General features: G+C 34.9%; 8 protein-coding genes across 19 annotated transcripts; 5 read left to right on the forward strand and 3 right to left on the reverse strand.

Moving 5' to 3' along the window:
- Nucleotides 1-915: 915 nt before the first annotated feature.
- LOC143460205 (sodium-dependent phosphate transporter 2-like) lies at nt 916-8,812 on the forward strand. 5 transcript variants are annotated; one of them, XM_076957633.1, is made up of 15 exons: nt 916-1,820; nt 2,298-2,358; nt 2,657-2,820; nt 2,916-3,072; nt 3,196-3,336; nt 3,450-3,535; nt 4,295-4,391; nt 6,180-6,296; nt 6,385-6,467; nt 6,695-6,811; nt 6,975-7,091; nt 7,289-7,440; nt 7,609-7,794; nt 7,919-8,003; nt 8,200-8,812. In XM_076957633.1, the coding sequence occupies exons 2-15, from the start codon at nt 2,310-2,312 to the stop codon at nt 8,350-8,352; spliced, it is 1,704 nt and encodes a 567-aa protein (XP_076813748.1). In that variant the 5' UTR covers nt 916-1,820; nt 2,298-2,309; the 3' UTR covers nt 8,353-8,812. The 5 variants fall into 5 exon arrangements, with proteins under 5 accessions (XP_076813748.1, XP_076813747.1, XP_076813749.1 ...); XM_076957632.1 differs by having other exon boundaries at nt 2,301-2,358; XM_076957634.1 differs by lacking the exon at nt 916-1,820 and adding an exon at nt 1,910-1,985.
- Nucleotides 8,813-12,920: 4,108 nt separating this feature from the next.
- Nucleotides 12,921-18,585, forward strand: LOC143460204 (sodium-dependent phosphate transporter 2-like). Of its 2 annotated transcripts, none has more exons than XM_076957630.1 (14): nt 12,921-13,042; nt 13,340-13,503; nt 13,631-13,787; nt 13,916-14,056; nt 14,170-14,255; nt 14,472-14,568; nt 15,794-15,910; nt 16,005-16,087; nt 16,283-16,399; nt 16,583-16,702; nt 17,132-17,295; nt 17,478-17,663; nt 17,810-17,894; nt 18,096-18,585. In XM_076957630.1, exons 1-14 carry the CDS (start codon nt 13,024-13,026, stop codon nt 18,246-18,248), a joined length of 1,689 nt encoding a protein of 562 aa, XP_076813745.1. In that variant the 5' UTR covers nt 12,921-13,023; the 3' UTR covers nt 18,249-18,585. The 2 variants fall into 2 exon arrangements, with proteins under 2 accessions (XP_076813745.1, XP_076813744.1); XM_076957629.1 differs by having other exon boundaries at nt 12,925-13,072.
- Nucleotides 18,586-20,873: 2,288 nt separating this feature from the next.
- Nucleotides 20,874-28,258, reverse strand: LOC143459822 (uncharacterized). Of its 2 annotated transcripts, none has more exons than XM_076957113.1 (5): nt 27,882-28,258; nt 23,572-23,771; nt 22,587-22,717; nt 22,299-22,431; nt 20,874-22,059 (listed from the first exon to the last, which is right to left on the reverse strand). In XM_076957113.1, exons 2-5 carry the CDS (start codon nt 23,603-23,605, stop codon nt 21,452-21,454), a joined length of 906 nt encoding a protein of 301 aa, XP_076813228.1. In that variant the 5' UTR covers nt 23,606-23,771; nt 27,882-28,258; the 3' UTR covers nt 20,874-21,451. The 2 variants fall into 2 exon arrangements, with proteins under 2 accessions (XP_076813228.1, XP_076813227.1); XM_076957112.1 differs by lacking the exon at nt 27,882-28,258 and adding an exon at nt 24,002-24,312.
- Nucleotides 28,259-31,246: 2,988 nt separating this feature from the next.
- LOC143461091 (serine/threonine-protein kinase 10-like) lies at nt 31,247-51,521 on the forward strand. Of its 4 annotated transcripts, XM_076958864.1 has the most exons (19): nt 31,247-33,459; nt 34,770-34,901; nt 35,864-36,028; nt 36,190-36,238; nt 36,927-37,076; nt 37,262-37,371; nt 38,618-38,775; nt 39,050-39,245; nt 39,412-40,665; nt 44,165-44,298; nt 44,707-44,830; nt 45,005-45,144; nt 45,267-45,399; nt 45,837-45,966; nt 46,138-46,262; nt 46,836-47,018; nt 47,444-47,683; nt 48,152-48,541; nt 49,837-51,521. In XM_076958864.1, exons 2-19 carry the CDS (start codon nt 34,782-34,784, stop codon nt 49,957-49,959), a joined length of 3,924 nt encoding a protein of 1,307 aa, XP_076814979.1. In that variant the 5' UTR covers nt 31,247-33,459; nt 34,770-34,781; the 3' UTR covers nt 49,960-51,521. The 4 variants fall into 4 exon arrangements, with proteins under 4 accessions (XP_076814979.1, XP_076814978.1, XP_076814981.1 ...); XM_076958863.1 differs by lacking the exon at nt 31,247-33,459 and having other exon boundaries at nt 33,470-34,901; XM_076958866.1 differs by lacking the exon at nt 31,247-33,459 and having other exon boundaries at nt 33,471-34,901; nt 39,412-40,008.
- Nucleotides 51,522-54,480: 2,959 nt separating this feature from the next.
- On the forward strand, nt 54,481-74,210 carry LOC143459569 (uncharacterized). Its single transcript, XM_076956783.1, has 19 exons — nt 54,481-54,954; nt 58,492-58,642; nt 58,830-59,000; nt 59,728-59,874; nt 59,966-60,796; nt 60,909-61,068; nt 61,289-61,359; nt 61,441-61,609; nt 62,757-62,834; nt 63,100-63,154; nt 64,076-64,156; nt 64,271-64,328; nt 64,716-64,859; nt 64,974-65,094; nt 69,628-69,792; nt 70,991-71,128; nt 72,766-72,903; nt 73,808-73,904; nt 73,987-74,210. The coding sequence occupies exons 1-19, from the start codon at nt 54,734-54,736 to the stop codon at nt 74,024-74,026; spliced, it is 3,036 nt and encodes a 1,011-aa protein (XP_076812898.1). The 5' UTR covers nt 54,481-54,733; the 3' UTR covers nt 74,027-74,210.
- A 4,452-nt stretch (nt 74,211-78,662) lies between these two features.
- On the reverse strand, nt 78,663-87,002 carry LOC143458660 (protein C3orf33 homolog). Its single transcript, XM_076955507.1, has 5 exons — nt 86,813-87,002; nt 81,343-81,402; nt 80,825-80,987; nt 79,419-79,618; nt 78,663-79,061 (listed from the first exon to the last, which is right to left on the reverse strand). The coding sequence occupies exons 1-5, from the start codon at nt 86,975-86,977 to the stop codon at nt 78,903-78,905; spliced, it is 747 nt and encodes a 248-aa protein (XP_076811622.1). The 5' UTR covers nt 86,978-87,002; the 3' UTR covers nt 78,663-78,902.
- A 184-nt stretch (nt 87,003-87,186) lies between these two features.
- Nucleotides 87,187-96,503, forward strand: LOC143458659 (thioredoxin domain-containing protein 16-like). Of its 3 annotated transcripts, XM_076955506.1 has the most exons (6): nt 87,187-88,077; nt 88,172-92,721; nt 92,887-92,981; nt 93,098-95,806; nt 96,004-96,136; nt 96,317-96,503. In XM_076955506.1, the coding sequence occupies exon 2, from the start codon at nt 88,221-88,223 to the stop codon at nt 90,255-90,257; it is 2,037 nt and encodes a 678-aa protein (XP_076811621.1). In that variant the 5' UTR covers nt 87,187-88,077; nt 88,172-88,220; the 3' UTR covers nt 90,258-92,721; nt 92,887-92,981; nt 93,098-95,806; nt 96,004-96,136; nt 96,317-96,503. The 3 variants fall into 3 exon arrangements, with proteins under 3 accessions (XP_076811621.1, XP_076811619.1, XP_076811620.1); XM_076955504.1 differs by having other exon boundaries at nt 87,187-92,721; XM_076955505.1 differs by having other exon boundaries at nt 87,187-92,721; nt 92,929-92,981.
- Nucleotides 96,504-101,026: 4,523 nt separating this feature from the next.
- LOC143460564 (succinate--CoA ligase [GDP-forming] subunit beta, mitochondrial-like) lies at nt 101,027-104,912 on the reverse strand. The gene is made up of 9 exons (XM_076958134.1): nt 104,732-104,912; nt 104,447-104,597; nt 104,016-104,215; nt 103,695-103,847; nt 103,351-103,537; nt 102,477-102,638; nt 102,090-102,232; nt 101,748-101,868; nt 101,027-101,602 (listed from the first exon to the last, which is right to left on the reverse strand). Exons 1-9 carry the CDS (start codon nt 104,804-104,806, stop codon nt 101,490-101,492), a joined length of 1,305 nt encoding a protein of 434 aa, XP_076814249.1. The 5' UTR covers nt 104,807-104,912; the 3' UTR covers nt 101,027-101,489.
- Nucleotides 104,913-112,059: the final 7,147 nt, after the last annotated feature.

Below are 112,059 nucleotides of genomic sequence, written 5' to 3' on the forward strand. Positions count from 1 at the left end.
CTTTTAAGCAATATGCAGTTATGTTGAAAAATTTGAAAAATAACCTAATTAAATTACTTTGAAAAAAACTAACTGCATTCGGAGTCGCCATGCCTGCCATGCCAAGCCTTGACAATTACCGTCGTTCAAACAAACAGCGGGCCTAAGTTTTGAGTGTCAGGTGTCTTTTTGATAATAATTAAATTAATATTCAATCAGTTCGTATTTGAAAAATTGTAAAATTTAGTAAAAACCTATGGTTTTAAAAACTCTAAGCTACTTTCCGAATAATGTCGTGACCTATATCAAAACTTATTTATCATTTAGCCTACTTACTGTTTTGTGTAATGGAAACTTTCTGTTGGCGAGATTGTAAATTCAGGGATTTTGAAAGGAATTTTTGGTGCTCTGCAGTCTACTTTATTATTCGATTTTTGCTGGTTTATCTTGGGCAATTTTTTATCGTTTGTACATTTTCTATTGTAAGTTTGACATTAATTACTAACTTTACAAAAACTTCAAAGCGTTAAGTATGATTGAGTAAAAATATTCTAATGCTAATTGTAACTTTTGTACACGTAAGCAAATCTTCATACGGCAATTGAGTCATTATTTATTGAGAGGGCATAAAACCTACTCTATTGTCTGAAACTGCCCATTGATAAAGCCGTAAGTCTTAAAAAGATTTTTGTTCGACTGGAGCTTGGAGGCGTGAGGTTTTTTCGCAAACAATCAGTAGATTGTCGTTTCAACTGCTGCTGAAATAATTAATTAACCATGAAAGGTAGGCAATTTATGACTACTACTATGAAAAACATTTGTTCTTACTGACGACGATAAACAGACCACTGCTGTAAAAAGGCATAGGTCAAGTATGCAGCTTTTTTCGGGGAAGCTATGCAAGCAACTGGTAATATTACAACATGCTCTTGTACGCTTTGTTTTGCGATGAAAGGTAAAATATTGTGTCATTGGTAAAGGCATGCTCTTTTTTCTTTTGGGCAATCTTGATGTTATCAAATGTCTATCTCCGATTTTCACCAGATTAAGGCAATGGATTGGACTGTATTGGTTTGATTGAGGCTGAAACTAATTTGTTGATTAATTAGTTTATGAAAATAGCTAGTGAAATTTTGCAGTTAATTTTGACAAACCATGCATTTATTATGCTATTAAAAATAATTACAACTTTAATGTAACGATAACAGAAAATAAAACGCTTTAGTATTTGTTAATTACCTTATTAAATCTTTATCTGCCATGACATGGGCATCACTTATCATTATTCATCAATCGATTGTTTGATGAATAGCTTTTAAGTGCGAATAGTAGTATTAATAGCTCGTACCAATAGCTGGTCAACTTGTCTTAAGAAAGGCGCTGTTGTATACACAGCAAATGTCGTTCCCCGTGTTTCTCACAACTGAGTGCATTAATCTTGTGTAGTGGAAATTGTGAAAGGAGCAAATTTATAACGAAACAGAACAGCACGTGTTTGCGTAGCTATAGCCAAAACATCTTGCGTAGTGCACATAAAGTTGTATGTAGAATAGGAGATAATATAGTCTTAAGTAGAAAATTGGTGAGTTGAATTTATGTCATCGTAATATATGTTACAGTAACAAGACTGTGTTTATAAACAAAATCCGCTTAAACTTTATCCCTTGAAAGTGGTTCATGTGCATTTATTTTTGTTTCAAACTGCAGGTCTATTAAACAAATAAAGTTCTACAATATACATAAGGATTCTATTTGCAAGCAAATAAGCTAAATTTTTGGAGATTTTTATATGTTGACGACAGCAAGGTTCACTACAAACATTTAATTCGTATAAAACCATGGTTATTTTTATATTTTTATATCTATTTATTTATTATTATTATATTTTTCTGTCTTTTGGAAATTATTTTTTCTGTTGGTCACCCCAAAGGTCACCCGAGTTTTAAAAAAGTGCAACGTTTGGAGGTCGATATATTTCAAACATACAAAATCCGAGTTGTATAGAGGTAGACTATAGTAGACATGGGAAAATATATCACTTAGATATCATTGAATACCAAATACAAAATTTACAAAAGTATTGAAACGTATTTTATTTTGTTTACAGTGTTATAGTTTTCGAAAGAGTTAATTTAGATAAAAAGACTTTATATAAAATAAATATACAAGAAAAGATATAGAGTGTCCACATAACTCCGCATAGCTGTATTTTGATTTGCCTTTAAAAGCATAGCAGTGAATTAGTTTGCTTTTGTAAAGTGATTTACTGGGTGACAACGTGTTGTTTCCGTTACTTGCTTTGTTTACTTTTCTCCCAGCAGTGAACAGCAATGGCAACCTTCAGCCCTACTACAAATATTTTCGCTGGCTTTTCATCAGGTCTGTGTACACGACATTTTATTTGTTCGAACTAATAATGATTGAAAGCTGTGTTCTTTTAATTTTTAACAGTTTGGAAAATCAAATTTATCCTTAACTGTTTCCTAACACACATGCAACTCGGCTACTTTTAGAAAGCTTGCCATGATTATTTACGCTGTTATAATTTATATTCTGTGGTTAAAATCTATTCTTGGCTGTGTATATAGATGATCTAAAGTTCGTCATCTACTCTTTTTTTAAATCTACCTTTGTTGATGTGATATTAACCAAGCAATCCATAAACATTTTCATATAGGATTCACAACTGCTATGCTACCAGCATGGTCTCAAGAAAATGTTCTCTGGTTGCTCATAGTGGGTTTTATTGTGGGATTTATATTAGCATTTGCGGTTGGTGCAAATGACGTTGCAAATAGCTTCGGTACAACAGTCGGTGCAAAAGTGCTTACACTCAAACAGGTATGGGAGGCAGCTTGTTTTGGTTGTACGCTACACAAAATACTTTGCAAGACGTCATTGCCTATACCTTATAATTTTGAACCATTTTCATATAGGCATGCGTGCTTGCCACCGTTTTTGAGGCGACCGGAGCGGCGCTGCTAGGTGCAAAGGTGGGTGAAACCATTCGAAAGGGAATCATTGATGTTCACGTTTACGATTTTGAAGACGGTGCAAAGGTCCTTATGATGGGAGAGGTTGCAGCAATGTTTGGTGAGTACCTTATCAAAATCAAATGTTTATTTATTTTTTAATAAAGTAAATGTGACCAGTTTGAGTTAATGTTTTCTATTAATGGCTTACATGTTTGTTAAACGTCTTTACGTTGGTACGTAGGCGCGGCAATGTGGCAAATCATTGCAACGATTCTTAAGCTCCCCGTTTCTGGCACGCACAGCATTGTAGGAGCTTGCATCGGTTTCTCATTGGTCGCCGTAGGATCAAGCGGAGTCCGTTGGGCTAGCCTGGGTTTCATAGGTTTGTTGAAACACCTAGAAAAACTTTTCATAAATCCGTTCCTTCTCTACTGAACATTGTTTATATGCACACGTTTTTTAAGCCATAAATCGTTAAAATTTCTCTCTTTTTAGTTGCCAGCTGGTTTGTGTCACCGGTATTAGCTGGATTCATGGCGGTGCTTCTTTATTATTTTATGCAAAGATATATCATTAACACTGTAAGTATATTTAAAACACCTTAAAGTGAACGGAAAGTCAAAAAGTAAGGTGGCCTTGAATCAAAGAATAGTTACCAGTAATTATACTGGAAAAAGAATTTTTGGTAAAGCTTTACCAGAAGTACCAGAAGTGGTAAAGCTTTCTTGTTTTTACGGTAGTTAACTGTACTGGTCTAGGCTAGCGCTAAAAGCCAAGTCTGATCTTGCGAGCTCTAGCTTAGCATTTACATTCACCAGTACAAATACGCCAACGGTAAGCTAGCTTAGGCTTATTTCAAGCAAAATATTCATGTAATACACCTAGCAACGCCTTAATATTTCTTTCTGTCCACACGAAACAATGGAAACATTCTATAGACAGACTTGATGTAAATACTTGAATTATGCTAATTGCTTTTATATTTTACTGGCCGCCGTCATTTACGCCATAAATAAACTATGGATGAATTACGGTTACGGTAAAAATTTGCGTTTTTGCCTCTTTTTTATGGCAATAACTGCGTATCCATTGTGTATTAGTACAAATTCTTTCAGCAATTTATTATTTACTGACAACTATATAGTCTTCGATTTAAGGTCAACTTGTTTTTGGACTTGGCCCTCACTTTAAAATATTCTATTTTTTATATTTTGTTAATAAATGTTGTTAAAGATTTTACATGGTCGTTTTCAAAAACTATATGTAACGGCAGTAGGCTGTGTATTAAAGGATTTCTAAGCTTAAATATTTTGTAAAATTCCTAATAATTTTGCTTCCAGGATAATCCACTAAAAACTGGTTTATTGGCATTGCCGTTCTTTTTCGCAATCACTGTTGGAAGTAACGTGTTTTCAATTTTGTATTCTGGGGCACCACGTGAGTATCGCTATCCTGGTTGTTATTTTGTGTCGAATATTACATAGCTTTTGTCTTGCTTTTGGATATAATGCAGTACTTAATACTGCTAAACTGTACTTCTTCGTTTATTATTTTACCAAAGACATGTCAAATCTCTCCGTTTACAAAAAGATGACACCTACTTTTATGACATAAAAATACAATAACTATATGACATAATTTTAAATGATCGCTATTTTATTTGGTTGGTAACTATGTCTGCGTACAACACGAATTATAATGCTGTACTTTTAACTAAACTTTCAATAGGTTTAAAAACGTTTAAAGTATCTCAAGCTGGACGACAGGGTTAAATATATTGGCTACTATATATTGCCCTTGGGTTATGGATACGCTAAAAGATTTTGACGGAATATGTTTCACCCATTACAACACTATTCAGATCGAGAAGCCATTTTTTGTTTATATTCTTTTTAGTAGTCAAATATTTATAATTTGGGGACAAAGAAAATACTCAGTCAATAATTTGAAAGTTTGAGTTTTTGGCGGAGGTAGGAGTTTCATTCACACGAAACAATTCAGTTCAATACCAAAAAAACGGTGAGGAAATAAGCAACAAGTAAAAATTCGCTTTACGTAAATCACAAGATAAACCTTGAGAATTTCATGGCAACGTATCATACTCGTTCATATTTTCACATTCATATTCAGCATTTAGCGATTGCGGATTTGTCGGTCTGTTACTGTGTGCTAGTGCTACTATAGTTAGCAAGGCATTTGGGTACAGGGAACTAAATACGAAATCTTTGAGCGTTTTGGTGATGTGCACTGGTCAGTTAGTTGATAGGCCTCGCTAATGCAGAAGTTTTATTAATTGTGGTCGAACATTGCTTCCAAGTAATTAATAACCACTAAACTTTACCACAAGTCTTTCGAAAGGATGTGAGATTGTTGAGATATTTTTTTATGATCTATTTAAACCTTCCATCCTAAATTCTCCAATGGACTTTTCAATATGTCATAATCTATTAATCATATTGTTTTAACACGGTTTCGACTGCTTTGAAGTATAAAATGAAAAACCTGTGTCCACTTGATCAACGGAATGATTAAACCAAATGTTGTGACAAACTCTCTATTTACATGAAACATTTACCCTGTCGTTTATTTACTTGTTATGCAATACAGATAACCTTTGTTAATGATTGGCTTAAAGACGTAATAGCAAAGCAGTCTGCAAACAGAATATGCTCAAAAGCTATCCTTGAGCCAAATGAGGAAAACTTAAATTTTATCCAAAAGATTTACACATAAAGTACAAGGATTGCTCTGTAGTGTGACATTTAAAAATAACCTTTGGAACTTTGTAATTGATATCTTATTTGATTTTTGCACCTTGATGTCACTTTCATTTAAAACAGACAATACAAAATCCATAAAGACGAAAAATTTTTATGAATATAATGTTGATTTATTGTCATCTCGGTTACAAACTGATGACACCATGCCTTAATTTACTTTTCTTACCATGAAAAATACGAAGCCAAAGAATACCAACGTTTCTCATTGGTTTCGTTTGTTTGAACTGGGAGGCTGGTTAATTATGAAATGTCACACTTTTAAACATTAACCTTTATCGTTTTATAATTGTAGTGTTTAAGTTATGCCATCAGTAGCAAACGGAACGAAACAATCAAAGCCATTGAGTTAACCACCAGTTATCTGCAATGCAGTGTAGTACAACAAAGTTAAATTAAATAAATTAAATTCTACCAATTTTAATAGTTTCTTCTAATTTTGTTGCAGTTCTCGGCTTTAATAACTTGCCCATATGGTCCATACTGCTCATGGCTCTGGGAGTTATGGTGTTGGTTGCCATAACAACTCGAGTTATAGCAGTGCCGAGGATTCGATCTCGAGCGGGTATGATACCATAATTGTGTTAAAATTTTCTCACAACTTTTCCTAAAACTATTTTCATTGTCTTTCACCTTACCGTTTGGTTAAATAGATAAACTCCACAATGAAATAGATGCCAAGACCTGCATAACGGAATTAACGTCACTCAGCCAAAGCGAAAAAGGCGATGGCGAGGTAAAGTCGACGATGCTTTGTTTGTGGCATAACATCTCCTGCTGTATGCACTGAATACCGATTACCGCTGTTTGATGGAAAATAAAAAGACATATAGTACTTGGTTTAGTTTTGTGTGGGTATATCAAATATGTTCTTTCAGTGCACTGACATAGGATCCTATACTTTTAGGGCCCGTAGATATAAGTTAATATTAGAGATTAATGTTTCGTTTTCATGTTTTGTAGTTTTTATCCCTTGGTGCCGAGACCAAAGCGAACTTAGGGAGTCGGAAAGCAAAAATCAACCATTTGGACAGCCACCTGCAAAGTTTTCGGGAAGAAACCTCAAAAATATCAAAAGAGGTATATTTTGAAACATGTTCACGGTAGCCAGACGTACATCAACGTGTTACAAAATACACACTAAACACGTACAAGCAAAAATAACTTTCAAAAACTTTTCCTTTAAGACCTGCACCGTTATAACAATGTTTACAACAAGGTTTGCTTTGTTATTGATTTCCAGACTTCTCTGAGCGACTACGATCACCATTTTGTCGATTCAAACAGTTTCAAGGTGCAGTTAACGTCACCAGCAGATTCGGAGTTTTCTTTCAACGGTTGTGATTTGTCCGATGACAGGGTGCGTATCAATCAAAACATACGTGTTAAAGACTAATTTCGTAAAATCACTTTTAAAATGCTAACTTTGCAGCACGTTTTGTTGTTGTATTTCAGCTTACTCATGCCATAAATCTAAAACCATTTAAACATAAAATATTTTTGTTTTAAAAACGATTTCAAAGAAAAAGGAAACCACTGATATATTAATTTTTATAGAAATCAAAGTCTTATATTCAGAAAAAAGAGAAAGATGCCAAAGTAGATGAAAATGACGAGGAAGATCCGGCCACAGTACGAGAGCTTTTTTCTTCACTACAAGTCCTCACAGCTTGTTTTGCAAGCTTCGCCCACGGCGGAAATGACGTCAGGCACGTATCATAAGTACAAAACATTTTCGATTTAAATGGCGGCTTAGAACTGTCTGCGCCATATGTGTGATCAATAAACGACAAACAATCAACACGTTGTCTGTGGAAGTTATGAATTATAATGCCGCACATCATTTTCTCATCTTTCCTTTTATTTAAATATAACAGCAATGCGATAGGGCCGCTTATCGCTCTCTGGATTATTTTCTGGTCTGGTGAGGTTGTCCAAAAAGCTTTCACCCCGTGGTACTTGTTACTTTACGGTAGTTTGGGTATTACCGTTGGACTCTGGTTGCTTGGACGACGAATTATGGAGACAATCGGAAAAGACATCACCAAAGTTACCCCGTCCCGGTCAGTGATAAAATCCTTCCAATTAGAATTTTACATTTTTAGCATTTGATTAATTGCTGATTAATGCTGATCTTGCTAATTCTTATTTTTCTGCATTGGCTAACACAGATTACATTTTTTGCAGTGGTTTTTGCATTGAGTTAATGACAGCGATGACAGTTCTTATAGCTTCCAACCTGGGCATTCCAGTCTCAACTACACATTGCAAGGTAACTTTTGTTAATGAGAAACTACACTTTGGCTTTCCTCTTCGACGTCTGTGGCTCATTAAATAACGAAGAAGAATATTAGCGTTAGGAGTTATGAAGCGCAAACAAAATTATAGGCCTATACTGTAAAAGGTTAATTTTCCAAATTTCACGAATTATAGCATTTTTCAAATGCTGCTTTGTTGCATTACTTCAGGTCGGGGCAGTTGTATCAATCGGCTGGTATCGTTCGCGCTCGGCAGTAGAGTGGAGCATCGTTAGAAATATTGCATTCGCATGGTTTGTTACTTTACCCGTTTCTGGGCTGATCAGCGCTGGAGCTATGCATCTGTTGATGAGATTCCTTTAGTAAGAACTGACAGTTTGCTAGCACTGATCCAGATAGTTTTAATTAAACACACCTATCCGCATGCGATTTACCTTATACACCGCAATTATCTGTATTCTTATAGCATATATGTCACCAAATTTCACGTTTGATAATTCTTTGTATATTAATCATGCTGACAGACGTGATAATGTAGCACTGCACATTGCTACGTTTTTAGTTGTATAGTTAGATGTATATTCCACGATGTGTTTTTAGATGTATATTAAGATGTATTTCACCCTTATTGTTATGGCCATAATGTGTGACTGCGTTTTTATATAGTATTAGTAATTCATCGATATGTCACTTGTGACTCCTTTTATTGTTAGTAAGTTTTCTACACACGTACACGGTTTAAGCCTTTACCCACAACTCCCCCCGAGGTATGTTACGCTGCCCGCAATTTCCAATCTCACACCCTAATGATAATTAATTGATTACGCTGTGGTTTGTTGGAGAAGATCTGATTCAGCCTACATTTGGTTTTAATACAAGAAAGACGTTTGTTTTTATTAAAGCAATGCTCATTAAAGATAGGAGAGCAGAAACCGGCTAATCGACTAGCCGTAAAAGCGGGAGGTTTCCTGGCCAAGGAAAATCTTGGTTACATATGTTACACTTGTTTTTGCCCTGTATCTGTTACGTTTCTCCCTTGCGGCCGATTGAGCGTTTCCGTGGTTAATTAAGCACATGTGTCTTTTTATCGACGTGTGTCAACAAGTAGTTGGACTGACAGTTTTGTATTGGAGCTCCTGAAATGAGCTGTGTGAACGGAAACTTGACTTAACTGCTTTTAAATAAAGATGTGCCTGTAATTCTAAGAGTGAGAACAACAAAACGTAACACATATATACCGGCATTTTTCTAGTGCTGGTTCGAAGAGACCAGCAGTTAACTATAGGATTGTATTTCAAAAACGGTAAAAACTAGGCACGTCTACACTCTACACAGCATTACTGGTCAAGGTAGAATGTCATCATCACTCTTGCAACAACAGACAAGGCGCAGCCAAATCGAGAAGCGCTTCCGCCCAGAGGCAGACAAGACTGCGGAATGACAAATCAAGCGTAAGACAACGTAACATTTGTTCCAGCTTCAAGCAGAAAACTCTTTTCATTATTACCTCCAACAAAGAGGATGTCTTTTCGTTAGCGCTTGTTTGTCTGTTATCAGATTTTAGCCAGAGTTTCAGGATAGCGGCATTTTAATACAAGCAAAAAAGTATTAAAGTTTGGGGTGGATATATCCACTTGAACTACTGTATATGTTAAAAGTGAAAAAGACGTCCAAACCATGGCCCTATCTATAGTTATCCTTCTCTATTAAAGAAAAGAAATAAGGGATCACCTTGAGTAAGAAAAGGCCACAGATAAGTAAACACAAACCATACAGTATTCTGTATATATTGCACAAGCGTTGTTGCCGGCTAGGTTCTGGCGCCACCATCCCAAACCTTAGTGCACAGTCTATATGTTTATATCTTTCATAATACACTGACTTTTGAAAGAAAAAACCCGTATAGAAAACAGTATATACTTAGAAACGAATGTTTGGGTAACTTAACAACTGTCCACTATATTGTGAGATGCATCTCATCATCAAGCGAAGTTTAACAAGCGAACAAATTAACTTGCATTTACCAAAATAAAGAATTAAGATAATGACTTGCTGAGGTGTACTAAACAATATACCAGCCCCCAGTTATTAAGACAATGAAATCAATTAGGTAAAAGTGCAAACACTTAACAAATGCGGTCAAAAAGTATGAGAAAGAAGGATCTGAGTGGCATGAAAAACTTGAAGACGAAGAGTGGGTTCCGCCACAGGGTTGATGGCTAGAACTTATCATGATTAAGTTCAATCATTATATGATTATGAACGAAACCGACTCGTCATAGAATAACCTGACTTTTCTTATATAGCAAACACCTAAATTCTATGACATCACACTGACGTTGTACTTGTTGAAACTGTAATAATTTAAAGTATTTTAAGAAATTCTTAAAAACGCTTTACTTTTAACCCAGACGTTCAAAAATACTCGCTACCTTTGTTGAAACCTGTAAAATGGGTAGCAAGGTTAATATGTTTAAAAACGTTAACACACGTGAAAGTGTTCCACTGTAGTCAAAAAAATTGCTGTTCACCGTGATTGAGCGCTTATACAACAGGCTCGAAAATGACAGAATACCGAGCCAAGTTTTTTTATTAACTTCTCATCCATTGGTTTGTAAACTGTTTGTTTTACAAAGGAGCTATCCAGGGCCGTTTTTGTAATTTATTTCTGCTGTTCATTTTGCAAAATTTTGCTATTTATCTCAATTATTTCACATATATAGAGAACTTTTTGTGTCAATTTACGCAAAAGTTCAAATTGCTTTAAATAAGTAACTAAGCCATTTCTAAGTCTGAGTGATTGCAACTTTTATTCACGCAAGCAAATTGGCATAAAGCAGCGGTGTCGTTAATTGTTTATCAAGAAGTTATATCTTACCTTATTATTAAATTCATAATTAAATGATAAAGTCAGCAGCGTTAAATAAGTTGGAAAGAAAAGGAAACGTTTTTTGTTACGGTATGATGTCGACCAATGTTTTGATAGTATTTTTCACGCTCAAAGTCATAAATATTTACTGTATAATAATTCTAATCGGCCTGAGGTTGCTTTGGCTGCAGTGGTTTCCTTTTAGGTATATAATTAAACATTAGTTGCATTTAATTCGATTTCGATTAGAAGTGATGAAATTTGTAATTCACCGACTTAAAAGCAATATGTAACCCAGCACAAATAAGTTAACAGAAAAAATTGTGGGCAAATGTTTTGGGTTACCAAATTACAGTATTTGGCTGGGTTTGCGATACATTGCAAGACACAAATTAGCTCATATAATTCACAGAAAAAGTATCTTGTAAATACAATATATATAGACCGTGGTTTATATTCCAGGAAATACGGTATATGTAGCGTCGTTATGGAGAAGTTATAAGTATAGTTAGTAAGTAATATAATGTAGTTAGCAAGTAATGTAATAACAATGTCTTACGCTCTGTTTCGCGATATGTGGTAAAAATTGTGTCGTTTCTAAAAGCATGCTGTGTTACTTTGCTAGGCGACCTCAAATAATATACTTGCTAACTACTGGTTTTAAACAGATAAAGGCGATGCTTTGATTAATTATAATTAATTACTGATAATTATCAGTTTATTTGATGTTAAAAAACACTGTTGATTACATTACGAAAATCATTTATCAAAAATCTAATCTCCAAAATGCAATTCATTTTTTTATTGGCCTTTAAAGGAAACTATTAAAACGATGCGAAAAACGGCGCTTCGTTCTTTCGTCAATGAATTAATTATAGTGCAGTTTTTGTTATTGTATTTATAATGTTTGATAAATAGTTTACAAACGAGCGTATACAAATAGGCCAACGTGTTGTTGAAAAAGTGCTATATACTCACTGCGAAGGTTCTTCCTCGCGTTTCTCACAACAAAGCGCATTAAACGCGCACTATCTTAATAGTTGTAAAAAAAGCAAATCTGCACCAAGGCAAGATTATGGTATAAAAGGGCGTGTTTGCGCGCCTTCAAATAAATAATAAGTTACGTGCTGGGAGTTGTGACGAGCAAACCACGTCACAGAAGTTAATGTCTATTTTGAGTAAGCTGTGTAATCTTTATTAATGTTTTCATGATGTTTTGAACTTATGTTGCCGAAACCTGTCTGTCCTTATAGGTCAATGTTTGTATATAAACTTCAAAATGACTATTTCACCTCGAGTAGGTCACGCAGCCGGCTGTCAAAGATAGGCGGTTAGGTTAGTTAGAAGAATGGGTTTGCAAAAAGTTGACTTTAAAACTGTTTACGGCCTGGTTGAAGTTAGACTTAGACCAGAAGATAGATTTAGGTTGCACTGTTATAACATTTGTGTTGCTGGTTAACAAGAAACTGCGGGAAATACAGTAACTTCAAACAAGCAATTTGTTCCATGAAACAGCGATAGCTCATTTAGATCTGAAAAAAAATGCTCTACGTTTTTTGCAAAGCACATAATAAAAAACTGGAATTGTTCAAAATTATTGTTAAATTAGAAACACCGGTTATTATTATTATATTTAATGTAAATAATTATTTCACAGCTATAAATAAATAACAAATACTATTTAAATGTAATTATTATTATGAATGAAACGAATCAATAAAAAAGTTTTTATCTTCATGAAAAAAACAAAGTTCTTTATGATTTGAGAACTTTGTTAAATTTTCTAAACACTTGTATACAGTATATAGAACATCAGACTCACTCTTGACCATATAGGAAGGTCTATACAGGAAGGACGTGTTATTACATTAAGCTACCATAATAAGTTTTTCTTATTTTTTGTGTTATATAGTTATTACCTATCTTGTTTAATGCCACACTTAAACAATCTGAAATATATTTAATTATGTATGTGTGTGTGTGTGTTTTATGCGTTATTATGCCATTATGTAGGGTACAACCTTAAATGCTTTTATTTGCTGACTTTTTTTTATTCGTTTAGGGTGTAGTGGCAAATTAATTGACTTTTGTAGTTCACTATACGTTTGTGCTACGTGTTGTCCATCCTTTTCTCACGTTGTTGACTTTTCTGCCAATGAGCAACAATGACAACCTTGTCAACAGGTATCGACCGCTTCGTTAGCTTTCCATCAGGTCAGAACAACAATTTCAACTACTCTTTCCTTACACGCGTGACTTAGCTACTTCTAGAAACATAACTTATGAGATTTACTATTATTTTATGATTTATGATTTATTTTATGAGATTTATGAGATACTATGTATATACGTTGCTATAGTTGATATGGCTTAGGTCTATTTGGCAACATGCAAGATGGTTGGACGTAGTCTATATGCTGACAACTTGTTGCTAAATTCTTTTTCCCAAAGATAGAATCATATCAATAAACATTTTGATAGGATTCACAACTGCTATCCTACCAGCATGGTCTCAAGAAAATGTTCTCTGGTTGCTCATAGTGGGTTTTATTGTGGGATTTATATTAGCATTTGCGGTTGGTGCAAATGACGTTGCAAATAGCTTCGGTACAACAGTCGGTGCAAAAGTGCTTACACTCAAACAGGTATGGGAGGCAGCTTGTTTTGGTTGTACGCTACACAAAATACTTTGCAAGACGTCATTGCCTATAGCCCTATACCTTGATAAATTAAAATTTGGAATCGGCAGAATTTTGAACCATTTTGATATAGGCATGCGTGCTTGCCACCGTTTTTGAGGCGACCGGGGCGGCGCTGCTAGGTGCAAAGGTGGGTGAAACCATTCGAAAGGGAATCATTGATGTTCACGTTTACGATTTTGAAGACGGTGCAAAGGTCCTTATGATGGGAGAGGTTGCAGCAATGTTTGGTGAGTACCTTATCACAATCAAGTGTTTATTTATTTTTCATCAAGTAACAAGTAAATATGACCAGTTTGAGTTAATGTTTTCTATTAATTGCTTACATGTTTGTTAAACGTCTTACGTTGCTACGTAGGCGCGGCAATGTGGCAAATCATTGCAACGATTCTTAAGATCCCCGTTTCTGGCACGCACAGCATTGTAGGAGCTTGCATCGGTTTCTCATTGGTCGCCGTAGGATCAAGCGGAGTCCATTGGGCTAGCCTGGGTTTCATAGGTTTGTTGGAACACCTAGAAAAACGTTTCATAAATCCCTTCCTTCTGTACTGAACATTGTTTATATGCACACGTTTTTTAAGCCATAAATCGTTAAAATTTCTCTCTTTTTAGTTGCCAGCTGGTTTGTGTCACCGGTATTAGCTGGATTCATGGCGGTGCTTCTTTATTATTTTATGCAAAGATTTATCATCAGCAAAGTTAGTAAATAACAATGCTATATAAGCTAACACCTTTAAGTTTAAAAGGTACATGTTTGTTACATTTTATTAATAAAAGTTAAAAGAATTTCTTGAAGGAGATTACATTAAGATTAGATTAAGAGATTCTTCTAAGAATTATGTATGGAGTCATATTATTTACGATAGAACATTAACAAACTTATTTGCTGACTGTTCAAATGGTATTGCTTTTAGGATGATCCACTCAAGACTGGATTGTTGGCATTGCCGTTCTTTTACGCATTTACTGTTGGGGTCAACGTGTTTTCAATTTTGTATTCTGGAGCACCACGTGAGTATGGTTATTAGTCATTACAAATCTAGTAAATTAGTTGGTAACTGAATTCAGCCGTTTCCAATATAATCTTGTACAATGTAAATGAATGCACAATTATTTATAGTAAATCTTGCATATGAAATTAAACTTGCAGCGACATTGTTGAACAGATGAATTTAAATACGACAAGATAAATTTTACTTAAGAAAGTTTTACTATAACATGTTGATCGATTTTGGTATTTATAATGCATTTTAATTACCTGAAAAGAAATTATACGTTTGAAAACCCAAAAAGATAAGAATGTTGGATATACGTTATAGAGTGTGCCACAGATGAATAAGTTACAAGATATTATTCAAAGATCTTGTGAAGAATCGTGATGCTTATTAAAACTCTGGAAATTTACCTATATTTGTCTGATGTCCTTTTTAAACCTTTAACTTTAATCTAAGTCTGGAATAGGAATTTGAAACTCTTCATTGAAATTCTCGCCAAATCACCTAAACGCATCGAACTGATTGTGTAGAATAAATTGATTAAAATGCTTTGAACTCTGTCGTGACTCATTTATGGTGTTCTCTAATTACATTGTATACTGAACTCTTGTCAATAATCGGATTAAAGGTACAGTACCAAAACAGCTATTTGCGTATGGAACATCTAACGCAACAGGTAAATACAGGATTTCGGATCTTTCCAAAAAGTGTTGCCAAAAATGTTAAACGCTATAGTGCGATAATTAATTAATACTTCAAGAAATACTAATGGAATTTTTGACATTTGTTGTTAATTTATTTGCATTAATAACCCTCGTATTTTAAACAAATGTTTGTAAAACAGTAGCTATTAACGCGGAAAATTTGATGCAAAATGATATAGCTTATTTTCATGTCGGTATGCAAACAAATGCTGGTATCAGCATCTCTAACGATGCATAATTACGTCATTGCAATAACGTATAGTTTTTTCCTCCATCGTCCTTTGTTTTCCTTCGTCGTCATAGAGCTACTCTTTGAAGAAGAAATCGTATATTTCACTCAAATTTTTATTTTAGTTTGTTTTGTTAATTGAAGAGTAGAGGAGCAGGGTAACGTAAAACACCACACCTTTCAACATTAACCTTTATAGGTATAGTGTTTATGTGCCCCCTTTAGAAAACAGGATAACCGTACATGGATAACTTTGTATACAACAAAGTGTTATACTCTAGTATTTGTTATAATATCTTTTTTTGCAGTTCTCGGCCTTAATAACTTACCGATATGGTCCATACTGCTCATGGCCCTGGGGGTAATGCTGTTGGTTGCCATAACAACTCGACTTATAGCAGTGCCGAAAATTCGTTCTCGAGCAGGTATGTTGTCACATTATAGTCATCATGTTCTCTCTCGAAATTTATGAAAAACATTGTTTTTATTAAAATGTTGTTTCCTGTTTGGCAATTATAGAGAAATTCCAGAATGAAAGAGACGGCAAGAGCTGTACCACGGAATTGACGTCACTCCACTATAGCGTCAAAGACGAGATTGAAGTAATTGTTGTAGAGTCAATTGTTCTACCTCTATCCACTTAATATGATTACAATTGCTTGGTATACAGGGAATGATGTACCACATGGGTTTCTTTATGTGGGTGTGTTTAAATATGACCTGATTTTTGAAGGTAAACCCATTTCCAGAGCCTGGTAAGGGTAAGTTGAAACCAATCTGTTTTACTTGATTTTTAGACCATATCCCCGGATTCGAAGAAAAAAGTAACCTTTGGAAGTAGGAGCGTAAAAGTCACTCATTCGGAAAGAAGCCTGCAAAATTCTCGGAAAGAAAGCTCAGAGGTTTTGAAGGAGGTAGATTCCAGCATTTTTCTTTGTGCCAGACGTATGTGTTACAATTAAATTCACTTATAAGTTTATAACCACCTATGATCGAAAAATATTTTCCCGTTCTTGCGTTAATGACACACACCGCATAACATAGCATCGTAAGTGACCGTCGTTGAAAACAAATTTTGTTTTTCAACTGATTTCCAGACCGTTATGAGCGACCATCGCGATGAAAACTTCGACGAAGCAAGTCCTTTCACAGTACAGTTGACGTCATCATCGGATTCGGAATTTTCACTGAATGAATGTGGTACAAGCGACATGGAGGTAAAAACAATACAAACATGCACATAAACAGAAATGTCGTAGAATTATTTTTTTACCTCTGATCAACACTGCAGCAATGCTATGAATCTGTGATTTTGTCATATTTCAACCAACACCACAACAGAAAGATCTAACATACTGCATTTGCACATTTATTTAGTTTCTCTTCGTTGTTTGGACGATAGCTTTACATATATTGTTTTCTTAGCTTTTTGAAAACAAAACATATATAAAAACAAAGATAAGACAAAATACCATCTAGCCATCTATATAGCTGTTTTTATAAAGTAACAATACAGTTTGATTAATTATGGCTTGTGGTACTTAACTTTGTTGCAGCGTTCGGATTATCTCGGCGTTACTATATGTCTCGGTTTGTATTTTCAAGCAAAACAAGGTTTATTAATCGACAATCATTAATTTTGATAGAAATCACAGACATCCAAGTCATCTATACAAAAAAAGGAGGTGAAAGTTACCGAGTTAGATGAAAATGACGAGGAAGATCCGGCCACAGTACGAGAGCTTTTCTCTTCACTACAAGTCCTCACAGCTTGTTTTGCAAGCTTCGCCCACGGCGGAAATGACGTCAGGCACGTATAATAAGTAAAAAAATCTTTTTCGATCCGTCAATCCGTCTAAATGAGCGCTTATAACTGTCTGCGCCATAAGTGTGATCAATAAACGACAAACAATCAACACGTTGTCTGTGGAAGTTATGAATTATAATGCCGCACATCATTTTCTCATCTTTCCTTTTATTTAAATACAACAGCAATGCGATAGGACCGCTTATCGCTCTCTGGATTATTTTCTGGTCTGGTGAGGTTGTCCAAAAAGCTTTCACGCCGTGGTACTTGTTACTTTACGGTGGTTTGGGTATTACCGTTGGACTCTGGTTGCTTGGACGACGAGTTATGGAGACAATCGGAAAAGATCTCACCAAAGTTACCCCGTCCCGGTCAGTGACAAATTTTTGTAATTAGAGTCGTTGCACATTTTTAAATCTGTATGTTTTGTAATATTGATGTAAACCTCCAAATTTCGTATTTTATTACACTGGTCACCTTTCACTTTTCACCACTAACCAAAGTCACCTTTCTACAGTGGTTTTTGCATTGAGTTAATGACGGCGTTCACAGTTCTTGTAGCATCCAACCTGGGCATTCCAGTTTCAACTACACATTGCAAGGTGAACTTTGTTGTTGTCTAAGCATTATGGTTTCCACACAACTACGTTAGTTAATTAAGTAACTGAAAATAGTATTGACGTCAAAGGAACCGTAAACTTAGTTCAAGTATAGGCTATAGTGGTCATGCAATCGCCTTGAAACCTGTTAAAATGCGGAAACTACGCGGTTCATAGCACACGCTGCTTTGTTACATGCTTCAGGTCGGGGCTGTTGTTTCCATTGGCTGGTATCGTTCGCGATCGGCAGTCGAGTGGAGCATCGTTAGAAATATTGCCTGCGCATGGTTTGTTACTTTACCCGTTGCTGGGCTGTTTAGTGCCGGAGCCATGCATCTGTTGATGAGATTCCTTTGATAAGGGCTTCTGAGAATGCGCCTGGATTCCGCCCAGATGATTTTGATTTAACATACCCATCTAAAAGCGATTAACTTTATCTATTGTAATTATCTGTTTTTCTATAATAGACATCTGGGTCCTATAACAGTGCTATATTGTTTTGTAGATATAGAACCACTTCAGTTAAGTCTTTGCATGTTTTAAGCCCTCGAGGCTTTGCCAATTTTTTCCAGGTCATTGATTGTTTTTGAGCGTATTTCTTGCCTTATCATTCTACAACAAAGTTTTATACATTTAAAGTCAAATTTTTCGCTCCTCACAATCCGTGGCGAAAAATAAAAGACACGGTATGTCACGATTTGCCTATTATTGGAACAGTTTTCCATTGCTCAAAAGGACTATTGCAAAGAAGTTACACAAAATACGCCATATAGAACTATATTAATTACTTCCGTCTGTCATTTTTGCTGAGTAGATAGCTTTAATGCTATAAAACTTGCCAAAGATATCACTATATCACTTTGTAGGTCATTAGCCATAGGTTAAGAACCACTAGTCTAATTAGTCCGTAGCCACTGTATTAATATTACTCAATTTTAATGTATGGTACAGTATGTACAGTATGGTTTAATTAATTCTTAATTGAGCTAGTTTATTACGAGAAAAATTGGGAATCTATATGTTATGACAAAATTTCTGCATTGGCCTATAATTGAAACCGGTTAACCGGCTTGAGGGAAATGGGCTCATATCGATTAATTGCGGTTACCAAATAGTAAAGCCTTAACTCAGCAAGTTTGTTATGAGATTGTTTATAATCTATGTGTTATGAAAATTTCAGCAATGGCCAATTATTAAGTCGGAAAATCCAAATCCATCCAAAGTCGTCCGACAATGATCTACTGCCAATTTATAATTAAGCTTTAATTAGGATAGTTTAATATGAAAATATTGAGAAGCTTTATGTGTTATGAAAATATTAGGTATGCTCGTTTTTTTAAATTTATTAACCCAAAGTTTTTTATGTTCTTGTTTGCTTTTTCCGACATAATAGTGTTATAAATGGGCAGGTTTTTACGATCATTTGTTTTCTATTTTAGGGAAGTCCCCAAAAATGATTTAACGCTAAAAATTTCCTTTTTGTTGAATATATTTTTAAAAAACCTTTACAAGGTGATTTCATCACACCACCGCCGTCACTTTGTAGGTTAAATATAGTCAAATGACTCCTGATTAAATAAATTTTCCCTTTTGGGAAAATCCCGTAAGAAAATGCACACTATGATTGATACAGGAACTGACAAACTTTTGTGATTTAAAAGTCGAAAAACTGGATCTGTCCAGGACCTAGTTTTCTATAAAGGGGACAAACTTGGTGTGATATGCATTGACAGTTACAGAATACCGTTCCAATTGTGACAAACTATGATTATTGTTCCAAAGTTGGGGGGGGGGGGGGGGGGGGGCATTTCCCCCGTCTCCCCGATACGAGGTCCCTGGATCTGTCCAAACATAACGTCGGGTTCAGTGCTAGTGGATGTTAACAAATGTTTGGTACCAATTTATTGCAAACTGTTTCCTACTCTACCATAAGAATATAATCGATACAATACGAATCAAAGAACATTTCGAAAATTAAATCTCCGCCACACGTAGTTTTTCCATTTCTTTCGGAATTACTTGGAAATGTTTTAAAGTATTTAACTTGCTAGTAGTTAATTTTAGTGAAACTAGTAAAATAAGAGGTACTCAAACAATTTTTCCTTTTCCAGGCAGTTTTTAGTTTATCTTTGTTAAATGCAATTGGATTAACTTGTTTTACAGACTCAGAAGGAGACAGCGCTTCTCATTTTTTTGTAACTTTAACTTTTCTTAGATGTAACTTTTTTCTTGGATTAATAAACAAAATAAAATTTCTTGTTTTTTTTGCGATGAATTACGTCGGCCATTCTTTATTTTAATAAATAATCTCCGCTGTCACTATTTCAAAAAAATCGTACGTTCAAAGCAATTTTTCATAGTTTCTTGTTAACCTAACTTAAATTTTATAACAAAGTAACTTAAACCTAACCTAAATTTACTTTCTAATTTAAATTTAACCTCAATTAAACTCTAAATAGCTTAAATCAACTTTTCGCATTCCCATTCTCTAAATCCAGTGGTTGTCAACCTTTCATGCTTAGTAGCCCTCTTTATAGTGACCTTAAAAACTGGTCCTCTGCGCATTAATAAAAATGTAGATTGTTGGTTACAAAACACTTTTTACTTCACTACTGCGTATGCAATAGCCTTCGAGCGCCTAATTTTGCATAGCAAGCACAACCACAAAAGCATGAAAACTTGTGTCCCGCTTTGCCTCGTCTTCCCTCACTACTACACTCTAGCACACTAGTTAGGCATCTGCTCATGCCCCCGGCGAACGTCCCCATGGCATCCCAGGAGAACCATTGGACGCTGGTTGAGAAACTTTGTCTAACCTAACCGACTATCATTAACAACGGGTTGCATGACCGACATACGGTGAAATAGTCACTCAGAATAATCCCGGTTAGTCCAATTTCATGGAACGTTTGTTTGTGGCGTTGGCTGCAATTACGCGAAAAGTGAAAGAAAATTCATGTTTACCCAAACTATTATGTTTACAGTGTCCTGTTACCTTTACAAAAATAAACCGAACAACAGAGCCCTAAAAATATGCTTACTAAAAGAAGTATACAAATCAGAGAAGATAACCAGTTGTACAAATTGTTTTATAAAAATGAGCGTAAAACAATGCAGAAAGTTTGTTTGAACGTGGTAAAAGAAAAGATCTCAGCTCGATGATGAGAAAGAGATAGGGGCTGAAAAGGAGATTGACTTTGAAAATGGCTGAACGCATAGAAGTTATAGTAAAGGTTTTTTAGAGAATTTTGTATTAGCCTTATCATTTTATGCTTTTTTTCGCATTTCTTTCACCGTTATAGTTTTAGAACCGATTAGTTTTTAGACACATTGCAATTGCAATATACAACAATACATTTATCTTTACAGAAACATGTAGCAAAACAAGACATTTAACAGAAAATAGGCATTTAGCTTTGAGATGTATTGTAGTTGCATAAAACCACAATTTTTAAACTTTATCATCTGATTTCATTAACTTTCTTGAGGTTTTTATGTTGATAGTTATGTATGGTTTCCATTTGCCTAAACCATAACATTTGCAACCAAACGAATATTCACTACACACGTTTACTAATAACAATCGATTCGGTTGGTTGCCAAGCGCCAGTAAAGTTATGCAAGTCAGTGAAATTTCGATCAATTGGTGGTAAAGTAATCTTTGTTTTTTGCGAATCCTTCAGGATAAAAGTTATCGCTTTTGCTGCAGCGTTTTGACCTTTAACCGCCGACAGCTGAGCTGCTCCTTTTATAATCTGCTTTGTACATGAGGTTTTTTTTTTACTGCTTGTAAGTAAGTTATTCTGTTGAATATTGCTTGCTTTTTCAATTGCCTTCCTAGTGGCACTGTAATTTTCTTCTTCAAGGACAACCAGGCAAGGTGGTTTTGAAATACGGAGGTATTTCTTGTTTTTCTGAAAGGCAGCAGATGTTTTCTTGTAAACTTCATTGCCAATATTATATCCTTCACGTTCGCAAAATCCGACAAACTTTTCAGCAACACAGTCTTTTCTGGCTTTGCGATCACTTGCTGGAATAGTGTTATGCTGACGCTGGTTGTCGCTGGAGAATCTTTCATCATCATATCCGCATTCAGAGTTTGATGTTGCATCGTTGTTTTTACCAATTCCTGTTAATTCTGTTTCTTTAGGAACAGTTACATCGGAATCTGTTTAAGCGACCAAAGAACAGCGGCTTTACATGCAATGCAATATTTAGGCCTACGTTTGGCTTATCATATCATTTTTTTTCAGAAATGTTTCGGAAATGCATAATTATAAAACACATGCGGATATATAAAACAAATCATAAATTTATATAAATCACAAAAAATATAGTAATTAAAATAACGCAAACAACCATTTTAAAAGGAACAAGGCAAAAAGCTAGAAAGACTATATGTTATACCTTGCACTTTTGTTTTGGTTATAACTATTGGGTGGCAAAAGTACACTGGTTTTCTAACGTAAGCTGAAAAGCTTCTTCCAAATATAAGGGTTGGACGCAATTTTGGTGAATTGTTTCTGTTTCTGCTTGTAAACTTTTTCAAAAACATCAACAAAACAACGTTTTTAATACATTTAAATCATTACAAATAAGTTAAGCATAAAGAAAAACACCCATTGGTTGTATTCTTAAATTTAAGTGAACAACATTTAAAAAAAATTTAATTATAACTAGTACAGCTTTCAGTACCTCGTTTGACAACCTGTCTTTGAACTTTTGTTTGTCATTGTGCGGACTGCCTGCTATTGGTGGAAGGGACAAACCCAGCTTACCATAAAGCGCTTCTGAGGTATGCTGCGCAGGTGTTAAGCTTTTTAATCCTGAAACAACAAACCACATATTCCGAACGTAAGATTCGATATATGTAATTGCTGAGAAATGTATCATACTAAAAAAATTTGAAATGCAGAAGTAAACATGTAAATGCCTAAATGTAAACATGAAGACCGATCAATTACATAGAAGATCAAGAAAATTGTAATCGCAAAACAAAAAAACGTTTATTATTTTAATTTTTATTGGAGGTAATTTTTTAAATAAGTACAGTATAAATAAAGTTTTAAAGCGAAGTAAAAGTCTGGGTATCATTCTATAGTCAAATTTGTAATTAAAAAAATTGAAAAAAGGCAGAAAAATAACAAAGGTTTTGAAAACTTCTGTTGTCCTTAGTCTGGTCAGGATCGAGTCTTATCTGCGTAAGTTAATGAGTCAGTTTGCCGCGAGCGTCGACTTTCACCGACTTGTTAGTGGTCAAGAGCATTGTTAGGGTCAACAGCCAAAAAGCTCTTTATATGTTGTCCGCGAGAGACATGGCCACGCCCGTTTGATTATTTTAATATTTGGTCATGAAATCACGTTTACTGATAAATCTTCTGTAAAAAAGCTCTAAATCAACTAGCGATTAGCTCTTAACCTTAACACAGTATATACAGTTTAATAACAATGAAGTTTGTCAAATTTAAATTCCCAACGCAGAGGCATTTTTAGAATTTTCGAAAAATTAAACCAATTCATTGAAAGTAAAAGTAACCTATAAACGTAATATAATCCCAAGAAATGTTAGGATTAAAGCGTTGTAATGAAAATAAGAACAACAATGCAGAATCAAAATACTTGTCAAACCCGAACGAAAACTTAAATAAACAATAAAATTTACTTAAAATTACAAGCTTACTTTTTGCTGAACTTTTTGTGTTCTTTGTGTACATTATGAATATAGTCTTCGAATTGTTTCAAGTTTTGGCTCTGACGCTCTCAATCATAGGACACGAGCTGTTTCAATATATTCATGGTGTACAACTTGGAGTTCATAAACAAAACTTAAAATAGCCTCGTTCTTTGTGCCTTTAAAATTTCTAGATGCTGCGGACCTTTCTATATAAAGTTTAATATATCAATATATAGGCTTCATATAGTTTCGGCACGCTTTCTCTTCCCGTTAAAATATTTATTTCTGCATAAAAAATCTTACATACATTTATTCATACTTAATACCTAATTTCATATATGTTCTACTTTATGGTCAGTTATCGCCCACGCCAAAGAAGATCTTTATTTAATTAACTATAACTTTCAATTAGTGGTATTTCATTAAATGTACTTACTGTCTTTTTATTTTTCAATTAATATCTGAGTATTCTGCTGTATACTCGTCCGGCTATTTAAGAGCAGGGTGTTACAGGGCCATATCACAATTACTTAACTCTTGTAGGCCTAATATGGTAAATATAAGTATCGATAAACGCGTAAGTTTTAGCTTGTTCACTATCCAAGGTTTGCAAAGCTATATTGTTGTTCAAAGTTATTTTTATTACTCTGTAGTACTCTACGTGTTTATCCATAGACGTAATCTCTGGTAATAAAAGTTAATGCTTTGCGTTTATAGCCGCTAAACCAACCTATAACAAAGCTACGGCTTAATTCTCTATGGCTACAACAACACGTCCGTTGGAGATACACTTGAAATGAACGAAATACTTTTGGTAAACATATTTTCTTGCTCGTTTCGAGAACAAAACCAACCTAAAATCTTCAAAGAGACCTAATATACAACATCATTGAAAGATTCGATTAGCGCTTGACACGCACTTCAAACGTACATTGAGTGCTTTGCTTTCGCTTTAGTCATTTCACGCTTTGCAAAATATAGTTATACGCTACACCGACCAAAACCGCTAGCTCAGTTTTGATGCTATGATGGCTCCATAGAATATTTTTCGAAACTACTTTACGTTTATAAGCCCAGCATAAATCACATAATGATTATCATCGAAATGGGTAAATAGTAATAGAATGAAAAAATGTTTGCGCTTACACCTAAATAATTATTATAGACCAGGGGTGGCCAGACCTGCTTCATGCTCGAGCCGCATATAACATAATCCAGTTTTAAAAGAGCCACAACACAGACACAATAAAAAACACAAATTTATTCACTCACAAAGAAGTGTAGCTATTGATTAACATTAGTGCTGGGTGGTGATACTATGAGTCTCCAACTGGGCTTCACCAACTCTTTTTGCAATTATTATTATAACCGTAACCAAGACTTAAAACTAGGTCAGCCCTGACGTACAGCTTCAATCTGACAGTTTACTTAACTACAGTGTACAAATTAGCACACTTCTGTACAATAATGTGGTTTATGGAGTGTGATTTGATTATTACTAACAATCAGTCCATTGTTAATACGTGTGATAGAACGCATTGTTTCATAATCTGATCAAACAACTTGTCTTGTCCGGGAAAATTGCATGTCAAATTCAACAATACTAATTCATTAAAGAGCCGCAATGAAAGGCTCAAAGAGCCGCATGCGGCTCGAGAGCCGCAGTTTGGCCTCCCCTGTTATAGACCAATAAGTTTGATTTTGTAACTTAACCTGCAAACCATTGTTCAGAACTGTTGTTCGAGATGTCTTGGTACAATATTAACAAATAGAAGCTGTTAGAACTACAGTACTGTATTATAGCATTATGAAATGCCTACCTTTTTTGACTATGCTCTCTCTTACGTACAAGTTGCCATCGCCAATATTCTTGCAGTAGTCATTATGCGCAAAAACGTAACGTGGTGTAACAATGTGGCGTTTGGTTATCTTGTATAGAATGTAAACCTTTAAAATAAGCACGAAAATCTATCGTCATTATTTCCGCTTAGTGTTGAGATAAAACAAGTATAAAACGATTGTATTGTGGTTTTGTTAAACAAACTTCGTGGCTCAATAATTCCCAAATGACTGTCCCGCGGCACACCATGAAAGATTATTCGATTTCACTTGATTGGCATATAACTTTTAAATTTCTTTATATGAGTTTTCACAAAGCATCAACGTACGCTTTAAATAGGATCTTAATTTAATACGTTATTTTAGGATAGTTATGACGATATTTTTGCGTCTGTATGTTTGGAATATTTGTAATTTGTATGTGGGGTTTAGTGTCCGTGCTAACCATTATTGATTGTTTTTAAGTCGTTTTTTAATTCATGCAGTTTTAATGCTAAGCCTTTGGACATTCTGCTTTTTCCGTTTGTTGTTTGTTTGCAGAGTTATTATGTCATCCGGCTGTAACAGTTAACATTTTATTTTTCGCTCCACCACAAACAATGACGAAAAATAAACGATATACGATACGAGGAGAAGTCATAATATAACCTTTTCGTAGTCTACAAAAATCATAATAATTATGCCGATAATTTTATAACAGAAATCGAGTAGGCTATTTCATGTTCATATTACTGCAGGAAAATTAATAAAGTTTTGATCTAGTTCCATGTCACCTCAATCCAGGACAATTGAACTCACAGACGATTCAACACAAATCAACTCAAGCTATTTAGCACAGGGATACCTGAGGAGGGATCTCAAGATAAGATTTATCAAGACAAAGTCAATTTTTAGTTTATAGTAGAACTTGTAACTTAAAAATTGTATAAAGAAGGAAAATAACAAGTGAGAAATAATAAATTCACAAAAGCAAGAAAAATTAGGTGTTTTCCTGCTATCTACTGCACGGGAGACTATATAGGCATTTGTTTTGTAGTGGATACTCAATTAAAATTTCATGTTTAAATTAGATAGGCTAGACTTATAAGCCGGATTGCCATCGATCTAGACTAAAAAATAAAGGCAACCAGGAAAAAAGATAAGATTAAAACGGAATAGATGTTGCTGAACGAAATGTATTCATGCGACACGTCAATTCAATGCAAAAGGCCTCAAGAAAAAACGATGTGTTTAAAAAAGGGACACTATTCACCACAGGTCTTGTCTAAGTGTACTTTTGTTTGCAGGATAAACTTCCGTGCTTTCACTAAGGCTGTTCCTATCTTTGTTTCTAAATGAAGCACTAGGTTTTATCGAAATGTCCAATATGAAAAGCTCTGCCCTAAATATAAGAAAATAATAAGGGCGCAAGTGAAAACAAGGACATAAATTTATTAGAAATAAGGAAAAAAATTTTTTCTTAGGCATAGACCTTCAAAATAAGGACAAATCTTAGAAATAAGGATGGTATGGCAACTAGGGATGGGCCGATACGAACCCAAACCCGAATATATTCGCCGAATATCGCCTTTATGGAAGATTCGGGCAAACACGAATACCAACAATGGCGAACCCGAATACAGTATTACTTATAAATTTACTGACTTTCGTAAAAAAAGATGATCTAGTTTCCCGACAGTGCTAAACTAGAGTCAGCAGTACTTACAATGAAGGTCGTTTTCCTAACGATTTTGCTTTTTCGATCGATTTTTAAACACTATTTTTCGAAAGAAAGCGACTTGTTTATCGATTACGTCATTTTAGTAGCAAGACTTGACAACTTTTGGAGGAAATTTTATTGTTTGGTTCTAATACGAATAGATTCGGGATTCGTTCGTGTCGGCTTTCATGATATTCAGGTTCGCACGAACCCGAATAATTTTCCTCGCGGCACACCCCTAATGGCAATCATGCTTATAAATTAAACTTCAGGCAGGCTTATAGCCTACTTCTTTATACACCACATTGACAATCTATTTATATCTGGCGATGAAAGTTTAGCGCATAATAGGTAAGATAACTTGGGGAGAGTTGAAAGGACTTTATTGTTACAAATTGTGGCAAAAATGTGAAGTGCAGAAATCTTCATATTGTATTGAACACTGATTTTCACGATAGGCCTAGTTTTATTATATGGTCTTCTTTTAATGTCCTCGAATTACTGTACTGCGGTAATTCTTTTAACATTTTTCTCACCAACTACCACCTACTGTATTAAGGCTAAACTTTACCGTACAATTGTTTTTCATTACATTGCTAAAGGTTGTATGCCTGCTGCAGACTGTAGTAGCGCATCGATCGAACGTCTAAGACGCTATCCAATATAAATATTTTTAGGCTTTGGGTTTTGTATTCGTATGAGTCGTAACTCGCAGCACTTTATTCCAACATTAAATTCAATTTACAGTATTCCACTGGACACACAACATGTAACTCACCTTCTTGATCGAGATTCCGACTAAGTTTGTGGAGCTCTATGCTATGCTCTTCGCTCTAGTCTAAGCTCTCTAGGACGCGCTTCAAATATCGCTCAGTGTAAACGTTCAGTCACTTCCTCTATTCTATTCCTTTTTACCACTGAGCACTGTTATATCTTAGATACTACAGTAGATGACTAGACTACTTATCTAATGCTTACCAACTGCAGTAATTATATACCCTTCCATTCTCCAATGCTTTGATAATCCGTTGTAGTATCGACCGCTAAACGTCTCATCAGCAAATAAGCTTATATGCCTTCTGTCTTGGCTGTAGTATTCGTTTTGCGTACGTTTATTAAGTTTCAGCTCGTTTGGCTATAAACGCTTTTTGCAGTTATCTTTTGCTGGCCGGTCTGCAAGTAAGTATGATGCTTACTGAGGTGAACACCCAACCAAGCCAATGAAGGAGTCAGATAGGTTACCACAAATCCTAGATGTCACCAAAAAGTTCGCTCAGTCTTTTCATAGGCAGTAGGCTACACATAGCTTATCTCTTAGCCATGCTTCAGGACGTCTCACACGAAGTTTGTGAAGCATCACAGGTCACAGTAACCTATAAGCCAAAATAATTTATCCCAAAAATCGTAAACGGCCACAGTTGGATTCGAGGTCTCCATCCATATCGATTGCGCTCGCCTGCTACACATCAATGACACGTGGCCAACGCATAACATCGTGGGTATGAGCAGCTGTGTGTCTTATATACGGTTGACTTTAGTGTAAATTTTAAGATGGTTGCAAACTATCAATTAGATTTGTAGCAACTAGCACGTTTGAAAAAGATGCCATAAAATCTTGGAGACAGTAGATCTGTAGCGGCCTGGGTGGTATTTTTTAATACCATTACATCAGTGGTGAGATGTAGCCGGTTCGTACCGGTTCTTGGAATTTTTAGGACTTTCGCGAACCGGTTGTTAACAAGCGTATGTATAGATCTATATAGGCTATGTTGAACCCGGGTCAATATGGAATGCTACTAGTAAGAGAACCGGATGTTAAAATATTTGAATCCCACCACTGCATTACATCATTTCTTGCAAAAGTGTTTTCTGGTTATTGATTGAAGTTTATGAAATTATTTTTTGATAAACACTTCAATTTTCGTTTGATATTTGGAAACTTGCTCTGAATTACTTCATGTGAACACTCCTTTTAGTACGTTCCCAGGTTGTTTTCCAGCATCTATGCTGATAAGAAGTCTTTATTGGAAATCTCCGCTTCTTAACTCTAACACTGATTAATTAATTATTATTTATCTATGTCTCAATGTGTCAGCTTTAGCTATTTCACATAAAATGTATCTCACATTGTCAACACATGGTTTTCCTCGATGCATCTGTTACGAATTGTTGCGTTTCTTCTTGTCGAACATTTTAACTTTCATCACGTTTTATAAGCTCGCACTTCTACCAGCAAGCAGAGTTAGCCGAGTGAATCATCGAAATAAACAGATGAGTTGTCTACGCTAGCCATGGTGATTGCAACTCAAAAGAAATCTTATAAGCATTAGCATTACTTATGTACTTGGTTATTCGTAATGATGAGAAAGTGTACAGCACCTATAATAAACACCTTTTCTTCTAAGCGTTTTTTGTTGTATAATATTAAAACCTTTCGGCCGACAAAAGGTTAGAGTATTCTAACCGCACGCAACAATAGAGTCAGATAATTAATTTAACAGGTAAATTAAGTTAAGACAAGGCAAAGTGCTCTTCAGGTCTACGGTTCTGTCACTTTCTCCTGACGGCGGTCAATGTCTGTTAGCTGTCATACAAGACGCCTTTCAAAAAGCTCACAAGGCTTCTCTGTTCTCAGGAGTATGGTCTATGTGGAAGATGTCGAACATCTGGTAATCTGCAGACGGCGACAAACTTAGGATCGAGTTTCCCATGAAGTTACAGCTCTTACAACGAGTTTATGAAATATTTCGATCACCAGTTTTAGCCTTTAGAAAACATATTAAAATTTTTTATCACTCAGAAATTGGAAAACATGTAAATAAATTTCATTCGCGAGTTGTAAGGCATTTTTTGTGGTTTAGGGCGTAAGCCTAAAAAGGCGCCAAAACCGTTGGACCACAAATAAGCTGGCGTGAGAAACGACTCCACTAGCGTATTATGAACGCATTTAGAGATGACCAAAGGTTTATAAACCAAGTTAACATAAAAAATTGCTACCTATAATCATAAAAAGCGTTAAGTACTCGTAGAGCATGACACTATGCATTATCAGTTTTCATTCATTTATTTAGTTCTCGTCAAAATGGCGGTGGGGACGAAAAATCAAGCCAGTTTCTAACACGCGCCAATGAACAGAAATAAGTGACCAAGCCGAAAACGTTTAAAAAGTGCTCAAGTAAAATAACATTAATAATTGCTGGTAACAACTAGCACGACCACTAAACTATAGGCTAATTACTTAAGTCCATAAACCATAAGCCGAAAAAGCGAAAAATTAAGCAAACGAGCAGGTGATGTGTTCAAGCAACTGATGATTGAAAATTGCTTCAATGTTGTACATCAGTGGATGGGAATAGAAAACCCACCGTAAAAGAAAGTCCATCTCCGGCAAGAGCCCGGTTTCTGGTGGCCATAGAACTACAGAAGGGCGTTGTTGATTAGTCCGAGTTTGTACCAGAAGAATGCACACCAATGATAATTAATCTTTGGAAGATGTGATGACAATACTGCTCGTTGCAAGATGGAATTTTCTCTGGTTCATCGACAGTGATTTTCGGATGATCAGTTTCACTTATATTTAAAAAAGCAACAACTTGATCACAAAGGAATTTATACAATATTGATTAATTAATTATTTTCAACAGAGTTTTGTTACCGATAACATATCTTAATAGTAAAGCGAATTAGAATGGATGGTTGGCAGAATGGATAGCCTAAAAGTTTTAACCAAAGAGGAGAGAACATTTCACTGTATAAATCACAAAATATAAAACTCTAACACCTTTGGTGCAGCATTGCAACTTTGTTATGGCTGACAGAAAGGGAGCACTGAAAAACAAAAAGTAATGAATGTACAAAGCAAACCGACACTTTTTCAAGTGCAACTGCTGTGTAAGTGACATAAAAAATAAGAACAAGTGAACATTTGTTTGCATTAATTTTGTTTTAAGCATATTGATAAAGTTGTTTCACTTGTTTGTTTGCGATTACTTGCTGCAATCCAGTACAGCAGCAACCAGCCAACAAAACTTAGTAATATAAGATTTTTATTGTGACTAAAAATAACACTCCTCCAATGCCAATCCGGTTTGGTGAAAATTGATAGAAATAGACTAGCGTCTTATAAGAGTTCGTTAGGCTACGCTAGACCAGTGTTTCTTAATCGGGTGAATGGTTCACCCCAGGGTGAATAAAATTTTTGCAGGGGTGAACCAACCAAAAGGGGTGAATAAGGGTGAACCGTCAGGTGATCAGACAGAAGTGATGCAATAGTGCAAAACCATAGTGCTCATATAAATTGTAGATTTGCAATGGTAAAACTTAGCTTGAGTTTTTCTTAACAAAAATCAAAACAACCTAAGTCGTTTTGTGCTGTTATATATAGACGGGATAGTTTTATCATATCATGGGACAAGGGTGAATGAAATCTGGAGATGGATGCTAGGGGTGAACAAAACCAAAAAAGTTTAAGAAGCACTGCGCTAGACTATAGCAGAGTACCATGAAATGTGATGAAACTAGCCTGTCTGACTGTTTGGGTCTCTTATACTTTTTCTCTCGGACTTGGACCTGAGAAGGAGTTAAGTCTTAAGAGGTAATTAAAAAGAAATTAAGATCTAATAATTCTTCAATACTCTTTTCCGTCATCCTGATATTGGAGTGAAAAAGTAAAAGAGACCCGACTGTGTCGCAGTATCGTTTTGTCGGCACTCGGTAGCTTGGCCGGTAGATTAGCCGTTAGGGTGGTGCAGTTTTTAAAACGATATCAAAACTAATTGCTTTAATGTTGCAATCAATAAACCTATAGCTGAGAAAGGACATGTTTAATAGCCAGATTTGGAACCACGAGGTTCATTAACACAGTAACATCAACGTGCATGCCGAACTTTTTTTATCTTCACGCCGATTTATAATAAATAAAGAAAATCTGATTGCTTGAACTCCAATTTATAATAAATAAACAAAGAATTAAAGGTTCAACAGTGCATGCCATCATATCAGAATTTATGTCTTTGCACGGTTGAATTTTCGTCGAAAACTGCCGTACTTTCCACTCAGGCTGGTGTGTAATTTTGCACTTATGGACTTCAGGGACTTGGACACAGAGCTTATGCGCACCCAATTTTCAACTCATTTAGAGATTGAATTTTTAAGTGTAACTGATTTGCACACAAGGTACGCACTTGAAGTGCATCTGAACATATTTGTGCACCCACACATTTTGTCATTTTTGGTTGTATGGCGCCCACATGATCTTGCTGAAAATGGCCAAACTCTTCAGTTTCGGCAGACCGCAAAGCTAAACCCGACTCTGTAGCTGTCCTGCACCCGGTCTCTCCGATTTTGGCATCTTTCACCTCCGATATCTCGTTGAAAAGTACCAATTTTTCCAGCCTGATAGGCCTGAGTTGTTATCCAAAACTTCAATTTTTAGTTTCACATTTATTGTAAGGTAACTTAAGTCATTTTGCCAAATGTTATCATATGGCCCTACTGGAAAGTTTGTATGGTATGCCAGATTTCTCTGGCTGTCTGGTGCAGAAAGTTAACTTCTGCGCCAATTTTCTAGCGTAAAATTGCTGTTTTGCCCTATATTATAAGTAGCCCTATTACGTTGACGTGGCGCAAATTTTGGCGCTATATCTATTGTCGCATTCATTTGGCACATCGAAAGCAAACTTTCCAGTAGGATTGTATGGAAGGCTATCATAGTCTTTCTCTTGAGAATAGTCTCTGCATGACTTTAACTCAGCATTGATTCCTCATTGCTCGCATACGCCTCCTTCAATCTTGTTTATGGAAACTTATTTCGTAGATGTATATCTGAGTAAAATACATAAATTTGTGAACAATTGGAATGCTGGTGAGTGTGCTGAATTGTAGCAATAAGCTGAGTTGGTGACACTGAGTGCTTGTACGAAAGGTGTTTATCGTGCATTCACATGATTTGAAAATATTTATATATATATGATATACCAGTGATAAACATAGCATAAAACTGCATTGTATATACATTCAAAAACATTACTCTGTTAGTTTTGTAGTGCCCTCTTACTGGAGATGAAGATGTTAGTAAACTTCATAATTATTATGTAACCCAAGCGAAACTTTGAACATAATTCATGACTGCTTGGCGTATGAATACAAATATCACCAGCAAGGTGTTGCACTTTATCATCTTCGGTGTGTCAATTTTATGTGCCTGATAACTGCAAAATCAGTGTGAGATATACAATCACATACGTAATCTTTGCCAATCGTCATCACCATTTGGATTTAGAACTTTATTGGAACAATTCAGCTTACCTGTTGTCAATCATACTAAACTTCATTGTATAAAAAGCAGAGGATTTGTGGTGAGCAAACTTGTCATGTGTATTATCATCCCATGTCAGCATGCTTGAACATTGACTCTCGATATGACTTGGTTACTAACAAACTTCTAAAATGCTCTGCTAGCATTTTTATTGCTGTGTTTGTTGATTAACACCTACAATGTTAATTTGTTAATAGATGGTTTGCTGTAGGTTTTCTGGTTTACTCTGCTGAAACACTAAAACTTATATGTTTAAAATTTTTTTTATGTTGTTTAAAGATTGTGCAGCTTTCGCTTTTAACAAAGCAAATGAAAACAGTTTCTTAAACTTTTCTTACTTGAAAGATACTTACAGGTGTTAACATTCATGCAAAATCATTTCAATCATAATTTTGTTATATCAATGCAACTTCAAGCCAGCCACTTAATAGAGATATTATACAGTATGTCATAATCATACTCGTAACTTGTATATATAGGATAAGCTTACATAGACTAGCAGGCCTATGTATGTATTGAGCCTAGTTCGCTTTTGCACTCATTGTCTAAAGAGCTAAATGGACGGGAGTTATGAGTTATGACATTATGTACAATAATCTGATGATCGTCATATTTGATATTAGTGTGCATATTTAAACTAGACTCTGTTTCCTATATTGTTGTATTGTGTTATAATATACATATATTTATTGAAAAAATGTTTCAGATGGGTTAAAGGTTTTTGTTATATTTGGTTGGATATGACTGAAGAAATTTAAGTTAATATATCATAACCAATTACTTCTTATGATCAGTTTTTACAAAATATTCCCGCTATTGTGTTAAATGATGGTTATGACTGTGAATCCGTGCAAAATTTGATCACTTTTTTATAAGAAGCCTTAAAATATTTAACATACCTAAGTAAGGTTTGGTTTTAACACTCATATTTCCTTTTGTTGATTGCATGACACTTTTGAACAAACTAACTGGGTGCATTTTGCATGGATTATAATTATTTCTTTCTGGCCATGTTTCACTTACATGCCTTTTATTTCCAATTTTCAACTATTATTACATTTATTATTTAACATGTTACATAAATATTATATTATATATACAATATATATATATAATTATTATGCAATATTATTATACTTATTATACAATATTATATTACATGTTGAAATTTCAAAATTTATTTTAGTTGATATTTATATAATAATTATAAAACAGTAGTTTAACACATTTTCAGTTGTATATTGCTCTAAATTATGCATTAGGTATAGGGCAGGAGAAGTTATGGTCTTAAGCCGACAAGTTGATTTGTAACTTGACAGCAATCAATAACCAAAAATGTCATTTTTCAAGAAAATTCTTAAAATGGGTGGTGTGGAAACAAAACCCAAAACATACAGCAACATTAAACGTGGAGAAAATCCAGAAGCCCACTGGGAGAAAATAAGTGAACTCGGTGATGGTGCATTTGGAACAGTTTACAAGGTACAACATTCTATTTGCACGTTCAACATGTTGTCCTAAAGGATTTCATATCAAAGGTTTACTTTTCTGTTGACCTTTTGTTAAACATTTTTCCCAGCAATGTGCAAACATGAAATTCTCTCCAAATAGTGTTTGACCAGTATTGGCAACTAAAAGAAATTTATTTGTTGAAACTCTTTTAATTACAATTTTTTGAAACTTTTTGTATTTTTTGTAGACGTATATTTTGTGAGCAATACAGTAAATAGTGTAGAGGATTTTTTCGTAACTCTATAATGTTTTTGTGCAAATTATTCTTGTTCTTTCGTTTGAGACAACATTTTCATCCGTAGCTAGCTAGCAAAACTTAGTATGTGTCATAGTCCAGAAGTGACTCATCCAGGAACTATCCAAAATTTCTACTTCAATAATTTTTGTCCATTGTTATTTAATAAAATCATATATAAATAGATAATAGTCTCAGTTAAACAGAGCATCACTTTTTATAATCCTTTAATGAAGTAAGCAAACCAAACTTAACGACATTTGACAAAATATAATTATATAAAGTAAACTTTGACTTGCTTTATTAAAATTTGAGACAACTTTTTTATGTCTTCTCAGTACTTGTTTTTGGGTAAGACTTGACAGTTATGATATATTTTAAAAATATTTTATTTTTTGACTGGAGCTTTCGCATGAATAAGCTTGATGAAATGATTGATTTCACAGTACACCTGAAGAAGCAAGCTTATGCTTGCGAAAGCTCGTGACGAATAATATAAAGTTAACCTTATGAGTACCAAACTATATCCTGTTTTTTATTTTACTTTAAAATTTGGTTAACACGGTTCAGACAACATCATTTTAAAAATTGTCATTGTTTCACCTTTTTTTATAAAAGGCTTTGATAATAATCTATAATCTACAATCTAATCTACAATCTAATCTACAATCTATTGACTTCTATTTTCTGTATTAAGGCCCGGCATAGAGGTGATGGCCGATTAGCTGCAGCAAAAATCATTGAGTGTCGCAATGAGGAAGAACTAGAAGATTTTGCTGTGGAAATCGACATTTTAGCATCATGCAACCACCCCAATGTTGTGAAACTGCTTGATGCATATTATTATGAGCTCAATTTATGGGTAAACGGTTTAGTTAATCTACCTAATGAAGTTTTCATGCAAGTTTTAGTCACTGGAATATAGCAAAAAGGAACTGTTAGTGTTTTATGTAAGTAACTGATTGGTAAAATATACAATTTTCGTATTTTGAGCATGGAACAAAGAGGTCCATTTTATTGCAGGTATTAATAGAATTTTGTGATGGTGGTGCACTTGATTCTATTATGGTTGGTAAGTACGGCATTGTAGTGAACCTTGTGTGTTTTAATGTATAGCCTACATATGGTGAAAGCATGATGTTGTATGTTGCTATTTGTTGTATTTTCTTGATTATTTCCTGAAGCAGTTGCTGTATTTATTGGTTACTGGAAGCTTCATGCTTTACAAAAATAACAAAGCGTGTAGATTTTTCACCTTTGTTTAGTTTGTCAGAATATTTTGTGAAATGTTTTTAACTGTGTTGCTTTTTAATTGTCTCATTTTATGACCTTTGTCGATGAGGTCTCGTAAAATAAACCAGCTGTTTGTGGCTTGTGTATGGGCCAGAACGTTTTTCATTTTATTTACTTAATGCCTGTTCTTTTACATTCTATTACTGTAACATGATTTTACTGTATACGTAGCTACAAACATGGCTGAATTACACTTGGCTTGACTGCCAATAAGCTTCAATTTTAAACGACTCTACTGTGGCCACACAACACCACATATTTTCAATATGATTTCCTTCATGCATTTAGTTATTAAGAGAAATATAATACATTCAACATTGCTCTTTAAACCAATTTCCTGAAACTTTGTATGTTCCCAAATTATCTGCTTTGTTTTAGCCATGTTTTGCGATACGCTGTTATCAAACTTCGAGATAATGAATGTGAATGAAGCCATTTATTGTCTGACAGAAGTTATTATCTCACAGAACTGGAAAGGGGATTAAATGAAGATCAAATTAAAGTTGTTTGCAGACAAACATGTGAGGCTTTGCAATATCTTCATCAAAGAAAAATCATCCATCGTGACTTGAAAGCAGGAAATATCCTTTTAACAATGGCAGGAGATGTCAAGCTTGGTAATAATGATGGCATAATACCAGTTGCATGTTTTAATTAGGAAAATATGTATTGCCTATTGTTTGTCGATTGTAATATTTCTTTTTTTTCGAATTTTTTTTATAAATTCTCCGTTTTGCAGTTTCGTGAACATCTACACGTCATATTAAATGACAGCTCTTAACTATTGTTGTCTGTTTTGCAGCTGATTTTGGTGTTTCTGCTCAAAATGAAAAAACAATTGACAAAAGAGACACTTTCATTGGGACCCCTTACTGGATGGCTCCTGAAGTCATAATGTGTGAGACTTTTAAGGTATATAAATTATAAAAGTTTTTATTTTAGGATACTTAACTAATTGTGAAAGTGTTTACCATAGTATAAATACTATTTTCTAAATTCCTAAATTTAGGAATGGGCCCTTTGTATTTTATAGGTAAAATTAAATCTAAAAGTATTTGATTTCCATTTGCAATCTAAGCTCAACAAAATGAAAATTAGTATTGCACCCTTTCAGTAAACTGGGTGATCACTGATTTGCATATTGCTATTTGTGTGCTCGTGGACTATTGATTGACAGTAAGTGTCATGCTAGGTCTAAAACCAGTGAGTAAATGCTGTTTTTTGTTATCTATACTAGGCCTGCAAACGCCAATAAAGTCATAGCTTTAAGGATTTTTTTACAATAAATTAGACAGTAAAATTGTTTTCTGCTGCTAGGAACTCATTCTTCGGAGTTTATTAGATAAAATATTATAAAGATTAAAAGACTAGATTATAAAAAGTTGCATGCAAAAGTTTTGTGAGCCAGAAAATAAGTCACAGTTGAATCATGTGAACATAGAAAGACAGGAAAACTTTCACTTAAGTAGCCCTCTTGGATTTCAACAACTTTTACCACAAACTATGCATTGTTTGAAAGTTGCGGTCATTCATTATTCCATTTATAGAATTTATTTAAACCAATTAACAACCAGAAATAATTTTATTTTTTGCATCAAATGACACAATAAGTTGAACTGATGACCATGACATCAAACCTGGTCAAACTTTGAAACCTGTGTTAGCTTAGGTAGCAGCTTCCTAACTTTGGAGGATTTTTTCAATAAATGTCTGAACTCTTCATAAGATCAACTTTTGTTTTACTTAACCAGTTCCACTGAAACGGACTGAACAGCCTACATATGTCATATTCAGATTTGAGATTAACAAAAATAAAGTAGGCAAAGTTTGTTAAGAAAAACCTTTATGTCTGCCGTCGCACTCATGTAATCATGTATACAAGAAAACGGAATGTGCAAGAAAAAAATGGTTTAATGTTTCTGAAATTTTATGTGATTTCATGCTTTTTATTGAGATTTTCAAATTTGTTGAAAGAGCCTATATAGTTTCTCATAAATAGTTAATTACAGGACCTGGTAGTTGATATTGGTGGAAAGCTATGCTTTTATGATTTAAAGCAATTATTCCATACTTCTGTTCATCATTGATGGTAGCATAATATGTTTATAATTATTTACAAATACTGATGTTAGTAATAATGTTTAAAATACAATCTTAGGACACTCCGTACACGTACTCTGCTGACATCTGGTCTTTGGGCATCACCTTAATTGAATTAGCCCAGACTGAACCACCCAACCATGACCTTAATCCTGTTCGAGTTTTGCTTCGTATTACCAAATCAGATGCTCCAGTGTTGGAATTGCCAGAAAAATGGTAGGAAATTGCAATATGATTTCCTTGTTTTTTATCTTTTTACCTGCTTAGGTTCACCTTTAATATTTGTATTATTAAGTATATGACCATTTTGTCATTATTATGTTATCTTGTATATTGTTAATATGATTTAAACAGCTGTCATTAAACAACAGTTAAAATCAGACATGTGTTGTACTCCAGTTTTAAAAACCTTAAATTTGTTCTTATGGCACCAGACAAGATCATTTGCCTTGACAAACTGCAGAAAGAAAGATCCACATACTTTTAACAGGTCCAAGGATTTCAACAGTTTCATTGCTCGGTGTCTGGTGAAAGATGTGCTCAAGCGAGCAACTCTTCAGGAACTTCTCTCTCATCCATTTATTGCTTCAGTTGATGGAACAAAGACAAATGGAACAAAAGTTCCACTCGTTAGACTGATCGCTGAATCGAACGCGGAAGTTATTGAAGAAGTTGATGATTCGGAGGTGTGGTCATTTGCTAACAGCTCAGTTAGAAGCATTATTTACACACATAATGTCTAACATTTTGAGATATACGGTATTGACTATTGAGGTTCTAATTTTGATAAGTTTTGGGCATATCTCGTTATAGTAACTTTTCACTTAAAAACTTACACAATTTTCTTTCAAGGATGGATCAGGAACACCTGATGTTTCTCGTCGTTCACTTGCACCCAGCGAGTTTGAATTAGTGCGAAGTGATTCAGACCTCTCACAGGTGTCCGAAAGGGCAGAAGCTAAAGTTGTTACTGGTGGTGACATGCAAGCTCCTCAGCAAAAACAAAACATTTTAGAAGATAAACCAGAAAAAAAAGTTGATAAACCTCCTGTAACTCCCAATGGTCAAATTGAAGTGACTACGATAGTCACACCCACTGTACCAGACACTGTAGTTAAAAAAAATGTTCTTGATGCCCCAACAATTGACGAGTCTCCCGTTGAAGTCACCTCTCCTGACGTCAGTGAGAAACAAGAATCTCCTGAAAAAGTAGACAACAAGACTGAAGAAACACTGCCCGTCAAAGAAAGCAAAATGGATGCTTGTACCCTTCCTGAAGTTGACAACAAATCATCATCCATTGGTTCAATGAGCTCATTAACTGGCAACAATGTCAAATCAAATCTAGCCAATGGGGATAACACCAAAGTTGTGAGCGTGGAGCATGAGAGTGAAGAGAATGACCGCTTGACCGCACTTCCATCCATCGGCGCTCCTCCATCAACGCACGTCAGTAATAAAACGGTTACTAATACTCCCACTAATGATAGCCCTGCTTGTGAATCTTTAAGTTTGTTATCTTCTGTTATATCCTCAGTTGAAAAACCCGATATAGAAAATACACCGCATGTAGTCGAGGAACGTAGAAATAGCAGTATTTCTGAATCTGAAAAGTTTGACCCAGGTAAGGCTAGCATGAGCAGTGAGTCAGATGTAATTAAAGTCGTTGAGGAAACAGAAAAGAACAATAAAGCATCCAAAGGAACCTCTTTTCACTCTATCAATAAAGTCCCTGACCAATACAAAGCCATGTTGGAAAAGAACTTTGAAAAACAAACACAATCGAAAGAAATGACGTCTGATGAGGCAAATGCTGTCGATATCCTAGATCAAATCCTCAGCTCTTCTCTTGCTGATGAAGACACAGTGTCTGTAAAGTCCCTGCCATATGCATCCTCATCCAGATCAAATTCTCTTGTGTCAAACACTCCCCTTCTATCTTCGCAAAGAGACCTAGAGGTTTCCAAAAAATCAGATGAATCCAAGAACACAGAAGCAAAGTCATCAGGCTCTCCCAGTAATGATGATGCTGTTGTCGCAAACCCCAACATAAAACTCCCAGTTTCAAATGGAAATGCCACACAAGTTCAATCTAACGGCACCCAGGTATTTATTGTACACCATTTACCAATTAAACATTCTATAGTTTAGATGACTGTAAATGTCGTCATAGTGTTGATTATGATCACAGTTTAACACAAGCTTAAACCTTTCTTTGTTCTTCCTGTACTGTGGTCATGGTTATAAGGTATGGTGATTTACCACAGCAACCAAAATGCATAACATTTGGTTGTATTGGTGTCTGTATGGTTTCATCACTTCTTTTTCTCTTGTGCAAGTTCAGCTGTATTCATTCTCTGGGGTATAATATTACAACTTGCAAATATTTTTTCAATATTACAAGTTTTTTTTGATATATATAAGATATTTTTGCTACAGAAATTGTTCAAATTACTTTATTTTTGGCATATGTCTAATCTTGTGGTTGCTGTTGATTAAGTTACTGGTAAATGGTAAAGTTACAAATAGTGATCTAGGTAGTTATTTTCATTTTGTGAGATAATGTGTGGGGGTGGTGTACATTCTTTCAGGGAGCAATTTATGCAAAGTTGTATATATACCTCATTGTACAGTATGTGCATTTGCATTCATATTGAGTAATATGACCTGACTGAGATGGAAGTTTCCTGCTTTGTCATTCTATGTGGTATGCGTGTAGGATGCCAGGTGTAACAACCATGCATAGTTTTATATTTGTTATCATGACTCTTTGATGTTCATTGTTCATATAGATTGTTTTATGGGTTATTTTTCTAAAGGTCGCAAATTATTTCGGAAATGGTTAAACACAACATATAGCCTTCAAAGACATAGTACTGTTAAAACCTTGCTTCATCCAATACTTTTTTGTACTATAATATATATTATTTGAGAAGGTTCTTTTTATTTGTTGTTGCTATTTATAGTCCTATGTTAACAGATTGTAGGTGATGTAAATCATTGAGGTATGGGTAGAAGTTCCATGAGTAAACACAAAGCAGTTTTATGTATCAACATTTCTGTTTACCCTTGTTTGCACCGCGCCTAGTTTTATTGACCATTGGTTTCAAATGCTAGTACATTTTTCTGTACTTGATAAAGTCAATTCATTTAAGAAGAACCTTTGTCTCAAACCTCTGCTGACATTTGTTGATCATATTAAAATCAATTAAATATATATATGTATCAGTAAAAGAGATTTTTGTCCAACTTTAAATAGATTAAGAAAGTTGATAGAAATTGTTTGAAATCGGTGTTCAAAAGCAATTTTAGTCGGTTTGTTGATATCTATTAAACTCCCATTCTGTTATGCCTCATTTTTTTTAGTTTCTGTTGTTTTAACAGACTTGGGTTCTGACAGGTTTCAAATGCCAGCAATTTGCATTCTTTTGGGTTGGTTTCGTTTCTTAGTCTTCTGCTTCACATTTCAGAATACTTTAAACATAAAGTAACTAGGACTTGATAAAATTTTTACATTACAGTTTATGCGGTCTAACATATATGGAAAGAGATCATTGAGAAATTTAATTAATAGTCCCTGTTTTGTCTCATGTTTATTATACTGTATATATAATACTACAGTACTAAGCAAAATGTGGTGCATATGCTGTAATTGCGTCTCCTAGCAGCTAGTGCTTTAAGTAATTTTTTGTGCTTAGTTTGTCAGCACCACTGATCAACTTAAGCTTGACATGTCTTGCTCTGCTAAAACTTACCTTGCTTTGTCCATTTAACTTGACCTCATTGAATCATCAATACTCAACTATGAAAGTTCTCTTTGGTTGCAGAGGTTTGTTCTCTATGTTATTTTGTTAGCCTTGTGCCTCATGCTGTAGATTGGGTGTTTCTCTTATTTCATAGGCCGTAGTACTTTTTGTGCATTTGGTAATGTATAATCTTGACTGTCGTGCACAAATAGTTAATTTCTTTTTACACAACTTCACCCCGAAAGCTGGTTATTGTTCTCTATGTTAAACAGGGCTTTACTGTTCTGTTGCTTCTGCAATAATATATGTATGTAGTTGTTAGCTTTTTACATGGCCAGCTAATGAAAACTTTCCAGCTTTATTTCATTGCATCTAATGATCTATTTGCACAATTGCTTTCAAGCATTCAGCTTCAGTTGCTAGCAATCAGTTTTCTTTTCTGATGCATCCGTAAAGATTTTCTCTGCTGCAAAGGCACCAGGAGATGACAGGTTTCCATAAGAAGTATAATATCTTACAATTTCAAAGAACGGTTTGCAATGTTAACTTTTTGATTATCTCCAGAATGGAAGTTTATCCTATCTCCTGTTACCGAACCTTGTTAAAAAGCTTGCCAATGTCAATCATACGAATAAGTGGTGTACAGAATGTCATATGATCCTTCTGTCCTGTAGACATACAGAGTTTTGTAGTCACATAAAAGATTGCAGTCTCAGAAAAAAAAGGAAAACAAGTGATATATTATGCCAGAGCAAGAAAGATTTGATGACTCCTATTTCTATGCAGCTAAGCTTAAAATTGTATTAAATAATTTTTATTTAACTTTTCTTTGCATGGAGGTGTTTTGTTTCATTTACTTGCTTTACATTGTTTGGTCTGGCTAATGGAGTTGGCTTGTTTATTTATTAGTTTCTAGGTTGTGTGAAGGTAATATCACTAACTAATTTTTACTGATTATGGGCATAACTTGGGACAGTATTATGTCTCGAAGTTTTTGGCTACTTTTTAATCCAAATCAAAGTGTTGCGCGATGGTGTTCACATGGTATTACAGGTATATCAACCGTTTATATTTATGTATTTGAAGTGGCTTACTTCAAAAGACATTTAGTAATATTTTTATGAACAGAATAATATTCATGGTATACAAGTTAACGTTGCAATTTCTTTGGGAGTGTGCCAAGTGTTTCCTAATATCATAACACTAGCAACTACCCTTCATTAACATTTGCAGTTTCAATCACATCACGGATCCATTGAATTTTTTCGTATTGTGGCTTAATTTAAATAAATTTTGCTACAACCTTATATATTCTAGTGTTGCACAGATGAAATGATTTTGTGTAACTTTACTGCGAAGTCTCCCCTTTGGGGATTGACTTGACAAGTGTAATTGCCAAATTGGTGTTGCATGGCGAGAGATTTTCCCATGTTCACAGTAATTGTATGCTGAAAGAATATACTTGCAACATATACCGGCAGCCCTGCAAATGTTTATGAATTGATTGTGCAAAAGTGGTGGCATAGCTGACAGTCTGGACAAATGCTATATACTGCATCAATTCATTTTGCTCTTCGATTTATTGTTTGCATGGCATGATGACTTGTTTCAGTTCATTATGCAGTTTTTTGTTTGGCATTGCTTTTTTATACTCTATGTTGCAAAGCCGTAAAAATTCTTTGATTCATTCCTTTTACGTAGAACTTAGCTTGAACTGTGCTCTAAACTTACACACATGATACAATAACACATTTAAATAAATATATACATACTAAATTAGCTAATCTGCTAACTCGGTGTAGATGTTGGAATTAAAGACTACAAGCTTATCTTATTGGTTTGTTTAAACCTACATATAGCGTTCCAAGCAGCAACATCGAACTTTGAAGAAGACACGTCGATACATGATTGATGGTGTGCAAGTAACTTCAACAACTACCAAAATTATTGATGAGTTAGACATCGAAAACCAAAAAGAAAAAAGGGTTTTCAGGTGAAATGACAGTTCTTTATGTTGTGCAAGCTTTTAATTTATTGGCTGTAAATAGCTAGATATTAAATTTTTAGAAACTGTCCAAATAATTTAAAAGGTTGTTTGAAAAACTGGACTCAACTGTAGATTTCAAGCCGTTAATATTAGATAGTTAATGCAAAAATTAGAATGGGTGATGTCGTAATGTTGGACATATTAAAACTTTCAGTGATGTTTGCACAATTTCCAGATTTAAATAATTTGGATAGCAGTATACACTTTAATGTTTACTGCTGCAAACCCTAAGGCTACAATATTTATCATTTACAGGTATAATTCAAAATTGCATCTTGTTCCCAGAACATGAAATTGTAAAGCTTGCTGTTGCGTAATCGATTAAAATGTGATACCATTCATTTCTTAACACAGGCGACAGGAGCTACAAGAGCTTCGGAAACTTCAGCGTGATGAACAACGACAACTGGTTGCACTTAACAGCAAGTTGTCCGTTCAGCTACAACAGCTTGTCCAAAGATGTGAAATTGAAATGCAGGTAATAATAGTGTCTATGTTAATGATCAAATTACTAACAAAGTAACAATGCAACCCATATATTTCTTTGTCAATCCTGTATTAATTTATAATGCAGATAACTGAAATAGGCATCAAAGTTACTCAGCAAACAACCTAAATACTGTCACGGTAAAAAAATTTGAAATTTGTTTAGAATCTCAAGCAGCAATATACGACTGATATAACTCAAATGGAAAGACTTCACAAATCTCAAGTTGAAAAGTTGGAACAAGGACAAGAACACAAGAGAAAGGAACTGGTTTCAAATACTAAGAAGGAACTGGAGAGAGAAAGGTTCAGAAATTTATAGTTATTTCAAAAATGTTAATTTAAGTGCATGACTTATTTCGTTAATATCTTAGTTAACCACTGCTATATTCTTATTTTAAATCTATGTGACTTTGTGCATTTTTTAGGAAGCAGTTTGTTGAACATTTAAAGCAACAGGTCAAGCAATTGAAGGTCGAACTGGATCAAATGCCAAAACAGCAGAGGAAGGAAGTGTCAAAAAGGCGAAAAGAAGATCTTCATCAGAAACAAGTGAATGCGGTAAGCTTTGCTCAGCATTTTTTGATTTTGGCCTTCTTTTAACACACCTAGTGACGCAAGTTCAAGCTTGTGAAAGCTCATGTTGAATAATTAACAGTTAACCCATACTGTAGAGTGTAGAGTGCTACCCCTTATTCTGCTTTTTAGCGATTTCCTGGTTGCTTTTTATCATTTTAAATGTGTCATTATCATCATATTTTCATCTTTATTATATGTCTTAGTCATTGTGAATTTGATCTGAAGAAGGACAATTGTCAAGTCTGAAACTATAGTCAGTGTTTCCTGTTGAAATAAATATCCTGTTATAAGCTTACCTGCCTTAGTTGTTGTAATCACAACTGCTTGGTATTTGAAATCAAATTCAACTCTTCTTAAAATACACTATCATTATGTTTTGACCAAATTTGAATTTGATATCCTCTGATTCGGATGTGCAGGAAAAAGAGTTCAATGAGAAGCAAGCTGAAAATATGCGAGTCAGCTTAAAAGAGCTCACAGAAAATCAACGGCGAGAAATTGCTGCTACTGAGAAAATGTGCTTGTTGAAAAAGCAGGATTTACATAGATGTATGAAGTTTATTTTAAATCAATATTACCCAGTAGTTTAATCAACTTTTATTCTTTCAAGGGACTGCGTTTGTTTTAAAAATGTGTGTGCATCTTTTTCTGTTACTAATATATAAACTAAAAAACCTGTTCTTCTATTCAGTTATTTTAATATCTTCCATTTTTATACAGCTCGAGAATGTGACATTTGGAAATTAGAGGAGAGGCATTTACATGAAAAGCATCAAACAGCAAAACAACAAATTAAAGACCAATATCACTTGCAGAGGCATCAGCTGGTTGTAAGGCATGACAAAGTTAGTACTTGCGTGCCTTGTAAAATGCATAAACGCTGCGTTTTGGCAAACATCTGTCTGGCCACATCTGTTAGCAGCCGCTGTTGACACAACAATTACCGTTCACTTTAATGACTGCTGAGTTTTGTTACTGGCAATGTTTGACTCAATCTTGCATACTGTTTTCTATAATGCATACCTTGTGGACAAGTTAGCTTTTATTAGCAAACAATAACAAATCGGTTTGTGCTTCATTTTGCCTTTTTTAACAAATGTCAGTCGTATTCTCTCAGTTTCGGCAATTCAATTAGCACGCAAATGTTGACCGTAACTTGAAAGATGATAAGATGTATGGGTGTTTAGTGTCCACTAACACCACAAATGAAAATGAACATACGGTTTATATCAAATAGATGTTGATTGTGAAATTTTAGGCTACAACAGGGGTTACTGAGGAAATTTCCTCCCTTTGAAAGTCTGAGTAAACTATATAGACTCCTTTTTCATAAACCTGTACATTAATGCAACGTTCAAATGATTTTAATGATCCTTTTTTTCACTTGATTAAATACTTATAAGAACCATTTTCTACAGGAACAAGAGCAGATGCTTAGACACAATAAGCGGCTGGAGGAGGAATTGCTCAATCGGCAGCGACAGGAGAAGGTGAGGCTCCCAAGAATCCAAAGGACTGAGGGAAAAACTCGACTTAGTATGTTTAAGCAGAGTTTGAAAATACAAAATGAACGAAAGAATGACAGAGACCAAATTAGACAGGTCAGTGTTGATCGATGCTGTTTTTTGTATATGCTAAGTATTCATCTGTGAAACATTAATGGGATCTTTATTGATGTTACAAAGTCCAGATTTGGGGTTTCTTTCATGCTATCCATCTACGTCATCTGTATTTATTTACTTGTAGTTATATGTTTATTTATTTACTTTCTATTGGAACACTTGCCTGTTATACCTCTGTTCTTTAGTTTTATTTTAGTCAAAATATTTTTGATCATATGTCTGTTTCATATGAATTACTATTGGAAACATTAACCTACCTTTTGCAGATATTGCGTTTTAGCTAAATTTCACAGTTTTTGTCATAAACACAATTGTACAGTAGTTAAATATATTAGTTTACCCAAAAAATATCATATTTTGACAAAGAGTTTTATAGATTTCTATTGTTTGCCACTGTTTTTTAGTTCACACTTGCAGAAACAAAGCGCCAAAAAGCAGAGAAGTTAAAGCTGCAGCTAAAACATGATGCACAGTTCAAAGAACTCGAAGCCCGGGCCACTGCAAACATAAAAGAGCTGACTCAGCTTCAGAACGAGAAAAGGAGATTGCTTGTGGAGCACGAATCTGAGAAGATAAAGAAGTTGGATGAACTATTTTCACAAGACTTAAATCAATGGAAGGATAATTTGAAGCCACGTAAAAAGGTAATGTTATTACCATTCAAGCGTTTATTTTTCTATAAGTTAACTATAATTATTATTACGATAATTAATTAATATTAGTTAACTGTAGTACTGTTATTTCACTTTGTCATTCTTACAACAGGTAAGCTGTTATATAAGTTTGATGTTGATTTGTGTCAACCAGAGAGATTTCCGTGTGTTTATTATATTCCTGTAATACCGACAATTCTTACTTAAAAGTCAATAATAAGATTGTATGCAAAATAGTTCCTTTCAAAGTGTATTAGTAGTAATCTTTTCATATCTCTATTGCAATAGTATCGTGAAACTAACTGCTCAGTGTGAACATAATCAGTAAAAAATAAACTGATTAAAAAGAAACACAAAAAAGTAATAAAGCACTTTTTGTGATTTATTTCAATTGAATACATTCCCATGTTGCAAAGAATTGTTGTTTCACTCTGTTGTGTCACCTTGTCACTTGTATAGCACCTTGAAGAAAGGTTGAAAAGTGAAAGCGATGCAAAATCAGAGTTGTACAAGAAGCGTTTAAAGGATCGATTCAGCATCTACTTCTCCGATGAGGAAGGGGAGGAGTATTCACTGAGTGATTTTGATGAATTAGATAGCGCTACTTCCAGTACTTCAGGATCTCTTGCCTCCGGATCAATGGACAGGGGATCTGATGCCCATGCATTTAAGGCTCCACGTGACCAAAAGATATCTCACTCCTTATCAGTGACCAACTTTACATCCCAAAAATCTCCTCACTTGTCTAGAGCATTCAGTTCCTTCAGTTCCTTCTCCGCTGGCTCTGGAAACAAACCAGTTCACAAGCGTCAGTTGTCTGAACCTGTACAACCAATGGATGCTGACAAGGTTACTATTGTTGGCCAGTGTATGCCTGCTCGTGTATTATGACTTGAATGACATGTTTTGGCTGGTAGGCTTGTCACTTACTAGCAATGAATATCACTTTTAATTTGAATTACAGATTTTACAATGCAATCAGCACCCTTACTTTGATTGTTAGTCTGGAAATAGCACTTTGCCTGCTTACAGTTATCGTGTATATTTTGATTTTGAAATCTCATCAAGATCAAATGTTATAATTTTTTTGATTTGACACATTGGCAATTATCATTATATAATGCTGTATGTTCTAATTTTGTGCAGTGAATACAATAATAAAAAATCACTTGCTTTAGTTAGAACTTAAAGTGAATGCAGTTAGATTTGTAACATGCAGTATTTTTTATTGCTGCAAGTCCTGACGTTAATCGTAATGATCACATATTATATGCAAGTGAGATTGTTCTGCAAATATGTCTTCCTTATAAGTTACAATCACCTGTTAAACTGGTATTCACTCCTTTAAATGCACCAACCCTCACCCTAATTTTTGTGAACTCAAGGAATACCACTAGACTTTCACTGTTAAATTGCTCAGAAGAATCAGTTAGGGATTTTTTCATTTATTTCTTGTGTTCTTATCAATCCTTCACCAAACATACAGCTGTGTAATTAATACGGTGATTGGAGATAAATTTTCCTACAAAAGCAATTCCTCGTTTCAACATGGCTTGAATAATTGCATCAAAACAATATGTTCATGAATAACTTTTGCTGGCAGTTGGAAGTTGCAAGATGATAATAAGCATGCCTTTTATCATTTTTCCAAGGTTTGCTTATTGTTCATTAAATGTGTTGAAGGTTGTTATGAGACAGCTATTTCAATGCCAGTTTTCTGTAATGTTATTTGCAATATTTTTAGAATATCATCTTTTTTCGTACATACTCAATTTACGGATGTTTGCTTAATTTGTTTTTATTTTTATTTCAATCATTATGTGATGCTCTCCACTTTAATCATTTCATCAAATTGTGGCCAATGTTTTCATATCTATTAGTTGGACCAATGTCATGTTTTTAATTTCAGCCATCGCATTTGTCGGACTTGTTTTAGATTGTCAATTTCTAAGCTGCCATTTAGTTAAATAATTACTTCTGCAATTGAAGAAGCAATTCATTAAATATTACTTACATCGACCAACCAAACCATCTTGATCATAGAATGCAATTTAGTTCATTGGCAGGATAATTAGTTCACAAACAGCAAAGTCGACGTAATTGTTGCCCAGTGAGTTAATCACAATTTATTTTTTCTCATACAGCGACTTGAAGAGACCTTCACTGCCCAACTTGAAGAACAGAAGAAGTTTTTCGGTGGAGGCCCCACGCCACTAGAAGAAAATCACGCCCCCGTGGTTAATAGCAAGGCAGGAAATGGCACCTAAGCTCTACCAAGAATCGAAGTGTAACCCTACAATTTGGTGGTTACGGTCGTAAGACACACGCGTGACAGTACCATACGTTTTGGAGATACAGAATCTGTAAACATGAAATTCAAAGAACTACACACTTTATTAGGCACAGTGTTTGAAACGTGATGAAACGCAGAAAATTTTAACTTACCGTTTAACGAAGTAATAATCTGAAGGGAACTGGTCTACTTTCGCAGTGAAACATGCGTAGTGCATTTTTACATCAGTTGACTTGTTGGTATTTTGTCGATTAGCTCATAACATTATTACAATGAAAATCAACTATCCATAAATATAGCGCCTTTATACGGTTTCGCAGTTAAGTGATTCAATTTAGTGCTATAGACTTATTACCGTTTACGTTGTGATCGCAGATTTAATTCAAAGTTTTAGCTGATTTAATTAGATTGTTCCAACTCTCTGCCTTGCGTCATCTGTAATTTTATAATTCTGAATGCAAGTTTCAAATATTTTTTTGCTAAGTAACTGCAAACTTTTACCACAAGCACTATTGGAGCCAAATGACAGTAGAAGTCATCGGTTCTTATAACAGCTGTGGTACACATGCAACCCTTCTCCAATTTTGCGTTTCTGCCGCTTCGATAACGAAGAAGCCACTTAATAACTTTTACATCTTTTCTTTTGAATTTATGTTAACTTTACATAGCTTGGTGGAAGATGAGTATTTTCTTCTTTAAAGAGTTATAATCCTTTTGTGAAAGGATCGTTGGTATCACATATTTACTGATGCGTCCATATTTTATCTAATCACGACAAAGCATACTAAATCGTGTTGGAAAAGCTTCAGTAGGAATTTTTTGCTTTCGAATTAGGTTTGTTTGTTTAAAAAGCTAAAAGAATTTTTTATAGCATGATTAATTATCGCTTCAACTATAAGCAATTGAGCTTCATATTTAGGAAAAAAATTATTTTTGTTCCTTCTATTTTTCTTATGGAACTTTTTATGTTAATTTTGCGCTTATCGAAATTGATTTTTCTCTGCATTTCAAGCAATTATGCCAATTATTTTGGTACTTCTGTAGCATTTGTTGCCCATTGGGAGTTGTACGTTACCATGTAATGCGCCATATAATTTGTCGATAATTTCCATCGATAGATTTCCACTGCTGATTGGTCTATTCCTGTATGACTTCATATTGTAGAATTCTTTTTGTTATTTTGGCAATTTGGCTTCGAGTTTGCGAATTTGTACCAATTGCTCGATATAATCATCAAAAAAAATGTGCTTCCTCTAGAAACATAGAATGCGAAGTTTGTCATAACAGAGAAATGTGTCGCACCAGTTAATGTGACGTGTTTTGTAAAACTTTATCCGTCCATAAAATGTTTGCAAAGGTAGCTAGTTTAATATGGCATTGTTTTAAATTGACTGGTGACATACATGGTATCATCGTGCTTTTGTGACGGTCGCAATATTGATTACTCGGTTTTTATATTCTGTTATGTGCTAATGCGTTTCTAAATGCCTTGTATATAGAAAGCATCTAATAACGTAATAAACTATTATCATCTTTTTTGCGTTGATAATTATCGTTGATAAATATAATATGAGAGTTTTTCCGCCGATAGACGGCAATAGAGAGTAACTTTGAACGTTGTTGAAAAATTGTGACTGAGAAATCAATCAAGTTGCTTGCCTGAAGTTAAAAGCCAAACTTAAGGAATAGGCCAAGTAGTCTATAAGTTGCTTGATAAAATTAACGAGGAGTTTTCGTTCCAGTTCGATTTTGATAAAGGTAAAATACTTTAATGGTGTTGAACACGATAAGCTTTTGTAAAGCATGTAAATACAAGAAGTTAACTACGATGTAGAAACATCATTTGTAAAATAAGTACAACAACGTTAAGTCTATTAGTGGAATTTCCCAGTTAATGCATGACGTGAAGTTTAAAACAGGTGCGACTGTTACAACATTCGTTGTAAGAAGGGTTGAAACACGAAGACAGATGGTTTCTCGACGATTCCTGGCGCATGTGCATTAGAGGAAGTACTCGCGCACACGCACTGGGGCTGTGGTAAATTTGTCGCCTGGCAACCGCTGATCACGTGATTAATTGTTATTTCTGCCGACTGACTTCTCAACAACATTACCCTATCACCGCTGGTTTATGACAAAGTAACGCGTTAAATATTTAAAAAATGTCTTTCAACCGCGTAAAAATACATGATTGTGATACAGTAAAATATATATTTGTATAGAAGGTCTTTATGTTTAATGAGGGATTCAACAAAACACTTTCCATATTAGTCTCAATTCACTTATCGACATTTCAACTCATCAGTTAACTGTTAAAGGTCATATTTTTGATTTCTTTATGAGACCTTTATTTATAAGGTGATATTTTGGATGCTTCTCTCCTTGCTAACTAATTTTTATCAATTGAAGCGACATAAAGAATTACAGAAATTTACAGACTTTTGTATGGAAACTTTGCTTTTTATACCCAGCACTCGACGATTGTTACACGCTTGATATTATTAAGCACAAATGTAAAAGATCTATACTACTTTGAATTAAAATGTAGTTTCCGATGTCTGTGTCACAAACCATTGTAGCAAAAGGAGCTTAAGCTGTCATAATCGTTGTATTAGTTCCAAATACCGCAGCACGCGCGACGTGTGTTCCCGTTGTTTCAAACGTTTCCGTTATCTGCAATTGGATTCGACGCATTCATATCCAGCTAATTCGAAGCGCGATTTACAGGCGTAAATAATTAAATATACGCTGTACGCAGTTCCTTCTCCAGCTTACTTTGTCCGAGAACAACGGCGCAAGTTTAAGTTTGGGCAAATTTCACATGTGTTGCACGTTTGTGTTTGGACTTTTTACGCCCTCAATTAATAGCTTAATAGCCGAAACATTTGCAAACTTGTGATAGTCTGCTCCAAAGCTCTTTACACAATAAGGTCTTAAACCAAATGTAATAAAATACAGTAACGGAGTGTTTGCAATGGGCGAAGGCTACAATCGGTGCTATTCCAATAAATGAGAAGGAATAATGCTAAAAACGTCAGGTAATTCTGATTTTTTTGTAGTTTACCAGATTGGATGAAAAGTTTGTCTTAAAACGGTTATAACGATGTGCATGGAGTCAAAGACAGGTAGGTCTACTCAACAATCTAAGGGCACTTTAGGTTCTTGATATGAATTGCATTGCTAATTTTACTTAACAAACAAAGATCACGTAATTACAGTTAAGTAATATGTAAAGGAAACGTGTAAGATACCATGAAGCAATCTTCGTCAAATCTCATTTAGCAGATTGCAAAACGCGTTATATCGGACCATTACGTGGCCCATTGCGTAGATTAATAGCAGTATTTTAGCCCAGCCAATTGATCACGCATTGGACCACAGCCAAAATTTGTTGCAAGTTAAAATAAATTGCTGAAACATCCGTAATCTATTTGTAATAAATTTTCGTTCTCGTTTTCGCACGGACTGCTTTTGAAACAAATGTAGCCTACTTCGGGATTGATTCTGTTGCCAACGCAGTAAAACGAGTAGCCTGAGCATTTTCTACGTAGCGTGAAGTCGCTCGAGGTATTTCCGAAGTCATACATGACACCTGTGTTACCCGTTTGACGTTAATATAGCATACGCGTGACTACGAACTTTCGCTAACTGACGATTATTTACGAGGTAATTAACTTAGTTTCGTTATTAGTTATTTTTCAGTTTATTAAATATAGCTGCCTATTGCTGCTATTGAATTTGAAAGGACCGACTTTTTGATCATGGGATATCGCAAATTTGAAAAGTCATGTTTTAGGTTTCTTAATTTGTAATCTCTTTTGGATGTTGTTGGCAACTAAAGTTTAACAATTACACCATCCCAAGTTACTCACATTTATGGAAGAGTTGTATTCGGACGTCAGCCCTTAGACAAACAGGAGCGTTTTTGCCTTCCAGTGTAACCTATGTGGGAACAGACGCATGCAGTGTAACTATAATGAGATGAGTTAGTTGCTTGCTTATAGGCTACTTATTAGATACACAAGGTGTACCGTGTTGGTGGTTTGTAGTGATATCAGGAGTAATATTATGATATTCTAATGATTTAATAGTGCATTCTTTTGTTTCATTATCCAATTTCCCTTGACTGAAGACCGAATAGGCCTACAATGTTTGCAGCTCTGACCAAGTTTGTACAATGGATGCTTTTATCGTATTCAAATCACCATTCTGATAGCTTATTCATTAGCTTTGTCTTATAATCTTTGTATATGTTGCATTGTTTCCCGGTTTGGGGCATTTTAATGAGCAGAAGCATTTTACATTCACTCGGTTTAGAATGGGTTTAGGGATGTTGTATATTCTGTAAAACTCGATCGTTATGAATTTATATATTGTCTTGCCTAAACTCAGCACATCCTATGCAGATGCGACCGGCGTATGTCAGGCAGCAAACGGGTTGCCTTTTTTGCACGCATTTCCGCTAATGCACGCTGTAGTAAAAGATAGAACAGGCGGGCATATTGCTATAACAATTATTCAGAGTCTAAGCTACAGAGTAGAAGCATTTTTGTTCCTGATCTTTCTTTCACTTATTTAACCAGTTTCATCATTTGCTAATTTCATCAGTTTTTACGAAGATTTTGTAGAAGAAAAAGATCTTAGCTGTTTTATTTGGATTTTGAAACCAGAAGATTGATACATAATTTTAGAAGATTTAGAGCAAGTACAAAGCCATTGCAAATCCAGTATACTCAAGAGACATAGAAATGGCATCAACGATTGCAATTCCTCAGTTTATCAATTATCCTGGAACAATTCCTGGCCAAGTTCCCGGACACCTGCCTCCAGTAACTTTGCCAGTAAACGCAGCGTTTAGCAATCCTAACCTACCCGTTACCAGCGCTAACGGAGTGAACACCTTAACCAATGTACAGGTTCCAACCATGCAATTACCGGTGGTGCCAGTCGGAGGAGGATGCTATAACGAGTAAGTGATCATCTTCTTTTTTTTTCTTGTTGAGTTACGTTGGAGTTTGGTGTTAGGCTTATTTCAATCTATTGTTCTCTTCTTTATAAGTATACTTTGTATGAAACAAACAAAAAGGTTAACTCTAGTAAATGACATTAAGTTATAAGAAACTTTGTTCACATGTATCCTAAATAAAAGTTTATGATAAAATTGTTATAGAAATCGTGAATTCCTTAATATTGTTGATAGGTATGCTTTTTTATATTTGCCTGTGAAAACAGTTGGCAATAAACTTTATAACACAACAACATAAAGTGAAACTTTAAACCTTGGTTACATAGGCAACTTTACAGCATCATATATCAGCAACAGATATTGCATCAAAGGGATTATTCCACCGGTCTAAATGTGAAACAGGAACAATCAAAAAATAACCTCACGCCTGGAACCGAATTAAGCATGCAATTAAAACTTGGGCTCGAGAATCTTATATCCTAGTTTAAATTGGCTGCTTCCCGTAGAGTTTTAGTTCCTTGTTCTGGTTGGCTATATTGACTACAACTGCAAGCTGAAATCGCACTTACAGACGTTACAACGCACTTTATTTTCCCGGAAGGGTTTATTTCTTAATGTCGGTTTAAAACATGCATACACCATTGCGCAGTTGCTAATGAAAACCTTTTGACGCAATAAAGCTTTCCGTTTGGTTTTATTTTGTGCTCATGCTTGTGTGAAACTTTTCGTAGCAACACTATAAAACTGTAATTAATACTTTGTTAACGCTGTTATTCATTAGCACTTCCCTTAATTTATTACTTTAATGGTAGGAGGGCGTTATACACTACGCCTACGGTATAGTTTACCGTTAGGGTATGTTTAGCACGATGACTAAGCCTACAGAATTTTACACACGCGTAGTTGAATTCACGGGCATTGCTTGTTGTGTAGTAGTGCATTGTTACTGGTTAAGGAGTAATTATTATGCTGTACGATGGATTAACATTTGCTATTTACTAAAAAAAAGTTAAATGATTATTCAAATAAATTTTTGTAAGTTTACAATTGCACCTGAGTGCAATTCCGCAAGAAACGTTTAGTACTCCTGAAGGCTCAATTCTTTTCTTTTGTGATAAAAAAGCAAAGTTACCTTAAACTGAGTATAAGTTTTTGTGCTGGGTCCATAAGGAGAGCTTCCATCAAGGGCATATTTTTATTAATAAATAGGACATCAAACACTTTTATAGAACAGTTTGTATATTTAAAATTTTTGGCCTGTGGCATATACTCTATTTTCTGCATTGTGCTCTGCATCCTGTTGCAAAAAAAGATCGTGTGAAAGATCATCCACGCGCGCTCTAAATGCTTAGATATAGGCAATGATATACGTGGCACACGATATGGTGTGATATATGTACAAGAGGAAACGGCCTGTAGACACCCGACAAGCGCGTGCTGTATTGGTGAATAATCTATTCCTGGTATTGGGAAAACGTACCGGGACGACAAATTAATTTGTAAACTTGTGCCACGTGTCTACAAAGCGATAGCACAACCAATCCTTATATGACATGTATTAAATAGCAAAATTTTGAAGTTTTCTCACAAGGATCATCAAGTTCCTCAACTGTTTTAACATTATATGGTTTGGAATTGTGCCAGTCTGGATGTCTTACTTCGTGCATTACTTGTAACAAAAATCGCCCCACCTAGTGTGTGTTCCTATATACCCCCAAAGGCAAAGTATCCTGTCTTGACAAAACGAACTCTTTTCTACGCTGTTATTCATAAACTAAATCCATTCTTCAAAATACACTGATATGTATGAAGCATCTCCATATCTTCAAGCTATTTATTTGCACCTATGAATGCAACTTGAGAGAGCTACAGCCCTTAATCTGTCAGTTTGAGTTGATGTTTTTGTTTATTAAACGTTTCTCAAACAATTAAGACACGCTTAATAATGAAAATTTAAAAAAAAAAATGCTCGTAGAAAAAAAGGGAAACACAGGTTTCTATCGGAAATAGAAAAAACACAGTTTAGATCAGAAAATTGTGTGATTGAGTTCGCTAGGGTTCGGTTTATATTTCATGTCACAGCATTTAAAATAACATTGATCGTATCTATTGTTTACGAAATGGAACGAAAAGTCGGTACAGTTGCATCGTATTAAAGCTCCATTACATTCCTCGCAGTACACCGGTTGTTCAAGTTGTGGTGCTTCTTTCTCTGGGTCGTTGCTTCTCCTGACTTGTACATAATTTTTGCAAGCACATCGGAAATCTGTAAGTTCGTCTATTGGCAACTCGGCAAAGTCATATGCCATATGACCTATCTTACTTCTTTGTGATTCCTGTTCTTGTTGGTTTTCTGTTGAGTCCCCGCTGATATCTTTCCTTTTGTTCCCTCGGTTCGCATTAGGGTTGAGCTCCGGGCTCTCTTCCCGTGGAGTCCTTGATTTTGCTCGGCTCCTATCCCAGGCGCTCGTCACCTTTGCTCCACGTCGCGGCTCATGTACTTTTCGTTGTGTTTCCTGTTTCTTCTGGTTTTCTGTTGCGTCCACGTTCATGTCGTTTCTTTTGTTTTCTCGTGTTTTCTGCTGTTCTGGGGTTGGTTCATTTGGGTCGTGGCTGGGGCTCTCCTTTGGTGGATTCACCTCTGTTGGCCGGCTGATCTCTGCATTGTGGGCTCTCTTTTCCTCGACCATTTCCAATAAATCTTTTCTCTTGGGGCATTCTTTGAACTTATGGCCCTGTTCGGAACAATAAGAACATGTTTGAACCTGTCCGTCGTAACTCACCGCACATCGAATCTTTCCCAGGTACAAGTATGAGGGGAGTTGCAGTTGTTCCGTCATTTGTTTGTGTACTTTATAAATCCTTCTGCCATCTCTGATTCCGTGTTTGTCCTTTCCCAGCTGAGCTGGGCCTTTGATTTCATATTTCGCAAGGATTTTGTCCAGATGTCGTTGCGGGTAATCGATTGGCACCCATCTGATGGTGAGATCTGTTCTGTCGTCTCCATGAGCTGTGGCGTATTTCACTTCTGGTAGCTTCCGAGATATATCTGCAAAGCGTATTGCATTTTTCTTGCTTTCTATCGTTATATTTACCACGTTTCCTGGTTTTTGGATGATCCCTTCAATGTAGCTAAACGGTATTTGGGTTTCTTTTATCAGTTTGTAGATGTCTTCCCTTTTACTGTCGTTTGCTAACTGGATCGTCACTTCTCGATGGTTGCTGTACTCAGCCGCGATATCGTTGTGCCATTGTCGCTTCACTCGGTCTGCATATGTGAGATGCGTGGCCATTCTTCACTTATACTTTTTGACGTTAGTTCTCCGCACTTCCCTTCTTCACTTCTTCCCTTCTTCACTTCTTCATTTCTTATTTCCTTTGCTGGAAACCATGTTGTTGTTGTTGTTGTGCATGTTGTGCAATCTGTCAGTTTGAGTTGATACTTGTAGTTAATAGATTGGTTCATGTTTCACCTGCTTCACTTTATTTGTTGCAAATGATTTATCGTAAATTTAAGACAAAAAGTTTATTCTTTCTTAGTGGAATGGAAGTCGTTTGGCATGGTGAGTTTAGTCGTCTCTTTAGCAATTTCTACCCACCTCACGTTTGGTATCTTACCATCACAAACCAGGCGCCTCAAAACAAATGGAAGTTCCATAGGGACAGCGCCAAAGTACGATTTTGCTGTCAGGTTGGTGGCTCACTCTAATTGTGAATTATTTTCATGGTAATTATCCGAGTTAATTATACATAAGATAAATTCAGAAATGAAACTGTATCTACAATTGTGATTCAGTCCCTTTTTCATGTATATAATGCAAACGTGAAATAAGTCATTATAACGTTTGTGCTGATTAACTTGTATGGCATCCATGCAGGATTGTGGAAATGGCTGGACTTCCATGAAAGGAAGAGTCACGTTTTGGTTCTACTTGGATTATGAAAATAATGCTGGTTTTGTTCAATTCAAGTTGTACGGTCAGCAATGCAAGAAGTGCAACTCTGGAAAGTTTGAATACGTCATGTGGTACCCGGAAGAGGTGTCGAAGGTAATTACTAATTAGGCTACCAGGCAGTTAAAGCCTTCGTTTGTTCAGACGGTATTGCATCAGACGTTGTTGCAGCAAAGAAAATAGGTTTGTTGCAATTTAGATAGAAAAAACGTATCTGAGAGAATGACCTAACTACGGAAGTGACTGTGAACACGTTTCGTGGCCCTGTATGACTCAACGCTTAGCCAACCCCGTAAACACCCAATGTTTTTAAGTTAATGCATTTGCTTAAGTGGACACCCAAATTCTGCGTTTGAATATTTTAACTATTATATATATAAAACTTCTTTACAGTATATAAACGTGGGAAACGTCACTGTGCGCACTGGCGCCGTTCCCATACATTTCAACAGTGCGTTAAAGGTGTCGCTATTAGGCAGCAGAGATCGTTGTCTTTTTAGTTTTAAGTATACTTGTCGGCCTGATCAGCCAATGGTTTGCATCATTTTCTTGTTTTGTAAAATTTGGAATGCGAGACAGATGATTTTTTTCCAGCAAATAGGGAAACACGTAATGCGTGGCCAATCACGGATATCGTCCATCATTCGTAGCTCAAATGGATATTTAGGGCGTTGTCATGATCCAATCCGCGCATTACCATAGTTCTATTTTAACCTTAAAATGCGACGATTAAAGCCGTTTGTGAGATAGATATCTGGAGTTTAATAACGATAAAAATTTTCCAAGTGACCTATCCAAGAAAATACAATATATACTTGTGTAGGTGATGTGTAATGTGTACAACAAAGTTGGGCAGATTTATTATGGATTTCATCAACCTCCGATTCGTATCGACCGAAGACCCGGAAGACCGAGAAACCAACATAATTCTGATTTGTGCCAAGCTTGTAGAGATGGAGAATGCGACCAGGTAGAGAGATTGCTGATATAGAAGCTTGAATTGTTTGATAATATTACTTTGTATAAGTTTCCAGTTTTTAATTTTGGTTGTCTGGTTTCAGGCTAGACCCATAAAGCCAATTATAACAGCTAGTGGCCTAGTTCATGCACCACTTTCGATTCCGGCGCCTCCTGTTCCCCGTGAGGCTTCAGCTTCAAGCATTTCGGTTCAAAATGGGAAAAGTCCTTCTAGCAGTGAATCTTCTCCGCTGCATGTAGTTATTGATCCACCTCGTTCAGGAGCATCGCCTGTGTCAGTAGTGCAGAATGAAAACAACGCTGGACCACCTCGTTGTGACGCATCTACAGCAGCAAGCGTGACTTCGACGTTTGTTGTGGCGCCTCTAGCAGTTAACAACTCAAACAAGCCATCGGCAATGGTCATACCAGCATCCAATAACGGAGTGATTACTGCTCCCGTTACCCTAACGTCCGGTGTACAACCAATTCTTACTTACACTGTCATAAGTGGCCCACCAAAGTCAACCTCTCTTTCCGCCGCCTCGAATCAGTTTGTGCCAAGCGGACCACCGCATCCGCCGAGCTGTCCTTATATTTTTCACCCAACTCCTTCGCACATTGTTAACGGAGCACTTCCGATGCATCCGCCAAATTTGTATTCCTTTGTTCCTCCACCAAATCAGCATGTTTTCCATAGTGATGTGAAACCTGTGACACAAATTAATTCTGTCTGCTCTCCCAACGAAATGTTGATTATCACAGCCCAGCCACAAGCCAAGGCTAAGGACGTGCCAAAAGATGCAGCCAAACCAAGCGTTTTATCAGGAAAAACAAGCAAGGAAGAAAAAGTACCCAAGAAACCCAACGAAAATAACAAAGAGAAGGTAAAATCGGTTGTTTCCGCAAATGGACCGAAACCTACTGAAGTAAAGTGACAATGCAGTTATAAAAATGCAGCAGCATTCAAAAAATTGCTTTTACGTTTATCGTTTATTGCAAATTCCTTAAAAGACCTAAAATCTAAGCCTTGCAGCTATTTTTCAGTTTATAATATACGTAAAATATGTTTGTATTTATGTTACTATTATTGTTGTGTGCTGGCTTTTCTTTCAACAAAACATCATTGTTTATGGACTGATTTCGCTTTTTATGCCCGTTGAGCGCGTGCATCCACCTTTGGCTTTGTATCTAAATGGTTTCATCCGTAGGTGCTGAAGGCGAACTTTTTATTTGCTTATATGCCAAACATTTTAAAATACATAGGAAGAAAATATTTTAGCTGAAACTAGTTTGCTTGCAAAACACTGCAGCATGCAGTCAGTTTGCGGAGTTAACGCTTTTCGTAAATTACCCCTTGCTATGTTCGTCTTAAAACGGAAACGTGTGTCTTGCGATAGCTCTTCTACGCTTGCTTTATAATACAGGCTGTAGAATGCAGGAAAGATGCCTCTGTATATATTACAGCCACAATGGGTTGCGCTTCTTAGAGAACAATGTTGTCTTTTGTCAAAATTTTATTGTTGTGTTTAATGCTTTTTATTAATTCGCCAATTCTCATCTGAGCGTTGTTTTGCAGCTGTTTCCATTCTTCAACACGTATCCAAGTCACAGATTTTCAAAACAAAATTTGAATGAGCGGTTTTGCCCATTTGAAAGTTATAAATTGTCTGCATCTGAAGATAGTTCTTCATCCACTGAAGAGCTTGCTAACAACAATGATAACAACCGTGATCTTAACAAAAAGCGTTCTTATAAAATCATTTTTGCAAAATTGTTTAGACTTTTTAGTAATTAAGAATGAAATTCTGATAGTTTTGAAAAATTACACCTATGGATAACCGGGTTGCTTCATCCTAAATTAGATGTTTGGTTTGTAAAGTTTTGCGCCAGCTTTTATACAAATGACTTGCAATTTCTTGCAGCTCTTATTGGTAAATGACTAGCGATTTCGCTGCAGAAGCATTCTTGTAACTTTAATCTTATTTGTTGAGTTGAGCCTATTTGCATTTTGCGATAGTAACTTTTTCAAGCAAACTTTTTGTCAGTATGACAGTATAGACTCCAATATATAATACCTTTGTATATTTATATATTTGTTATATTACTCCATTTTTACTTCGTTGATCTTTTTATTCTCTCATTGCTATGCTCACAATCTTTGAAATCAGTCCACAAGAAATTTATTTTATACTTTAATATATTTTAATAACGATATTTTAAATTTTCAAATCGAAAACCTTTTTGTGTAAAGATTTAGTCAAGAAGCTTTTCTGTCGTTTTTGATGATGAATGACTCTTTGATAAGTTTTCATTATCTATATAATTAGCTCTATGAATTTCTTAATTGCAAGCATCCTTTTGTTAACAAATCTGTTTAGCAAATAGCTTACAATTAAGTGCCAATGTTTAGTTTTACCGTGTCAGACAATTTCGGTCATTCTCTCGCACACCCTTCTATCGCTATCAATGAGCTCTTTGTCGTTTGCTGACTTTCAGCATCGTGTTGTACACAAGTCGTTTCGAAATTATTGTCGTTGCGCGTACTGTAATTAAACCTTTCTAAGTATTGCGTAAAATGACGTTTCGCTTAGTGTTGTCACATATTTGTATTCTTAATGTGAAACTATAACATAAAATAGACTGCACAAATTTGCACCAAAATAATTATGTCATATTTTGTGAAGCATGTAAAACAAGTATATATATACTTGCTGACTTTTTATTTCTAGAGGTATGGCCCACTCTTCGAAAAAGCTTTAAAACTTTAGCTAATTTTTTCAAAATTACTTTTAAAATGCTATGAAACCGTATTGTTTATCATGCAATGACGCTATAATTCGTCCTCGTTTAAAAAGTTGTATACCGTATTTATTTGTATGTTTCTCCATTAAGAAAACTTGAGCCCGTTCATTAAGTTCCTTGATTGCCCTTTGCTAAGCAGCCTTGCTGTGCTGGGTTGTCGAAATCTATGTAAATAATCTAAGTATAATCACCGTTTTAACATCTGTAAATAAGTTACTGAAGTGTGTTGTGCTTGTCTGAGTGTGTGCGTGTGCTTTCATTGTAAATACAAAATCATGCTATCTATATGATCTATCTACAATTCTTCGTCTATGCTTGTAAATAAATCTAATATGGACGAATGAGTTTGGGCAACATGTGTTTATAGATTAAACAGTTTTCGGTGCATATATAGGAACAGATATATTGTTAGACGTTATTGTTTTAAATTAAGCTTTTGCGGGAATGCACATTTCAAGGATATCCATCGCAAATAACGAGCATTCCACGTAAATGTACTGTAGACGAAAACGGGTTTGCAATTGATATAAATTGAAAACTGAACAAATCAAATAATCTACTTTAAACGTAAATTAAATCTTGAATTAATATAAAAATATTTGCCAGAGGTTTTCCTGTGTTTCGCCCCTTTTCAGTACAATTATTCAACTAACATTAACATTTCTTTTTACTTTGGCTTGCTTAATTATGGCTTGTGCTACTATATAATATGCTTACCGACAGTCCCTAGTACAAGGTACAATGTCTTCAATTATTAATGCTACAACAGGTATAGTTTGTTTAGGTAGCGTTAGAAATTTAAACATGTAGAACAGTCGCCATGAACGAAGAGAAGCATTAAATTTTTTTATAAATGTTGTTGTACGTTTTGATTAGATTAAAGTAAATGCTGCCTGCCCGTACTTACGTCAAACTTGTGGGAAATATGCAATGTCTAATGACAGTTATTGATATTTATTTCACCGCCACCAGTCATTAATCTTTTATACAGGGTAACAAGGGTGATGAATTATAACATTTCCCAATGACAAGGTATACGTGTCATAGTTACAAAAAGTCAAAATCACAACGGCTTTATCTAAAACAAACATGCCTATGAATGCACAAACAGGTTGTTTCACCTTTGACGCATTAGATTAGACAGACTCAAGATTGCAAACATGTTACACCTCGTAGCGGGCTCTTTTGTATAGGATCACTAATGTGTATGACATGAGAGCGGTAAAGTAAATTTCGCCAAAGCTGCATAAAATAAATTACAGAAGTAATAAACTAAAAGAAAAGGTAATAACTTCGATATAAATCCTGACCTAAAGTTATTTTACAGTTACGTATAGAATACAACGGTGTAAAACTTTCAATGTGTACATGTTACTTTTTATGCATTTAGTTGAAGGTTGATCGTCCAGTATTGGGCTAGAAACTGACTTTGAAAGAATTACCACCGTGGAATTAGCACTTTCTATTCCTATATCTTTCAATTCGTGGCAGTAATAACATTAGTGTATGCAGTATTGCAAATGTACCAAAATGTTCCGCTGTTTACGGAATTGTAACCTTCTCAAATGTCATTAATATTCTGGTAAATTACCATCACTTACAAGTGCACCGTATTTGCCTAAGGTTATAGCGCTGTTGCTCTATTTGAATGTAGAACATCATGTTAAGTAACTTGTTTGTAAATTGTAACTTTGTAAATTTGTTTGTGTATAGATAGAGTTGCATGTCAACTGCTATAAATAAAGATTTTGTAATATGCTAACTTGCAAAACTTCTAAAATACTTTAACGTTTCAACTCGGTTCAGTAATCAAATTATACAGGTGATTATGAAGAAAGAGATAGTATATAGTTGAGAATTTTATTTTTGGTTTTAATCTGATCACTTGTTTGTGTTTGTTTGCACACAGTTTAGAAAACTAAGAAACTATTATAAACTATGAACTATAAACAGACTATTGAATCTATAAAAAAAGAATTTGTCGATTATTGCATTTAAGTTTAGTGTTAGAAAATATAGGCTTGTTTTTGTTTTCTTCAAGTTTCCTAGACTTTTCCAACAACCGTATTAGTAAGAAACGTTATGGCAGTGTCTAATTCCGTTCGAACTGCAGCGTTTGCCATGGGTTTTCTTGCTCACTATTGTATTCTGGTGGTATGCACGGTGCCTTATTGGAGTGTTAGTAATTGGCAGGTATACCAAGACCTTCTATAATCTATAGTTTTAACTCTGGGATAACTTTACATGCCTGTAAACAAAATTTGTATACTGCACTGCGTATGAATGCTTTGATTTTTGTGTTTGTAGACCTCCGATGGCCTCTATGGACGTATACCGACCTTTAACGGAGTCTGGTGGAAATGTATGTCTCTCAAAACCGGTGGCTTCTCATGCAACAACTACGGAAAGCCGACCATATTTATGGACTGTATGATATAATCATAAAGTATTGTTTATTTCACTAATGAAAATTAGTTTAAACACTTTATTCTAAGTTTTTATTTACAAATTCGGTATCTCGTTGTTAGTATTTACGTGAAGTGACGGTCAAGAAATGATTTGACGCATTGGTTTGCATCTGTGTTTACAAATCCTCTTTTCTGTTTCCGGGCAGCAACCTTCTTTGAATTGGAAATGACAATCTGATATTTACCTTGATTATCCCTTTTCTTTTATTTATCTCCAGCTATCACTCACATTTTCCGTCAGGGAGTCCGAGAGAGTTCACGCGAAGCAACAGTTAGAGTTGCCTATTGTTTATGACGTTATAGGTTATACCTATATATTTGTGTCAGGCCAGATTCGTGCAGAGCTTGTTAGAGCCAACAGGTTATATAAGTCTTTATCACATCACGTTATAGTTTTTCTTGTTGCTACAGTCTTATCCGGGATTAAAATAAATTTGCTTTTGTTTGAAATGCGAGGTTTTGTGTTAAGTTTGTAATAAATGTCCGAGTAAAATGCTTAGCCAAGAAGAAAATTCAAAGCACGGCGGTCGAGGCGCAGCAGTTGGTTGCGTCGCGCTGATGTGGATTATGTTTTACATAATGTTTTGGATGTTGTGTTTTCCGGACTGGGAGCACAGTGCGTGGCAACTCGAAGAAAATCTTATGGGCCGAGTTAAGAGGTTCAATGGATTATTTTTTCGTTGCATAAGCCCCAAACAAGGCTCTTTCAAATGCGACAACTATGGAAAACCCAGCATACAACAATCGGGTGAGTATGATTGGGGTGGTTTTTCAAAGAGGACACTGGCTGATACTACAGTAAGACCCTGTTGCTATCGACTAAACAATAACACACAACTGAATTCTCTTGTTACATTATAGTACCCCAGGAAAGTATTTTTCCGACACACCCATGTTTGTCCAACAAGCATTTTTGGTTTGATATGTATAGAATTTCAAACGAACACAAAATGGGTGGAGCCTCCACCTAAAAAGTTTAACACCCACGGATCATATACACAGTACATAAGGCAAAAATTTAAAAAGAATATTCTTTTTTACTTAAGACCAACAATAGCTTGCCTACAGCCTTAATATTTAATTATATCTTGATTTCCTTTTTAGTTCAGCGTTATTTCTCCGTTTGCGTTGCATGGCAACAGAGGAGTGTTTAATCACCAAGGAACGTTTTATTACATTTCGGTTTGATCTTTCTTCATCTATGTCGGTCGTTACGTCTGTTTTAAGTCGTTTGGTATGACAGAATCTCGTCCAACTTCTTATCAGGACATTGTTGGTTGTATCAGTGTTATGTCATTACTCTTCTAAATATTAACATACATTTCAGTTCAGTATAAAAAGCAATCTTACCAAAGCTTAGTTAGAATCAATTTACTCTTCCAATAGAATATTTAAAAAAAAATGTTGTGTAAATGAAGGCAGTGAGAGTAAAACAAAGATGTTCAAGCACGTGAGGTTCAGGTTCAGGTTCACGTCTGTTGAAAAATGCATATTATATTAGACATAAAACTGGAATTTGTGTGGGGTTATAAATTATTTTTGCAATGTCACTGAAAGTGTATAAATTTATGTCTAAATCCTAGATTTCGATACAAATTGGAAATATATAGAACAAAGTAATGTCAGACAAAGCTGGTGCGGGTTTCTTGTTTTGTTTTACAATTCAAGTTCTGACTCACTTTATGTATATCTTTATCTGCGTTTTTCCTGATTGGAAGCATAGTAGTTGGCAAATGTCAAATCCGCTAGTTGGCCGACTTGCCAACTTTGACGGGATCTGGTGGCGTTGCTTCTCTCCAAAGTGGGGAATCATTGTCTGCGACAATTACGGAAAATCTTCCATATATTCTAACTGTAAGTATGAAGTAAACCCATTACGCATTGGGAACATGTCTTAATATTTTCTATTTCATATATACAAAATAACTAACCGGCTCATCGCACTGGAAAATTGTAAGACTTGAATGCGACCAGTAGATGGCGCTTAGGTAAAAGAAAGCTTGTAATTTAACCACAGTAGTAATTTTAATTGTACTTATAGGTGGAAATGCTAAAAATGTTAACCGAAATAAATTGTAAAATGTTGCAACGTTTACGTTTTAATGTTGCATTACTTGTGACACGAAAAGTTACAGATGAGTATTTTACAGTAAAACACTTATTTTCGCCTGAAAATATGAATCTCCGAAACAACAAGTTTAGAAAATGACAAAATTAATTAAAAACCCGCCATAAACACGTCAAACTGTTACCGATAAGAAAGGAAACCCATATTTATATAATCTCATATATGGTGGTAGTGGATGAAATGATAAGCGTTAAAGTTATTTATTAGCCATCCGGGTCTGTTTGAAGTAAACTCTCGTGGGCGCTAGCAAATATTTGCTCCCAATTCATATTAACGAAGCTTAAAGTTTAACTACACGTTGGCGCCAGAATTTGTTACCTTGTAACTGTTCAACATTCCTGGGACATGTTTAAATACATTATTGAAATAAATGAGAATATGTGTTCTCTGTCATTCTTTCACAATTTTGACCGCCCATAAACTTTACAGTTGAGACTTTAAAACCACCGCACACATTCGATTGTAATTTAAAAGTATTTTTACTAGCACGTGCTACTACTGGTTCCTTTTGTTTAAATGATGCCATGAGATATGGCGGTGGTACGTTTTGGTCAAGTTTTAATTGAAAGTATTTCTGGCATTCGAAATGAAAACGTTGACACCCGTCTCCAGAAGAGGACAACAACAGTTTTCCGATCGCAAAATCCGTTTGTTGTCCAAAAACAGATATCTAAAGGGCAACTAGGTACACCATCTGGTGAATGCAAATCATCCATGTTTTCGGCAAACCAAAAAAAAAACATTGTAAAGGTTGTTTCGTACATGCTTTCCTAATTTGGTCCCACGCGATTCTCATATATTTTCTTTTACTTGCTTTATTGATCGTGGGCTATCGTGTTTCTTGTGGTGATGCTGACTTATTATCTTTAATTTGTCTGGCATAAATGTACCAGTGGAACTTGAAGTACGTGTAAACATGAGTTTACGAGTTCGGGTTAACTTGTAAACCCACTGTATACAACCACTATGCTGTTGACAACCTCACACTACGATGACGCACGACTGCTTGCGACAAATATGCTGTTTACATGCTAACCAGAAACATAGAAGAAAAAATAAATTAAATTCAGTTAATTTAGGAACAGGTGTTAGCAGGTAAGCCAATGAGGTATAGAAACAAGTTGTGATGTGATCAGCCAGAATTATTTAATTAATTATATCTCAAGTTTATGTATTGAAAGAACTCAGTGTTGGGAAAGATGAATTGAATCTACACTTTGTTTTACTGCTTTCGTAATCAACAAGTAGTCAGAGGTGTTCAATAGGCAACTTAATACAGTATCTGTTGCTGGACAAACCAACCTCAGAAATTATATAAGTCAAATATAAAACGTTCACCGCCCAGGTAGAAATTAATCACCATATAGTTGGACATTTGTTCTACATTTTACAACTTCACACAATGTTTAACTTCCATTCCTATTAGCTGTTTACTCTACTGTAGAAGACTTTTTCGAGGAGGTTGTTGTTACGCAGAGTATAGGCGAAATAGATAGAGAGGTCTAGGCCAATGTAAGCTTAAAAACTGTGTCGATAACGTTATGATGGTAATCAATACCACAGTTGTAGTTATTCCACTTTTTGTAAAAGTTTAGTTGTAAGTATTTTGTTGATCTGTTGAAGAGTATTTTTATATTTCTTGAAATACAATTTTAGTGTCTTTGTTTAGCCATAAAAATACAATTGATTTTTGAAGATTGAAGCAGTTTTGCGGCTCTTAGCAAAGCTCCAAAAACCTAGCCAGTTCAAAATTCCAATCAACATGAGTAATAAATTGAGTTTGGTTGCTTTCATCATCGGCGGTTTAGCTTTTTTTGGGATTTTGTTTATCACCGGATTTCCGGAATGGTCAAGAAGCTCTCAGCAAAGTTCGGAAAATTTCCTCCGAAATACGCATGTATTTGTTGGCATATGGTGGCGTTGTAGTACCCTTATACAGGGCACGTTTCAGTGCGATAATTACGATACGAGCATCCTTGGCTTGGGAGGTACGAAGGTGCAGATTATAACATAAAATTAAATCTCTGAAATTCTGTTTTAAAGATAACGTAAAACAGAGCTTGAACACTGGCAAGTGCAGTGCCTTGCTTTCATTTTTCTGTACACTTTCTGTAAACTTCCTTACTTCTGCAATATTCCTTGTTTTCTTACTACTTTCAAGGAAACAAATTGCTAAGATAAGGTTAATTTCTTTGAACTTCTTTTCATTAACAGCAATAACGTTCTGTTAATAAAAACAGAAATATTAAGTTCAAGGAAATATAAAAATTCGACATTACTTAACAATATTCACGAAGTGATACCGAATACACGAGGCGAGTTCTGCAAACGTTTGCAATTTATCTTTAACATTGTTTTTCCTCAGCCGACATTCAAGCATGCAGAGCGCTGATGTGCATTGCAACTGGTTTTTCCTTCATTGGCGTGCTTGTTGCCCTCCTCGCTTTAGACTGTACTACAATGGTAGAGCCAAATACTAAGGCAAAGAATATGACCGCCCTCGTGGCCGGTGTCCTCTTCGTATTGGCCGGTTAGTTATGTGAAGACTTGAGACGTCATCGAAGAATTTCGTATTTGCTTCGATGACGTCATTGACATTAATGGCAATTAAATCAAGTAACCGGTAAAACTGGTTGCAAGTAAAAGTGATTTATTTCATTGAACGGAATGCCGTTTTAGCGGAGCTAATTAATTAGTTAATTCAAAAATATCATGAACATTACCAATTGTTTTGTTGCATTCACTTGAATCATTGCCATTAATTAAGTTCGGTTCCAGTAAGTTGCTTTGAGGTGATCGTTTGGTTCAAAACAAATTCAGGCAGAATCACAAACGTGGCCCGATATAGCAACTTCCTGCAACCACACTGTGACTTTGCGCATTTTAAGTGTATATTTCAACTTTATCCAGCCGACCTGCAAGCCCAACGTGCTCTTATGGTGATAGCTGTAGTGACATCCCTACTTGGTCTGATAATCGGCATGGTAAGCCTAAGATGTACCACCATGGTCGACAGTGAATCCAAGAATAAATCCATCATTGGGATAGTTTCGGGAGTTTTGTTTCTCCTAGCCGGTTAGAAAATCGCACTTGTGAAACAGTGGTCTGCACGCATGGTTCACTGGTTTACCATTTTGAGCATCCAAGCTGCTTGTGCCTCGAAAAGTTGTCACAAAATGTTTGCAGTGCCCAAGTGTGTTTTTCGCATTTGATTTGTTACTCTTGCACTGAAAAGCATTGCAAAACCGCAAGTATATTATGAGTAAAACTGGGCAAAACATGTTCGCCTTACATTCTTTTAACTCTATTAATTGTCATTTCACCAAAATTCACATTTCTGGCAATCGGAATAGAACTTGAATGTATATGTACAACGTTACCAACGTATGCAATTTACCAATACAGCGTTAGAAAGACAAGAAAATGAAAGGGAGATAGTGCTAAAGGCTATTCTCGTAAATTGGTTTTCAACGAAAACATACTTGTCAAAAGCGCTTGGTGTATACGTTTAGTCATTGATTACAATCAAATTTTAAGAAATACTCTTCTTTTGGCGCAACACTTTTCCGAAAATATCGACCGAATTGCAAGTTGTTTGAGTTTAGGAGCGTTTAGGTTCTAAGGTATAACTGCATAAGCGAATTTGCCAGAGCGGTTTTGCAATGCTGTTTTGTTTGCTGTGTTTTCTTTCACGTTTGTTTGCATGAGTGTATTTGAAATCACAATAGGAGTGTGCTGTGGTGGTGCTGTATCCTGGTGGGCTGCCAAGGTCACTACTCAATTCTATAACGCATTCTACGCCAATAACGAGTTCAAGTACGAATATGGTGCATGCCTCTACGTAGGCTGGATAGCCATGCTGCTTGGTAAGTGTATATTAACATCTATGTTTAATTTGATACGTTTTTAACACAAGATAAACGTGAAATTGTTTCGTTTTGCCAAGATTGAAAATACTTGAATTCTGGACTTTAGATTTAAAAAAAATGGTTTTCAGCCATTAAATTACAGTAAAGTGATTTTGACTGATAAAGTAAGTCACTTTCATTTCCACAATGAGGCTAATACAAAAGTACTGTATTAACGCCTGACGATAAGTGCATGCACACTTGCACAATTTCGATTACTGATACAATTCTAGTGAAGTGGGGCAGGTGAGACATTGTTGCTCACAGCAACTGGGTCGTTCAAACATGGCAATCGTTTTAGCCTGATCTTGTTACCTTCTTGTTTGTTGGTTGTCTTGATTTTGTTTCCTCGGTACCCTAGGTTTAAATTCAGCGCTTGGTGTTGCGATGTGTTTATTGATTAGACCAAAGGTGGACAAACTGCGGCTCGCCGATATGTTTTTTGTGGCTCTTCTAGCTGAATAGTAATATCCATTAATATTCATTATCCATGCATTGTTTACCGTATTTGTGTTGACACTACTGACTTTGCGGTTTGCTGGTGTTTGTAGTTTTCCGCAAGTGACTCTTTCATGAACAAGTTTGCCCACTTTTGCATTTGACTGTTTCATCCGAACTAAACCTGACATCTGCCCGGTTTCAGCAGATGTTTCCGATAAAACTATAACCGGAACCAGAACATAATATGTTTAAATTCGCTAAGCCCAGACTGAACTTGAAGCATTTAAATTAAAGTAAGTAATGTCTCGAAGTGAAATTGAACCTATTTTGGAAGTGACCAATGTTGATCAGCGCTGTTAGTTGAAAAGTTGCTTTTGATCCGCATCAGCAATGAGTTTTAAATGAAAAGTTTTAAACTATAAGCAACATGGTTCTTCCATTATTCCTCGAGCTAAAGTAGTGCTATACTATAAATATAAGTTATACGCTGAAAAGAATGGAGTTATATTAAGCTGAAATTTTTCATTTGTTCCCAGGGAGAATAAAAAAATACGTAATATTTTTAACCCGAACCCAGAAAGAAGCCAACACAGGGAGAATGCTAAACTTGTGCGACACGCGTAAAAATCAATTTTGTAAAACCTAAACCGGACATGAACGGTTTTCATGTCGTTCGACAACCTGGTTTTGATGCACTTTGAAATTGTGTATGTTACATATTTACGTTATGTTTCAAAAACCAAACTAGCTGCACACGCCAATCAGGTTGCAATATTTGGTAACAAAAAAATTATTTTCAGGATTAAAAAAGGAAAAACTGAAGTCAGACATTTTGAGATTCATAAGTTCTTAAGGGTTTGTTGTTTTATTGTACATACACCTATGTTTGAGTTTTGCTACTTTTGTCATCGCTTGCGTGCGCTGTGCTTAAAGTTTGAGGAATATCCAGCAGATTTAACAAGTTTGCTTTGCTTTGATTTCGATTTTGCAGCCGTCACAATTGCTTGGCTTTCACATAAATGCTGTGCTTTGGGTTTTCCTCAGTAATTCTCACAAATATCATTTTACGAATAAAGTGCAAAACAGTACAATATAAGTTCGTCGAGTCGAAGCCGAACAAAGTCCGGGGTGAAATGAAGAAAATAATTTTATAGGAGCGTGTACTATGACCGCTACAGTGTGGTTCGGAATCCAGGTGCAACAGCAATTTAGTGATCCACTGCAGAAACAGAATTCTTTCAAATATGAATATGGCTCTTGTTTGTATATCGGTTGGATATGCGCATCGCTAAGTAAGTATCATATGTCCAAAACTTCACTTCCTATTACGTTTTTGGTTTGATTTCGAAACCGCTTTTAACGATTTGTCGTTAACACGCTAGTGTGTAAATATCTTGTTTGTTAGGTTTGACGCTTTCATTTAAAATACGGTTTTGTGGTATTGCATGCAAGGCAGTGTTATAATGACATGAAAGGAACCAAGGTTTGGAGCGACATTTTTAAAAAATTTAACCAGTTGGTACTAATATTAACTGAAAAAATGTTTTTGGGAGTCTGAAACAAACATTTTATAATATAGTAATGCTCAAAGTAGTAACAAATTACCACGGTAGTATTTTGTAATTAGTAAGTATGTAGACTATAAGTATAACATAATTACTTATAATTAGGCCTACTGTATAATCTATACTATAGTTTTCAACTATATTGTTTTCTATTTTTGATTTAACCCTATCGGTTTCACTACCGGAACTTTTCGGTAGCCATGAGAAAGAATTAGGCCTAAGAAACCCTTGTTGTGATTTGTTCATTCCATCACTGGCTATAGGCCCGAGGGCTGGTTGTAACTTTACGACTTACGCCCAAACTTGTTCGAACGAAAGCATACATTGTTGGTTGCCTGTAAATATTGATGCTTGTTAGTCTCTGTTTTTGTCTGAATTTCATCTTCAGTAATCATCTAAAATTCCGTTATAGATTGACCATATTGTAGATGTAAATAGCTTAGTTCCATATGTTTGATTAGCAACATCTTTTTTCAGTCAAGGAAGTTTTGTATCTACAATATGTTCTTTTTAAAAACTAAGCCATTGGGAAAAGTGCTATGGCAAATAGCACCCTTCTACCGTGTAATATTTAACCTTTGTTTCAGTTTTTGGTTTACGCACTTGAATTAATAACGAATTTATTCATTAGCACTAATCGCTGGGCTCATACTTACTTGTGGATCCTGCCGGGGAATCAAGGAAGACAAGGATACCTACAAACCTTACACCTACCAGCCAGCTACCAGGTAGGCTAAATAATAAAGCAAAATTAGTTTTGATGCACCTGAAGAGAGCTGGCCGGGTATAAGTTTTATAATATGCTTTCAGCAAACCAGAAAAGCCCTCGACGAAAACCGAATATGTGTAAGAAGATTTTATCACAGCTTCACCAATGCTTAGCCTATCCGTGAAAAGAGCCTATTTCTACACTAGTGGCTGGCACATAACACGAATTATTTATGGCTTAGCCTATGTAACTTCTGTTTATACACTGTAGTTATTGAGTTCGTGTATTTGCTTTTTGTAATTGTACATAAAGCCATTGTCTCATTCTTGTTGCTTAGTACTGTAAGTGGTGCATGTATTTTGCATATCGACATGTCCAAGCTACCAACGCTTTTATTTGCAGCAAAAGAATTGTAATCCCGGATTAACAGCATACGCAATACGTACCAAACAATCTCTCACCAGTTTTTACTTTACTTGTCAAGCTGTTCTTATTTGGCCAAATTGGGGACGAAACCGCTTTGACAAAATTGCAAAAATTTCGAACTCAGTGGTGGGCTAAACATTTTACACGTGCATACAATACAACACCAACAGAGAGAAAATGCATATTATTCGTAGGCTATAAATAAATCAATATACCATACGTCGCAAAACGATGTAGAAGTTGTTGTAGTAGTCGCTCTGTTCTGTGTCTCGTATTGTGATATGAATACAATGTGATGTATTTCGGTAAAATGTGGAGCGATTTGCCTTCTGCTGCAATGTGATCTCCAATATGTGGCAGTTGTGTAATGATTCAAGTAACTGACTTGACTCCAAACAAATTTTTTTATGATTTGACTTGAGTCCTACGTACGTGATGACAAATGTGACGGTAAAAATAGAGCTTTAGGAAAGACACAGCCCTGACTATGACACACAAGTATACTCCAAACCGCGAAAATCATCATACGACCAGGAAAAAAGTAATACAATGAAAAAAGTAGAATCCGCTTAACAGATCTACCTTAGGGCCAGTCGATTAATTAATTATAGATTAATAAGCCGACGCACAGAAATCGCAAGCCAAACAACTATAGCCTAATTATAGGCCTAAAACCAAAGCAACCGACAAAAACAAGAGCATATTTCTTGTTAGTTGATGTGTTATTACTGATTGTTAGTTTTTAAAGCAAGCGACCAATCGAGTTGTTCCAAGCAGCAGGCCAAAGTTGCGTGACAGTTTTAACAATGTTGTGCGAACAGATCTGGACAAGTGGAAAATTGCTCCTGGAGTGATAAAGATCAATATACATCCCTTTACTACAAAAGGGTGGTAAATAACAGCAGCAATAACAGAACAATTGCACTGATTCCTCATATTAGCAAGAACTTACTGAAGGTCATACAAAGGTTGAGGTTTTAGAAAAAGAAGGTATCAAGAGACCACATTGCTAACCTACGGTGAATCATGGAAACAGCAAGACAGTTTCAACAACCATGGCAGCTCTGCTTTCTGCTTTATAAACTACTTTGAACTATTTGATTGTGTGGACCACCAGAAATTGTGGGGTCTCGTCTCGTCGGTCTAGAATCTCGTCTTTATGCTTAAGGAGCTATGTGCCAACCAAGCAGTTTGCTGCAGTAAAGGATTAACCGACTGGGTTGATATCGGAAGAAGGGTATCAAGGATGCATCTTGTCTCCTAACTTATTCAATCTGTATACTGAAAGAATTTTGAGGGATGCTGAACTAGATAGTTCCGGCATTGGAATAAGAATTGGCGGTCGGAAAATCAACAACCTCCGATACGCAGACGACGCCACTCTGCTTGCCCAAACTCAATCTGATCTGGAAGTGCTCTTAAGAACTATTTGGGAAGAAAGTGCTAAATCTGATTTGCTCTTAAATATCAAGAAGACAAAGGTTATGTTATCATTTATCTCTTCATTGATGACCGGTCTATTGAAGTGGTGTAGATAAGTGAACTGTGTATTCCTAAGAGCCATGATAGGTAAGGATGGCGGAAGCAGTACAGAAACCAGAAGACGGCTTGTTATGGGGAAACAAGCAATGGCAAAACGCTCAAATGTCATGAGAAACAAAGGCGTAACGATCGACATCAAGAAACATCTGGTTAAAACACTGGTGTTCCCCGTAGTTACATACGGGGGTGAAATTTGGGTATTGAGAAGAAGAACGCAGAAGAATTGATGCTTTTGAAATGTGGGTATGGCGTCGTTTGCTAAGGATACCGTGGACTGCAAGAAGAATAAATGCCTCAATAATAGAAGACCTTCATATAGAAACATCTCTGGAAGCCTTCATAGTGAAACAAAGGCTATCATATTTTGGGCACTTAATGAGGCATCCAGGCTCGGAAAAAAACATAATGTTTGGGAAAACATCGGGTAACAGAAGAAGGTACGTATGAGGTGGATGAGGGCATCGAGGAACCTTGCTGCAAAAACTAGCTTAACTGAAAGAGCCATTGAAAGGAATGGGTGGAGAAGAACGGTCCATAGAGTCACCCAGAGTCCGCTCCGACTGAGTGGTACCTGATGATAAAAGTAAGCAATTGATATCATTGCATCTTGGGTGTGATTTGTCGTCATGGCGCTAAAGAACGTAAGGACACTTGTTCATAAAAAATGGTTATGTGGCAGCCATGGTGCCACCACGTGGTGATTCTATCATTTGGACATATTACTTTAAATCGTTTCTGCGTTGATTACTGCTATGTGTGGTATTTGCTCGCTATATATATATATATAGGCCTATCGTGCGAACTTGTTGTTCGAACAGATGAGATCATCAATACAAGATGGGTTTGTAAGAGTCTGGATTGTTCAAGTAACCTACACTTGGGAAAACTCGTGCCCACTGGGGAGAAACGCAACCTTCCTTACTCGTCAACTGGAGTCAAAATTTTCCAAGCGCCGCAGTTACAAAGCTTTTGCCACAAACTTAACAATACAATATAGCCTAGTGTTTTTTGTATTTGGAATTGTGACCTCAATTCTGTTTTTGAAAACTTTGCTCCCTGTTTCCCCACTTCTTGTTGAAGATTCTCCCATTGTCGAGGATTTTTAGTTAGAAAAGAAAATATGCAAGATTTTTTTCAAATCTGTTACTTTTTACTGGTGGCATCGAACAAAAGAAAGCAAAACAGCTCTTTTCTTTGCAAAAGATAAATAAGTTTATTTGAAGAACACCGGTCACAACAAAAACAATAAGGAATACCAAAACACGTACAAAATTTGTTGGAAAGAAGTCCTTGCAGATCGGTGTGTCTTAATAATCTTTTTGTTTGCTTATGGAAGTAAGGCTAGTAAGGCTAACTACTCAGAACTATTAATTAAAAATCCTTGACAAAAGGAGAATCTGTTACAAGTAGTAGAGGAATCGAGACGGAAGTGGAAAAGTTTTCCAAAGCAGATTTGAGGTCATACCATTCACACTCTAGAAACACTAAATTGAGTTGTCGCGTGGAGTTGAAGATAAAAGCTATTATGAAAGCAGCAAATTGAGCTTCAGAACCGTAGCCTATTTTTATGTTGAATAAAATCCAAACTTTGGTAGGCTATTTAAAGTGTGCGATTTTTCTTCTGCAGTACAAAGGTACTACTTCTATAACTAAATACGACAGAAAAAATGCTTTTGAAGAAGTTTACTGCCGTCGTATTTACAAGAATAATAAACAAAAAAGATGTTATATTCGTCATAACGCTATGATATTAAGGACAAGGGGAAATCCACAAATTTAGTGATTTTTAAGCGAAAACTTTGAGATTCATGAGAGGGGTCAGAAAGTTAAAATTTTCAGAAAAGTTTTTTGCAAGTTTAGTTTTGGTATACAGAATGGGATTCGTCTATTTGACTTGAACTTTTTAAACATGACTTAAATATAGATAACCGTGGCTTAACGTGCGTGGCGCACCGACTCTGCGGAAAAGTCTGGATATCGCTGCACTGCTGGTGATCAATATTCACCACGATAGTAGGCGATCGGCTTAGTAGACTAGCAACTAAGGGTACGGGCAAGGCCGACCAATCCGTGCGATGCGACTGCGTTGGGCCCTGCGCTACTTAGCATCAAACCAATATAACATGTAAGCTTTTTTTTGCGCTAACCTCAGCGCTATTTCTCAATCTTTGTTTGAAACAGAATGTTTTGGTGAAAATATTCCAATGACGAAGCAAAGCTTTATTGGGGCTAATTTGCGAAAAGTTAATATTTGGTTTACTTTAGTATTCTTATTACATTAGTTGTTCAAAACTGTCAATCAGTCAGGCCAAAATCCGCAACCAGGCATCAATTTTGAATTTAGAACGGGCTTAAGATAGTGGAGCTTGCATACAAACGTCTTTACAATATTTATAAAATTGTTCCATTCTTCAATTATGCAAAATATAAATAAACTGTAAATTACCTAGTTATATTTACAGTACCTTAGCGAATAGCAACTATGCGCTACATCTTTTACGCATTCAATCAATTTAAGTTTTGGGTTTTTTTGATTGTAGCGAGTCGCATGCCCTTGCTACCCTGAAAAGTATCAAAAACGTTAAGTCTATTTCATTCATCGGCATATAAACACTGACAACCCTACTCTTTGCGTGAGGTGTAAATTGGCCAAATCTCTGGGTGAATTTATCAAGTGTCAGCAGGCCCAATCACTACATCGGCGTTTAAAATTTAACTTTTGTTTCAGACCTGTTCCAATCCCTGTTTTTGTCTGTCGTCTAATCAGCAGCTGTTTTGTTCCGACAGTGTCAATATAATATACACTTGCAAGCATATTTTGTTTTTATTATTTTCCACAGCCAGATGCTTGCCTTTGCAGGCAATAAGTTTAGTTAATAAAGTATCACAGTGAAGAAACGCCAAAGCACTAACACTTTTAAACTTGTTTCACAAAAGCGCAAACAAAAAAACCTGTCAATGCAATTCAAGGCTCCAGTACTGCATTTCCAGGACCGATCATCTGGTTTCTGTGTAGTGAGCAAATACTAAAGTAGCTGAAGTGTTCTGGTTATGATTTCCAAATGCCACGTCTCCAATAGACAGCTGATTTTTGTGCCTTGTGGAGGCGACTGGTCAGTCTCGAGTGTATTAAGTCTGCAGGCAACGGCTTAACCTGTGCTAAGCCCAACTTTAGCAGCTTATAATTGATACAAGGTGCAAATGGTAGCTAAAGGAAAAACCGGAGGGTTTCAGATATACAAAAATCACTATTTAAGACTAGCTTAACAACATAATTACCAGCCAAAAACAAAGCGTATAAGTAGCTTTTTTCGTTTCCATTACAGTTTGTAGAAGAATAATCTTAAATCAGTAAAAAACCGAAGTATTTCTTTTCTCTATCCATTGCTTTATGTGTCAACAGCGTTTTTATGTCAAAGTACAAAACTTATGAACCCACAAAGGACCACCTCTCATGTATCACTCCTAGTTTTACAAAAGAGTATCGTTCCCAGAAAACAGTGTGCTCGTGCTCGGTTCTCAGTATCAGAAACACACAAGATATGGTATGGTGCATAGCACTTACATTTTGTTTTGACACTAAGCAATGTAGACATTTCAACACCTCTTTTCTCTCACTTGAAACTGCCGGTTCACGATAAAACATCTTAAACCAAACGTTTTGATCAATCAGTTGTTTTAAAACAGCAATCGCCTCTTGGTGCTGACTTTCAGAAATTTGTGTCCCAATTAATTTCACAGGAATTGTTGGCAATGGAGCATCACCTATAAATATACAAGCCTTACATGCAAAGTCAAGAGATTCAGGGTGGAGATCAGAGGCCACACATGTTTAGAGTTAAACGTTAGTTAACTGAGTCACCACAGGCAGCTTGAGAATTGATTAAAAACAAAACTCAATGCACATGCACGAGTTGAGTTGCATTTCTGAATGGTTTGCAAACTTGGCACACACTCACACAATGGAATTTGTCTCACTAGGATAGTTGTACTGACAAGTGACAGCAATTGGGAATGCTAACAGAAGATGTGCCATCACCATCCGAAACATACTGGATTGATAAACATAACAGAGCATCATGATTGCATTTATCATAATTATTGGAGAGAAACAATAATGGTATATTGTCATAAGGGTTATGTATGTTTTGCTTGAATTCAAGACAATGATAAGAAGCACATTGGTGAGCATTTTAAAATGATGAGACTTAAAATGTTTCTAGGTTACTGGTATGGTAGCAAATGCCTAACCTGACATCTAATGGAAAAATATCTAACATTCCGCTTCAAATAATTATTATGGAATCTATCCTTGCATAAGTTTGTTTTTGTGCTATGTTTCTATTCTTTATTTAAAAAACCTAAAATAAAAGGCCTTTTTATAGCTTTGCATGAAAACCTGTTCTGTTTTGTTAAACTAGTTCGACTAAAATCAGACAGTAAGCACATTTTCTGATCATTTATCTTCAACAAACTTGGGGTCAGATATATTAATTGCTATTAAGTCACCTAACATAGCAATTTTTGTCTTAAACTGCTGTAATTCTGTGAGGAGATTGCCACTAAAAACGTTAAGTTGGATTTTTGATCTATATATGAGTGAATAACTGAAATTGGTGTTACAATCAGCAAGTTAGGTTTTTATCACCACCCTAACAAGATTTGATATGTACGGTGGTTGGTCAATTCAACCAAGGTATGATTAAACTCATGACATGTCAAACCAAGGACTATGCAGTCCACAGATGCTGGCAGGTAGGTTCTGGGTTTAATTGTTCTGCATTGAATCAACTTTGGGTTGAACTGACCTGGAACCGATATTTACTAACTTCATAGATAATGTTAAAATGCCTCACAATACTTAAATAGTTAGCAATCACATAAAATCTATATGAAAAATTTAACCAGCAAGGATGCAGGAAAAATATGTATAAACTAATAAACATGACAAACACAGTATGCCAGTCATACCTGCTTGCTTCTTGGATACATGCAGCAATGGTAATTGAATAACTGGTATATGCTCCACATGTAAAATACCACTAGAAGACACATCCCGCACTCTTCCTCTTAGACTTATTTGTTTCGCAATATAAATATCCGGAATCTCATGTAACAATCGAAACTGTTTTACCTAGTTGATACATAAAACATAAATAACTGTGCGCTATGGCATCATTACGAGGGAAGTGTGAATGAAAATGAAGCATGGTTGATACATTTTTGCCCCAGCAGTTGTTACTATTTTATCATATACAAATGTATTATTGTTCGGTTGAATAAAGCTGTGCTGTAGTATGCTTGGCAGTGAATGAGCTACAATAGATTCTTGAAATAAGGGCCTTAAAAACTCCAATAATTGCAACTCCTGTGTTCTAAACATTGTTTTATCATTGATTGATTGATACAACAAGTTATTTACCAGAAACAAAATACGTAATCAGAAAACTGGTAACTAACATCATGCAGGTTCTATATAGTGTCGTTACCAGCCTCAGACGTCTTCCAACTATCAAAAGGGAAATTCCAAACAATCCATACAAAGTGTTCTAAATTAATACAGAAAAACATTTAATATAGTAGCCTGAAGTGTAAGAATTAACTACTAATATACTAATTAATATTGCACAATAGATGAAAATGTATTAGTTCCACTTGGAAAAACATTGTATTCTTTGCTCTTCTTTTCAAAAATCAAACCGTAACATGATTTAATGCTGAAGTAGCTTTGATCTATCAATTGTCAGTTTTCAATGTTCAATGTCTGTGTGCATTGCACAAGCAGAAAAAGATTTTTTTATATATACGTATGTTCAATTACAACATGAACTTATGTATCATATATAACTTTGTAAACAATTGACACCAAGTTCATATAGCAGACCAACCAGTGACTTGGTGCAGGGCAAGCTTCGTATGCAAAAATAACTGTAAATACCGTATATACATATCTAATGAATTCAATTCACTAGATATAAAAAACAACTGCTGTAAAAGAATACTGCACTTGCTATCTAAAGCTTGTTTCATGTTTAGAAAAACTCACTGAATGTAAGTTAATGTGTTATGTATTGATACCTATAGTGTCTTAATTTCACTTTATAAAGTATGTTCTATTGTATGTGTTTCTTGTCAGTTCTTTTAATTTATCAATTGATTAAAAATTAAACCACTGTCACTTCATGCAAAAAATTAAGCACATTACGGATCATATCTGATCACCCCTTAGGTAAGTACTGTATCTTCTTATACTGTATGTGGTTAATTATTTTCAAAATAGAACAATACAACAACTGAAATATGATTTGGATGGTAACTGGAGTGTTGGCATGTCTTCATAATTAGCTGTGCAGTGCGATAGATCATAATGCTGGTCTAATGAGACTGAGTAACGTGGATTTTATATAACATGACAAACATTGTATATATTTGATAGGTACTGTAAGACATGACTTATGCACTACATCAATTTAAACAAAAATATAGATCTAAGCTATGGCACTATGAGTTGCTCAGTCTGTATTTCATGGCAGCTGCACACACTCATGATAAATTTCAAACACATTTTCATCACACTTGCCTTTATATAAGCCTTAATTTGGAGACCAAATAAATGGCTTAATAGTCTTATTTTGCTCTCTCATAAGAGATTATATCCAGGCTATTTCATCGGCTATTCTTGGGGCAAGCTTTCTTTAATAAAAAAAGCTTTGCTGAAAAAAAGTAAGGACACAACCATAACAGAAAAAAAATCAAAAAAAACTTTGAAAAATGTTAGCAAGCATTGAAGGATAATTAATGAATGAGCACGGTTGGTTTCATTTCGATAAAAAACGATGAAGATATCCAGCCTTAAGATTTTTATACGCTGTTTGATAAATGCATATAAGTGTTAGACATGGACTGGAGAAGGATTAAATAATAATTAATAGAGAAAGAGAGTTTATTTCTCCATTTAAAAAACTAAAAAGGATCATAACATAATTGATTGGAGTGAGGCAGCGAAAAGACCTGAGGGTTATCTAGGTCGTCTGTCCGAGATTCTATTGAAAAGAAAAGCAATTAAAACAGATACACAAAAACTGAAACTCAGTTAATTAAAACAACACTGCAAAAACAAAAACAGAGACACATCACAGAACATTTTTTTAACCAAATCAAAAATCAATAACAAGATGATGCAAAAGAAATCAACAACCATACATCCATCACCCTATTCACAATTATCCGAACAGCATTTCCCTTGCAAAAGTCCACTTCTCAATTGACATGAGAAATATTTATGAGACTTAATTTTTTTTTGTATATTGTTTGGCAGTTTATTCCAAAAACTAGGTCCTTGAAATGTTAACATTTTTTACCTTTTACTGTTTTGGTTCAGGGCAAGACTAAGTTGTCCTCTGATGACCTAGTGTTATATTTGTGCAATGTTTGGATTGAAATAGGCATTGAAATATTCGGGGAAGAAGATTTGTGTAATAATTATGCATGAATTTGCCTGTCTGCAATTGATAGATTATATCAATATATTTAGAATATCGTTTGCTCTATAAAGTGTAGTTAGTTTGTTTGGTATATTTTTTACTATTGGTAATTAGTCTTGCTATTTTATTGTGAATTATATATAATGGTTTTAAAACACTATTTGATGCAGATCCCCAGGCCAATACACCATACTGTAAAGCACTGTAAACTAGACTATAGTATAACATCATCAGAAACTTTTTATTGGTAAATTGTCGAATTTTGTACAAGACGCTATAGATTCTTGATAGTTATTTGCAAAGATCTTCAACATGATAATTCCATTTAAATTGTTCATCTAGTATTATGCCCAAATATTTAATTTTGGAAGCTCTTTCTATTTTCTAGCCATTTATGGCCAGGTTTACTTTTTGCCATTTGCAGATTTCAGGTGTTGTCATCATGAAAAAAGTTTTACTATAATGTAAAGAAAGCTTGTGAATTCTTTATCGAGTTCGATTGTCATTTGTTTTTCAATTTCTACAATATTTGAATGCGTATTGTATAATACTGATTCATCAGCAAATAGTCTTGTTCCAAGGGAAGTGCTGTTGGGTAGATCATTTATATACAGCAGAAAAAGCAGTGGACTTAATACTGACCCTTGTGGCACACCTATTGAGATGTGCCTTTGCTCTGATAAATAATAATCACCACACTTGACATATTGTTGTCTACATGTCAAATAAGATTTTATCAATTCATTAGCTTTGTCACAAATGCCATAGCAATTTAATTTCATAAGTAATTGTCTATGAGGTACAGTATCAAAAGCTTTCTTAGGTCAACAAACACCATACACATTTATTTATTATTTTCTATTTATTGGTTTGCAAATTCATTGATATCAGTTACTGCTAATACAGTGGAATGAAGCTTTACGAATCAAAATTGGTTATGGTGCAAAATTTTGTTATTATTAATAAAGTATGTAAGTCTATTGTATAAATTTTTTTAAATACTTTATTTAATTATTTAAACTTAAAAGACTAATTGGTCGATAGTTATTAGGATCATTTTTTGGCTACATTTTTGTACACAAGGATCACTTTGGCTATTTTAAGTTCTGGCGGGTAGCTACCAGTGTTTATAGCTTGGTTAAAAGTATGTGCTAGTGGTTCAGAGATTAGATAAATGCAATCTTTTAGTATCTTCGCTGGTATGTCATCATATCCTGGTGATTTGTTGCTTTTTAGTTGACTTATTTGATACTCAATTTTCAACTTATCTGTTTCAATAAATAACAGTTTTTTCTAACAAATCTTTTTAACATAGTGAGTACAGCCATGGGTTTTTTCATTGTCTTTAAATTCATAAGCTATTTTGTAGCCAATGCTTACAAGATGTTCATTTGGCAAGTTTGAAATTTCATTAGGGTCAGTAGTTGTCGCACTGTTTATTTCAATTGAATTTTATAATATATTTGTTTGACTACGGTTGTTCAATAATTCGTTAATGACTTTCCAAGTTTTGCTTGTATCGTTGTGAGCTTCCTTAAATTGGTTTTTATAGTGCATGGTCTTGGATAATTCTTTAAGTTTGGTCAACCTATTTCGATATTTTGTATATGTATTAAAATGAAGCTGGTTTTTTGTCCTTGTCCATTTATGATACAGTTTATTTTTATATTTGCTTGAAATAAGTATGCCCTTAGTAATCCATGGTTTTTGTAGTAACTTCGCATGTTTTAGACTGACTGTTTTGTAAGGGAAGCATTTTTCAAAACAGTTTTGTAAGTTGTTTAGAAAAACTTCTGCACTGTCTGACGTCTTGTTGTCATTGTGTAAATTTGGACATATGTTACTTAATTCCGTGATAAAGAGCTTCACAGAGTTTTTAGTTACTAGTCGCATTGTTGGTATATCTAAGATTGATCGTATATTGTGTTTTTTTTATTGCAATATAAATAGGAAATGGTCTGATAAGTAGGGCAAGTTTTTGTTGCACTAAAAACGTGAGAAAGTTGCACTTAATTTTAACAAAAGTTGCATTTATGCACAAGTTTTTAAAGGCATTAGGGTATGAGATACTCCAAAGGATTCGTTGTATAACCCAACAGTTTAAGATTTGCAGGGTGTCTGCCTGTTCCGTTTCTTTCTTCGCTATACAATCGATCATGCATACATTTTTATGTTCTTTAGGTTTGAAACCTACATGACAGGATTTCGCTGTCAGCTCCTGTAGAGCTGTCAAAATTGGTACTTTCCCATTTCACGGACGGCCTGGCCAGACCGCCGAAAATAACATTTTTTGCCGGTACGCAGGTCTGCAAACCCCCTAGGTCTGCAACTAACTAAGCTATCTCAACAAAAACTGAACTCGAAAGACTAGACACAACCTGTTTCCGTTTGTGTGGGCTTGGCCAAAAGCCAAGTTATACTTTCACTTCTAATTTAATTCGGGCACTGTCGTGCTTGGCTGGGGTTGTTAAACTTCTAGCTTGCAAGCCAACTGTTGCGTCATAGATAACATTGAGATGCAGCTAATCCATCACATATCTCTTTGTTATGCAAAGCAAAGAGAATATAAACATACAGTACTAGAATAAGTTTTATAGCATGGTTTTTAAATCAGTCCTTTACATTTTGCGCAATACTTAATAAAAGTTGCAGAAAAAAGTTGCATGAAAAATAAAAAAAGTTGCAAAAAGTTGCAATATAAAATTCCTACAAACAGCTTAAAACATCATACGACATAAATTCTGAGTATTTAGGAAGCTGCCGGAAGCTGTAAAAAAAAGTTGCAAAAGTTGCAAAAACTTGCCCTACTGATAAGTCATGTGATATGATTCCAGAGTAATAACTATCCTGGTTTTGATTGTTTGTATAAATATGGACAATCAATGTAGCAGATGCTTCTGTTGCTCTTGTTGCATGTTGAATAAGATTAGTAGCCCCAGAACTTTGCACTAAGTTATAGTATTTTCTAGTTTGGCAGTTATTCTTGAAGTTTGATAAGTTAATATTAAAGTCCCCTAATGTGTAGTATATTTTGTCCTATTTGAAGTAAGCAATTTGAGAATACTAGGTCCTGTTTTTAGTTTAGTTTCAGATACACATACTTCACAGATACACGCATATAGGTGCACACTTGGCTAACTATTGTACACCTGTGCATTGGAGTTAGATGGTCTGCACTCCAAAGATCTCTGTGAATTCTACCATGAAAAACAGACTGACGTGTGCATTGCAAAACTATCTATGATGGCAGTGATTTTTTTAAAATAAAAAAAAAGAAATAACTACCAAGGCCACTCATTGACTATTGAAAAACGAGTGTATTAAAATTTCTCCGTACCAAAATTAGTAGTAATAATTAATTAATGGCCTATAGCACAAAACGAAAGTTTTACTAGCTTTAAAAAAGTATAAAAAGTAACTTATAGCATAGGTAATTTGAATTATTTTATCCACTAACTTCATTACAACTAAGCACCTGAATACGTCTTAGATGTTTATCGACAAAATCTGAAGAGTTGTCCAACAGCTTGCCAATTGAAAGACATTCAACGTTTTTGAAAAATTTCATAGCAATTAATTTAATCCGTTCATTTACTTTAAACCCATGTGCTATTTTGGTAAAATACAGTACTGGTAACATGTCAGTTCAGTGTATACAACATACAGTATATGCCTGCTGCGTGCTTGGTTCATAGATATCTTATATATAACAACAGTTGTTATATATAAGATATCTATAGCTTGTATTCACACAAGTGGTCTTCAACCATAGATATCTTATATACAACAACGTTGTTATGTATCGTTGTTATATATACCTGTAGCCTACCGCCGTGGTCTTAAACCTGTAGCCTCCATAGAGGAAAGAACGGCAACTGCACACATAGGATTCATCAACGTCCACACCAAACTTTTTTCGAAGTGACTATTTCACCGGCACCCGTTTAACGAAGTTGCTGAATACAATACAGTGACCGGCATATTTTCGCATTAGGGTTTATCACCCTCGTTTTGGACGAGGGGAAGAAAGCAATGTGGTGGTGTAGCGGTTAACAATTGGGTTCGAATCTTGCTATTATTTGACTTATTTTTTCTCCCAAATTAATTTATGATCAAATTTAGCCATGAGCCAGACTGGAAAGTACGGTAGTTTTCGATGAGAAATCGTGCAAAGACGCAAATATTGGTATGATGTCCCTATTGGAATACAGAAGGCTGCTGTTCAGCTATAGCACACGCTCTTGTGGTTACGACCCCGCTTCTGTTTTTTGCTTATCTTTTTAATACTATTTGTATAATGTATGTAGGCTATATATTCAAATTACAACACGTATTCAAAGTTAACATTTCAGCATAACATTTTATCTTGGAAATATTTTATGACAAGGCATTGGCAGATAGGCCTAGATTAATAGAAAATTATGAATATTTATTGTTACAATCTACTACTTTTCTTTTTCGTTGGTTTTTTGAGAAGTACATTTTCCTTTCAATATATTACAAATGAAGAGTTTTTGGAAAAAAGAGAGTCTTTGTCGGGAATTTGTGTTTTAATAATGCATGGTTTTACAGCCTCACTTGACGATGCTTTAAGAAATCTTCAGGAATTATCAGAAACAACAAAGGAATTGGGATTCGATTTTTTGGCTTTAGATTGCACTGTGACTGATTCTGATATTTGCCTTACTCAGAGTAAAAAGTCTGAAAGACTTTTACTTTTCAAAGAAGGGAAACTTTTGGGTGAGCTGGCTCTCAATGAAATAAACACACCCAAACAAGCAAGGAGTCGCTTATTAGACATTTTATCTCACAAGGTTTTCCACTTAATTTCTAGCAAGGAAGATTGGAGAAATTTGAAAAGAAGATGTCTCAAAAACTTAAATATGGTGTTTGCTTATGTGAATGACACTGGGGAAAATCTGCATAGGTTCCTGGCATTAGAATCCATTAAGTTTCATGGTAAGATTCAGTTTGCCTATACTACTGACCATGCACTGACTTGCAGTCTTTTTCCTGAAGATGATGTTGACAGTCACGGAACCATCTGGTTGTCATTATGCGACGATGACGTGCAAAACAATGATTGCATTACAGTAAGGTATTCCGGAGTGCTCAGCCAATCATCTTTAAATGTTGCACTCATGGCATTAACCAGTCCACGAACCCTAAAAGTAGATGAAAATGTCCCTGAATCAAAAATAAGCGAATTCATTAATAGTGCAACATATGACAAAATGGATATTGTTATGTTGATTCCATCTATCCAAAAGTTCACAAAAACTTTGCAGCTAGCTCATAATGCTTGCAGTAGAACTGTGGGGCAAGTACGCTGCCTTGTTGTGAAAGCTGATGCAGACATTAAAGGTGTGTCAGATTTTGTTTTGGACAACAGAATTTATTTGTCTTTATTGTCTATGGAAGGAGAAGTAAATGATTTAAATGTTGGGCATCTGTTTGCAGAAACTGCCGATGAAATTTTGTATCACTGGCAACGACTGGTTGCGATCCGTACAAATGGTGAAAATTCTTACCCTGATTTGAGTGAAAATCATGATAAATATGAACCTGATGAGTGGAAGACAGTTTATGAAAAGCAAGATGACCCTATTGCATACTCTATTCATTCCAGTAAATCTTTTCACGATTTTTATTTATACGATTATAAAACCATTCCAAGGCTTAGCGATGTGGATTACGAAAATCTAATAGCTAGCCCAAATTTTGTGGTGATTTTGTTCACTTTAGAATTCAATGCTAAATCATTGGCTGTGTTATCAATTTTTGCTGACATTCACAGAGAATACCAAGTGCTTGATCAGTTCTCACCACTACATCGGGTGGAATGCTATGATTGGCCAGACATATGTCAAAAGGTCGGGTTTACTACTTTTCCACAAATGGTGTTTTATCACACAAATGGCCCAAGAGTTGCCCATGAATACAATGGAATGTGGACAAGTGCTGAAATGCAAAAGGGAATTAAGCTGCATTCTGTTGCATGGCCTGTTGTTGTACATACAAAAATTGATTTATTAAACTTGCTCGAGGATAAAATTGACTACATGTTTGGTGTGTTTTTAACTGCGGATGCTAAACAAATGTTCATGAAAGCCGCTCTTGACTGGAATCATCAATACTTGTTTGTTGTGGTTCAAGGAAATGCTGCATATTATTTTGAACATTTACTCGAGTCACGAAGCCTGAAAGAAAACATTATTATTGGCAGATCTAATCGCACCTTTAAAACCTTCATACGATTTGCGTCAAATAATGATATTGTCAACTACTTAAACAATGCATTCCGTGACGAGTTGTTTCAAGAATTAACTGTGTCTAACTTTGCTGAAATTATAGGCCACATGAAGAAATCACTGTTTATTCAATACAAAAATATAACAGCAATAGAAAATGAATCTGCTAATACTCTTTCAAAGCTGTTAACTGATTTTGCTTCTGTATACAAAGATTTGGCTAACTTTGTGTGGGTTGATATTTCTCCTGGCTCACCAGGAGAATACATATATCTGATGCATACAGAAGGCAATGGTGATAATATACAAGTGGCTTTTCTAAATAATCAGAAAAACATTTCTCTTCAATCCTTCAACAAAATACTTGATCCCAATATTGTTGGCCAATGGATAGAGCGATGCCTTTCAGGAACAGCAAAAGTCTCATTCAATATGATTGTGCACAGCTGGGAGCCTCATTTACCTGGACATGATTATCTTCAGTACATGTTAAATGAAGGTATGCTACCAATAGATGAAAACAATGCCAAATATGGTGAGGAAGATCAGGAATTTAAGACTTTTCTGGGCCGCAGCTCATTTAAAACAGGGAAGTATTCTAGGGATGTACGCCAAGATCTGTTGGAAAGAGATTTTGAATATAGTCCTCTCAGTCGTGATGAATTATAAATGCTTTTTTAATGCCCATAGCCATGACAAGCTATTTGTTGCAGTTTACTGTCATTTTTTGATAGAGATTATGAGTTTTGTAGAATTCTTTTGTACTACTTTTGTACTTTAATTTTAATATTTCAACAATGCCACAAATCATATTTTCAGATGCTTTGAAGTTGTTTTCTTGTTTTGTAAGGAAGCACTATGGATTTTATATTTTTGCTCTTGTTTGGTAGTAGCAGCACTATTTGCATATTTGTTTACACAGAACGTTTACTTCATAATGTATTGTTTCTTTTGATACTACATACATTTTTTTCTTAGCAGTTTATTTCTATGGAAAAAAAAATCATGAAGCAAACATTTGAAGTCAGTTTCTTTATTTTGTTAAAAACTTTTACCGCTATATCATAACAACAATTTCAAGTAGACTGTAGCTGAAGTGTACGCCTACCACCTGCGCTTTATTAAAAAACAACAATACCGTACAATGTCTGTCTAGTACTCTAGTAAGTAGTTCACACAGTGCTTGCCAAAGTGAAATTCTCTTAAATAAACGGAAGTATTGATAATTAATTAATCTAACGTGTGCATGTTGTGTTTTCATCCTTTTTCAACTTGTTGAAACTTGAAACTTATCTAAAAGACAATTAATAGCAATAGAAAGGCAACAAAGAAAAATATTTCTCCATCTGTTGGTGTAAACGTGTTTGAAAGATTAACGTTAGTATTTATTCTGCCATGGCTTAATCATTTTTTCTTCTGAAAGAATTTTATGTTGTCAGCTCCAGATTTTTGCCCTTGTTGTTTGGTGACCATTTGTAAAACTATACTTGTCTTCACATGAACATAATTATGTGCATTTTTGCACAATTCAGTCTATTTCTAATTGTAATATATTGTGTCCTGTGATAATACTTGTTCCTTTGCGCTTTGTTTTAATAGAAAAAGTTTATACTGCAAAATTTGTTGTCAGTTATTGTTTTTTTTCGTTTTTTTGTCTAATGCCTTTTGTTTTTTCCACGTGCAGTATGGATTGATTTATAACGTGTATGTTGAAAGTACTGCTTTCTTTGATTGTAACGCTTTGCGCAAATGTATGAGAGAAAAATAATCTCTTTTTCTTTTGTAACAGATTCAAATTGACTGAACGAGTTTTTCAAAGTTTATACACGAAAGTTATAATGCAAATGAATTATTTCTAGCTTCGTTGTGTAAGAACTAACTATTTAAATAGTTAATAAAAAATACTTTGGAACAAATGGCGTTACTTCGTCTGAAAGTTCGCACTGTGCTCGAAATTAATTAATTTAATTTATGAATTTAAATTAACCAAAAGCTGAAACTCCTTTGATTAATCAATAGCTCAAACGTTTCCTCATTCCAGGCGACTCGCGTGCATAGTTGAAGCTTTCAGTTAGGAATTGTGGGAAAGACAATTAATTACAACGAAAATGCAGCAGCAATTACTTTTCGCTGCTCGAAAAATATTTTTTCGGTTTGGTGGTGTAAAGCTCGGTAGTTGAGAGATCAGTTTTTACGGCATCCTTCAGTTGCGTACAAAAACGATTGCTTGTTTCAAAATAATCCATAAAACGGTCCATGTATTGGTTGCCTGAACATTCGGAAAGTCAATTGGGATATGTTGTTTATTTCCAAAAATCTAGACGAACGGTAATAGTTTTGTAAATATTTGTGTAGGTCTAGATGGCTCATAAAAGCCTCTTAACTTATTACAGTAACTTAGTTAACTGACTTCATTCATAGCGTTTTCTTAATGATGTGTATGCTATAAACGTTAATTCGCCCTCTAAATACCAAGCCATCAAGTTAGCTTTTAAATTTATAAAGTGTTATACATCTTCAGTACCTGCTTACCCAAAACGCTATGACCTTTCCGAGTCCATACCTTTTCAGTTAATTCGACCGCTTTCCATAAATGTTGCGCTGTTATTGCTACAGATGTAGCAAGCTACACAGTCGTAAAAACAAAATAAATCGCATCTTTGTCTAAATTCATTAAATGTTGCGTTTTAATTTTCCAATTTTCGGTTTAGCTGTGGTTATATGAACATATCACATGAATGCATTGCTTGATATTTGGCCTTCCAGGCTCATTGCATAATATAGAGAAACATTTATTTTTAAGTTTAACAAAAACTTTTTTTCTTGTTTGTACTGTATTATCGATTTTGTGAACGACAGCAATGTCATTCGTATTATACTGTAGAATATTTTTCAAAAAGTTTTGCGATGACGTAGCAGTTCTTTTGTTAGCAGTAGAAGTTCAAAAATATTGACCGAAGTTTTATATGGATCGTTTCATTTGTAGTCTATCAATAGCCTGATATTTAATCCAACTGATTTGGAACGAAAGCCGCGAGAAGAAGATAAAAATGAAAATAGCTGAGGTTTGAAATCAGAGATTAGAGTGATTAAGCTGTGTGAGGGCCAGCTAATAAGCGTAAATATTGTTTCGGTAAGTAGTAACGTTATAATTTAACCTATATCTATTAGATAATTAACATAAATTTAGTAAAAAATTAATGTGAGATGTCTTAGCTTGATATCGCGTATACTTACGAAAATATCCATAATTACGTATGTACACTTTTTTCTTTATTTCGGCTGTTTATTTTTGCAGACTATAACGCAAGGACCAAAAACAGCTGCATATTTTTTACAGGCCAAAAAACTGATTAACTAAAAGATGTGTCCTCATAGCTACCTAATCGTAAAGTAAGTATACATTAGCTGAAAAATTATTATAACTTATAAACTGAATTTAAGTTATGGGTTCAAATGCATGTTTAAGAAGCTCTTCTTTCGAAACATTTCTTTTGAACGTTTTCTAGGCCCCCATCTCAAATTTAAGTGATCAGTGGCATTGACAGTGCTATGAAGAATATGAAGGGTTTTCAATCCGAGTTTTTCCCTTTGACTTTTAAAACTTTTGTCAACCTTTAGTAACTTATATAGCCTAGCCTTCATGGTGATGCTATAAATATCAAATTTTTTAAAGTTAAGTCATATTGACATAATTGATTATAAATATTGTGATTTGGTGTAAACATTGGAATAGATGTTAGTAAATGTCTACTGCAAAGAGTGTATTGTTTATTAAAAATGTATAGATAGATTTTTTTCGTGTTTCTTTTGTGTGAATCGTAACTTTTTTCTACTAATCGTATACTTTTACCCAAAGTGAACTTCAGAAGAATTATAGATGAACGTTCCTTATACAATAGTGTACAAAAATGTTCTATGTGATTTGGTTTCGTACGTTACTTTTCTTTATTAAGAAAAATAAAATATCACCAGCATTTTCAGACACAAAACATCACCAACAGCAGCAATGGTAATTGTAGTCATGCAATCATAGTCATGTCATGCATATTACGTTATTGCCTATTTCATCATATTTTTAGATCACGTGGTTTTGACTTATGTGTACAGTATAGTAACAGACATTACTTTCTCAACTCAAACATATAGGTCTTCGTCCTACGCTTTAATTCAAACTTTGAGGGAGTGTAGTTTGGGTTTTTGAGAACATTACATTTGGTGAAGTCACAACACAGCTATCATTTACTGTTAGCTATACATTGGCTGTACTTTTCGGTAATGAGAGTACACTTCTTGTAAGTAGGCTTTACATTAAAACACGACTAATGTTTTTGTTGCATCTTTTCAAATTTATAACTGAAATGCGGGCTTATATCAGGTGTTTCTGGATCGGACTATATTTCTTACTTATCGATCTAAGTTATATTTTGCACAATTGTTGGTGAAACGTTGGCTGCGTTATAAACTTGTTTTCGAATCCGCAAAATATAAGAAGTTGCATTTGTTTCCATCATTATATCGTTGTGGAAAGATTAAACAGACTGGGTTGATAATAAGGTCATTTATATACATTTCTTAGTTTCTTGAAGGTTGATAACACGTGAAAACTTTAAAACTGGTAGGTGACATAGTCTTTAATTGAAAGACGAAGTTTTTGATGAAATTCAAGTTTTGGTAATTAAGTTCTATATGGTGAATACAGCAGTGATATCTAGTGCATGAGTTCAGGATGCTGTCTTCGCTTGGCTCAAATTAATTCCACCAATGGAACAAAATCATGCATAGCCTACTAGAACAACATCTTCACTGAATAAAATCCGACCAAGAGATAAATATTACCATGTTCATTCTGAATTCATTATCCATGTGATGCATTTGTTTTGCTATTGATGTGGAAACGCCTCCCCATAAAATGTTTATAGTTGGTAGAGGTGGTCTTGTGCCAAGGCTACGCAGTCATGACTTTTCATAACAAATATTACTTCATTTCTTGTCAACTTATAAAGAAATGATTGGATCGAATGTTAATCGAAAACATGTTTTCAGCTATTGGGCGAAGAAAAATTTTTTGTTTGCTGTTATCTTTACATACTGACGATTGCTAGGTAACTGATTGTGTAAGACTTTGCAAAGGTCAAAGAAAAGATTCTTGCAATAGCAAAGTAGTCTTTTGTAGACTGTAACATCGATAATATTGACCGATGTTTCATAGACATACTCTGACGTGGAAGTTGTTAAATATTATGTTCCAATATTGGATTCAAGTCCGATTATAAAACGCGATTACATTGTCTACAAAAATCTTAAGCAAACATAACTTTGCTCGGTTAGCAAAATCATCATCAAACTTGTTTTTAAACGTAGACTTGTTTTTAGATGGAGATTAGACGGAGATTAAATTCTATAACCGCTATGTATTTATCTTACAGCTGTTGTTTGACTCCACTGTGCGAGCAAAAAACAAAAACAAAAAACAAACAAAACAAACAACAATAAAATTATTCTTTAAAATTACGATTTGATTAACGGGTGAATGCTGAATTTATTGTGTGAAAGCAAATGTTTTGTTTAGCGAAAAAACTGCGCAACGCTTACAAAAAATGGAAAACATTCAGCTTGCCCTTTAGCATCATCCTGTCATTAACGTTATATACTTTTCAGAATTTAATCTCGCCTTCCAGTATCAGTCGAATAAGCAATGCAAGACGATATAACTTTTTAACGAGAAATGAAAAAATAAATACAGTATCTGCCTTTAATATATAGTAATATGTTTTAAATTACTAAAGGTGGGAGGAAGTTTATTAAAAAATGTTTGTGCAGTCAGTTGTAGAAAAATGGATTGTATTATTAGGATTAATTTTGAAAATAGAAAACTTTCGAAACGAGAAAACATGTTCTTAAAATTTCACTGAGCAAAATAAAATATTTTTTGTTATTTCATTTTTATACCCATTGTTAAATTTATTTACGTCATCAACAGCGTCAACGTTTTTCTTCTAATATTTTACACAAAAGAGTTCCTGAAATGACGTTGTAGCCTTTTGTGTTACTAGGTGTCAACACTGTGTTCATAACTATATTGTTTACTTTGGTTTTCGTTTTATTACATGAAATAAAATTGAGCGAACTGTAAAAACGTATATAAGGAAGATTGGTTTGAATTAATTTTCAGTGATTGAAGATATTGTGAGAAGATTCAAAAACATCGTTTGTCTGTAAGTATAAATCTACATTAATTTTATTAAATCTTTAAAAGATGAAACTAATAATTTTATGTAGTTAAAACGTTTCACTTAGTATTGCTCAAATGATTCATAAGGAAAAATTGTGGTCATACACTGAGTAAAAATAGCAGCTTGTACATATATAGTAATTTTAGTTTAATTTATGGTTGTAAATGTTTCTTTTTCAGCTAACGAGTTCTCTAAGAATTTAAAAACTCTAAATACACTTTCACATTGACATCAAACAACCAAAAAACTGAAAGATGGCTTTTCCTCCCGACGTGGTCATCATAATTGTTACAAAATAAACCATCATATGAAGTAAGTGGAAGCTGTTCTTTTAACTCTTGCAAATGTTGAAGTGAAATTACGATTGTAATAAAAACTATTTTAAATGAAAGAACATGTTTTCTTCTGGTTGTTTCAATATATGTTCATTGCACTTGTATTAGTATTTCATTCTTTAATAGTTTTTCAAAGGCATTTTATTTTAATTTTCAGGTTTAAAATTGTGTCGCTCAACCGAAGATTATACGATTTAAATCAATCTTTGCAATTTTCAAAACTTATAATTTTAAAATAATTTAGTAGTACTTGGCGTTCTTAAATTTTATAAAATGTTTTATCGAGAACAATATGTGCATAACTACATTTGGTATATGTAATACAAATTTTTTGAAATAGGGTATATGCTGTCATTACTGCTCTTTTATTATGACAAAAAATAGGCTGTACGTATTCGCTACCCGCAAACCTGCTTCTAAAGTAACGGTGCAAACCAACTGAGTAAATTCAATCAATTCAGTGAATTCACACGTTAAGATTTAGAAAGTGTGCAGTTTTTAAAGACACTGTTTCGCGGCCATAAGCTGATAGACGGACATATTACATTAGTAAATCATAAAAAAAAACAAGCAAAAACAAAAATACAGAACAAAAACAGTATTAAATAGTTGGTTGTTCATATTATTCACTTTACTTTTTTTTGTTTTTCTGTGCTTTGCTTGCTACTCACAGAAACTGAAGATGCCGCCTTTATATCAAAATTTATTTCTTCGCGAACCAATAGTGTCTGAAAAACTCGTAAACTCACTTCAATTTGTTCTGAAAAAAAAAACACAAATTAACGAAACAGCAGGATCCACCTCGAATGTAGGGGAATCTTGAATATATCTACAGCTATAAGTTATATGTTAATACATTGTTCTGTAAATGTTTACGTAAGAGCGTCATACTATGTTTAATTCAAAGGATTTAGCAAACAAATTGCCCTAATAGGCTTGTAAAAAATATATAGTCTTTCTGCCGGGTTGCGTATGTTATGATCTCTTCAAACAAAATTTTCAATTGTATTTTCTTACTTTATACATCAATATGCTAATTGTGCAAGAAAAAAGTACTAATAAAGCCTATATATAGCTTACACGATTTAAAACATGCATGATTGGGTGCTTTATTCGAGACAATCTACCAGCTCGGTTTCGTAAAATAATAAAGGTCACAACCTAAAAGGATATAACTTAACCTATGCAACAATTGATGTACGATCATATAATATATATTAAAAAGTTTTTCTTCTTTTTCTAATGAACATATGACGTTTTCGAGAACCCTGCTCAAATACTTCTAGAATCAAACGATAGTTGTCGTAAAACGTGGAACACTTTTAAAGAAAACGTTCAAAGCGACAAAAGCATTCGTCCTAAACGTATGTGATATATTAAAAGACAGTTTTGTAATAAAAGTGTTTTTGCAGCAATTTTTTATTGCGCGTGAAGGTTTATTGCAAACGTCTCATAAAAATGTAAATACCAAACAAAGAGTTTTAGTCATAAATCTATAAATGTATGAGTGTAAATTTTACAGAAATTACATTTCTATTGTTGTCGTTAGTTTTATCGTTTAAAAATTACTGTTTTACAGCCACATAAATCAGATTGCCTGTAGATACTACATTGAGAAAACTATGAGTTGGCGTCGAAGTTTAAAAGTCGTTCAACTTTCACCTTAAAAATAAAATAAATTCTACATCGCAAGTCCTCGAAATTCTACAATAGTACAATATTTACTTTCACAGCAATAAACGTAGAAATATTTGATTCAAAGAATTTCTAGCTCCTCGTAAATTGCAAAAAAACTGATAAACTTATTATAAAATTTTCCGCCTATTGTGCAGAATTTTGAGTCAATTTCGGGGTAACCCTAAATATTTAATGTGATAAAACCATTTTTCTAACTTACTGCAGAAATGTAATTGAATGTTTACATTTGGGATAGAACAATCCTGTATAATTTTTACCTATCATGAAATTTCACAGGCATGTATTCCTCTATTTACTCAATTTGAAATACTTAACTTAGATTTATTTGAAAAACAACATATATTTAAATTATAGAAACAAAAACAGTGAAAAGTGGCAACATGAGGTTGCAACATTAACGACCTACTGTAGTTATTGCACCATATGTTATGTAAGAGTATTACGATTATTTGTACCAAAAGCATTTTCGGCTCCCACAGCGCATTCTATTTGTTGATATCTAAACTAAACGAACTATTACAAGCGTAAAATGTCATGACCTAAATTTGTATGAAAGTTTTTATAACGATATTCATGAAACTGGGAGATAGCTAGTCTAAATAAGTTAGTAAGTGCAACAAGATATTACACTGTTTCGATTTCTCTTCCGTTTACCATCGTTTATAATTCCTCCTAAACCCGAGGGTAGCAGCAAGTTATTATCATATATTAATTATCCTTTATTTGCTGCTTCAAACATTGTAATATTTTAGTTAGTTTAAACTTTTGGAAAAACATTAAAACTTCCCCTATATTATGCCTTCTGTCTGGTGAAAGCAATAGTTAAAATTATCCTAACAACGAATACAATTGCAGGTTTGTATAATGTATACTGATATACTAATCAATGGTTATATAAAACATAAACTTTAGACTTGGTATAAATTGGCCTATATTCCGAGATCACAATAGGCTAATACTAAAAATAATACGATCAAAATTTTAAATCCAAGTGAATAATTTGTAATGTAATTGGACACAAAGTCGATATCGAAAGTAGACTTTTGTTTATAGTTTGCTGAAATCTTTATTGAGGCATGCGTTAGGTTAGTAAATGCACCTGGCCCAAGACTTGATCCAATAAACGCAATAAAAGCTTGTAAACCTGTGCTGACCTCTTAAACAAACTCAGTTTCAGCGAGAGTTTGTTGAAAGGTTTGCAGACTTTCATAACGGTCGGTTAATATTGCTTACTGGTCACGAAAATATATAAATTAACATCGAAATATTTTATCGGTTTTCCAGTCTTTATATTTGCATCCAATTTGTTTAGATCCTATTTTTGTACAAATGTAAGTATTTTGCTTCAACAAGTTTTATTACATAAATGTTTTCAAAATTAAACGTGCAATAAAGGCAAAACTAAAAAAAAAATATTGACAGTTGAAACGGGTTTCATAATCTTTTGGCTGAATCACACTCATCATCGGACGAATTCTGCAATTAATTATTAAATAAAATAGCAACTTATGTAAAACGATTAAAACGATTATTATAGATTCAAAATTTGCTTGGGCTAAAAACTAAGGACTTTCCTGATTAATTGCCATTGATTGATTGGTTGCTTTATTTTTCATTAGACTTTTTATATCATATAAACTTCATTTGTCAACACGGCAGAAACATATGAAGTGAGCGTAATTTTAAAATATTTCACCAAACTTTAGCCTACTTTCTTTGGTAATCTTCAAAGGAACAATGTTGATAGCTGGCTCCACTTTGTTTCCGTCGGTGTAACATGTTGATGAAATCAAACCACGTTTTAAATATTCCAAAGTTTGCATCCTAGAAGGATCTGCTTATCGAAAGTGTCATATGAAACAACTAGGATTTTTGAGGGGTTGTGGATCACTGCCTAAAACATGTCAAACATTAATCGATTATCGAAATGTCATTTTTAACCTTATCTATAGTGATAATGGTGGGTGTATCTTTGTATTAAATGGCGTCTGTTTGTCAACGCGCCTGTCAACAAATCTTGACCAACCAAAGACAGATGATGCATAGATCTTTACTGCCCTCTTGCGAAAGGATCGCTTACACTTTTTGCGCAAAAGTTATGGAGGATTTTAGTTTTTTCGACGTCTTCCTGTTGTTTTGAACAATCTATAAATTACATTGAAACAATATATTGATTTTCAACTTTTATTCAACTTCAACGGGTTCCATAACTTTCTGGCTGGATCATATCAAATTTTATGTGATTCTGCAAAAATAGTTTTGATTAAATTGACTTACAAAACGGTTATTGTAATCCACATATAGGCTAGTACGAAAATATGGCAATTGTCAATTCAGCAAAAACCTATAAGCGTTATTCCATTGTAATCCCTTAGGTTTATCAAACATCCCAGAAGTTAGAGATAAACAGCCATTTAAGCATTTTTTAAATCATGAGGATGATTATAACAAAATTATCCAGAAACCATTTGCAAAATGAACAGCCTGCATTCTCTTCAGACTGAATTAGTTCTAAGCTTGTTAGTAATCATGGTTTAAATTGTTTAAATAAATTAGTTAATAGTTGGCCTATATGCATAGTATAGTAGTTAATTACAGGCGTTGAATTGATAGAAAACAACTAGACTTCTGCGTACAGGTATTCAAACCTACTTTTAGTATCATTTCTTTTAACGGAAGCACAGGCTATAGCTTGCGTCACCAATCACCACCCACACGGGCTCAGTGAAACAGTTTATTTTTAATAAAACCTTGCGCGGTTGCGGAAAACAAGTGGTGCGTTTCCTATCCGTATGTATTTTATTATACTGAGTACGAATATAAGACGATTGCGCATTTGTTATGTCCACATTCTAATGCAGTCAAAACATAGCAGTACAGCTTAATGTAAATAATAAAAGTTCATTGAACGTTACTTGTGCAATCTTTCCCTCACTTGAATGAAAACTAATACTTCAACAGCTACAATGCCTAACTTTACCCTAAGCTCATTTTTAAAATCCCTGTTTAGAGATATTTACCCTGGTGCTTTAGGTAGCCTATGTGCCAGATATAGAGTCTCACAAACCATGGACCTGGTAACACCAATGCAAACCGTTCGGTGTTGTCCAACATTATGACCTGGTTAACAGCCTCTATGAACTGCTTTGCAACAAAGTTTAAGACAAAATAGTTACTCTTTAAATTTATTAAAGCACGAGACCATGTTCAAGAAACACGATATAAGATGTCGGTGATTCAATGAAAAGTTGTGTCAGTATTAAGATGTGTCCGCTGTCTTCAAACAATATACAGATACCACAAATCACAAGCATTATCAAAATCAAGAAAGGGCTGATATTTCATGTTATCTTTTTGGTAAATAACGTCAGTTTTTCATTTTTAAGGGAGCAGTGTGTTGGGCTAATTGCTAAAATAACACGATCGCTATTCGATGGAAAGTTTTAAAATTTTTAGCCTTATAACTAAAACAATGCATAATTACAACTAACAAATGATATCTCATTGTAGATTAGCTATCAAAAACATTAAAAATGCAGTTGGATGAGTTGCAAATTACAGACAAGGCAATAAATAACGTCATCAAATGCAAACCTTTGCAAGCGATAAGAGATATTATGCAGTAAGCTCGATCAGCTGGAAACGCTGGCAACTGCTTTTTTGGCTGCATCTCCAAAGTCCTCTGCCGACGTTATGGGAAGTTTACTTTCTTCTAAAATTCTTTTGGCCTCGTTCACGTTCATACCTGAGAATACAAATGCGTAACACAATAGAAATGCAAATCACTTGGATAAAATAAATTATAATAGGAGTTTATTAAACTACTGTATGTCCAAATGTCATGCACGATATAATTCAAACGTTAGAAATATATCAATAGGTTCACTCACCTTCTAACCTGACCACTAAAGGAACGTTAATATTTAATTCTCTGCCAGCTTTTACAATTCCATTGGCAATGATTTTGCAATCAACAATACCACCAAATATGTTAACTAAAATTGCTTTCACCTGAAAAATATTTGCATTTACTTAATTATTTAACAGCAAAACTCGAAGAAAAGTAAGTAAATTTATAGAATGTTAACACAGAAAGCACTACAAGCCCATGTAATAGCACTCAGGCGCATAATAACGCAGCAGAACTGCGTCTGTGTGCGAAATTAAATCAAGGCTAAATGAAAAGCGCCTGATACCAACAACTTTTGCAAACAAATGCAACAATTTTTTACCTTTTCATCAGACATAACTATTTTGAACGCGTGATAGACCTGGTGTTCCTGTACTCCACCTCCGAGATCAAGGAAATTGGCGGGAGATCCACCACAGTGTTGAATAATGTCCATGGTTGCCATTGCTAAACCAGCACCGTTCACTGTACAAGTAATACATACAAAATAAGGTGGTATAAAGAAAAACACTAGTTTCGTATTGCCAGCCCACAGGGTTTACTTTGTTCTTGAAATTATCTGTACATCACAAAAACTATAGTTGAGCTCTTATGTAGTTTACAACGCAACTTAACATATTGTAATATCACTTAATCTTCCATGTCAAAAAAACATCATACTGTGGATTAACAACAAAAAAACAGTAACAATACCATTATAAGAACCTACCTAAACATGCTATATTTCCATCCATAGAAATGTAACTTAAACCACTGTTAGTGGCATCTACTTCTTTGGGATCACTTTCACTTTTGTCTTCTAATGCGAAGATATCTTTCTGCCGGAACTCAGCGTTGTCATCAAAATTTACTTTGGCATCAAAACAAACAACTGTAAAAGAAACAGCATGCTGCAATTATTATGGGACATTACTTGTCAACGTATTTCATACCTGGAATTGCAACTACAATAAAACCTTGTTAATTCAAACCCCCTTTATCTAACAATAATCTGTCAGTAACGGATTTCATCTGATCCGCAAACCTCACTGTCCAACTTTGACACAGCAATTTAGGAACGAATATGCCAAATCAATAAAAAAACTACTTGCTAACCAGAGTCAAGTCAAGTTTTTATACTTTTCACACTTCGTTACTTGTTTTAGATGTAGTCATTGACCAATTTTCTAAACTTTTTTACCTGAATCGCTCATTTTGGGCGCAATTACAGTGCATCTTCAATGCAGTTTTTGCATCTTATTAATCTAGTGTTGTTCTAAATGCATGCATTGTAACATTATTCTGATTTCGATATAATTCGGATACTGCATCACACTAAACTTTTTTGGCAAAGAAAAGTGGTCTGGATTAACAAAGTATAACTCTACTCTCCAACATTATCGTTTATAACTTCATTATACTGCAGTTAAATGAAACAAACTTTTTTCAATTGGCAAAAATTTCAGGAAAAAAGTAGTTCTTACTAAACTACACATATTCAGCTAAAACTAAACAATGAAAACAATTTCTCAATTTAAACTCCAGAAGTCAAATCATGTAAAAAATTAAAAACCTGATATTAAAATGATGCATAACTTGCTCACCATCGCCGTCTGGAGTTTCACCAAATGGATTGATTTCAACTTGAGTTGCATCTACTTTAATAAATAATTCATACAACTTCTTAATCTGTTCTGCTGCTTTCTGGGCCTTTTCTCCAACAAACCCCAAGTTTTCTGCCATTTTTGCAGCTTGCAAATCGTAAATTCCTTTATTGATGTCAATTGCATCCTATAAAAGACAGATATAAGATTAAGATGGAGTAAAGTGTTTATAATTCAAATTCATGTGTACAAGGAATGTAAGAGCCAGTTTTTCCATAGTTTCTGTTTATAGAAAATATACAGCTTTAAAAAACAAATGCTGTTACCAGTGCTCCAGTACATACCTTAAATATAAGATGAGGTGTCTTTTCAGCAACTTCTTCAATGTCCATGCCTCCTGCAGGACTGCCAACCATGACAGGACCATTGTGTGCTCTATCCATCAAAATAGCGAAGTAAGTTTCCCTGGCAATGTCCAGGGCTTCTGCTACCATGACCTGTTGATGAAAGACACAAACAACATGCTTGTTGGAATAATGGGAGAAATAATTTTGTCTACCTTAGTTTGTTTAAACTTGCTACAATAAATATTAATATTTTATGTATTGATAAACCTCTAGGAAATCTTTAAAAAGATTTATGAGGTCAACCTCCATTAATCGTACATTTTTCACTTGAACACCAGCAGGTGGTGTTTGCTTCGTAATCAGGTTGTAGCCAATCATCTCTTTGCAAAGTTCCAATACCTTTTTCGGATCTTTCGTTAAATGAACTCCACCTTTCAACCCACTGGTGAAGTGACCCTTACCTCGTCCTCCAGCTAATATCATGGCTTTAATAACTAATTCTTTTGCATTGGTATTCACTGATCAAACAAAGAAAATATAATCTATAAGAATACAATCTTACTAATTACATGATTTTTATGTTACTTTATTTCATTTATCTTAAAAATTGCACAAATAATACTGGGCATTGTGCAAAAAGACCACGGAAAATTTAAAGCATTCAATTTTAACTCAAGTTTATACAAAAATGTTCATATTTACTGTAGAAAATGGCATATGCACTAAACACAAGGTCACAGTTTACTGACATAAATCTTGTGCAGCACTTTCAGCTGCAGGTGCTGAATCTACCAAATGAAACCTTTGCACATTCACACTGTAATCCTCCATCAACTTTTTGCTTTGGTATTCCTGTAAATTTAACCATCTTTTGCAAGTTATAGGACTGATCCTGGAAGCCTAAAAAAGATAAAAAAACAAGTGTTCAATAAAAGATCTGGTGACTAGTGATTTATGAAGAGAAATCATGGGTATCAGCATACTTCCTAAGTGCAAATGTTTTCATATATATATACACACCATAGTAAGGTTACCTGTTTTGTAAGCCTGGATAGTAATTTATGGTTTGCACCACATCTTATCAGTTGATGCCCAACACACAAGGCCATACTAATTTACAACAGGTTAATCTTATAGTTTGGCTTGATGCTAAATTAATGATTTTCAATAAGAGTAAATATTTTAGACTTTAAAAAAACTGAAAGCCTAACATGCGGGTTTCATAACAGAATTTGCTTAGATCTGTTCAGAATTTGTTATTTAAACAATTATAATATGTAACGAAATTTCATAAAATCTAAGATGAGAATGTTCAGACACACCTGATTGTAAAATTTCAGTAAATTTGGCAAATGACAAAGAGAAGGTAACTTTATACTTGAAAAAGTTCTCACAAAGTTATGATGGCTTTATAAAAAAGTATTTATTATGCAATTGGTGGTGAAAACAAAAGTGTAATGAAGTGTAAATTCAACACAACAATATCGCCATGGTTATGAATATTTATAACAAAGTTGACCAAACTGGTTGGACCTTCACCGAAATAGTTAATTTTGTATCACTGAAAAAGATTTTTCACGTAGAATACGATACAAGAATACATCTGTTGATCGCTATGGTAATAAACAATCATAATGTAAATAGTTTTTTACAAACCTGCACTACAATACACCAGAGAAATATTTACAGTATTTAGAATCTCTGGATTCTGAACAGACTCTTTTCACAGGTTTCAAAGAAATCAAGTCTTTCAATGTAATGGTCACCCTTATCTTTTAATTTTCTGGCATATGTTGGTTTGGATGCAACCATATCATATTAAAGAGCAGCCAGCGCCCCAAACAAAACTTACTTCAAGATATGAGTACTAACATGAATTATTCCAGACAGCAATTATTCTACAACTTTGACTCAGCATTACCACCAGCGTTATTCCTAAAAAAATTAATACAGTAGAATCCAGATACGGATCTGGAAAACAGTTCTAATTCGCAATATTTCATGTATTTTTCGATAACTTCAGTTCATGCAAACATGAATATCAAGAATTATCATTATCACTGCCAACGTTTTTTCTAAGAATTTCTAACACAACCATGTGAGCCCACTTAGGAAAGGGGGCAGGGGGAGCACAGACGCCTAGGAATTTGGACAAAGAGTCTTTATGATGATTAAAAATTTATTGGACTTACAAAACAAGATTAAGTTGGATTAACCTAACCCAGGTACTTAATCTTAAACAGTCATGCCATCATCATCATCATCATCATGTGGGCAGTCCCGCGTAACTATAGTACCGAATTACTTTTTTTCAAGAAATTTCTGTCGGTTCCGGAACTCGGTACTTTTCACGTGATTATTTTAAAATTTTAACAAGCATGTTTTCAAAAATACATGTCCATTAATCCTTAATACCAATTTTAGCATCTGTTGATCTTTATTACTTTATAAATGTCAAGTACAATTTCAAAGGAGTAAAGTCACATATGTTTAGGCCTGGAATAACCTTTACCGGGGACATAATAACGGAAAACATTGCACTTGCAGTAGCATCTTTTACACACAAAAAAACGAGTACCGGAACCGTCGGTAAATATTTTGCCAAGAACCAGTACCTTTACGGAATAACGACGGTACCTCCCAAGAACCGACTGCTCACCTCTGTAAAGAATTTGGCAATTGCGCATGTACCGGTAATTCCCCTTACGTGATACAACAACTTAATGCAAAAATATTCTGTGACCCATGGTCCATACATTGTACTGTATTACAGTATATTTAAGTTCGCCCATAGTATTCAGTTACAGATGAATGTTGAAGATTAAAGTTTACAGGTAAATGAAAATTCAACGTTTTAAAAATTTAAAAAAATTGTGACTAATTATAGCAAGTCAAACGTTTTGTAATGAAATGGTTGTTTGTCGTACCTTAACCTGTAAGGTTGATCACTTCACTACAATGTTTGTCTGTTGAATTGTTTATTGCGCTCGATGTTGTTATATGAGTCTCAAGGTCGTTGTTCTGCTTTTCTTAATCTTAGAATCAATTGTTCACCTTAGCGAATTGGTTTCACAAGAATGACAACAGCATATTCAGATTATATTGAAGCTTCTTTGAACGAATACATTTAGATAAAACATTGGCACAGCAGCTACAGCAAAAATGCTGCTGTGCTATTTTTTTAACACACGAATTGATTGAATGACTGCGACTGACTCACGTAATATAGGCATACACAACAATTATGTCACGACTTTAAAACAATGAACACGAAGTAATGACTACACTAGGCGATACAAAATTCAATCAAAAACAAAAACAATGAGCGGGTTTGCCAAACCAGAAGCTCGTCAGAATTTTTATATCACGTTTAATGAAAGCGATTTCCGTAAACAACACAGTATAATATCTTCTTTTAATCTTATCGTGACAGTTTAATAAACAAGTTTAAAACTATACTGTACTAGCAAAGCAGAAGGGAACAAAAAAATGCTTCTTAGATGTCATAATTGATCATTTGAGATACAATAAGACGAGAAGTACAAGCATGTTTTTGGCTTATACGACCAAATGAATACAATTTAGGCCTAAATTAACTTGTTGTGTTTAACTTACGTGAGTATTGTGGTGTGCAAATTGACAGTTTAAAACATTTGAATTCCTTAAATTCACTTGTAAAGGATTTACTTTAAACCTAATCAGTAACTTAATACTATTTACGCTTTGTCCCCCCCCCCAGATATTTTCAGAAGTTGGCGCCTATGAACCATAGTCAATACATACCATGCCAACATGGGGTAAGTATTGACTATATATGAACACAACCATTAAATGTGAAAAAAACAATTAGCCTATTATGAACAAATATCTAAACAATTACAGACGGTTTTAAAACATTTATATGTAAAAATTATACGTTAACCCTATTCTAACTAGACTTGGCTTCTCCCGCACACAGTCATAGCAAAACGTGGCGTATAGTTGCATTGTTTGCTGTAGAAACTTGAAATTTGGTGACTTTTCCTAAAAAATGTTCAGCTATCTGTCCATGTTTGTTTGATAAAGTTGGATTTTGTAATTTTTGAGATATTGCGATATTTTCATAATTTTGCCCTGCTTTACTCTGCTCTCCGCATTGAAGCGTATTACTCATTTACGCACCAATAACTCGACTAACTATTTTCTTTCGTTCTCTTCTCGCGGTCAGCTGGTTTTCCGCACAGCGGGGGCGCGGCGTAACAAGAAGAATTTCTAGAAACGTGTCACTTTTAGAAATACTTAATTTACACTAAATTCACTTTCTTTAGTTTTACAATTATGATGTATACAGGAAGCCAGATGATTTTTCTACTAACCTGTCAAAATCCGATCAGTTTACGACGTATAGTTTTCTAGTAATTAACGATTGAAAATGTGTGTGCGGGGTCGGCCACACCTAGTTTTTTAGTAAACTCGCGAGCCTGGTTAGGATAGGGTATGTTTATTTATAAGGCTAATGAACTAGTCAATTTTCAACACTCATCTCATAACTATTTTAGATATTTACTGCAACTACTGCAGACTGCTTTGACATATTTTCAAGATTAAGTACTGTAACCAGTTACTGGATTGAAAAGTGACCACCGGCGCCACTTGAGTCTTCAGCTTCGGAATAAGAGGGGTTTCCTTTCAGTAGGCCTACTACCATCTATTGGACAGCATTGACATTATTCTCCGTACATCACTGTCGATGTACCAGAGAATGTTCCATCTTGCAACGAACAGTATTGTCATCAAATCTTCCAAAGCCGGGTACACAAATGGCAAGCCGATTACACAATTGGTATTTTCTTACTTCCGTAAACGGTGGCCGGTGAAGTAGACATTTATTTTATCGGTCGCCGTTTACCGAAGTAAGAAATTGAAAATACGTTAAACTGCAATTATGCTAGTCAGTGAATTGAAATGCTAATTTTTCAATTTTAAACGATTTACTAGTTTTTCCAAGGTGTAAATCAACCTAAAACTAATTCTCTCTGACACAAACTCTTACTTTTTATAATTGAATTACTAAGCTAGGCTGCGAATTGAAAGAAACGTTGCCTTTCAACTTAAAATCACGTTTTAATTAAAATAAGCAAAATTAAACATTTTAATTAAACCTTAATGTCAATTTCAGCATTCGCTCATTCGCTGTTCTTTTTTAATGTACACGTGTCTGATAAAGCCGCCAGAAGGCAGAAGTGAGATCAAACATGCTTTAGCTTGGATTAACTTGTTGCCTGTAGCAAGACCGAGGCAAATATTGTACATGCAATTATGCAGAAGGATTTACTATACAAAAATGACAAAATGTACTGGTAAAGAGGCTACCGGCCAGTATGGACTGTAAGTTTTTTGTGCACCGGACAGCGTAAATTTCACAGACTGGTGTGCACTGTGCACCAAACATCGCTGTTTGTGAAACACCTAATTTACAAAGTAGCGTTTCGAATCTATTTTGATCACCAGATAGCTATACGTTGTGTAACGGACATGACCGGTGCAAACTTCAGAAATGGGAATTGTAACAAAGGATTATGGTGAAACGCTACAAGATCAAATGCGTAGCGTTACACCGAAGTCCGAAAATCTCTAAATGTTGAGACCCTATTTCTTTGAATTGAGAGGTCCCAACTACGATGGTTTGGTTATATCACCAGAACGCCTTAGGAAAAACTTGTAAACCAAGTCGTCATAATTCCACATCTACCTGTAAACAAGCAACGGGTCGACCAAGGACCAGGTGGTACAATTACATCAGTGACGTGGCCTTGTCACGACTCGGTATCACTTTAGCTTGGCCGAACTTGCAGACGTGGCGAAAGATCGAAAACTGTTCCGCGAGATCGAAACGATGCTACCCCTACGACCCTACTAAGAGGAAGAAGGGGGTTTGAAATGAGAGAGAGAGACAAAAAATCGCAACTTGCACATAGACGAGCTTGGTGACCGGAGCTGAAGTGATGTGGAATCATCGCCGAGTTAAGTCTGGCAAAAATCTCCTAACCAGTTTTATTTTGTACAAATTATAGCAATCTGTTTCTTTGCAGACCTAACGAGGAAGAATTTTAAGATTAGATAGTATTTTGATATGAGAGCTAACCCTACTATTACGATCATTATAGCCTATATCAGCGTTTATAAATCGGGGGGGAGATCTTGCAAGTCTAGGTTGGAAAGTAATTGCTTTTGTGAACGTAAACTATCCGCACAAGAAAACTTTATTGTAGTTGAGCGTTTATTGTGAGTTTTAGCCTAATGCGCTCAACCAATGCTCTCAAAGAGATATGGCCAAGTCACATCTTAATCGGTGTTAAAGAGCTTTGGAGTCAACCTATTATAGCAGGAAAAGGTGCACCCATGGGAGATGGAACCTATGTGACAGAAGCCTATTTCACCATCTTGTGGTTCTACGTTACTTGTTTACGATTTCAAAACGACCTATGTTATAAGTTTTCTCCTACACTACAATAAACTGTGTTAATGACTTAGCCAAGGAAGTTGCGGCATTTTTTTGAAAATATGAGCAAAAAGTAAGTTTTTTAGAAAGCACAAGAAATTTAATTTCGATCAATGAAAATAGATTTGAAGTAATAAAACTTTGCAGATAATAAGCATAGTAATTGAGAAATAGAATAGAACAAGTTATGTTAAGCTTCTTGTTAGATGACCAGCAGCGGAGGGTTTTGAAGAGAAATGGTGGCCAGTGGTCCCTTTCAGCCATGGTAGCTCATGACTACCCTTTATTGTATTTTAAGCTTAATATTTATTTCTAAACGTCTTGCCCTTTATTTCTCCAATAAATGAGGACACTAGGTGTGTGCAAAACATGAAACCCTTAAGATTTTATTCGCACCTACCACTGTTGCTACTATGAAAAAGTTGGCCTAAGCCGTAAGGTGTACTGTGGACTTACCACGTTTAGAATAACCTATAAATAATTAATCCAAAGGTTGTCTATTTTTTGTTTGACGTTCGTATTGTTTTTCGTTAATAAACATTACCGAAATGCGTATTACCAAAAATGCGAGGAAGAGAGAACTCGAGAGAGAACAAGGGAAAAAACACGCGTACCCTTGCGGATCTGGCACGAAAATTAGCCTGAAATTTGTTGAACTTTTTACTATTACTCGTCGTACGTTTGGTCGATTACCACAATTAAAACATTCCTAACACAGCAAGACATCTCTCTGTCTAACCGCGTAATCGGTTTTCTTTTAAGTGCAGCAGGAAGCGAGAAAAACGAATGTCTTCCAGCTTTACTCGTGCAGTCAAACCAACACGAGCAACCAAAGATTGTTGCGACAAAAGTACTTTTAATTTATCACATTTACTTTGCGATGTCATATCAATCTAGTACAGGACTGCTCCACCCAGTATTTCACTGCACTATGGCATACAAGTACGTATGTGGTGTATGCATGGCGGGGAACGTATCACCGATCTTACTTTAAAGATTAATGGATTACCGATTAATGAAAAGCAGCGTATATCATAACATAACGTAACTTAAGTATGATAACGCCAGTATAATTATTTATCGTTACATATCGCGTCACCTCACAATTTTATCAATGACTCTGATCATTTCCCTCATTATTATTTCAACTATAATTTCTATGGCACGTCACGGGTTGCCATACCGTCCTTATTTCTAAGATTTGTCCTTATTTTGAAGGTCTGTGTCTTAGAAAATATTTTTGTCCTTGTTTCTAAGAAACGTCCTTATTTTCACTTGCGTCCTTATTTTTTCTTTATTGTCTAATTTTCAGGGCAGAGGTTCCTATTTTGGGCATTTCGACCAGTATACTATACCATTTTGTACCCAAGATATACCAAAATTAAGAACGTGCAAGTAGTGTTTCTTTTTTTGAGGTACATCGATTGCCTTCTCCTGTTGCGCACTGTTTAAGGTAGTGCTTTTCTTTCGCTTTCTAGTCGTCCTTATTTGTATTTGTCCAGACCGATGGTGACCTTGGTTAGAATGGACTTTGATCTTTGATCGACCCACCGCGAGCTTTCTCTGGCTTCCGCCGGGCACAAAAACGTAGCACCGAGATATGATTGTTCTTGGGCTTGGGTTTTTTTTATTTGTTTATTTTTGTTTATTTACCCACACAAATGATAAAAATAAAAGATACCACAAACGCAAAGTTTAAAAATCTCGATTTACATGAAAAGCATTTTTGTATCTTATAATTAATCACCTTGTGTTCTTACATTCATTGTGTGCTGCATACAGAATTTTATGAAAGCAGCAAATTCGGTTTGAAAAACAAAAAATGTTTTAGATCTTTCACAACGTTATCAATCAATTTTTAACGATTTTGGTCGGATTACT

This window comes from Clavelina lepadiformis, chromosome 5, assembly GCF_947623445.1.
Source record: "Clavelina lepadiformis chromosome 5, kaClaLepa1.1, whole genome shotgun sequence".
NCBI lineage: Eukaryota > Metazoa > Chordata > Ascidiacea > Aplousobranchia > Clavelinidae > Clavelina > Clavelina lepadiformis.

Coding starts and splice junctions, on each gene's coding strand:
- LOC143460564 (XM_076958134.1), bottom strand. CDS start 104,806: ATGGCCTTGTGTGTTGGGCATCAACTGATAAGATGTGGTGCAAACCAT. Junction 104,598..104,731: donor TATCCAGGCTTACAAAACAG/GTAACCTTACTA, acceptor TATCTTTTTTAG/GCTTCCAGGATCAGTCCTAT. Junction 103,538..103,694: donor CACCTCATCTTATATTTAAG/GTATGTACTGGA, acceptor TGTCTTTTATAG/GATGCAATTGACATCAATAA.
- LOC143460205 (XM_076957633.1), top strand. CDS start 2,310: ATGGCAACCTTCAGCCCTACTACAAATATTTTCGCTGGCTTTTCATCA. Junction 3,536..4,294: donor AAAGATATATCATTAACACT/GTAAGTATATTT, acceptor TTTTGCTTCCAG/GATAATCCACTAAAAACTGG. Junction 6,468..6,694: donor GCGAAAAAGGCGATGGCGAG/GTAAAGTCGACG, acceptor CATGTTTTGTAG/TTTTTATCCCTTGGTGCCGA.
- LOC143459822 (XM_076957113.1), bottom strand. CDS start 23,605: ATGTACACAAAGAACACAAAAAGTTCAGCAAAAA. Junction 22,718..23,571: donor CACAAAAAGTTCAGCAAAAA/GTAAGCTTGTAA, acceptor TTGTTGTTTCAG/GATTAAAAAGCTTAACACCT. Junction 22,060..22,298: donor AACCAAAACAAAAGTGCAAG/GTATAACATATA, acceptor TCGCTTAAACAG/ATTCCGATGTAACTGTTCCT.
- LOC143458660 (XM_076955507.1), bottom strand. CDS start 86,977: ATGTTACCAGTACTGTATTTTACCAAAATAGCACATGGGTTTAAAGTA. Junction 79,619..80,824: donor TGTATCCAAGAAGCAAGCAG/GTATGACTGGCA, acceptor GTATATTTATAG/GTGATGCTCCATTGCCAACA. Junction 79,062..79,418: donor GCTTAGTGTCAAAACAAAAT/GTAAGTGCTATG, acceptor TTTTTCCTTTAG/CTACCATTTGCACCTTGTAT.
- LOC143460204 (XM_076957629.1), top strand. CDS start 13,024: ATGACAACCTTGTCAACAGGTATCGACCGCTTCGTTAGCTTTCCATCA. Junction 14,256..14,471: donor AAAGATTTATCATCAGCAAA/GTTAGTAAATAA, acceptor TATTGCTTTTAG/GATGATCCACTCAAGACTGG. Junction 17,895..18,095: donor TTTCAACTACACATTGCAAG/GTGAACTTTGTT, acceptor TACATGCTTCAG/GTCGGGGCTGTTGTTTCCAT.
- LOC143459569 (XM_076956783.1), top strand. CDS start 54,734: ATGGCATCAACGATTGCAATTCCTCAGTTTATCAATTATCCTGGAACA. Junction 58,643..58,829: donor AAGTACGATTTTGCTGTCAG/GTTGGTGGCTCA, acceptor GCATCCATGCAG/GATTGTGGAAATGGCTGGAC. Junction 71,129..72,765: donor CTGGATAGCCATGCTGCTTG/GTAAGTGTATAT, acceptor ATAATTTTATAG/GAGCGTGTACTATGACCGCT.
- LOC143458659 (XM_076955504.1), top strand. CDS start 87,759: ATGAATATTTATTGTTACAATCTACTACTTTTCTTTTTCGTTGGTTTT.
- LOC143461091 (XM_076958863.1), top strand. CDS start 34,755: ATGTCATTTTTCAAGAAAATTCTTAAAATGGGTGGTGTGGAAACAAAA. Junction 44,299..44,706: donor AAAGAAAAAAGGGTTTTCAG/GTGAAATGACAG, acceptor TTCTTAACACAG/GCGACAGGAGCTACAAGAGC. Junction 48,542..49,836: donor AACCAATGGATGCTGACAAG/GTTACTATTGTT, acceptor TTTCTCATACAG/CGACTTGAAGAGACCTTCAC.